Source organism: Tursiops truncatus, chromosome 3 (assembly GCF_011762595.2).
Source record: "Tursiops truncatus isolate mTurTru1 chromosome 3, mTurTru1.mat.Y, whole genome shotgun sequence".
Lineage (NCBI taxonomy): Eukaryota > Metazoa > Chordata > Mammalia > Artiodactyla > Delphinidae > Tursiops > Tursiops truncatus.
Window position 1 is genome coordinate 157,635,141 of NC_047036.1, and position 142,631 is coordinate 157,777,771.

At 48.3% G+C, this 142,631-nt stretch overlaps 3 protein-coding genes and 2 long non-coding RNA genes across 20 annotated transcripts in view; 2 read left to right on the forward strand and 3 right to left on the reverse strand.

Annotated features, from left to right (window-relative positions):
- Positions 1–1,930: 1,930 nt before the first annotated feature.
- Positions 1,931–83,827, reverse strand: BRD4 (bromodomain containing 4). Of its 11 annotated transcripts, none has more exons than XM_033853783.2 (21): positions 83,642–83,817; positions 44,994–45,278; positions 35,975–36,293; positions 32,110–32,247; positions 30,839–30,974; positions 28,924–29,213; positions 27,879–28,244; positions 26,866–26,994; positions 21,063–21,272; positions 20,132–20,331; positions 19,491–19,786; positions 18,270–18,380; positions 9,006–9,058; positions 8,508–8,871; positions 7,290–7,883; positions 5,082–5,194; positions 4,820–4,982; positions 4,556–4,686; positions 4,206–4,411; positions 3,883–4,123; positions 1,931–3,543 (listed from the first exon to the last, which is right to left on the reverse strand). In XM_033853783.2, exons 2-21 carry the CDS (start codon positions 45,101–45,103, stop codon positions 3,475–3,477), a joined length of 4,239 nt encoding a protein of 1,412 aa, XP_033709674.1. In that variant the 5' UTR covers positions 45,104–45,278; positions 83,642–83,817; the 3' UTR covers positions 1,931–3,474. The 11 variants fall into 11 exon arrangements, 10 of the variants coding, with proteins under 10 accessions (XP_033709674.1, XP_033709677.1, XP_033709673.1 ...); XM_033853786.2 differs by having other exon boundaries at positions 8,508–8,676; positions 19,491–19,825; XM_033853782.2 differs by having other exon boundaries at positions 19,491–19,825.
- A 38-nt stretch (positions 83,828–83,865) lies between these two features.
- On the forward strand, positions 83,866–90,489 carry LOC117311890 (uncharacterized). Of its 2 annotated transcripts, XR_012331030.1 has the most exons (3): positions 83,866–83,996; positions 86,612–86,685; positions 89,152–90,489. It is a non-coding gene; the product is annotated as an uncharacterized lncRNA (long non-coding RNA). The 2 variants fall into 2 exon arrangements; XR_012331029.1 differs by lacking the exon at positions 83,866–83,996 and having other exon boundaries at positions 84,003–86,685.
- A 5,614-nt stretch (positions 90,490–96,103) lies between these two features.
- Positions 96,104–113,472, reverse strand: AKAP8 (A-kinase anchoring protein 8). Of its 4 annotated transcripts, none has more exons than XM_019951186.3 (14): positions 113,364–113,472; positions 110,691–110,729; positions 109,260–109,292; positions 108,468–108,744; positions 107,535–108,018; positions 106,899–107,028; positions 106,610–106,656; positions 105,193–105,226; positions 103,178–103,265; positions 101,287–101,428; positions 100,825–100,918; positions 100,255–100,385; positions 98,985–99,080; positions 96,104–97,501 (listed from the first exon to the last, which is right to left on the reverse strand). In XM_019951186.3, exons 1-14 carry the CDS (start codon positions 113,380–113,382, stop codon positions 96,998–97,000), a joined length of 2,118 nt encoding a protein of 705 aa, XP_019806745.1. In that variant the 5' UTR covers positions 113,383–113,472; the 3' UTR covers positions 96,104–96,997. The 4 variants fall into 4 exon arrangements, with proteins under 4 accessions (XP_019806745.1, XP_073659082.1, XP_019806746.1 ...); XM_073802981.1 differs by having other exon boundaries at positions 108,650–108,744; positions 113,364–113,468; XM_019951187.3 differs by lacking the exon at positions 110,691–110,729 and having other exon boundaries at positions 113,364–113,465.
- Positions 113,473–113,501: 29 nt separating this feature from the next.
- Positions 113,502–121,051, forward strand: LOC141278378 (uncharacterized). The gene is made up of 2 exons (XR_012331028.1): positions 113,502–113,767; positions 114,881–121,051. It is a non-coding gene; the product is annotated as an uncharacterized lncRNA (long non-coding RNA).
- The window catches only part of AKAP8L (A-kinase anchoring protein 8 like), a 30,131-nt gene continuing 1,268 nt past the window's right edge, over positions 113,769–142,631 (reverse strand). Inside the window, exons 2-15 of one of the 2 annotated variants that reach the window (XM_019951190.3) lie at positions 137,024–137,098; positions 131,036–131,068; positions 130,681–130,738; positions 130,498–130,578; positions 128,122–128,575; positions 127,934–128,030; positions 127,784–127,854; positions 127,399–127,462; positions 126,390–126,498; positions 124,796–124,937; positions 124,602–124,707; positions 124,234–124,364; positions 114,275–114,370; positions 113,769–114,159 (exon numbers count right to left, since the gene is read on the reverse strand). In XM_019951190.3, the coding sequence (XP_019806749.1) occupies positions 113,842–114,159; positions 114,275–114,370; positions 124,234–124,364; positions 124,602–124,707; positions 124,796–124,937; positions 126,390–126,498; positions 127,399–127,462; positions 127,784–127,854; positions 127,934–128,030; positions 128,122–128,575; positions 130,498–130,578; positions 130,681–130,738; positions 131,036–131,068; positions 137,024–137,098 (1,835 nt within the window). In that variant the 3' untranslated portion in view covers positions 113,769–113,841. Of the gene's footprint in view, positions 114,160–114,274; positions 114,371–124,233; positions 124,365–124,601; positions 124,708–124,795; positions 124,938–126,389; positions 126,499–127,398; positions 127,463–127,783; positions 127,855–127,933; positions 128,031–128,121; positions 128,576–130,497; positions 130,739–131,035; positions 131,069–137,023; positions 137,099–142,631 lie in introns of both variants that reach the window. The other variant, XM_019951189.3, reaches the window with a different exon arrangement.

Sequence of the window (142,631 nt, forward strand, 5' to 3'; positions counted from 1 at the left end):
ATCTCTACATGTGCTTATGTGGCTATTTCTTGATTACCAATTTGGGGCATTGACTATCTCATTGTCACCACCACTGCAGGAGCTGTATCCATGGTTAGTTTTCCTATTGGTTTCCTCTAACTTTACCCCCTTTTTATCACCTCCCATCTTCCCTTACACCTACCACTGTTAACCTTACCTTTGTAGTTTCAAAGCTGCTAAACATTATACTCGTCCTGGGACCATAAGTAAGTCCATAGGTCCCTATTTAAAGGGAAATAGTGGTTTATGTGGTTCTGCTTCATTAACAATGCATCTCAGAGCGGAAGAGACGTCTATATTGCACAAACGTTTGTTTGCCTTGCATTTATCACCCACCTTTTCTTGCATGATTAGCCTGTATCATGGCTTTGATTTCATTTATGTTTTCCATCAAATCAGTTCTCCAACCACTTGATGATCCCGGTATCCCTCCTGAGTCCTCTAACCTGGCTGCATTTACCAGCCATGGCTGGTGGGTGTCTGTGGACCTCCCTTCTGCTGCTGCTACAGAACACTGACTCCTACATTCCTGCTACCGCCCCCCCCCACCCCGCCCAATCTCTACCCTTAAGCAAAAAGACAGCAGTAGTCACAGGATGATAATTTTATATTCAGTACAAATGTTTATTTTTGCAATGAGAACTGCACAAAAAAAAAAAACTTTAGTATATAAGTGAAAAGTCTACGAATTCCCTTCTACAAATGTCTAAGGTGTTTAATACAAGTCTCAGATTCACTGACATAATTATTGGCCAAGCGATCCGTGCATACAGTACAGTATGGGCTTGTACACACCTCTAACTCTTGTATTGAACTAAGATTTCTAGTACTGTGGGAGAGACTGGGAAATGGCCAAAGAAATTAAATAGTAGATCCAAGTTCTAATTACAACCCAGTTAAGAGAAACACCCATCAGGGAGGTGTGGAAAGGGCCATAGCAGAATTAAATCTTTAGAAGGAAGGTGCAGACAAAACCATTTCTCCAGCTGAACAGTCAGACTTGGCCTGGGGAAGTTTCTGAACAAAACACAGAACAAAAATGAGGAGGTGGGATGAGATGGAAAAAACCCCAAGGAACCAAAATATAAGTCACACTTGAACCAGCACAGTGGCTTATGAGGAAGTGCTGTGGGAGGGAAAGGGGGCAGGATTGCGTAGCAGGAGTGGGGCAGGTCTCTGGCTGAATGCCTGAACTACATACACCATTAGCTGAGGTTTGGCAGATTCCAAACACAAGATACAGGGTCTTTCTGGTTGAAAAACAGAAAGTGGGATGTGGGTTAATAGTGCTGGAAATGTTTCAATCACTTTGTGTCTTTGCATACGTATAAATCACATACTTTCATCCTACATCCTGGGGGCCGCTGTTGGGTACTGCCTTTGCCCTGTGGCTGGGGCATGTGTGTACAGATGGGTACACGGGCAGACTGCAGGGTGTCCACCTGGCAGGCTTTCTCAGGGAGGAATGGGTGCGTGTGTGTGCTTGGGGGGGTGGGGGGCGAGGATCCTATTTTGGGGGATGTACACTTATCTAAGAATAACTGGTTAACCCTGAGCTTAAACGAAAGGAGTAGTTCAGTAGAGGCAGGCAAGGTAGGAGAAGTGGCTCAAGTCCTCTGGCCGAGTGGGGGACCAAGATGGAGGAAGGGCAAAGGGGAAGAACACTGTCTGGAGTTTGACCAGGTTCTGCTGGAAGAAGCCAACCTAGGCCAGGGTCCACAGGAAGAATGGGTACTTGGGCTCCCTGACACAGCTTCAGCTTATAGGGGTCAGCTCCTGCCCAGGGACAGTAGGGACAGGACACGTGGTCCCCTGTCGGTAGATCTTGTACAGAGGTGGTGTGGGGGGCCCCTGGGCCTAGCCTAGGCCAACAGGTGGTTCACAAAGAAATGTCAGGGAGACGCCAGCATTAAAAAAGAGAGATGTGTTTATTCCATGATCAGTACAGACCAAATGCATATTCACCGTATGAAAGTCAAACCAGTCAGTGACTCCAGAGTTTGGCCAACACTGAGGCACCAGCGTCATGGTGTAGAGTGGGTTCTCATGGCACACGTAACCTCACCAAGGGCTCCAATTATAAAATTAAAAAAAAGCGGGGGAAGGGGCAGCCGGTCGGTAGGGCCAAGCGCCAGGCGGGGAGCTTCTGCCTCAGTCTGTGGCCTGTGGCCCCTTGTGCCCACCACGTCCCCTGGCCCTTCCTCTCCTGGTAAAAAAAAAACAAAAACAAAAAAAAAACCACAACAACAACTCAGAAACAGATTTGACGTTAAAAAACAAAGAAGCAGCCAACGAATGGCGGGGAGAAAAAAAAAGGAAAAGAAAACGTGGCTTTCTGGTTTTATAATTAAAAATAGACTAGTAAAGTTTGAAACTGAGTAAAATATAGGCAGTTTTTTTGTGTGTTTTGTATGTTTTGTTTTGTTTTTTTTTGTGGGGTTTTTTTTTTTTTTGAGTTTTTTTACACCAGTTTGGTGGAGTCACCAACAAACTTCAAACAAAGATATGCCAACTATGTTTCACTACACAGTACAGCCACGGTCACACACTACCCACAGCGCGGTGGCAGCCGCCGCTCAATGAGGAGACAATCACACCATTTCAGAGATAAGCAGTGCCATTGTGTCTGGAGGAGAAGAGAGAATTAAAAATAAAATAGAATCCAACAAAAAATATATATATAGAAAAAAAAAAAGAACAGAAACACAGGTGGGAAGGAACTGACTTTGGTTGGTGGCCTCACTCGCCGGGCGAGGCCGGCCCACACACGCGCGTGTGACAGTCACCTCGCTCCAGATTGCCATGGACACACACACACCTCCACGGCACTATTCCCTTTTGCACAAGCGAACACTTACAGAGAGCGGCTCTCGATTAAAGGCTTGTGGGGGGAGAGGAAGGGAGGGGTGGGGTCTGTTCAAGGCGAAGTCAGTGCCAGCAAGGGGGTGGGCCAGCGCTCTCGCCACCTCCAGCTCTTGCAGGCCTGCCCTGGTCTCCTGGGTGAGGGCAGGGGCAGCTGGGGTGTGGAGGACTCCCGGCGGGCAGGACGTCACAAACGTCACGTTCTTGGGGACAGTAAACCAGTCACGGTGGCGGCAGCAACGATGTCCTGTGTATACTGTGTAGACATTTGGCAGAGAGAAGGGCCTCTGCCCCACACATGGGGACTTGGGGCTTGGGTCTGGCCGGCACTTGCTCGTGGCGAGGCGTGCTCTGAGCCGACGTCCTGTGGGGCGGGGTGAGGGTGGGGGTGGCGGGACGTCCGGCTGGCTGTAAGGCAGATAGGCTCTGCAGTCCTCAGCTGCCCATCAGGCCTGCCCCAGGCATAGCATGCAGGAGAGCCAGGCCCGGAGTTACCCCCTTGCCACTGCTACTGCCTCCACTGCTGCCCCTAACACTATGGAGAGTCAACGTTTTGCCAGGAAATCAAAGTCAGAAGTCACCTAGGTGCTCTCAGAAAAGATTTTCTTCAAATATTGACAATAGATCACTCTGGAAATTCATGTCAATGGTAGCTGCCATCTGGAGGAGAGAGGAGAGCAGGAGGGAGTGAAACTCAGTGTCCTGCCCTTGCTGTGGTTCCCAAACCCTCACCCCTGACCTCCAGCATGGGCTATTCCCTCAGGGCCCACACCCCAGAACCTCCCCTGCACTGGGCCAGAGCACCTCTGAGGCCCAGAGGCCAGCATGGCGCACATAAGAAGGAGCTCTGCCCTGAGTACCCACCCAATGGCTCTCTGCTTGCACCCCACTTCTTGGGGAGAGAGCCTCCCTGCCCACTCCAGGTTCAGGGTCCCCTTTCTCAACTCCTCCAGGGGTAGATCTCTGCCCAGCAGTGCCCACCAGAGTCCCCCAGCTCACCGCTTCCCGGCGCCTTCGCTCTTGCTCCTGCTTTCGGGCCAACTCCCTCTGCTGGTCCAGCATGGACTGGGGCTGGGAGCTCCGGGCCTGGGGAGTGGCGGCAGCGGCTACAGCAGCTGCCTGTTGCTGCTGCTGCTGCTGCTGCTCCTGTCGCTGCTGCTGCTGCTGCTGCTCCTGGCGCCGGCGTGCCTCCTCGTGGGCTCGCCGGGCCTGCTCTAGCGCATCTTCATCCTCTCGGCTCCTGAGCAGAGCAGGGCTCCGTGTCACGTGGGGATGAGTGCAAGCCCTGGGAGCCCCACAACCTGCCCAGAGCCCGCGCCCACCTCATGCGCTCCTGCCGGAGCCGCTCCTTCTCCTTCTCTGCGTGCTCAGCCTGCGCCTTCAGGGCCTTCTCGCGTTCCTCCTTCTCCCGGGCCGCCCGGCGGAACTGCTCGAAGCTGTCACTTGATGACTTGGCTGTGGAGGACGGGGTGGTGGGATGCTTCTGCACCAGGCTAGCCCAGGAGCCCATATTCTTGATTTTTAGGTCCTGCGAGGCAGAGAGACCAGAGGGCCAGTGAGGGACCCTGCTGCAACTGGACTCCTCCAGAGAGGCCCAAAGTCTGAGGACACAGCTACCAAGGCATCTCCTTGGGGTGGGGGTCAGGGGCACTCACGGGTCCACTGTTCCTACCTTTTTGGGTGCAACTGGCGTCTTCGGCTCCTGTTTCTGTTTGTCCTTGTCAGCGGCCCCCGGTGGGGGTGCATTCTGCTCAGGGGGCCGAATCACAGGCCTCCCGACATCCACAGGCTTCATCTCAGGCCCTGGAACACAAATAGCCCATGGGCCTGGGCCCAACCCACCTCAGTGGGGCACGGTTGACCGGCCCACAGGAAGCTCACATCCAGTGCAGGCCTGGGGGCCTCAACCTCAGCTGGGATTGGAGAGGGCACTCACGCTGGGGCAGGTGGACGGGGGCCTTGATGCTCTCTGGGTGCTTGGGGGGTTCTGGCCGCAGCGAGGGGCTGAAGGGCTCACTGCGGATGATGGGTGAGTGGATCTTCTCCTCCTTCACCACCACCAGGGGCTGGGGCTGGACCACGGAGGCTGCACGTAGCTCCTGGGACGGCACAGGCATGGCAGCTGGTGAGGTGGATGGGCGCCCCTGGCCCCAGCCTACGCCCATCCCTGGGGGCTGTGGCCCAGCCCTGCCCTTTACCTGCTTCTTAGGCTGGACGTTTTGCTGGGGTGGTGACTGGTGGGTCAGACTCTGGAACTGTGGCATCTGGGGGGAATGTATCATAAGCGGGGAGGGGGCTTCACGGAGGTGACCTAGGAGAAGGGACAAGGAGCTTATCAGCATGTCTGGTATGGAGGCCGCCGGCCCTGGGCCCAGCCAGGCCCTCCCAACCCAAGGGAAGCCCCACAACGGCTCAGTCCCTTGCATGTCAGGCCCTGTGCTCAGAGTGCAGCAGGGCTTTGTGGAGCCATGAGCGCAATCCTGGTGTTTGATACCACTGTGTGTCAGAAAAAAACTTTCCATTAGGAAACTTTAGGAAGCGCAGATACATCTGATCCCAGGTGGGATCTGAGCTTGATTATCTTTTAAAAGCTCTCCAGGTGGTCCTATGGTATGGCCTGGGTCAAATACAAGGGATGTCAATAACCCCACAGAGCAGGCAACCTGGGCTCCCGGCTGTCCCCATGTGGCTAGGCCGGTCTGCCTGGACAGCTGCTTCGGGCCTAAGGCTAGATCCCCAGGAACCTCCCCAATACAACTCAACCTGCAAGGCCCACACAATGGGGAGAAGCCTGGACCTGGCCTACACCACAACAGAACTGGCAGAACAGGTGTTGGGCTCATGGTTCTTGGAGAAAGTGGGCCAGCCCACCCACCTTCATCCAGCCAAAGGCTGGGGGGACCCAGGCAGCCTTGGCCTGGGCCTGCCAGCAATCTGCAAACACACAACTGCAACAGCCTCCTGTCTGGGTGGTTCCCTTGGGAGCACCTGCTGAGGCCGACCTGGGCAATGGCAGGCTCTCAGGCCTATGACTTGCAGAAATCTCCTGCCTGCTAGAAGCTTCATCCAGCAGCACCTAGAGGGGAGCCCAGTAGCTCGGGGCGGTGCCTCCAAGTTGGCCTGGTGCCCAGGGATGCTTGCCAAACCTCCCTGGACTCCAACAACTTGGTCTTTGGCCCAAAGCCCCCAGCTATGCTCCAACACATGTCACTCCCTGTGACTCATTCCAGGCCACAGAGACTCGGGGAGAGATGGGCCCAGAGACTCTAAGCAAAGGTAGCCAGAGGGGACCTGCCCTGCCCCACCACAAGTGTTGACTCCTCCGAAGGCATCTCATCACCTGCCCACTACTGGTTTCCACAAGGAAACCCTGTCTTGCTTGAGGGTGGAAAACAGGCACATTTGCAGAGCTGCTGGGACCACCACTGGTCTTTCCCAGGGAGGACAGCCAGCTGTTCTCAGCTCAGGGTACACAGTGATCCACTTGGCACCTGGCAGCTTTTGCTGGGTTTAGGAGCAGTCACAGCCTAAAGTCAACAGCTTTATTCAATTTGTAGGCGGCACTCACGGGATACCACCCCCCACCCCCAAGCCAGGCTGCATGATCTACATGCCAAGTCCAGGAACGTCAATGTGTCACCACACCATGAGGCATCTACTAGAACACTGCCCCACCGTGGTCAGCCAAAACATTTTGGTCAGAGACACCTAGAAAACAAGTGCCCAGGAAAAGCAAGAGGACATGGCCTGCCCAATGCTGTTGACTGGAAAATGGCAGCCTAGATCAGGCTGGAGACTGGGAGCAGGAGATAGCAATGATTCCTGGGTGAGTCGTGAGCTACCTGTGAGCTTCAGCCTAATTCTCCCTCCCAGCTCCACCAGGGGGGCCTCCTAACACCAAAAGCCGAGCACCTGTTTCCATAGGTTCCCAAACAGACCACACTGCCCCGACCTGCTCATGGCTCTGCCTGGACCTCACACCCCACTGTTTGTTAAGCTAACTCCTGCTCATCCTCCGGTCACCTCCTCCAAGAAGCCTGCCCCAATCCCCAGAGGCGGAGCAGGTGCCTCCCCTGGGCTTCTGGCCTCCTCACCTAGCAGGTATCACAATGCACTGTTAATGCACTTGACTGTGAGTTCCAAGAAAATGGCCCACTGGGGCCTTAATTTGTCATCTCGGCTTGCACGCAAGATGGACACCTGATTAAAACTGCATCAAGTATCATCGCCCCCTTTCAGCTGCCTCTCTCCAACCAACCCAGAGCCTTCGAGGCTCAGCTTTGAGCCCATCTCAGCCTGCAGCACAAACTGACCCTTCTGGCTTCTTGAGGACCAAACTCTAGACCTAGCGCCAGCCTCCCCAGAACCCAGGGGCAGGACGGTAGTGCTGGTGGGGGGACACTTACCAGTTGAGTAGGGGTCTGACTTGTGGTGCCGGGGTGAAGGGTGATGCTGGATGACTTGTTGAGGCTTGGCGGGCTGCGGCGGGGGCGGCTGCTGGCCCGTGGGTGGGTGGGGGGGCTGCTGGCCTGGGGGCGGTGGGGGCTGCTGGATATGGGTGGGGAACTGCATGGGCTGCATATGCACGGGCCGTGGCGGGGGCTGGTGCTGCTGCTGGGGTGGCGGCTGTGGCTGGGGCGGTGGCGGAGGTGGCTGCTGCTGCTGTTGTAGCTGCTGCTGCACTGAGGGGTGGGGAGGTGGGGGCAGAGGGGGCGGGGGCTGGGACTGCACCTTCACGGAAGGGAGTAGTGGTGTGGGGGGCTGCACCTTCTGCAGCTGCTGCAAATAGAGCTGCATCTGCATGGAGGTGAGGGGTGGGGCAGGCGGATCTTCATCCTCCTGCAGCAGCACTTGGGGGGGCTGAGCCATGGGGGGCTGCGGGAGTAGGGGAGGCTGGGCCAGGGCGGGTGATACGGCCGGGGGACGGGCAGCCTTGGGGGGGAGGGCGGCAGCTCGGTTACTGGGCCGTGATGGCTGTTGAGGCAGTGCGTTGTGCAAAGCTGGAAGGACACAGTAGCAGGGTGGTGAGGCTCACACACCCCGTGGCCCCCGGGGTCTCCTCCATCCTGACCTCCTACTTGTCTCCCTCCAACTGGCAACCTCTCCACCATCCTTGGTTTCCCAAAAGCTCCAGAATAAGGACAGCATCCAGGGAGGTCTACAGGATCCGGCCCCTCACCATCTTGCCCCGTGCTCCACGCCCCCAACTCTCCTCCCTTCCCTTCCCTCCAACTGCTGCACTTGCCCTTCAGGTCTCAGAGCAAGTCTTTCCTGATTCCCACAGGTGTGTCCGCTCTCGGCTGAGGCTGTGCGCCCTCTCAAACCCCTATCCCTGACTGGGAGCTACAGACGATCACATATTTTTCCATCTCACACCACGCCTGGCCCAGCAGAAGATCTGAATCAGTGTCTTCTGTACCCAAAGCACTCTCTCTCTGTGCAAGGCCTGTTCTGGGGCCTCTCGTGTAATTTCCATAATGGCCCCGGGAAGCTGCTAACCTCCCCTTAGAGATAACTGAGGTTAAGAGGGGTTCTGCAGGTCGCCCAGAGTGCCCTGTCACTGTGGTAAGACCAGGGTGGGAAGGGAACCTCCCCACACTGTTGCGGGTGTGGTTGCAGCTCACCTGGAGGAGAGACCACCGAGTGCTGGTTGAGATGAGGCGGAGTGCTGTGCTCGGGAGGCTGGGGCAGGTGAGGGGGCAGCTCGGGCTGCGGCAGGTGCAGGATGGGCTGGGTGAAGTGGCCAATGGGGTCGAAGACACTGCCTGGGAGTTGGGGTTCCAGGACGGGCACCTGGGTGGCGATGAAGGGTGGAGGCGAGGACTTCATCGCAGGGGCTGCCTGCTGTGGCATGGAGGGCGGAGGGGGCGGGGGCGGGGGCTGCTGCTGTGGAGGTGGAGGCGGTGGGGGCTGCTGGGGAGGCGGTGGGGGCTGCTGGGGCACAGGGGCCGGGGCCTGCTGCATCTGCTGATGGTGGTGGTGATGGTGCTGCAGACAGACAGACAGACAGGCTGACGTCAGGCAGGCCAAACCCGTCTGGGTCAGACACAGGGTCCCTCCAGGGCCCCAAAAGACAGGTGGCCACTGCTCACCTGCTAAAGGACACCCCCGAAACCACATACCTTCTTCTGCTCCCTCCCGGGGTGCCCCTTCTTTTTTGACTTCGGAGCCATCTCTGTGGAGGAAAAGAGAAGGTGGTGAGCCTACGGGGGAGAAGACTGGGAGCTGGCCTTGAACGCAGAGCAAGGAGAAAACAGAGGATGAGTTCAGGAGAAGGACCGGTGACAGTGAGAGGGAGGGTGGCTGGGTTCTGTCTGGGATGGAAGTTGGTCACAGGGGAGGGAAAGACATGTGGGGTGCCACCTACCCAGTTGCCTGCTGCTTTTTCCTAGCAGGGACCATGCCTGAAAAGCTGCCTGCCAATCTCCGGACCACCAGCTCCGTTAAAAGATGACACCCAAATGCACTGGGAACTGAGCTACGAGAAACCTCCTTGCCCAACTTCTCCTCCAATTTGCTGGTCAGAAGCCTCTACAGTGACCTGAGCATCTGCACCCCAACCTGCTTTGCCTTGCAACAATCATGGTGTTTGAAATGACCTTGTCCATTTTACAGATTAGCAAAGTGAGGCTCAGAGAAGTTAAGGGACTTGCTCTGGTCACACAGCTAAAAAGTAACAACTCGGTGGCCTCCAACTGCATTGCCCTCTGAGGCTCGCTCCTTCCCACCCTCCCAGACGAAACAGAGATGCGTGAGTTGGGCTGAGAAAGACCACTGGTGCCAGCATGGGCCAAGGCCTGGCCACAGAGCCATGGGACAGGTGAAGAGAGTGCTGACAAGCATGAGCGCTTTGTGGAGGAAGAGAGAAGCCAGCCAGCCAGCCAGCCTCCCTGGACGACGCAGGAGCCAATGGGGGAGGTACTCAATGCCATTGCCAGCAGAGGAGGACGACACTGGCCAGACTCCCCTTCCTCTCAGGAGACCAGCCTCAGAGAAGTTCCTGTGTTGGGATACAGTCAATGTGCTGCAGGGAGAAAGCAGTATGTGTCCCGGTTTCTCAGGAGCCAATGGCTTGTTGCCACCACTGTGTGGATAAATCTGGGGTGTGCCTGTCTCTGTGAGGAGTGTGCAAGAGCCAGCATGACTCCCTCTGCCCCCACTCTAGAAGCTTATGCTAAGGAACTTTTGCCAGCTGGATGCCCCTTGCCAAACACTGCTGGGTGTAAACCTCAGAGGAGAGAAAGCCCAGCCAGTGCTCAAGGGCTAGGAAATGAAGTCACCAACCACCAGGTGGGAGGTAGGACCCATGGTGCCTTTCAGATTCCTGTCACTGAGAGGCACCTCATGGCTTTGCCTGGCATTCCCTGAGCTCCTTGCCAGGGTGTTGGCTCTTGCTGCTGGTGTTGGAGGACACATGCTTTTGCCCAAAGCGGGGCTAGCTCCACTGCTAGCTCCAAAGCTGCTTCATGGAGGGCTGTGCTAAACTTCTGTGAGGTGCACAGCCTTGGTGCGACGTGTCACCAAAAGGGATGAGAAGGGACTTTGTGCCCTGCAAAAGCTCACCATTCCATGCAAGTGATAAGACAGTGACACAAAACTCAGCAGCTACAGACATGTCTCATACAAATGGCAGCGACTAGGGACACCTGGGACACAGGAACTGTAGGCCCAGCCCCAAACCCAGACTTGAGAGATGCCAGGATACAGGGCGCAGAACTCTTTGGGTCACATACAAAAGCTGGTGAGGACACTCTTGAGGGCCACACATACAAAAGGGAGCCATCTGGGTGATTTGCAGGATCAGGCCACAGGGTGTCTGGCAGCCGCAGGATGGAAAAGGAGAGGCTGGAGGCCCAGGACCAAGCGGACCCTACACACACAGGGATAAAGCATGGTACACAGAGGCTGCTGACCCAAGGGAGTGGGAGAGAGAGGCCAGAGCATTCCTCCAGGCTGGGCTCCTCTCCCAGCATGGATTCCAGTAACAGAAACTGCAGCTGGGGAGGCTGGGGGCGGCTGCTTGCATGCTGGCATGCCTTTGGAGGGAGGGGACCAATGGGTCAAGTCTGACCAGGAGAGGCCACTGTGTCATGGGGAGAAGGCTGGGCAGGGTAGGGGTGGCCTGTCATCTCATGGCCTTGGGAGGAAACACTTTTTTTCATCACAAAAGAGGGACAGTGGCTCTGAACCCACACCATCTCCCTGCAGCCATGAGCAGAGAGGCCCATCTGGGAACCAGAGGGGAAAAAGTGCAATGGGGCCCTTAAGGATCCAGGGAGTGGCTTTCAGCTGCCTTAGAAAGGTCCCTGGGAGTACCATCCCAGGGCTCCACATAAGTGCAGGGAGGGGCAGGCCTAGAGTGGGAGAGAAGGTGGGAGGTGCACAGCAGACCACCAGGACAAGAGGACTAAAGGGGCCAGCAGTGGGGACCAAGGGGTGCTGGAGCCTCTTTGGGACAGCCACATCTGGCTCACGTGTCCTGGGCCTCATGCTGGAGTTACTGGTAGGAAGACAAGACAGGAAGTGCACAACTTCACAACACACCAGCCCCAAGACACCCCCACACAAAACTCTCTAGAAAGGGTTACATGAAGATGGCCTCAAGTACTGTGTGATCTTTATTCCATAAAAATCTTGAACTCAACACAAGTTTCATCTTTACATAGGATGGTAATTGTACAAAGAATTAAAACGTTTTTGTAAAATCTGATTAAAACACTGATTTCTCCCCACTCCCCCACAACTCAAGGGAAGGAGACAGGATAGAAGGTAAGGGCAGAGGTGCGTAGCCCCTCAACTGAACCGGCTGGGAGCCTCAGCACCAGCAGATGCCCAGGCCTCCCACCCCTCCTACAGCGACTCCTCAGGCCCAGCTGGCACCTCCCACTGTCCGCATGCTGGAGGCTGCCGACAAGGCGTGAGTGGGCTTCTGCTCTCTCTGCTCTGTTCCTGGGGCACTGGGCATAGGTGACAGCTTGAATCTAAAGATCAGGTTCTCTGCCAGACGGAAGCCCCACGGGCAAGAAGGACGGGATCCCTGGACAGCGAGGCTGCAAGGACCACGCAGGACAGCTGGCCCGTGGCTACAGCCCATGTGCACACGAGTGGGAAGGAGGGGTGGGGAGTCAAACAGGCCGACACTGTGGGAATCTAGCCTGACTTTTGTTCTAAGACAGAAGAATCTTCCCAGAATGACAATACCAGCAGCTTCCCAACTGTCCTGTGGGAATCTCCGGGCATGAAGCTCCCTGACCCCAGCCAGGCTGAGTTGTACTGGGAACACATCAGGAACAGGCCAAAGGGCAGCTCAAAATAGTCTGTTTGGCGAATGAGTTCGACTGGAAGCTGACCGGCTACAGGATCAGGGAGCAGCCTAGGAACTCCCAAGTATCACTGCAGGGGCCCTGGAGGCTCTGGGGAGGCTGAACCGGGAACCCAAGGCCAAGGCCAGTCTGGGGCAGTTAGAGCTGCTTGGGCCCAAGGCCCCAAGGAGCTGGGGAGGAGTGCCAGGGTTTCCACACAGGCGGTGGCCAACTGCACCTCCTCAAGCCTGCTTCCAGCTCCAGCAGAAGGCAGACTCCAAGATGCCAGGAGATGGTTAGGCCTTGAAGAAGTACACACAAACTATATATAAAACAAAAAAAGCTCTCTGAAATGCAGATGCTATTCCTTAGGGAACTTTTCACGTCAGGCAGTTTTCTGTTGAGATGCTGGATTCATGACCAAAAAAGGGCCGACATTTATTTTTAGAGCGAAAAAAAAAGCCTATTTAGTGCCTCTCAGAGGGCTTGGATTATGTGGCCACCCTGACCTGCCCCATCCCCAGCAGCTGTCATCACTCTAGGGGACTGAAGACTAGGAGACTACTTGCATGTGCATGGAACAGGGCCCGAAGGCTCTGATGCCCTCACGATTGACTGGTCCAGTGCTCTGGGTTTCAAGAACCCTTTCTTGCCACTAGCCCAGATCCCAACCCCCACCAAAGGAAAGGATGATGGGCTAGAGGAGCCAGGTCAACTGGCTACACGGCCACTCCTCCCCAGACGCCCCTCACTAATGGCCTGCCTGGCAGCTCCTGGAGCCTGCTTCTAAGTACCTGGGAAGGGAGGGATTGGGAGGCAGCTTAGGAAGTACTTTCCCTATGTGACTTTAGGAGAAGAGGCCAAAGAAGTTGGGAAAATGCCCAACAGAAACAGTGGGAACAATGAAAACAGAAAGGAGGACTCCAGGGGGCTGTGAATCAGCTGTGGCTGGTGACAGCCTCTGGCTAATGGAGCCTTATAGGTCACCAGAGAGAAGGCATGCTGAGGGACAGCCCCAGTGAGCCTTTGGGCCCAGCTGGCCTCGCCTCTAAAGCCCCATTCCTCACTTGGGGAAGCTCTAGATGTTACAGTGTTCTTCCTTAGGGTGAATGAGATCCTCCCTGGGCTAACGTCATTGCAAGGTCCAGGAGGGAACCAGTTAGGATCCAGAGTCCCCAAAAAAGAGGGAGGGATGAGGAGAGAAAACATATTTGTGTTGGGGTCTTGCACACGGAGCAGCACCACATGTATGCGTGTGCAGGGGGGACTGCCATCACCCTCTGGGAGATGCCACCCACCCAGAGGACCCCAGACGACCAGGGAGGCGGGGCAGGACAGCCAGGCAGTCTTTACACAGGAGGCCCGGGCGGGCAGCCAGGCAGGCAGCCTTCCCGGAGGCGGGACTAGGCGTGAGCTGCTGGACATGACTAATCCACCCCAGGGGACAGGCCCAGGGCTCTGAGGAATTCCATAACTTGATGGAGTCCTGTCCCTTTCACGGAAGAAAATGGACTTAAGCTATAGCTTGCTGGGAAGGAATCTGGAACTGAAGACCGTTTTATTAAGAGTCCGTGTCCAATGATTAGGCAGGACCTACATAGAGGGAGAGAGAAACCAGTGTGAGAGAAATGGTGTGGAATGTACCGTTCAAGTCATAAGAACAGAAGAACCGCAGACCAAGCCAGCCTCCTGTGCCCTGCTTGCTGTCAGGGCACGAGAGAATAGCCGCAGACTAGGAGTTCCACCCCCTGCCTGGCCAGCTGCAGGTGGGGACAGACCCACCTTTCCCTTAGAAGGGCCTCGGATCTGGCACGCATGGATGTCTCCAGAACCGCCTGAGTCTGTTTATGCTGTTTATGCTTCTAGACAGAACTGCTTCCAGTAACAAGTTCCGTATGTGCCGAGTGCATGCTGGTGTTTCCTTTACTGGTCTTTGCATCTGAGAGGCTACCCTGCCTGTCCTCCTTGCCATCACTTCTGAAGACCAGCCTGGTATGCCATGCGCATTAGGCGCCCACTGATTCTGATCTTATCCCCCAGGGTCTGCTTTTCTGCACCTGTCTATTTCAAGGAGGTGATGCTGACCCTTCCTCAGGGCTTGGGTGGAGGTAGGAAAAGACCCTAAGAAAGATACGGAGTGCAGGACCTCTAGCTAACAGCCTCACCTCTGCATTCCTATAAACCGCAAGAAACAAACCAAAAAAAATTATAAAAAGAGGAGCCAGTTACATACACTGTTAAGGAAAAAAAAAACAAAAAATAAAAACAGGTTGAGAAAGAAAGTTGTCCCTTCTTTGTCCCAGGCATCGAATGCAGCTCCCCTTGATGGGGGAGGGGGTGTGGGGCTCGTTCCCACCCATATAGCAGAGCAGATGCTTCTGTTAGAGTCACAGATGCAACCAACACTGCACTCCCATGGTCCCCAAGTGCGCATGTGGGAAAAACCCGCCCACCGGCCGGTCTCTCATTCAAGGCACATTCCACAAGGCTCACCTTCGCCCATGAAGCCCTAAAATCCGTCCCTGCGTGTGTGTGGGAGTGTGAGGGTCACCTGGCAGTGCAGGCAGACTGGCTATAGCCCCATCCTCCAGATCTCTTCCTACCCCCACCCCCACCAGGGGACTTACCCCTCCCCAAGAGCGTGCGTCACACCCTTGGAGTGGGCAGCAGCAGGCCCCAAGATGGGACTGGAACCGAGTCCTTCCAGGACCCCAGGGGGTCGGAAGCTGAGGCTGGTTGTCTGGGAAGAATGCCCCATGGCCTCTGTCTGCACTTTCCAGCTCAAATCTTTCCAAAACATCAAGCATTCCTTTTCCCCTTGGAGCTATTAAGAAACACCCACATGCTCTGATCCTGGGAAAAGGAAACCAGGAGACTAAAATAGCTGAAGTGTGCTCCCTCCGCAACTAAAAGACCAAAATCAAGTCCAAGAGAATTCCCTGAACTCCTGTCCCAGCCCAGGCCAGGGGTGCTCTTGAGAGTGACAGGAACTGTGTGGCCACCCCTGCCCATAAAGATCTGTGGGTGGCATTTGGGAAGAGCCAGACATCAGCAATGTGATGGGGTGAAAGCTTAAGATGGCTCAGGGGCAGTGGGAGGGCGGCACTTGTACCACCACCTTCTGTCCCTCAAGCTGATTCAGAGTTTAACCAGAATCAAAGCTCAGTGGAAGACCACGACTCAAGTAACAGCTGGGTTCAAAAGATGTCGTGGGACTGGCCAGCAGTGCTGCATGCTCCTGAACAGGAGGAGGAACACACAGTGGCCTGGGACAGAGCTGGAAAAGAAACACCCCCTCCGCCCCAGTCTGTGGACGCACTGCCTCCCTAAAGCGGCCTTGCCCCAAGGACCAGCCCCCATGTCCTGAGCAGCTAGCAGCATCCTTGTCTATGGACAGTGGCCAGAGAGGAGTCCACGTACCACTGCCCTAGCCCCAACTTAGTGCCTCTGGTTCAATTTCTTTTGGTGATTCATGTCTCAGGGCTGTGTCGGCAGAACTGACAAATATAGGCCCTTAGGAATTTCAGCACTAATCCAAATGGAAACACAAGAACAAGAAGGGCAAAACAATTAAGCCCCCAAACACCAAGAGAAATACCTTCAATGCCCCCCACCAGGCCCCATTCCCCGCAAGGCAGAACCACCTGTAACTGGTCAGAGAAATCTACCCAGCTCCATGGACCCAGCACGAGCAGCTGCTGGAGGAGCTGCCCGGAGAGCAAGTGCAGGTTCCTGTGCAGGATGGGGGTGGCAGATGGCCACATTCAGTGGTGCCAGGGCACAGGCTCCCACTTTGGAACCTGTAGCATCTGAGCTGCAGGGCACAAATCTATAGGGTGGGTCCCTCCCAAGAGTAAAAGCTCTCAGCTGGCCTCCAACAGAGCTCTCCAGCGCACACAGAAGGCAAAGGAAAAGTCAGGACCACGAAGACAAAAGAGAGGCTCGTAAAACCCAAGGTGGGGAGGGTGCCTGGGAAGAGGAAGGAGCTGGAGGCAGCCGAGGGAGCCGCCAGGGCTGGACTGCCGGAGCCTGGGAGCCTGAAGGCTGGCGGCTCTGAGACTGTAAATCTCGCCCTCCTTCCTGCCAGGACAGCTGTTCCCAGGACTCTCAGATTACTTGTTGCACAATCCTTCCAGCTTCTTTAAAAGGGGGAAAAATGTGGAGGAAAAAAAAAAAAATCTCGGCAGCAGCAGGGAGCTGCTAGAAATACCGTCATGGTCACTCCACAGCAGGCGGCAGCAGGCGGGCTGTAGGACGCTCAGAAGCTCAGGAGTCAGGGACAAAGGCCACAGTCACAGATTCGCAACGGGGACATCAGGTGTGATGGTCATGGCCCCCTAAGGTGCCACAGTGGGTGGGGCCAAACCATGCTGTTTTAGCTATCAGGTCCGCTGCCAATTTCAACCTCTGGGGTATTCTTTAGTTGTTCAGATCCTTAGGAGAAAAGGCTATGAAACCCCTAGTAGAAACAGCCTGCTAGAAAATGCAGGAGGTACAAAACCCCAGAGGGAAAGACAAACCTGAGGCTTGGCTGGCACTGAAAGTGAGAAGTCAGCAGCCACCAGGAATGCTAATTGAGCCCAAGAATATGGCCATTCACCCTGTTAAGGGCACTGGGCCCTGGCCTGGGGCCAGCTCTGCCTGAGCAAGCACCAGATGCGGCGCCCCCTGCTGGTAGACAGGTTTAAAAAAGCAATGGAAGGGGGAGCTGGTTAGGAAGAAAGAAAAAATGGTTAAGGATGGAGAAAGAGGCAGCCAGCAAACTACTCACAGCAATCTTTGCATACAATAGGAGCTCAATAAATACAGAATATACTTAATGACTTTCATGTCACTTTGGTCCACTGAAAATGAGGTAGTCCTGAGCCCTCCCCCAACACTTGGGAAACCTGGTGTCCTTACTATAAAAGGGAAGAGGAGCAGTGACAAGACCCAGAGGCCCCCTTGTCCCCAGCTTCCCTGGACAGAGGCAGGCTGAGCCCACAGGAGGACCTGTGGACCCACACACCTCAGGGCAGCTTCACTCTTTCCAACTGCTGCAAATGATCCTCAAACTTCCTTGGCACCACCAGGTCACATTATTTATGTGACCAAAGTGGAGCTTATCATTTATTTCCAGTTAAAATAAAATATCAGGGATAAAATAGGTACATGAAAGAATATGCCAGGAGTCTTCGTTGCCCAAACACACGTTTCCCACTGTGGATGTGCACATTGCAGCCTGCCTGGAGGGGCACACCCAGGGTCCCAGGGCAGGCTCGCGGGTGGTCCACAGACTGTCTGCTCAGCTGATAGAGTTAGACCTGCCCAGGGACAACTCTGCTCACCCAGAGAAGGCCAGCTCCACCTCACAGAACAGGCTAGTCACCAGGCTTCTTCCCTAGCCTCTCCTCTGGGCCAGTCTGAGCATCTGCTCCCCCTGAGAATAACCAGGAGGGCTTATATCTGGAGGAAAGGTCCCCTTCCCCACCACTGGCACAGCTCTCAGCATCTCCACCTGCCCCCACCTCCCGTGTCAAAGCTGCTGCTCAGGCGCACCAGTGGATACAAATGCACGCCCATGGAGCATGGAGAGAAGGAACTGTTAGAGGTACAGGACACGCATGTCCAAGTGCGTGCAGTTAGGAGTAGCCAATGCAGCAGTGAGCACACTATGGGGGGGATGGCAGTGCCCTAAGCCCCAGGAACAGCAGGGCCAAAAGCAGGCTGCTCCACACCTGCCAAATCACATCACCTGAAAGGGCTGTGTTGCATGCAACTGTGACACATGGAAGACTGTGAGGCTGGGCAGGCTCACGCTAAGATCAATTCCATCATCTGCTCCCACCCCTTCTTTCTCAGGTCTCTGCAGTGTCAATACCCCTGGCTACCTGTCTTCCCTGCCCCAGCCCAGGTCGAGGGTAGTGTGGGGGCAGGTGCAGGGTTACCCCCGCCCCCAGTTAGAGATTAACATGGTGACCAAGTAGATGGACAGATGGGAGGGCCCAGCAAGTTCTTATGACTGCCATCTCTGGTCTCTGGTAGCCTGGACACAGGATGGAGCACAGGCAGGATTCCGACAAGACTCTAAGTTAGACACCTAACCTGTTTCAGAGTCTTCGCTGTCAGAGGAGCTGGACTCGCTGGTGCTCTCCGACTCTGAGGATGAGAAGCCCTTCATCTTGGAGGAGCCAGCAATCACATCAACTTTCTCAGCTGCAATAAAGCAACAGGGACAGAGTCAGGCAGGGCCCTGAGTCCCATAAGCCCGAAGGCTGCTCCTAACGGCCGGCTGCAATCCTTCCGAACCCTGGCCAGACCCACATTTCCCAATGGTAAGCAGCTAGCCTACCATGCATGCCACCCAAACACTTGGCTTACACTGGACTTTCAAGGTCCCTCCAATCTCTCAAAGTACCCTTTTACAGGGTTCATCAAGGATTAAGAGACCAGGGCAGGAGGGAATTCTCTAACACAAGGGACTGCTGTGATTATGCTCCCTCAGCTACTTTTCTGACAGTGGGTAAAGAGGACCTAAAGGGGACATGACAGTCAAAGACAGAACAAGACAAGGAAAGAGCCCCAAGGGATCTCCCAGCACCTCAGTGTGCAGACTGAGGCAAGTGTCACTGTGTGGCACCCTGGGCGGAGGATGGGGTGTGTGTGTGTGCCAAGGACCCCAGGAGTCAGTCCGGGCTGGAATGAAGGCTGTGTGCAAAGTCCTGATGTGGATCCTAAGTCCTACTGGTTCTAACGCAAAAGCTGTGAGCCAAGACAAGGCACTGATAACACAAAAGAGCTGCTTGGAAGACCTGGGGGTGGGGGAGGGGGGGTGTCACACCAAGCTAGAGAAGACAGCAGGCAGGCACAGTGCCAACTTAATGCCTTTCCTCCTAGCCACACCCCCCATGCCCAGAGACCCCAAAGACGCAGGGGGGTGGCTTCTGGGGAAGACTCAGAGGCAGGAAGCTAAGGACGAAAGCTGCTGCTGCTCAGAGCAAGGCTTAGGACACCTAGGTGCAGGTGGACCGCAGATGGCCAGCAGCCAGAGAGATCAACAAAGGCACCAATAAGCCTAGGGCTGAGTCTGATGTCACAAACCTTCAGAGGTTTCTATGTCAAGAATGCAGATTTTATAATCGGAAGGAAAGCAAGCCTGCAGAGAATGAGGGCCGAGACTGGAAGGCAAAGTTACCTGAAGGTGCCAACAGGGGCCTCACTACTAGAGGTGCAAGGGTAGCAGCCTGGCCCATCTGCCCAGCCCTCTCCCTCACCCAGGACTGGGAACACCACCCCCCGCCACCGCCCCAGGGTGCCCAAGGGCACCTTGAGGTTTCCTTTTCTTCCGCAAACAGGAGGTGACATAGCGCTCCAGTTCACGCAGGGTGGATGGCTTCAGGGTCTCGAAGTCAATCTCGATCTCGTCGGGGTTGGAGTTCTTGAGTGAGGGCTCCCGCGACTGAATGATGTGCACCACGCGGCCCAGCTTCTCACCAGGAAGCTTGTTGATGTCCAGGCTAAGCTGCCGCTTCTCTTCATACGACATGGGCTTGCACTTGTCTTCTTCCTCCGACTCATATGTGGGAGGGGGCTTGCTCTTCATGGGTGCTGGCTCCTTCTTGCTACGATGGGGTGATGCAGACACCATTAAGAATGGGTCCCTGGGGGAAGGTGGGCACATATCTCTCCATTTAGGGCTTGGGGAGGCTTCCACACCCCCACCCAGTGGTCTTCACAGGAAACAGGGGGCACTGGCAGCACCTTCCCGGGAGCACATGGCTGCAGTTGAGACCACAAATGGTGAACTGGGGGGCTGCTCTGGTTTGTCTTGCCGCCTGCACCATGCTACCTGCTATCCTCTCTCCCTCAAAGGCCCATCCCAGAAAAAAGAGCAGAGAGGCAGCCTCCCTCCCCACTGTCCCCATCTGGACTAGGGGCACTGGTGGGGGTAGGGGTGACCCACAGACCTTGTGTTGTTGTTACTGGTATTATTTTTCTTGGTCTTTTTGGGAGGAAGTTCCTTGGCTTTGCTTTTCTTATTCTCCTCCACTTCCTCTTTCTTTTTGTGCTTTTCTTTTTTCTTCTCCTTTTTGTCTTTCTCCTTTTTCTTTGGTTTGTTCTGCTGGGGCTGTGAAAGGGCTGCAAGCTGCTCGTGCACGGCTTTGAGCTGTGGAGCAGACAAGCAAGACACACAATCCCGTCACCCTGGTCTCTGGCCCTCAGCTCCACGACCTGCCGTCTCACTAGATATCCAAAGTGCCCATGCCCACCCAGACCCTGAACTCCCAGGGTGGCCCAGTGTCCTCCTTGTCAGAGGAGCCACTCAAGCCCCATGACCATGCTGGTTCCAAGAAGAGGATCCCTAAAGAGGCTGGGCAAGGGTGCATAGACAGGGACTTCCCTGGTGGTCCAGTGGTTAAGACTCTGCGCTCCCAATGCAGGGGGCACAGGTTCATTCCCAGGTCAGGGAACTAGAGCCTGCACGTGGCAACTAAAAGAACCCGCACTCAGCAACTAGACCCAGCGTAGCCAAATAAATAAATATTAAAAAAAAAAAAAAAAAAGAGCGCATAGACACATGTGGGCACTAAAGGCCTAATGGTCAGCTTGTAGAGAGAGGAACATCCTGGAAGCCCCAGAAGAGACGCACCATATGCTGACTCGGCCTCCTTCTTCCAGATACCAGAAGGATACAAAAGCCTCACCTCTGCCCAGGGAACAGCCACGTCACCCCATCTCCATACCCACAGTGTACATTTAAGTATGAACAATATGCACCTGACCTGGCACAAGGGGACCAGTGGGAATTCTGCTCATGCTGGAACTCATGCTGGGGCGGGGGGAGGTAGGGGGTGGCGGGGGGTTGTGGTTTGAAAATGGGGCTGCCTGTGTCCTCACCTGCTCCTGGAGCTCAGCCAGTCGTTGGGCTCGCTCCTCCTCGGAGTCATCAGTGGAGCTGTCACTGTCTGAGGAGCTATCGCTGCTGCTGTCACTGGATGAGGGCGGGGCCACAACCTTGGTGGGCGGTGGCACCGCTGGGGAGGACACAGCCACCACAGGCTCCTCGGGCTCATCTGGCATCTTGGCAAAGCGCATCTCGAACACATCCTGGAGGTGAGGGGTAGGGGGAAGCTGTGCCCATGAGGGCTGCTGGGTGCCCTGGGGGTGCCTGGACTGTGGCCCAGCGTCACACTATCCCTGGCTGCTGGGGGTGACTCAACAGGAAACAAAGAGGGCTGAGTCAATGGTGACCCCCTTCCTTATCACTAAGGCGAGGGGCTGGCAAGGGCCCCCTGATAACCCTTTCAACACTCCTCTTTCAAATCTCACTTTGGGGAGAAAGGTGCTCCCGACATGGCCTGGCACCGACTCCCTGGGAGACACAGCTGAGGTAAGGACAGGTGACTCACATCACAGGAGATAGCCAGCCCAATGAGGACATCAGTCTGGGGATCCTTGACAGATGGCAGGCCCGGACAGGACCCACAGAAAGAGTGCTCTGAGACTCCCATCAGGTTGATGCTCATTCAGTCAGCACATCTCAAGGGAGCCTTCCGGACGGTGGGCCGGGCACCAGGACACAACAGTGAACAGAACAGGGGTCTTACGGTTCACATTCCCATAGGGAGCGGGTGGGGTCTGCAGTTTTAGAGTTCCAGAGGGAACAAAGGTCCCAAGGTGGGAGTGTGCCCAGCACAGAGCCCACAGCCAGTGAGGAGATCAAGTCCTCGCTGTAGTGGGCACAACACTGAGCAGGGCCATGCCACTGCCTAAGGCATCTCCAGGGTACACCAGAAATGTGAGAAAGTTATAGACGAGATATGGGATGCTGAGAATAGGCTATGGGAGACAGCCAGCCTTGTGAGGTGCAAGCAACGTGAGCAGAGACCCTGGGCTTACTGAGCATAGGATCCCACCCCAGGAGCTCCTGAGACCTGGTTTTCCAGTAGGATTTTGAGACCTGCTTTAAGCCTGGAATAAGTCAGTTAACACAGCAACTCACATAACAGAAGGGGGGCCTTCCTCAAGTGTGAATCCATGTTGGAGAGAGCAGCATGGCCCAGAAGGGCTGTGGGGTAGAGCTCCAAGGCTGGTATTTCAAACTTGAGTGTATCTGACAGAGCCCACCCTACAAGACTCTCCTGATGTCTCTGGAATGCAGCTTCAGGTTTCCCCGCCCCCAGGAAACTGGAAATGAGTGACCTGGGCAGCAGGGCAGGCATTCCACACAACTGTGGTACTGTCCCCTCCCCTCCAGACTACTCAGGTTCGGCCTCCTCCAAGGCAGGTTCTCCTCTCAGCAAGGTGCTGCCTGAACTCTGCTATCTGAGTGGTTTTCAGTTTAAGTACTAGAAAGGCAAAAACTTTCTAATTTAATCAGAAATAAATCATGGAGCAGATCTGAGAGCAACAGAGAAGACAAACAGGAGGGATGACCAGATACCATTATCACTCAAGCTGCCAGGGAGAGGGGGCCTTCAGACCAGGTGAGCAAGACCCTCTCTGCTCACAGTGCCCTGGATGTGGGCAGGCTCAGGTCCATGACTGACCCACATGAGCATCTGAAAGAGCCAGGCCTGCTCTTAGAGAAATGTGTCTAAGAAGGTGGTAGGGCATCAGGACCCCAAGAAGGGAGAAGGGTGGCAAGCAGGGCCAAGCACTTGGCGCTGCTGGGAGGTGACACTTTACCAAGTGGAAGCTATCTCGTGCCACTGGTCTGTGAACATAGCCCCCAACACCAGCTGCCAGACAGCTCTACCCTTACCACAAGGACATCCCTGTTCCTGACCCACAGGCTGTGACTGTTGTAGAAATGGGGGTGGCACCTGCCCTAAGCCCTCCTTCCCCTCCCTAGCTGCTTCTGGTCCCTGCCCTCCCAAAGCCCCAAGACCAAACAGCAAGGAGCATGAGACAAAAGCCAGGTGGGTTGCCTGCCTCCTGGCTGTGCCCAGCTGAATGACCCATCATCCTCCCACCTGCATCAGCCCAAGTGGGGGACATACTGGGAAACACACTCGGGCCTGTGTGCCAATGAGCTAAGGGCTGCTGCAGAAAACCTTCCCAAGTGGCTGAGACTTGCACCTGTTCTGTGGCAAACAAGAATGATGTACTCCCTGTCCTGAAGGGGTGAACACAAACAGTTGTACAGTGCCGTAAGTGCTAAGGTAGAAACAGCAAGGGGTGGCAAAGAGCCTTTGGGGAACTTGAGACCTAAGAATGAGAGGAGGACAATAGCTGTAGACACCCAGGAGGATGGTACAAAAGAAAGATCAAAGGGGCGTGGGGGCAGATAAGAGGATGGTAAAACCCGATGAGATGCACCCAGGGCAAGTATGTCATGAGGGAGGACGGTGACAGAAAGGAGCAGTGAACACCAACAACCAGCACCCACCAGGGGAGCAGGGGCTCAGGGCTCCTGCACCAGAGCTGGCAGTATATTCAGATGAACCCATCTACTCCGCCTGGTGTGACATTACCTCCACCCCACTCCAAGAATCTGAGCCATGTCGCAATTCTCAATATCAGAAAGAACACTGGTTTCAGAGAGTAAGTATCTCCTCTCGCTGGAATGTTGACCAGGGCCATCTACTCTGGGCTACATCAGATTCATGGAGGGAGCTCCCGCCTTCCCCTTTAGTGAAACAGAGATGCTCAGGTGCTGGGAGGTTGCAGTGTCCGAAGACTCCCAGGCAAATCAGCCTGCAGCTGAGCACAGGTGGAGACCCAAGGAGAAGGTGTTGCCCAGTCGGCCCCTCTTTGGCCATGCCTGGATACTGCTGTGAGGCTTAGCCATACCTGGGCAAAACGAGGGCACAGAGGTGGGGAGTACAATGTAGGCCATGGAGGCACACGAGGTGCCAGGTGGTGGGGATGCGGCCGTGAGTGAACACTCAGATACACAAACACACTCTCACACACGCTTCACAAGCTTCCTACCTCTGGGATCTAATGCAGGACCCCAACACACTTTTCTCAGTTTAATTTTTTTCCTTGCCGTAAAAACAATTGCGTACCACCATGAATTTGCACTTTCTCTCAAAATAAAACTCTGGTAATCCACATAGGTGCAAAACTTCCTAAATTACTCCTCACTTCACAATAGAACAGAGGGTAGAGGACAGTACCACCAGCAGCTCTGGGCCCAGCAGCTAGGCTAGCAGCCCTCAGCTCAAGCCACACTCAGGCTCCCAAGGAAACCCTGAGCCCAGGGGCTCCTGACTATCTTTGTGACCACAGCTGCCAGGTGGCGGGATGTGGGTTTTCTAAAGGCCCAGAATTTACAGGCTGAAAGAGGAATATAAAGTGGATCATTTCCCGTAAAACTTTCTGGGTAAATCCCAGTCTTTTCGCACAGCCTAATTAAGAGACAGTAGATCCCAACACCTCTTACTGAGGCAAACAAGGGCTGGGATTTTGTTACTCCTCCTCCCCAGTGGGTAATCTTGCCACCTAAACCATGCTGATCCTAGAAAGCTTCGAAAGAAAGAAGAAAACACAGCTCAAGATGCTACAAAATACAGGAACTGCCTTCTAGAGGAAAAGTCCACACAGGGGGCCTGCCACGTCAACTGGGCTGAATCAGGCACCCCCACCTGCCTCCTGGCATGTTACTTTCAACAGCGTGGAGACCCAACCTGCAAGGGACAAAGCAAGCTGGGGGCAGAGGCAGCCTCGTGCTGAGTGGCCCACTGCGCACTGCCCCCTCCCCCCACCTGAAGTGGACCCTCCTCGAGAGCAAGGACCTTGTCCCATCGTCATCCAGCCTGGTGTCTGGAGTCAATGTTTAGAAAAGAGGCTGCTTTGTGGCAAGTATCTCAGTGCCCTTGCTATGAGCAAATCCCGTGTCTGGGCATGCTCATGCCACTCCCAGAAGGAAAAAAAAGCAAAAGAAACAAAAAAAAGCCTTAAAACAGGCACAAAAATTAGGAAGACGAAGAGCTAAAATATATCAGAGAATATCTTCTTTCTTCTTTTTAAATAAAGTCGCTCAAAATAGTGATCTTTGGTGCTGACAGAGAACTTGTTTTGGTTTAGCTGTTTGCATGAGGGCAAATAAAGGGCATGGGTATTAATCTGGGCAAATGCTATCCAAGTCCTCAGGGAGGAGAAGGGGAGAGAGAATGGGGAAAGGGGGTGGGTGTGCCTCCCTCCCTCTCTCCTCTCTCCTCTCTCCCTCCCTCCCCCCCTCTCTCTGGGCACCACTGCCACCTAGTGGCTACATATGAGAATTGCAGAAAAGTTATAAACCCTGATCTGCTTCAAGGATGGGAAATGCAAAAGTAAATACTGAAAAAGGAAGCTTTGTGAAGAAAGCAGACAACATAGCACTGAATTAAAGAGAGTCCCCCTTCCAAAAACATAAAACAGAACTAAACAAAAAACCTCAGATAAAATAAAAAACTAATAAACAGCCAGTAGAAATACAAACCTTCAAGTCTGAGTGTGTGTTTAACGATAGCCAGATCCATGCTAGTAAGTTTTTTTTTTTTTTTTAAACACCTAGAGTTTCAGAGCACTAAAGGCTAACCCAGACAGGCTGCAGTGAAAGAACAAAGAGGACCATGCCTTGGCTCCAACATGATGACATAGGAGACACTATGCTGGTGAATGCATGACAACGTGTGGAGTTAACAGAGCTGGAAGGTAGGTGGGCAAGCAGGGCTCAGGTGACCTCTGATAGACACCAACCCACAGGTCACTAAAGGCCTTTTGCAAGCCTTGCTTCTGGAAGCATTTCACAGATGGCTGAGAAAGCCTGGTTTGAGAAAGGCCCACCCAGGTGCCAGGAGAGGACCTGATGCAGGATGTGCAGACTGGACCTGTACCTTGTGACAGCAGGTGGCTCAGCCCACAGTCTGCTTTGACCCTGAAAGCAAAAGTGCAACGTGGGACCTTGGGGAGAAGAGGCTGGGAATTTTTATTATGTGTAATTTCAAATAATAATAAAACAGATTATAACAGTACTAAATATCGACTTTTTTCTCCATAATTTTTAACTCCTCATTGTTCTACCCAAATATATGTCTCTGTTTAAATTTGGGTATATGCTTTTCCTTTTTTTTTTTAAATAGAAAAAAGTGGAGTTAGTTCACATATTTATGCTGTAATCTGCCCCTCCCTTCCACCCATGTGTGCACTCCACAGCGTACATCACCCAGAATCAACTTGAAGGGGTTACGAATCCCACCCATTAGTGCATCATGGCCACACAGAACATCTAGAAGCAGCCGCCCTGGAGCGGGAAGGCAAACAAAGGCTTTCAAGGCTCTGGTGAAGAAATGCCCACAGTTGGGCAGTTACTTCAGCTCAGAACTGTGACAAACTGTCTACCTGGCAAGAGTGTCCCTCGCCGACTTGAGACAGGTCTGTTTTGGAGAAGAGGTTGGGCCATGCACAGGAAACGCACTCTTCCAGCCAAGGGCAACCGAATGCAGGGGGGTGGGGGGTTTTCAGTGGAACACCCCAAAATCCAAAATGCCCAAGACCATAACCAACCACCCTGCTTTAATTATAAGGAAATAATCCTAATGTAAAATTTATGTGTTATCCTGACTTTAGTCCACTCTTCCAAAGCAACATGGCATTATACCAAAGCAAGTGACAAAATCTGCCAAGGCCCATAGTGGCCTGGCCCACCCAGGACCCCAGCCAGCCTGCTCCTCTGCAGGATCCCACACCCGGAGCTCCCCCAGAGCCTCACCTGGAGCTTGCGGGCCATGGCCACCACCTCATGGTCAGGAGGGTTGTATTTGTAGCAGTTGGAGAACATCAATCGGACATCGGCACCAAATTCCTGAGCATCACGGTACTCACGGGCCTCCAGTTTAGACTAGAAAGACAGGACGGGTCCTGGTTAGCCATGGCTGCCCCTACTCCAATGGGGAGGTGGCAGCAAGGAGGGCTGCCTGTAGGAAGGAGCAAGTCAACTTCTCAATGGCTCTGGGTTTAACCCAGACCATAGTGGGGAGAGGTTATCACCCCAGTTCTCAGCACCAGGTGGACAAGGAGATACTCCAACACCAAGTCTCAGGGCGAGGAACTGCCCTGCTAGCATCCAAACCCACCCACTGTGCCTGGCTAAAAGGCAAGTGGACAGAGAAGCCACAGAGGTACTGCTTAAGCCAGAACTGCAAAGGGAGGGCTGGGCCCAGTTCTGACTTGGCCTGTACTTGTCCTGGTGACATCGGACAGGGCTGGTCAAAAGGAACACAGCAATGTCCCCTGCTCTGCCCATCCCACGTTTGGGCAGGCTTACTCCACTCTCAGAAGGAAAAAAGTGCCAAAAGGCTTAAAATAAACAAAACCAAAAAGGCCTCAGAATACTACAGTGAAAATGCCAGCACTTGTGTGCCCTTTACTAAGAGACACCAAGGCCTTCTTCATGACACAGAGCCTGGCAAAGTCACCACTCCCCAAACTCTCCAGGAGCATCTACCGAGTGAAGGTATCTATGGGCACTGGGCCTCAAGGCCACAAAAGGGCTCATCTTCAGATGAGGGAAAGGGCAGCATTGCTGTCTGTGACCAAAATGACCACATGATCTCAGATGATGTCCCCATAATCTCCAGCAGGGGGCACTGGGCTTCCCTGGGCTGGTGAGAAGAGCCTAGACAGCTAGTAAGACTGGGCCCTCCTCTTGGACAGGCCTCAGAGGTGCTGGCCTTCCTTGTCCCGGGGAGCCCGTTCCCCAGCTCCAGGGGCACACCCACTAACCTTGATCGTGCTCATGTCCATGGGGTGCTTGATGATGTCACAGTAGTCATGCAGGCCCAGCGCCTCCACGTCCACGGGCTTGTAGAAAGGCCAGGCGTAAGCTGCGTGCTTCTTGGCAAACATCTCCTTGAGAATGCCACTACAGCACTTGAGCTGCTCTGAGACCTTGCTGCTTTTATCTGGCGCTGGGTGCTGCTGCGAGTCGGGAACATCCTTCTTCGGAGGCTTAACAGGCCGGCTGCTCTCCCGCCGGGGGCCCACCAGCTTGGTGGTCTTGGGCTCCGGGGGCAGTGAGGGTGGCTCGTGAATGGGGTCGATGGTGGTGGGGGTGGTGGTGTCCGCTTTCCTCTTAACCCCCTTCTTTGTCTGCCGAGAGCACAGGCGCGATAGGCACGGTCAGAGGCAGCGGCCGGCACAGCGGGCCCTCAGGGTCACTCCTGAAGCCAGGTCCTTTCTAGGGTCTCAACACTCACAGGGAACAGGGCCCAAAGGTAAATTCCACAGGTGAAGGACTGAAGACAGGGAAACCCTGTCCCACCACTCTGTTCTGCAGCTGGGACAGGACCCTGCCAGTGGCAGGAGAAAGCACACAACTAAGTGTGGGATCTGCTCACCAGAGGCCAAAGAGACTTTTGAAAGCAGTTTCCTACATGCCAGGGACCTCTCCCACAGCCAACCTCTGTCACTCTGGCCACCCATGGGAGGCACATTTCAGAGACTATTTAGACAGCATCTGCAAATATGCAGTCTAAATTAGAAATGGGAAGGGGGGCAGCAACCCCCTGGGAGGTGTTACACAATTATGGGATCTGTGGGTCAGCAAGACAACAGCTTTTAGGCTGTGCTGATTTAAACACAGCTTGATCCCCCCAGGTCCTAACTACCCACAAGTGCCCTGGGAGCCAGAAGCATCAGCAAGGATAGGTGACTGTCTTCTGTAAGCCTCACTATAATGGAGTGGAAGGGGAGGCAAGGGTCATCTAGCTGAGGTGACCGGAGTCAGCCAGTGGTCAGGCTAGGCCACACACACGCACAGGACGCTCACCTTCACAGGCTGTGGGGTGGCCGCGATGATGGGCGGGTGGCTCTGCACAGGCTGGGGGGCTGGTGCGGGCGGGGGCAGTGGCTGGGGGGGCACCGGTGGGGGCGTCTGCAGTGGCTGGGGAGGTACCACTGTCATGACAGGGGTCTGGACGATGAGGTCTGGGGTGACAGCGGGGAAGGGGTGAGGTGTGGCCTGCACGGGTGGAGGATTCTGCTGAGGGGTCTGGGTCTGCGGAGGAGTCGATGCTTGCGTTGTGTTTGGTACCGTAGAGACGCCAGGTTTTGCTGTCCCTACCAATCATAAAAGGGACAGGTGGTTAGATGCCATGTCTGCATGCCGGCTGACCTTGTGGGGACACTGCCACACGTGGCAAGCACACATCGGCGTGGGCATGGCACACAGTGTCTCTGTAACTATTTGTCTAAGAGACCAGCCTAAATACCTTGGACCTCAGCCAAATCTGTCCACCTGTCCCAGGGGGCTCTGAGAGCAGTGGCACACCACATTCCACACTTCCTGGGGTGTCCTGGCTCCAAGTCCTGACTTGGGGACTCAGGCACAGAGACCCCTTCACGAGCATGAAGGCTTGAGCCAAAGGCACAGGAAACACACGCTGAGAGTCAGCACCAGGACAGTGACAACAAAAAAATGCTCCTTGGTGCTTTCAGGCAGAGCTGTCCTCATTCCCAGAAACACTGCCTTCTGAGTAAGCATTTCTGGCAGGGGGACGGAATCAGCAGCCCTGGCCAAGGTTTCTGGAAATTGGCTACCCCCACCTCTCTGAATCACAGGGGGAGGCTGGACGGCTGCTGCCCTTCATGACCGGCTCAGACTGCCTCCCTGCAGTTGTGTGGGTGAGCCGAAACACACGAGGCCCTACATCCACCCCATGTAAAGACCAAACCCCTTGTCCCAGGAAGGGAGGATGGGGCTCCTTGGTCGTAAGGATACTGGACGCCTCTGGGCAGGTTCCATGGCTAAGGGGTGACCCTCAAGACCAGCTCTCCTTGGCTACCCCTCAGCACTACAGGGATCTAGCCAACCCCCTCTGCTCCCATGAAGCCACCACTTCCACATGGGATAGGAAGTCACGTGAAAGCCCACTCCTTAGAGAAGCAAACAACTCACAGCACAGGCTACCTTGCAAACATCACCTTTCTGCAGCAAGGAGCTGCGGATGGCAAGATGCAGAAGGCAGCTGTTTAAACTTTTCCTAGACAGAAACATTTCATGAGTAGGCTACTCCCTACCAGCTGGCCTTCGGAATCCCGTGTCAGGCTTGGGGGCAGGGGTAGGTGCTAAGATAGACGAAGAGGGCTTGACTTCAGAAGACTATCAAATAGCAGACATGGCTCCAACACAAGTGTATTAATAAATAATTCAAATAACAAACCTTAAGGCTCTAGGACTGGAATATTAATTAAAACTGCCCTTGATCAGGTTAATTTATCGAAAATGAAAAACAAAGACTGACTATAGCACTGGTGGGATGAAGAATTCAAATAATTTAAAAATGCTTTGAAAAAGTTGTACTTTCTTTTTAACTGAAGTCCATCAAAAAAGGCTAGGTTCAATTTTTCCTACTTTGCTGGAGGGTCACATGGTCATATGACCCTCTGGGCTGGTTCCCCTGATGAACCTGGCCTCACCATACCCAAACAGCAACAAGGCAGGGAGTGTATAATATAGTTGTCTTCCCACCACTCCCAGTCTCCCAGTGAAATTGGAGAAGGCTGGCAAAGACTAGGGAGAAATAAAGCCAATTTCCCTGCTTTACTGTTCCCCAGTATAGCCCCAAAGCAGCTCACTGGGGCTTGTGGAAATGCCCATTTCACACTGCTTTATGGGTCCCCACTTTGCCACAGGCTATTTCAGTGTGAAGCTAATAGTGCTGGGGACACGGAAGGTACCCTACCTGCTTCTTTCCTCCCACGTCCTCTTCCTTTTGCCTGGACTATCATGATCTCAGTTTCTTCAGTGGGCAGTTCGTTGATTTTTTGCAAGAAGAGCTTCTCCAGAGCTTCTGCCATTAAGACTATGTCATCTCCAGGCTAAAAGAGGAGACACATGTGGTGAGGGTTGGAAAGCCCTCCCCACCTTTCTAGACAGAACAAGAGCTCCCCACCCTATGCCCCAAAGTGTGGAGCATCATATTCAGGGTCCTTCCCCAATCTAAACCCTAAAGGGTCAAAACATAGCTATCCTAACTGGCATCATGGAAGCTTCATATGCCTGCAGGTCTGCTGCCTCTCTAGTCTTTTAACCTCTGGCTTGAGAAACCATCCCAATGCCTTAAGTATCTATCAAGCACTGCCAATCACACACAGGGGCCCTCCTTGCACTAGAGCCTAATTATGTCCTTCGACATAATGCAACTTCACTAGAATTATTTGAATTACACAGGATTTCTTGCCATAGATACATGAACAGGGCTCCAATAATGTTCCCTAGTATATCGCCAAAGCAGCTCACTGGGGCTTGGGGAAATGTCTACTTCACACTGCCTTATGGGTCCCCACTCTGCCACATGCTGTTCCCACTCAGCTCTAAATGGAGAACCTCATCTGTCCACATTTCCCTTAAACCTAGTGGTGAGAGCTGAGACTTTAAACAAATGATCTGGCTTCAAGGCACAATCGAGCTGAATGGTTTGGCTACTGGGTTAAGTGATATTTATGTCTACATGTAAGACCCTGTAAGGGAACACTTGATTCTATGGCCATTAGCTATCAATGGTCATGTCCACAGTTCCAGATGCGGCGGGTGGGCCCCACCGTACCCTCTCTCATATTTAGGTTTCTGTTTGAGCACACCTTTGTACAACTATATCTTGGTAGGTTCCTTCCTGACAATTTGTGTCATCCAAACAGACTTTTTAATGCGTCGTCACTGTCCTTTTCACACCTTCTCTACTAGACATGCTCAAGAACCAAAGTCCCAAGGGTATCAGAAGCACACGCTTCCAGCTAACAAGGACAGCTTAGAAACATGACCAAAATGTTTTTGGCCTCAAAAGAAACACACCCAGTCACAGGCAAAACCAGCGGTCCCATTTACCTCTGTCGCCAATGGTCTCCTCTCGTTGGACTCTGATCCCACCTGCACCCAGCACCCCTGCCCAATGGGTTCCAGACATGCCCACCTCCTCCTTTACCTTCTCCTTCTCTATCAGCCCCCACATCTCACCTTGTTGTAGATGTAACAATTTGTAAACATAGTGTTGAAGTCCTGGATACATTCCTGAGCATTCCAGTAATAGTTGTTTTCCAAGCGCTTCTTTATTGTTCCCATATCCATAGGTGTTTTAATGATCTTATAGTAATCCTGGAGAGCAGAGAGAGCAAAAGGCCAATGTCACCTCTGCAGCCATGCAGTACTCACAGGTGGGCCTGCAGATGTCACTCCAGGTCACTCTACAGACATGCAGACCTAAGCTCTTCCATGGTATCAGTGAGCCATCTCATGGGGACCCCAAGATAAAGTGGATCAGGGAAGGATTACTAAAAGCTGGGTGGCAATTTAGAGAAAAAATGTGCAAGTTTGCCAACTGTCCTGTCTGGGAACAGGCTACTCTGTCTTAACTGAGATCTATGTTTTCCTCTATTTTTTTTGATGTTAAAATATCCTTTCATTTTTAGTAAGTAATGCGGAAAGCATACAACCTTTAAAAAAAAGTGGTTCTTATCTGGTAAAATAACCCATGGTAATTTCTACTTTCTCCCTGCTTCAAATTTTCCACATCAATAAAATGCAAAATCCTACAGAACCAGCATTCAAGCCCACCCATAACAACTGGATCCCTTGCTTCCTGTCACACTAAAGAACCAAGGAGCAAAAGCCTCTACCTTCAGTTCATCGCACTTCCATTTCTTTTACCTGCAGTGTACCACTAAGGATCCACTAGTATCTGGATACAGTTCAACAACTAACCAGGTTAAGTGCCAGATGAGGAATCAAATGGACTGCCCTCACAATCCTTAGTAAAAACAAAACAAAAAACACCACACAATCCTCCCTGCCCCCTGCCCCCCGACCCCCCACCCGGCAGCAGACCCACCCCTCAAACCTTCAGATCTTACTCTACAAGTGCTAAACAGAAGAAGCCAGACGTCAGGTGTAGATGTCCTAAAGCCCTTCAAATCAAACTCTCTTCTACCATCATAACTTTTTCTAAATCTAAACCTACTCTAAAACCAAACGCTTATTTTTAAAATCAACCACAGGAAGAATTTGGGGACAGATCAGGCAGTGCTCAGGTTTCCAGGTGGAAGGACCACAGAGAGCCAGGCAAGAAGAGGGACCTGCATACAGCCAGTCGGCCCCACTGAGAACCACATTCTCTGAAGCTCCCACAATTAGACTCAGGTGAAGTTATCAGAACCAAGTCCAAGGGGAAGCCTGACAGCAGAGGGGCAGGCCCATGCTTTAGCAAGCACCAAGGTCCTGCCCAGGAACAGTGGTGGACAATACTGAAAAGGTGAGCAAGCGGTGTGAGGTTCTGAGTTGCTCTGACAATCATGAGAAAGGAACAGAAGCCACTGGCATACACATAGGGCTGGCGAAGATCACAGCCCTGCCCAGCCGCAAGGGGCGACTGAACCAGACTTTCTACGTTACATTTGCTCTGACCACCTTTCCCAAGAGAACCAAGTCCAAATATATCTGCCCCAGGGAAAATTTAGATTTTATTCCACGGCCAAAGGTCTACTTAGAATGGTGTCAGGTGCTTGAATTGGCCTCAGTGTGTCAAAAGTGGTTCAAGGCCCAACAGGATAGCGGTTGAGGACAAAGTAGGAAGGAGGAGGTGAGACGATGACAAAAGAGGATGGGGGCTGGGAAGACTGAAAGGGAGACAGGGGTTTAGGGGCGTGACAATCCAATTGTACATGTGTTCTGAATGAAAGAGGCACAAGCATTCTAATAAGAAGCCCAGCAAGGAACAGGGGCCAAAACACAGGTAAAGATCTGGAAGGCATCAGAAAACAGAAAAAGAATGAACCCTTTTTTGAAGTGGCCCTATTAATATTTCCTGGAGAAGGGGGTGTCCCTGGAAAACTGGGCATTAGTATGACATTGCTCCCAGCCAAACAGCCCTGCCCCACCCCTCAGGGTTAGCCCCTAGCTCTCCCTCTCTTCTTCCTACATCAGAGCTGCTGAGGGTGACATCTAGTCACACTGTGGCCCCTGGGGAGCCTGGCCTCCACTTCAGAGAATGACCTCAAACTCCCAAACCCCTTGGCCTAACAGACTACCCACCCGTGTCTGTCCTGCTGGCTGGGATGCTGTCTTCTCAGGATCTCAAGCCCCCCAGTTCCCCTTAGTTTTCACCCTCTCAGCTCTCCTTGCCTCTGCACCCTCTGCATCTTCCTGTAACAAACCAACCCCTCCTCCATCTGGCCCTGCCGCGCTTTCCCTTCAAAGCCAAGTTTCTTGAAATGATGGCTTCACATCCTCACCTTCTTATTCACACCGTCGCGAATCTGGTTTCTACTTCTGCGTCACATCTTCCTAAGGTCACCAATGCCCTCCTAAAGGCCAACAGTAGGGTCAGGTCGGAATCCTCATCTGTTTGACCTCCCTGTAGTCTCTGACGTAGAAACTTGGGGGTCTACTCTCTGCGGTTTATTCTCCTGGCCTCCCGCCTCCCTCCAGTGCTATAAGAGCTGTGGGCCCCCCTTGGATTCCAACCCCCAGCTCCTTCTCTCCCCATTCTTTGCATTTGCTCTGGGAAGGTCACCTCACCTGTGGACCCTGCAGGGCCCAGCCCATTAGCCCAGCTAGAAACTGGTACAGCAAGCTCTCCCAAGAGACTCCCCGCAGTGACGGGCTCGCTGCCTCTACTCCTGATTGTGGTCAATGATGAGAGTGAACTCTGAAGTGCAGATTTGGTGAGGACCCTTCTTTTGTTCCCATACCCTTTCCTCAGTTGGTTCGTGACCCAGACCTGCAGCTCCCCCTCCTGACTCTCTTCCCCTGAGTGCATATGATGGGTATTCAATGGACAGAGAGTACCGGCCAGCTGTTACAGACATAGCAACTTTCAAGCAAGGAGAAGGTCACACTGGTGTGTCCCTCCTTCTTGAAACCGGACGCCTGGCAGAGGCTGAGGATCCTATACCCATGCAGCTCTAACTCGTAAACCCACGTCTGGGTCAACTGTAACAATCATCTGATTCCAATTCCCTCGCCCAGGTCAGTGTGTGGGATTTGGCAAACAGCAGAGGGCAATTTAAAGACCATTAGTCATTGATGCTTTGAAGAAAGGAAAAAATTAACACATTTATCCTGTTTGCTCCCGAGGTTCAGTTAAAGGTACAAGCTGAGTTTCCAGAAACATTTGCTAGGAATGTGGGCAAATGGAAAGCTCTCAAAGGAAAAAGGAGAGGAACAGGGGTACAAAAGAACAAAGGCAAGTGCAGCATGGCCACAACAAGGCGGGCAGGTGTGAGGGGGTGTGCAGAGGCAGCCAGAGGCAAAGCTGCACCCATACTCCCTCTCTCCATCCAGGCCACCTCCATGTACTTGGCTCCCTGGGAGTTATTCTACTACCTTTCCCTGCCCTGTGCTCTGGGTGATGACGACAGCACCAGTACCAGAAGAGGTACTGCAGCAAGCCAGTCCCTCTCACAATCTGACCAACCACGTCTGCTGAACCTACTGGGCCAAGCGAGCTGACCACATCTGAGGAGGGAGGGCCCGGACCACCAAGTGACCCCACTTTAGCTCCCTATGGAATTGAAAGGCAAGCTGCAAGCAGCCCTCTACCCGTTTCAACATCTCTACAGAATATTTCCCAGAATGCTAGTATCAAAGAAACCAGTTATTATTTAGGCCAATGAGCACGTTTTCTCTCCTTCCCCACTTCCATTCATCAGGACTGCTGAAAGCACTCAGTCAAGGGCCTCGTGCGTGCTGGAGTTCAGAGCTGGACCTCGCGCTTTTCACAATGACTCCAAAGGCATCTCCACCCTCCCGTAAGTCCACCCTCACCAGGAGCAACACAGGAGGAGACCTGAGGACGGCAGCCCCGGACCCTGCCCAAGTTACTCACAGGGAGGTTTAGCTTGACGGCATCCACAGGCTGCTGGAAAGGCCACGCAAACTGGTGTTTCCATAGTGTCTTGAGCACCACTTTGAGCAGATATTGCAGTTGGTTGGTCTGCCTCTTGGGCTTGTTGGGGTTGGAAGTCTCCGGGGGAGGGGGGTTGGTGCTGGCTGTGTTGGCTTGCTGGGGTTGGGCCTGGGCCTGCGTTGTAGACATTTGGGTAGTTTCTAGTCCATCCCCCATTACTGGCAGATTTCTCAATCTCGTCCCAGGGCCGCTCTCCGCAGACATGCTACTGATCCCATCACATTCTTCACTGGGCACTCTACAAGGGAAGAGAAAAGCTACCATCAGAGACCAGGCAGCAGATGGGTGCCACTCACAATGACACATCCCCCAGGGCTGTGGCCTCCAAAGGCTGAGCTCCTCTGGTGAAGACTGATCAGGTTGGCTGGGGAGACACTCCATGCACTGACTAAAAGGGCCCCAGTGAGTGTGCTCCTCAAAGATTCATCATCCAGTAGGGAAGAGAGATCAGGTACCAACTCCGAGGGCCGGGACATGGAGTCTAGAGTCAACCAGGAGCTGGAAGGGTCTGTGGGAGCTATGGAGTTCACAGGGAAGTGGGTACAATATGCGACAAACCAAGTTTTCACATCTGAGAGCTTTTACGGGACACTGTGTATGAGAGAGGATGATTTGCAAGCCCCAAATCATGTCGTTTTCATTAAAATTCTTATTTGTATTTGTGGTTCATGAAGCATCTAGCCAAGTGAGTAATTCCACTTGGTGAGTGGGGGCCAGGCAGGACGGAGCAGGAAGGCCAGGCTGCCCACTCCTGACTAGCCCACGCAGTCCACTGCTGAGTGCTCACGCTTATGAAGAACGTTTTCTTGGTAACTTAAATAATATGTTTGCTGATTACAGAAATACCACAAGGTAACTGTGGTAACATAAAAATGAATCCATACTTGACCTACTGTTCTATTAACCAGCTTTTCAAAGCTTATTTATAAAGGTGTAGAGGGGCACCTCCTGTGATCCGCTAGGGGCTTGGGGGTGGCACATGAGCGTCCCCCCTCCATCAGTGCCTCATTAGCACTCTGTCCTGTGCACTGCCCTCAACAACACCTGCTTCAAGACACACCATGAGCATCACTGCAAGGGCGACTTTGTGCACCTGTCCAGTTATTCTAACAGGACAACCACAGGGCAGTGGGTTCATGTTTTTAATGTCAAACTGTCCCTCAGAAACACATTAACCCAGTGGTCCCCAACCTTTTTGGCACCAGGGACTGGTTTCGTGGAAGACAATTTTTCCACGGAAGGCGGGGTGGGGGTGGGGGCTGGGGACATGGTTCAGGTGGTAATGTGAGAGATGGGGAGAAACAGATGAAGCTTCACTTGCTGGCCCGCCGCTCACCTCTTGCTGTGCAACCCGGTTCCTAACAGCCCGCGGACTGATGCTGGGGGTTGGGGACCCCTGCACTAACTCACCCCTTACTCAGAATGTCGAGTTTCTTCACTCTATTAATGAGAAGAAACATCTGCTCAAAAGTACTGATCATCTGCACTTTTTGTGCACTATTTTTCCGACACCTTTCTGAGGGCAAGAAAAAGGAATGATCAGTCCCTGCAGGAAGAAAGACTGAAAGTAAGCTAGGAGCTGCCTGCATGTAATGAGCAACTCCAGTAATAAACCTAGGAGTTCAGTGAGGGTAAGAAAACCTCTGTGGCTGACGAAGTCAGGCAAGGGCTTAGGAAAAGAGGGAAGATTTTTAGGACCACAGGAGCTGGTAGGCAGAGGGCACAAGAAAAAACACAGCAAGCTGGCTGTCTCTGTCACAGCTTTCTTTCTGGAACACACTTAGCACATACTAGGCACTCTAGTTGCTGATGAATTACTTTATAATTCAGTCCAAGTGTAATTTGAAACAAGGTTCTCACAGTGGTTTCTGTAAATGCAGTTCCAGCAAATTACCGAATTTTAAAGCACAAGGGAGAACTTGCTATGTAAAAGCAACTCAGTGGTGAGTTCATCATGGGGGGCTGTGGAGAGCTGGACCTCTTGGCCCGAGGCCTGACAAAACTGACATGGCCAAGGAGATCGCTTTCCTTCCAGGGTGCTCTGGTTGATTACAGGTCTAGCTATCAAATGGCCAGAGAGCACACATGAAGAGAGTGCTGCCCCAAGGAAAACGCTGCCGCAGGGCGGGAACCTGTGCAGGAGCAGCCCATGGCCACTGCATGCAAAAGACTCTGGATCTCAGCAATTGTCCAGTGCTGGAGGAAGGGCGTGTTACAGCAGTGTGAGTTAGGTGTCTAGATGTGGTCTTGCATCTGATGCTAAACTTAACTATTTAATGATGTCCAACTGCTTTCAAGATGCCAGCAAGAATTTAGAGTTTACGCCCTCCCAGGTAACTCCCAAGACCCAAGAGGGAAGGGACAGCTCCTATGACAACTTCTAAGTTTTCTACACGGAGAACACCAGCCCAGGAAGAACACTTACAGGAAGGAGGGTTTGTAGGTGCAAAGCCGATCCCTGGTACCTCTCTTGCACACACGGTGCTAGAGATGGGGAAGGGACACCCAAAGCTAAAACCAAATGGGCATCTGGCATAAGAATGTGATGGGGACTGGAGGTGGAGACTGGCTGGCCAGCAGCCTGTGAAAGCATCCCTGAAGCCAAGAGAGCAGTGTGCTAGGAGTTCAGGACCACGAAGGGACATTTCCCGAAGCAACTTAATTTGATGATGGGTTGATGAAACTTTGCAATAGCACAACAACCTCGAAGGAGCACTGTGGACTACAATAGTTTCCAAAGGCAGACATGACTGGATAGGCCTGCTTCAGGCTCTGGGGATACAAGGCACTTTCCTTTTCCCATCAGGGGTACTTCTGGTATAAGTATGGCCAGAACTAAGCACCATGTGGTCCTGGGAAGAAGTGTCATGCAATGAATCAAGGTGGGACAGAGGGGATGGAGGTGCTACTGGTGGAAGGGAGGTACATGAAGTGCACCTGGCTGGGAGCTTGGAAAGGACAGGGTGGATCCTGGAGCCCTGACTTGAGTAAACATACCCCAAAGAAAGCAGGATGAGGCCACATACAGATCCAGGGAGAGGGAGCATCCAAAGGCTGGGATAAGGTGTAGAATCATCAGAAAGGGCTTGCTCAGAGAAGAGAACAGAGGGAAGAGAGAACAAGGGGCTAGGCTGAATCACTCGACACTGAGTGTAATGTGGGAGGAAGGGAGGAATCTGGCTGAGAGCATGTCACTGCTGACCTAAGGCAGGATGTGAGGGTAGCCTAAGGAGGCGACAGAAGGAGGCAGTACCTGGAAGCTGCGTTTGGCTGTGCATGGAGCTTTGCAGACAAAAAGCATGCCTTCATTCCTAAAGTGACTGGGCAAGGAAAAGAGAAAAGATTTCTCCAAGTTATGAGGTTTAGTTGATAAAGAGTGGGACCTCAATCTCAGAGAAGCAGTGTCTATAGCCACCTGCAGAGTGACATGCTAGGGCTCAGGTGGGGCCATAGGAGGGTTCACAGAACCGTGTCCCTGAAGCCATCAGGGAAGCACAGACTGCCTTTAGGTAGATGGCATTTAATTACTTACTCCCCTCTTTTCATTTCTTTTTATTCTCCTTCCAGCATTGACAAGGAAAGTCCCTGTTTGTGCCAGTGTGAAAGGTTGGGCTCAGAGGTGTCAGCAGACGATACTATTATTTGGATGGAATTTAACATCACTGTTTTGTTCTCGTGGTTTTGTTTTGTTTTTTTTTTTTTTGCAGTACGTGGGCCTCTCACTGTTGTGGCCTCTCCCGCTGCGGAGCACAGGCTCCAGACACGCAGGCCCAGTGGCCATGGCTCACGGGCCCAGACACTCCGCGGCATGTGGGATCCTCCCGGACCGGGGCATGAACCCGTGTCCCCTGCATCGGCAGGCGGACTCTCAACCACTGCGCCACCCAGGAAGCCCTGTTCTCGTGGTTTTAATTTTACTGATATCTATGTGTGGCTCCTGATTTAGCTTCCTTTCAAAATAAAGGTACTATAAACAAAACAGTAAACTCATTTAAAAAAAAAGAAAAAAATCCCCACAGTTAAGGATGCAAGTATCAAGACAGGGAAGGACAAGGATAAAGTGGGAGTGGTGAGGGCAGCCTGGCCTGTGGCCTCACTCTGTGACCCTCTCCAGAGGAGAGCCAGCCAAGACTTACTGCAGATTCCAGGTGGGGAAGCCAGTGGGCTAGAAGAATTTGTAGAAAACTGCTGGAAGGAGGGAGGATGGAGAGGCATCCACAAGATGGCAGAGACTCTCCCTCACAAACCCTCCATAGGTAAGTGGATGGGGACGATCATTTATTGGGCAACAACAGAAACTGGGGTTTGGGGCTAGTAAGACAGAAGGGGGAGACGGTGGCCACAAATCAGATACAGAAAGATACAGGATATGCTGAGTGCTTGGACACAAGTATTGACAGAGGGGCAGCACCACAGAGAAGGAAATATGTCACTGGGGTTTAAGGACACCTGGAGTCGTTTGGGAGAGGGGTTTTCATGCAGCAGGATCAACATGTCCAAAGGAGCAAAAGGGGATGAATGTAACTCTGGCTCCATCAGGAAGGGAGTCTTGGATGTGCTGGAGAAGCAAGCATGGGAGGGAGGGTGGCATTAAGTGAGGATCTCATTAAGTGAGGAACAAGAATGATGTGCAGTTTGGTTTCCACTACTAGAGGTCTCCTAGAAAGCAGCTCAGGAATTACACAGCCAAGCATGTGCCAGGTGAGCTATGGCACACAAAGGACAGGAGCAGCCCCACCCTGAAGGAGACGCTCTGGCCCTAGGACAGTGGAGCTCTGTCAGCCACAAGGACGCAGGTTGCTGGGGGGAGGGAGGGGAGCGAGACAAGCCCATCCCACCAGGAGGAAGCAGCCCCATAAATTTCCTATTAAGTAATGACATTCTGGAACCCTTCAAGCAGTGTCCCCGAGGCAAGCTGAAATCAAGGTAAATGACTTCTGGAGCTTCCGGGCTGGGCTGTGCCTGTTCTCTCTCCAAATGGACTCTCAGCAAAGCCAAAGGATGGAGGACTCTGGACACAATCACTTTCCTTCACCTTCAAGCCAGGCCCACATGGGCCCTTGAGCCAAGGAAGCTGAACTTTCTGCTCAGAAAATGAACAGACCTTTTTCTACAGAAAATCTGACCCTTTAACTTTGTCTTATCTCTGCTTTAAATCACTACCTCTACCACAGAGGCTAAAACACCCTTTTTAGCCTGCCAGCTCACATCTGACAGTGACATTTAAATCCTCACAACTCTGAGATTGCTTCTAGCCTCATCCTCACTTTAAAGATAAGGAAACCAGGGCACAGAGAAGTAACTTACCCAGGAAGTGGAAAGATAGGCCACTTCTATTATGGGCTGCTGTGGCCCATAATTTGACATGATTCCTGGGAAGTTTCAGTTGAGCTTTGAGAAATCCCCATTTGTGAGCTGAACATGCACCCCCAGGAGCGTCCAATGCAAACATCCAGGATGGGCTGGCCCATCTTAAGTAACATGAAAAACTAAGCACAAGACCCACATACTTGTAACAACTGAGGTCAATTTATAAGGAAAAAAATTGCTGGAGGTTGCCAGCTCAAATGAGAAGGCATGATAACGTGGTTTTGACAGATGAGATGGGATCCATAAATATATCAGTTTGTCTTACGATGCTCTGAGGACAACCAATGACAGGTGACACCCATGGCCCCGATGTGAGGGATCATGAAATACGAAAACTGAGCCATGGGGATAATCATGGGATGCTTTGGACTTCTGTTCTGTACCCACTTGGGGCCCAGGCAGGACTCGCACCTCAAGAAACCACACCCAGACAGTCTGTAGCTTGCAGCTCAGCCCTCCCAGGACTGTGGGCAAGTAAACTCCTTGGGAAACTTTAAGAAGCCATTCATGCATATTGCAGCAAAACACCAGAATCTCTAGTCTGTTGTGGGCCAAGAAAGAGAGGCACTGGTGAGCAGCGCTATGTGAAAGCCACACAGGACGACTCTTCTAAGGCACAGATCCAACTGGGTTGACACCTTGGGTAAATTCTTCCCACAGTGGTCGCCTCTACCCTGCACTGTCCCAGCCCCTGACATCAACACTCCGAACGACATGGTGGCCACAATGGGCACCTTCTCTGTCACCTTCATGCCTTTCATTTGCTGTACCTGGTGCTTCCCTGATCTCTGTCTAGTGACTCTGATGGTCAGCCCCCCACACACACACCTGGGAGCCCAAGGGCAGGGCCATCTTTACTTTTCTCTTGGCCTTTCAGTACACAGCAAGTACTCAGTGAACAACTCAGGGGCTACAGTGACCACACACGATTGTCACCCTGGGGCTTCTAGCTCAATTTCAAAGCTCTGGAAAAGGAAATCAGCTCACAGTCTCACACGGAAAATTGCTCAGCCAATGCATCTCATCAGAGCTACATGCCAGGCTTAGGGACTCTGCAGTCGACATGATGTTCTTTGAGTGATTAAGCAATACCTGGGTGAGTATTGTGAAAAAGAATGGCAGAGTTGCTGTGGCCATGGACAGAGAGGGTGTGCACTCCTGTGGTGGGTAAGGTAGAGAGGGACAAGGCTTGTGATGGACAGGGGAAGGCACAACTGATGCAATAACACAGGCACAGGTCTGTAAGCAGGAGAGATACCAGTGCATATGAAGAGCTTAAAGGAGGACAGGCAGGATGGGACAGTGCAAGGGCCATGTGACCATGTTGGGCTTTTGTTCTTCACAAGTCCCAGACTGTGGGGTAGGGAATAGTAAGTTCATCCTCAACTATACCTGCACACAGCAGCACGCTGTTTACAGGTGCAAAAGATGGGATGCGTGGGGACAGAGTTAATCAATGAGGGTGCACGCAGGGTGCTCTCTGTGTGCTCTCAGTCCTACAGGAAATGAATGGCTCTCAGCACCATGGCTCAATGGGGAAAGGAGGCTGAAAACTCAAACTTATAAATCTATCTGCAGATATGGAGGAATTAATTGGATTCTCACGACAAAGTATACCGTCTTCAAAAGTTTTACATCTGAAAGATCCAAATATGCTTTTCCCTCTCTGTTTTCACACTGATCTGTGGTCGAGGTGGGAGCCAGCAGGTACTGTGTTGAGATAGTTGAACGTCAAGGGACAGGAAGAGAATTTCACCTATTGTTTCCAACCCAAAGAAGGCTGCATGACCCAACTGTGTGTCTAATTTCTGGATCTACTCCAAACAGGTATCTTACAACATATTCCCAGTTTACAGGAATAAGAAGAAAAAGATGAAGAGACATTAGATGGTCAGTGTCCTGGTTCCCAAACTGAGTGTTGAAGGACCACAGGGTGTTACAGTAACTCAGAGAGGCACTGTGGGAACCAGCAGCACAAGGTAATTCATAATGTTAGACTGCACCATATTCCTTTCGACAGTATCATATCTTACAAAGCCTGAATTTAGGTTGCTGTGATAAAAAGCAAACAGTTGGCCCTTGGTGTCTGCAGATTCAACCAACAGCAGATCAAAAATATTTGGGGGGAAACATTCTAGAAAGTTCCAAAAAGCAAAACTTGAATTTGCTGTGCACTGGCAACTATTTACAAAGAGTTTACACAGTGTTTACAATTATTTATATAGTGCTTACATTGTATTAGGTATAAGTAACCTAGAGATGATTTAAAGTACAGGACAGAGGACATGCAAACACTATGCCATTTAAAAAAATATTTTTTTTTACTGGAGTATAGCTGATTTACAATGTTGTGTTAGTTTCTGCTGTATAGCAAAGTGAATCAGTTATACGTATACATACATTCACTCTTTTTAAGATTCTTTTCCCATATAGGCCATTACAGAGTACTGAGTAGAATTCCCTGTGCTATACAGTAGGTCCTTATTAGCTATCTATATTATACATAGTAGTGTGTATATGTCAATCCCAATCTCCCAATTTATCCCTCCCCTCCCCTTTCGCCACTGGTAACCGTAAGTTTGTTTTCTACACCTGTGACTCTTTCTGTTTTGTAAGTTCATTTGTATCATTTTTTTAGAGTCCACATATAAGCAACATGTGTCTTTCTCTGTCTGACTTACTTCCCTTAATATAAATCTCTAGGTCCATCCATGTTGCTGCAATATAAGGGACTTGAGAACCTGCGGATTTGGGTGCCTAGCAGTGTGTGTCTGTTATGTGTGTCCTAGAATGAATCCCCCACTGATACCAAGGGACAACTGTACCATGTAAAAACTAACGTGGGATAGGAAATGTGGATGGCAGGTGTCTAAGGTTCTGGTTCTAAGGTTTGAGGAGTTGTGCGGTACCCAACAGGCACACACATTCCATAAGGAACTGGCTGTAGTAATCCAAGAATATCATATTTTTCCCTTCAATTTATGTGCCCTCCCCTCCAAAACAGCTATACCATTGTTGGGACATTAGTATTTATTCAGTTGTTTGTATCTAACTACCTAATAAACAAAATTGTTAGGTATTTCCTTTGGCCTAAGATCATGATGAAAAAATTGAGATGCTAATGATGCTGTGAACCAAGAAAGTTTGGGAACCTCTGGGTGCGCTAATGAAAATAAAAATGTCAGTTCTTTTCCTATGTTTATAGACCCCTGATTAAGCACTCCTGCTTTCAAGGATATTGTTTGCTATCATTCCAACTCATCTAAGGACAGATAGTATTTAGCAGCCAACACAATTGCAATGTTTTTCAAATTTCAACAGAAACACTTTCTTTCCTGGAGATTAGGAGGCGAGACAGACATGGGGTAGGCTTGGGTCTAGGCTTCTGAAAGCAAGCAACAGAGGAAAAGAGAAAGGCTGATTCCTGGAGATTCAGTTCCAGTTCCGTCCATTGTGAGAGGCTGACAGTTACACTCTGTACTTGTAGTTCCACCTTAACTCCTGGTGTCCCAGAGGGCCCACGAAGCCCAGTGACCCCACCTTGACTCTGTCCTGTCCATTCACTCACCTCCATCCTAAAGTGATACAGCACGCCGGGAGCAAGATGCAAGGGAAGGCAGGAACAGTGCAGATTAACTGGAAAGCTTCATGAACTCTCCCATGAAATACAGTGACCATACTCAGCAGAGCTTTATGCGAGCTACCAACACACACATCTCTGCTAGGGCCTAGATAAGCTCGCCAGTAGGTAACTGCTGCTTCCTGGGCTGACGCGCTGTACTGAACACTTATTTAATCCTCACAGCAAGCCTACATGGGAGGTGGTGGCCTCATCACCTTCATCTTCATCCTCCTGGCAACAAAGAAACAGAGTGGGTGGTGGTCTGGTCAGCAGAAGGTCACCTAGGGCTGTCTGTCTCTTGAGTGCTCTGCTCCACAGCTGCCTCTGCTCACCAAGCCCAGGGGCAAAGGCCTAGCCAACTGCTGGGCCCAGAGGGTCTGTTGTTTGGCTGAGGGCACCCCACATCCATGTCCTGGCATGTATTAATCAACAGACTTTCCCTTTCTGCAGAAGCAGCTGAATGTCACATGACCCTCAAGCAAGTTCCAAAGAATTTCACCCCCGCACACAAATCAAAGTCAAGATAATTCTCGCAGCACCTGGCTATCTGTGAATTGGCCCACATCATGGGTGAAATCAGCGGTACACTTCCCTGCTGATGCCATGGAGGGGAGGTGGTCAAGGAGTAGAGACCTAATTATTTATGCTTCCCAAGCAGTAAATGGTCAGAGTGGCTATGGCTTGAATTTGTTTCATGTCAAGTAAAATGCTGGCCAATGCCAGCTGACCCCAGTCTCTCAAGAAATTACAAGTTCACAGTAGCATTCACCCTTCAGACAAAGGAAGACCCTTCCCCATCACTGCAAGGTTCTCTTATAAAGAATCACTTGGGAGGCAAGAGAAAGAGTCTAACCACAGACAGAGAAGGGGATGGGGGACCCTGACTTTGGTAAAAACCTGGCAATTTCTCAATACTAGTCAATCTGCAGTAAATCTTATCCTGTGCTAGGAACATCTTCCTTGAAATGTTAGTTACACTGACTATGGAACACTAATATCAGAAGGTATGTTTTCCTCCTGGTCCCAGAGCAGAAGCTACTTCCCCCATTCACAGTGAAGGCCCGTTCCACAGTGTGATCTGTGTCAGAAGGGAAGCACAAACAGGATTACTTTTCCATCTGACCGGCTCAGGCGGCTGCTAAGAACAGTGCTCGTGTCATCAGCCAGACTGACGTTTCTGGAGTCTGGCCAGTGGCTGTGTGCTGAGGCAGCTCTTAGAAGCCTTAATCCTCCTTCATGCAGCTTGTACATGCCCCGTCCCCCTGCCCCATGGACTTGCCAAGCAGGGCCCCATCACCTCAGACTCAAGCTGGCAGCTGCCTTGAACCAGGCGACCCAAAGCGGAGATGAGCTAGCCTTCCTGCTAAGGGTGTGTAGACACACTCTAGCTCTCTGTCCCCCACTGGAGGGAACCAGGCCCACAAGGACCTTGCAGCCAGGAAGACCAGGAGCCAGACCCCAGCAGGCCACAAACCCCGCCCCGTCAATGAGAATTCCAGTCCCTTTGCTTTAGAAACCAATCAGCAGGCACATTAAATTAGGGGCAGTGAAAGTTTTACACCATCTTTTCCCTATGAAAGTTGCCAGCAGCTGGAGGTACAGTAAAAGGTTCCACCGTGACACACGGCTTACATCATGGTGTTGATGGTTAAATCTGGGCAGACAATGTGTGAATTTAAAATGTTCCTGAGATGGGCATGCAGTTAAAAAGAAACCAAAACTTTGATATGGGGAAGATCAAAACTACTAAAACAGCAGGGGGAGGCTAATTTTTCCTACAAAGCGCCAGATAGTAAATATACTCAGCTGTGCAAGACATACAGTCTTTACAATTCCTCATTCTACCGTTGCCATATCATGAACGCAGCCTGCTAACAATCTTTAGACAAATAGCTATGGCCATGTGCCGATAAAATTCAGACTGGCCCACAGGCCTCAGTTTGCAACCCGTTCCATAGATTTCTAGACTTTGCGTCAAGGTGAGGGAAATGTAGGTGACAAAATGCTATGTTAGAAAAGTAAAATGCACAATACAGATGAAATTAGGTAAAGATATACAAGTGGGTGAGTACGTGAAACCATAAAATGAAGTGTATGGTGGTGGGTCTGTGGACCACTACACCTATTTACATTTAAAAACCAACGAACAGAGGCTTCCCTGATGGCGCAGTGGTAGAGAATCTGCCTGACAATGCAGGGGACACGGGTTTGACCCCTGCTCTGGGAAGATCCCACATGCCACAGAGCAACTAAGCCCGTGCGCCACAACTACTGAGCCTGTGCTCCAGAGCCCGTGAGCCACACCTACTGAGCCTGTGTGCCGCAACTACTGAAGCCCACGTGCCTAGAGCCCATGATCCACAACGAGAGAATCCACCGCAATGAGAAGCCTGTGCACTGCAACAAAGAGTAGCCCCTGCTCGCCGCAACTAGCAGGCTTGACCTGGCCAAGTCTCCAAGTTAGAGGCTGGAAGACTGACAGAAATACAGTGCCATTAATTCAAACTCTGCATTCCCACTGACCTAGGTCTCAGGTTGTGCCCTTCATAGGTAAGGTAAGACTGACATTTTCTTCTGGTTGCCTCTTGTAAAGTTATTACTCCTACTTCTCTGTCTGCCATTACTTTTAAACCTTTTATTTTTAAGTGATTTTGTTTTCCAAAAGAGCTGTTCTGGTGTATGCAACACTGAGATTAACCGACACTACAATATGAAATGCCAACAAAACAGGCTATTATTTCATGTAGAAAAATCCTGCTTTGAGAGGTGGACTCCAATATAGCCACAGAGTCATGCAGATTGCAAAGCCAAGGCAGGCAGTGACGCCAGGCACTTCCTCTGCCTAGATGAGAGTTCCCCAGTAGGAAGGAAGCATAGGTAACGATGGAGAACAGAAGAATCTGCAAGGAAGCAAGAATGGGAGATGGTGTTCACTTCGCTAAAGATAAAGTACTGAAGTGAAGAAAATGTCTAAGAGTGAGAAACTAGGATTAACCAAACAAGGCTCAAAGTACAGTCTTGGGTGGCCTGGGTGTAGATCAGAAAGCTTTTGAGAGTGACATCACATTGGTTCTCTGGAACCCTCCCATTTCCAACAAAAGGATAAAATCCAAGCTCATGGTCCTCATGAATGAAATTTAAAACTAGTACAGAAAAAACAACTATGGTGTTTTCTAGCACGCCAAACACCAGGGAAACATGTTAGTGCTGACCTCCAAGCAAGTGGTCAAAGTCAAGCTGTTTGGGAATTTGGGAGGCAAAGAGGAAGGTAAATGAAGTGCAGACGATGAACAACCTCCAAGACCCGATGGGTAGCAGCACATGGGCGAGAGGTAGTTTACTGTCTGTGGCTGAAATGTTCCAGAACATGCCAGCTCACAGGCACACAGTTAGTCCTGCTATGTTTAAGTGGAAACAACATAAAACTGATGAATAGACCCATGAGTGGGAAAGGTGACATTCCAACCAACTTTCCTACAATTTCATTCCCTGGGAAGCAACCTCCATGAGTATGCAAGGCTAACAGGGTGAGAGATATCCCCACAAGAGCACATCATGTCTCTAAGCTTCTCTTCAAAGCAGCAGAATGGTAGCTGAGAGGCAGACTCAAGACTACACTTACTGGGGAAAAAAGGGGCCCAGGAAGATGGCTAACACAAGAGCTTCCAGAGACACCATTATCCTGACATCCAAGTGACACTTCAGCCTTGACCACCAAGACTCCTCACTGAGAGGGAAGGCCTAATCAGCCCCTCAAAGGCCAAGAGGAGACATGGAGACACACCAAGGAGCCAGGAACAGACACATCTATCAAGGACAAGGGCACACACTGACTCAGAGTTTAGAGATGCAGGAGAGCCTAGTTACCTTGATGAAGAGCTAAGGCTTATGGGTGACCTCTTCTTTAATGATATTACCCTCTGACCTTCACTGTGAAGCTGAATTTTAAAAGAAAGATCTGAGAAAAAGAAGGATACATCTGTCATTATCAGGCACTCTCAAGAGGTGGCTCCAGCTAAGATGACTTTTCCTCTTACCTTGCCTCACCTTTCATCAGGTACAGAACCCAAATAACAATGAGAGCTGACAGTGTCTAAACTAGACATGCACTGCCAAGGTTACAGCAAAGGCTGGTGCTCTAACAGTCAAGCAGCCCCAGGGAAACAAGCCGAGTGGCCCTGGCTTCCACACACCATTGACTTCCAGACAGGTGCTTCTCCTCTCAGGTAAGGGCAAGCCACCTCCATGCACTGCAAGGAGGTCCCTGCCCTCAGCAAACATTCAATGTTTACTTTTGCCCTCAGGATCTAACCATGTCAGTTTCAGATGGATGTGTGGATTTAAATAACCAACCTCCTCTAGATCTCAGCAACTTTCAGAGTGCAAAGAAGACAATCAGGGACAAAACTCACACTATTTCAGATGAGAACAGCTAGGGAAGCAAAGAACTTGACAGGGATCTGTTTCTTTGTGAAAACTAATGTTTCTGCTTGCCATTAATTCCACCTAACTCCCACTGAAGTAAATGATCCACAGAGGTCAAGTGCCCCAACTCTGACACAGACAGAAAAGTGGATACAGGTGCTGAAGAGAAAAGGTCAAACACCACAAAGCATGTTTGATCTCTAAGGTGGGGGGTGGGGGTGGGGTGCCCCCCATCCTCCCATCCCAAGCCTCCAGCCACTCTGCTCTGGGCAGCTGGGCCTTGCCACAGGCAGTGGCCACTGGCAAAGTCAGCCCTGTGTGCTGTGCCCCAGGGGACCTCAGCTGCAGCAGAATTTCACAGACTCATATTCTGCTGCACAGCCCAAGTTTACTCCTTGGCAGACATGGTCAGGTCAGCTTGTCCTTAGCATCCACTTAAGAAAATAAGAGTTGCTCACTGGTGAGGCGCTCTCAGCCCATCAGAAACCAAAACCCCTGCCCCAGTACACAGACTATCACACTCCCAATGAACCTGCAGCATTTCCTGGAACTCCTTGTCACTTTTTTATTAAAATCAGGAATAACATTTAAGGGTGTGGAACTAACGTTCATCACACATGAAGCTTCAAACCAAGATCTAGTGCACAGAATGACTGAATAAAAAAATGAAAATGTGTGCACACGCACATCTCAGTGAAAACGCCACCTGCACTCACTGGGTTTAGTTAACTGGTTTGCAAGCCGTGCACGGGGAAAGCTGGAGACCCACAATGCTAAGCAGCTTGAGGTCCATGGCCCTTCCCTACCTCTCCACATAACTCTCTGGCATTCTATGAGTTCTTCTAGACTCAATGCCCGGCGTGTCTCACCCACCAGAGAGCAGAGCTGAACTGGGCTGGTGCCCCCACTACCCTCTCTGGGGTCTCAATGTCCTCCCACCAATGATTCCCATCTCTCTGTGCTGCTTGGGACCTGGGACAAAGAGCTACACAGAAGAGGAGCAGAGAAGTGTTCTCCTCCCATGTAACCAGTAACGTAGATGGGTTGCCACGTTCCTCCCACCCCCTAGAAGCCTTACGCAGATGATAGATTCATCTGGGCCCCTTCCCTCCACCAGTCTAACACTTAGTGGAGAAGCAAAGGCTTCAAGAGGTGTGCCCAGTGTCAAGGGCTCAGAGGCCCCTAGGCCTTATTAGGACAGGACAGAAATGAGAAAGAGAATCCAGCTGAGAATTCACCAAAAAACAACAGGGCCCAAAGTCTTTAGGAGCCTAGAAAAGGAAGTCAGAGGAGGACCTGGTGGAGGGTGGCAATGCAGGCTGCTGCACAGAGGAAGAGATCCTTCACACTTGTACTATATCTACATGTGCCTGATAGAAATAAATGTGATCAGTCAAGTGAGTTAACAGTATATTTCACTGAACCCAATATACCCAAAATATCATTTCAATGTGTAACCACTATAAGAAACAGACATTTTACTTTTTCATACTAAATGTCTAAAATCCATGCGTACTCCACACTTTCAGCACATCTCAATTCAGGAGCTAACTTTTCATTCAAAATATTTGCTCTGTATGTAGATTTTATAAAGTTTAAAGTTAAAAAAGTAGATTCACGGACTTCCCTGGCAGTCCAGTGGTTAGGGCTCTGCACTTCCACTGCAGGGGGCATGGGTTCGATCCCTGGTCAGGGAACTAAGATCCCACATGCCACACGGCGTGGCCAAAAAAAAAAAAGAAAAAGTAGATTCACATACCCAAGATGTTCCAAACATACTTCAATGTTCTCCAAAACTAAATGGGCATGCGTTTTAAAATCTTAATTAGAATTCAATAAAATTTAAAAATTCAATTCCTCAGTTCCAGTTGCAACTCATCATTTTTTTTTTGGTTTTTTTTTTGGCAGTACGCAGGCCACTCACTGTTGTGGCCTCTGCCGTTGCGGAGCACAGGCTCCGGACGAGCAGGCTCAGCGGCCATGGCTCACAGGCCCAGCCACTCTGCAGCATGTGGGATCCTCCCGGACTGGGGCACGAACCTGTGTCCCCTGCATCGGCAGGCGAACTCTCAACCACTGCGCCACCAGGGAAGCCCGCAACTCATCATTTTGATGATGTTCAAGAGCCCCAAGAGATTAGGGCTGATCTTACTGTAAAGATGTAGAAGGTTCCTCCTGCAGAAGCTAGGAGGGCTGGGGCATACATATTAGGAACTCAGCTCCAGTGCCAAAGGGACCCAGACCATTACACATTCAGGGTTGGTGTGACCCTAGTCAGTCCACACCCACCACCTTCATCACATACAGATCCACCTGTGCTTTACACCAACTTGCTATTTATAAACAAATATACTTATTTAAAAGAAAACATTAACATATCACATGCAATGTGTGAACCTGTCTGAATGGGAGACAGACATTTTGGGAGACAACATGGGAATTCTTAATATGGGACGCAATTATTGTTGATTTTCCACTACGTTTATTGTGGTTTTATAGGACAATGCCATTAAAAAATAAAAATAAAAACTTACACCTTTTATATTACTTATCCTTTTACTGTGGCAAAATACACATAATATGAAATTTACCATTTTAACCCTTTCTAAGCATATAAGTGACATTAAGTACAATCACACTGTTGGGCAACTATCACCCCTGTCCAGCTCCAGAACTACTTTCATCTTGCAAAACTGAAACTCCATACCCATTAAACACTGACTCCCCATTTCCTCCTCCCTCCAGCCCCTAGTAACCACCATTCTACTTTCTGTCTCTATGAATCTGACTACTCTAAGTACCTGATATAAGTGTAATCACACAGGATTTGTCCTTTTGTGTCTGGCTTCTTTTACTTAACAAAATGTCCTCAAGGTTCATCCATGTGTAGCATGTATCAGAAGTTCCTTCCTTTTTCACGGCTGAATAACATTCCATCGTATAGATACAACATATTTGTTCACTCATCCCTCCACGGACACTTGGGTTGCTTCCACTTTTTCACCATCATGATATACTGCTATGAACATGGGTATACAAATATCTGTTGGAGTCCCTGCTTTCAAGAAAATGCCTTTATTCTCAAAGAGATGTTTGCTGAAGTACACAAGGTAAGATACCACATTTGCGACATACTTTCAAAGGACTGAGGGGAAAAAAAACAAACCTGTGCATCGATAAATAAAACAAGTGTGGCAAAATGTTAATTGGTGAATCTACTTTTTGTAGCTATGAAAAATTTCAAAATTAAAAGAAAAAAGTCATTAACTTAAAAACCAGCACCAACTGCTATAAAGAGAAAGTCAGTGTAAAAATAAGGACAATGAAAACAATGTTGGCATGGCTTCTAGGCCAAGATTCTTAGCACTCAATGTATATACAAAGGGAGATTAGCAACTGATGAGACTTCTTCCTCAAAGTGACAGAAGGACTGTGGGAAACTGAAAAGGTAAATGTGCCCTTCTCCCATGGGGATTGCTAGTCCTAGTACTAGCTGAAGTCATGCCACTTAGGGGTTAGGCATCACACAATCTGGTAACATTGTTGGGCAGTTGGAGAGCAAATTTATCATGGAGGCTACCGCAGGAACAAATCAAGACCAAACTCGGGGGGAGGCATGTGGAAAATGGGGTCAGACCCAAAGATAATTTAAGAGGACAAGTCCCAGTTGTTGAGGCCAAAAGGGAGCCCAGGATTAACTGTTGAGCCACCACAAGACAAACCTGGATCCAGGTATAGGAGCGAAGAACACCTGAGCTGAGTAACAGGGCCGAGTGAGACCATTCGGGACATTGTGTGTCCAGAGAGGAGAGTGCCCAAATTGAAATCCCTGCCAGGGGAGTAGGCAGAGTCATGGGAATCAGCAGCCTCCTGGATGGTGAAACCACAGGGCAGGTTAGAAGTGGTAGGTGGGGGCCCGTGGTCTCAGGCACCACAGCTGCTCCTGGGATTTTCAATGAGGCTGTTGGCAACCTGCGGGGTTGGGGGGGGGAACCAACCACAGAAGTTTGTCCTCCAAGAGTTGAATAGTTGATGTGAAAGTGGAGGAAGCGGAAACCAGGAAATGTTTAATGTGAGGTACACAAAGGCTTTTAAAGCATCAAGACATTGAAGGAGAGTTTTGGATCAAGGCGAACACACCAAAGACAGAAACAAGATGAGAAAATAACTTCCAAAGAAGGTTCCAGAGCATGGGCTAAGATACTGCAGGGCCCCTGGGTTCCTCATAACTAGAGGAAGGGGACTGGAACACAGGTTCCAGTTATAAACTTAGCTGCTTCCCAGAGGCTGTTTTGTGAGGCACACGCAGAATTCAGCCAGGACTACTGACACTACCCTGAGCCCTCCACAAACTTGGATGGTGCCTCCCACTAGCATTAAGGAGAACTGAGCCATTTTGCACTTTCCTTGTTCTGGCCTCAGCAGCCAGTGCTACCCAGGATCGTGTGCTGCACTAGGCCAATGTGAGGAAGTCAGCACATAAGGGTGACTTCAGAATAGGGTGGGGGTGCCGACCCGGGCAGATGAAGGAAGGCAGAGCTCTGAGTCCACCCTCAATGAATGGCATGAATGAGCTCTTTCTATGGCAAAGGAGAATGTGCAACAGTACCATCTGCTATGGAGAAAGAAAAGTCAGAGAACAGGCACGGAGTCCTCAGCCCTCCACAGCCTGGGAAAAACAACCACCTGGGTCCCCACCATGCCAATGCAGCTGGAACAGGCAAGCCCTGAACATGAGAAGCCAAACAATGTGAGCTATACAGTCTCTGTAACAACTGGGGGGAAACCAAAGTACAGAACCACCTCAGAATTGCCTCATCTCCTCCACCTCTGGCTGCCCTATTCAACCTCGTCACGTCCCCAACTCAGCCCCCCACGTTTCCAGGCTCAGATATTAGTTCCCAGAGCCAGTGAGGGTTGAGATGCTTTACCAAGATGCCTCCAAATTACTCCAGCAGAAAATTAGGCTTCTTATCAACTTAAAATCAGAAAATAGGTGGGCATCATTTCCCCAACCCTAAACGGCTAACAGGATAGCTCAATCTGATGAAACCAGGAGAATGGAAGCTGGGAAAGGTGTGGCTTTCGGGGGCACTGCCCTCTCCCCATGGGGGCCACCACCCACAGCCAAGACCCTGCTCCGACGGGCAGGAAGGCATAAGGCACTACCTCCCAGAGTGCCACCGTCACCTCAGCAAGAGGCTCAGGTGAAGGAAAGCTTCCTGAGGAAGGAATTCACATTTCTGTTTTATTTTGTCTCTTAGAGAGGTTTGGTTTAAAGGCAGGATAGACAAGTTAAAATCACCTGACCTCCAAGCTCTGGTTGGGGTAGAGTGTCACACACCTGAACACAAGAATCCCCAATGATAGGGAGTTCCCTGGTGGTGCAGTGGCTGAGAATCCACCTGACAACGCAGGGTACATGGGTTCAATCCTTGGTCGGGGAAGATCCCACATGCCGCAGAGCAACTAAGCCCATGTGCCACAACTACTGAAGCCCTCGTGCCCTAGAGCCCGCACACCGCAACTACTGAAGCCCGCATGCTGCAACTACTGAAGCCTGCACACCTACAGGCTGTGCTCCGCAACAAGAGAAGCCACTGCAATGAGAAGCCCGCGCACCGCAATGAAGAGTAGCCCCCCTCTCGCCACAAGTAGAGAAAGCCTGCGCGCAGCAACGAAGACCCAAACGCAGCCAAAAAACAGAAACCAAAGACCCCAATGATAGAGACCTGTGAACAAGGTTTTGAAACCCAGAAAATGGAGTCCCTGAAGATTTTACTGAGGACCCACTTTGGATTAAAAATAAGCCCCCATCAAGCACCCCCTCCCCACAATGATACCAGACTAAGTTGAGTGCCATGCAGATTATCAGAAGTGTACTCAAACGGAGTCAATGTTGAAAATTTAATACTGGACCATTTAAATTCTCTTCAAACTGCAGCAGACTTATAATGGTGTTTTCAATGTGCCTTCACTAATCCTGTTACCATGTTAGAGCACAAAATAGAATCTGTTCCCTTGGAGTTCACTGGTTGCCATAGGAATGGCATCAAAATGCATTATACTTTCAGGTACAGAAATGCACCATGGGTGCTTAGGAAGAAAAACCGTTATCAAATCCACTTCAAACTCAAATCCCTTTAATAATAAATGGGTGGAAGTATACCTAGAACACAACTTAAACAGATGTGCTCCAGGCCCGGGGAAGAAAAGGAAATTTCACTCAACACAAACACAGAACACCAGCCCTGTGGAAGACCCTCTAGGGAAACAGAGCCAACCTGGCCAGGCTACCCTCCTGACCAGGACCCACCATACTCTGCCCCCAGCCTGGGCAGAAACTAGAGGCAACAGAGCTCGCAGCACACACACCTTCCAACTCCAAGTCCACAGTTTTCATATTTCTGATTTATTCAATTTTTATACTGACCCATACTTATGAAAACATAAGCTTTCACCCCCAGTAGATGTAAGTTCCCTAGTAAGTTAGGCTCACTATCTCTAGTGAGTAAATACAAGAGATATAGTCTATTATAGATCTGATTTCAACCCAAAGTATCGTTTGAGACCTTTTTTTTTTTTTTTTTTTTGACATGGACCAATTTTAAAGTCTTTACTGAATTTGTTACACCATTGCTTCTGTTTTATGTTTTGGTGGGGTTTTTTTCTTTTTCGGCCGTGAGGCATGTGGGATCCTAGCTCCCCGACCAGGGATTGAACCCGCACCCCGTGTTGGAAGTCTTAACCACTGGACCACCAGGGAAGTCCCTGATTTGAGACGTTTTAAAATGCGTTCTTTATAAAGAAAAAAGTCTATTGCATTACAGAGGTAAAGGTCCCAGCAAGACCTAGATGGAAAGAGCTATGCATGCTGGCACTTTAGACCCCGAAGAACCCCAAATCATGGGGTTCTGATAAGGGCTGAGCTTGCTCCTTTTGCTAACTTTGCTCTTGTGATCCAACTACTGCTCTTCTCACCATTATCTGGCCTGCCCCGCTTCTTACCTTTGCTGCCCCACTTCACAGACACGTGCTAACATGCATCTGTCTTGTGTGGGTCTATAAGGAGATGGTGTTGAGATTAAGAACAAGCTGAAAACCAACTGGTCCAGGCTGGCCAAGCGGCAGAGGCCTAGGGATGACTGGGTATACCCCTGTCGTTTGAGGTGTTCCTGGTTTAGGTGAAAACTTTGGATTTCTGATTCAGCTACTTAACAAACACCTTACTGTGTATGTTTTAATACTACAGGCTCTTGGGATTCAGCACAAAGACACTTGCCCTCATGTGCTCACATTCTGGCCCAGAGGTGGGGGAACAGGGACAGCCAGACAACAAAGAATGAAAATAACAACTAAAATTATGTGATGTACTATGTAAAAAAGAAAGGATGGGGGCACATAGAATTGGAGCTTTTCCAAGTCCCTACTCCTTGGGACTTTCACAAAAGCAAGACTGTGGTTCCTGATCTCATCCCATTTCATCCATATTATGCATTGAAAAGGAAAAACAGTCCACCTGGCTCACAAATTTTCTCCACTGAAACCTCTCATTCATGTGTAAATTACTCTAAAGATGGTTCCCTAGATATGTATCTATTTTGAACACAGGGGCTTGTGGCTTACTTAAAACCACAGCTTCGGGCTTCCCTGGTGGCACAGTGGTTGAGAGTCCGCCTGTCGATGCAGGGGACACGGTTTCGTGCCCCGGTCCGGGGAAGATCCCACATGCCGCGGAGCGGCTGGGCCCGTGAGCCATGGCCACTAAGCCTGCGCGTCCGGAGCCTGTGCTCCACAACGGGAGAGGCCACAACAGTGAGAGGCCCGCATACCGCAAAAACAAAACAAAACAAAACAAAAACAAAACAAAAAAACCCCATAGCTTCCATTCAGTGACAGAATGTTTACACTCTCACCTTTAACAATAATGAAAAAGGACAGAATTTATTTACCTCTGAGAATTTACATATAAGACAAAAGAATTCATTAAGCCAGTTCCATACTACAGTTTTACTTTTTGCCTACACATTTACAATACAAGCGTATTTTCCTGCAGAGAGTCGTGTCTGAGAGACAAGTCATCCTTGACTCCACCCCTCAGGCAGGATACAACAAGAGCAAATCCTAGGTTTACCTTCTGGTACACCAGTTATTTTGCTGGTAGTAAAAAAAATGATTCCCTAAATATTTATTTATTTGTTTTTATTTTTGGCTGTATTGGGTCTTTGTTGCTGTGCGCAGGCTTTCTCTAATTGTGGTGAGTGGGGGCTACTCTTCGTTGCGGTGTGCGGGCTTCTCATTGTGGTGGCTTCTCTTGTTGCGGAGCACGGGCTCTAGGTGAACAGGCTTCAGTAGTTGCAGCACGCGGGCTCTAGAGCGCAGGCTCAGTAGTTGTGCCTCACAGACTTAGCTGCTCCGCGGTATGTGGGATCTTCCCAGGCCAGGGATCGAACCCGTGTCCCCTACATTGGCAGGTGGATTCTTAACCACTGTGCCACAAGGGAAGCCCCTGATTCCCTAAATAAATGTCACAATTTTAAGCCCTGCTGAATGACAGCTTCTCAGTTGACCAAAGCCTGATTTTTCATTTCGCAAATATGCTCCACCTTTAATTAGAAAAACAGGCCAAAAAGAGTACCCTAGTTATAACAAGCCACTGTACTTACACATTTCCTACCCTGATCTTCTCTCTATGTCAGAATTCCCAGAAGTTTCACAGCTCCTATGTGCCAAAGGCAAAAGTGTGCCTTAATCTGGGAGGTGCCTTCACGACCCTCTACCCGTGACTGCAGACTCGGGTGACTTATCTACACCCCAAGGGTCTCCTCTTTACTGCTGGAAACTGTGGCCCCCAAAATCCTTGCCATTATTTGGACTAAGCAACAGGCTGTGGAGAAAGCGGCTTACCTAATAAAACACTGTAAGCACGTGGAAAGTATCTACAGATGTTTCTTTGAAAATCCCAAACACCCCAAACTGAAAGCATCCTAGGTTTTGTGTTTCACAATTTCGGGCCCTAGAGGATTCCAGCAAAGGAAGGAGAGCACATCTGTGCTCCTTTTGGATTTCAGTACCCTTGGAAGGGCTGACTCATGCAAGACCACCATGCTCAGTTCACACCCGGGCGTCCTCACAACAGCCATCTACCATCAATGCCAACAGCTCAAGGGGACCAATGGAAGCACCACTCAAAACAGTGACATCCAAATGGAAAAAGCCAATCAATAATAAACTCACCTTCAACTCAAAACAAGATTAACCTCAGATGCCAATGTAAAAACTGAAGCTGAAAAAACCGTGAAACCCAACAACCAGAGTGGCTGTTTGCCGGTGGGGGGGGGGGGGTGCGGGGGGGATGGGGGTTCTGGCCACTTGAAAGCCCAGAAGGGTGGCACCGGATCTACCACAAAACCCAAGACCACTGAGCAGGCAGGCTTATCTCCGTCCCCAGGACACCAGATTAGAAGCAGCCCACAGAAAGGGGAGAGGAGCAGTTGAAGGCGCAGGAGGAAGCAACAGCTGGCAATTCGATAGCAGGCAAGGAGACAATTATGCCATTTTATCAAAAGGAAAAACAGCTAACAAGTTAACCTGCCATGGAAGAGAACAACAGTCTTAGGCGACCTGTGCAGGCACAACCTGTTAGTCTGTGGTGAATATGATCAATATCCAGCTAGCTACCCAGAAGTAAGGCACACCCATTAAAAAAATTGTTTTAAATTGTGGTAAAATATACTTAAGGTTTACCACTTTAACCATTTTTAAGTGTACAGTTCCGTAGTATGAAGTACATTCACACTGTCGTTCAACCATCACTACCATCCACCTCCAGAACTTTTTCATCTTCCCAGACAGAAACTCTGCCCCTATTAAACACAAACTCCCACTCCCCTCCCTCCCCCAACTCCTGGTAACCACTATTCTATTTTCTGTCACTACAAATTCGACTATTTTAGGTATCTCATATAAGTGGAATCACATAATATTTGTCCTTTTGTCTCTGGCTTCTTTCACTTAGCAGTGTCTTTAAGGTTCATCCATGCTGTTAAGCACAAGTCAGAACTTCCTTCCTTTTGAAGCTGAATATTGTTCCATTATATAGATATGCCACACTTTGTTTAACCATTCACCAAGTGGACATTTGGATTGTTTCTACCTTTTTGCTATTGTGAGTAGTGGCAGTATGAAGTTGGTGAGGGCACACCCCTCTTTACCTCAGGGCAAAGCTTCTGGTAATTCATTTCAGGAAGTTTTCCATCTCAAATGACTAGGAGAAATAGCTTCAGCACTTAAGTCAGTCAGAGGCCCATATCCCAAATTTCAACAGGGCCCAAATACAGTCAAAATAGTTAATTAGGCTTTAACAGTAAACCAGACCACCATTCCCTCTGTCCTCAGACTAAGGTGCTCTGCCATGAAGTTAGTTAGCAAAGGAAAAATCCAGTAGCCAGATTTAAATAAAAGCCTTCAAGCCAAACATGCCCAGAAGAGTCTGTGACTTGCCCAGTGTTATGTCTCTCCTCACGAGACTGTGCAGCTTCCAGATTCTCAACGCTCAGCACTGACTCAAGAGTGAAATCTGGCTAAACAACGGTTTACAGAACTGTACAGTTGGCAGCATCTGAGAAACCCCGAAAGAAAAAAAAAAGGGATGCCTGGGCCCCTACTCACAGAGATTCCAGTGAAAAGCGTCCCGGGTAAGGGCCAAGTATTAGGATTTTCAAAGCTACCGAGGTTATTCTTAACATTCAAGCCAAGACTGTGATCCACTGCACAAATCAAGAACTGGGGTGCCAATGCCAGGACATACCAGGAGTCTGCGAGTTTTCACAAATGTAATTCATAACAATTTTCTCAAAATCTGTGTTGAGTAAAACATAAGTGAAAACACCAAAGCCTAAGGTTCTCCTTCCCCTTAATCTCTTCAGCTGTAACTGATAAAATAAAGGTCTGGATATGCGGTTCACAGTGGAAGAGAAAGACACGCTGGCCTCTACATACACATCTGGCAGAGAGTCCGTGATCTCCACCAACTAGGTGGAAAACAACCTCATGCAGAGATTTTCTGGGTCCACTTGTTTCCTCTCCAGTCCAGAAGCCAAGGGGACAGGAAGAGGAATATGATTCTGCCGCCAGCACGGAACACAACTGAAACTTGGCTATAATTCCAGGGCTAATTTCTGGGTGTGGAATTTCCCTCTTTCCCACTACTTTTCTCCAGAAAAGTTTTCTCAACATACCACAGCAACCAGCAACCTAGGGCAGGCTCATGTTCCAAAGGTTCATCAAGCCAGTTCTTGGGATGTCTCTGCCGGGTTCCCAGGGAAGAATGTTGTAAATGATGGCTGGATGCCAGGACTAATCCAAAATGAACAGAAATGCTGATCTCCTTGGAGCCTGGGGCTCTAGGGTCTGGCTGACATCCAAGATTCCCAGGATGCAGACAGTGTGGGGTGAGGCCTGGAGTTTGGGCCCTGTGTGGTGAAGTGGCAAAGCAGTCAAGGATAGTGAATAGTGGGGCAGGCTGTCCCAGACCCATTCAGAGAACAAAGAACTAACACATCTACTTTCAAAAAGAGAAAAGATAAAACCATTCTTCGACTATGATTGTTTCCCCCATTGCCTCAGCACTCAACACCATAATACTTCATCTTCCTTAGAATTTCCGAATCAGGTACCAATTGGAGGTGCCACGAACAGGGACAGTGGCCCAGGGAACAAGCCATACCGTTGAAGCTGAACCTTGGTAGAGCCTGCCCATTCCAGAGAACCAGCTTGCTAAAGGAAGCTGCACCGCATCCAAACTCCTACTGCAGCCTGGGGGTGCCATATTCTGGTGTCTACATAGAATGTGTCCCTGGCACCTCAGAGCACTGGGCACATGATAGGAGTCCAAGGATTCTAGCCAGGTTTCCCATCTTTCTCAAAAAGATGCTTGTTGTTGCTCACACATGTACCATTCTGACACACCTGATTTCTTCCTTTGAATATACTAGGCCTTCCCTGTCTGAAATACCCTGTTCTCCACAGTTCCCCATCCTGGCAAACCACTCTCCTTCAAGAAGCCTTCATTGAGTCCCCATCCCCTTCCCACACCAAGTGTGCCATAGGTGGCCTTCCCAAGAGTTCTTGTGGCCAGTTTTTGTCTTATCATAATCCCAGGATCTACTTAATACTGAGAAACTAGACACTTTCTCCTTAAGATCTGGACCAAGGCAAGGATGTCCTTTCTCACCACTCCTCTAACATCGTGCTGGAAGTCCTAACTAATACATTAAAAAAAGGAAAAGAATACAGATTGGGAAGAAATAAGACTGTCTTTATTGGCAGATTACATGACTGTCTATATAAAGAACCCCAGAGAATCAACCAAAAAAACCACCTGGAACTAAGAAGCAATTACAGCAAGGTTGTAGGATACAGAATTAATATATAAAAGTCAACTGCTTTCCTATATACCAGTAATGAACAGCTGGAAATTACAACCACAGCATACACTGAACTGTGATCATGTTTGTTCCCCTTCAAGTTCGTACTGCTATGGACAGCATCAAGTCAGTGCTTGGCAGGCTGAAAGGTCTCAATAAACGTTTGAATAAAGCCAGAAACAAACCATGGATACCAGCCATGCAAAGTCCAAAGCCTGGGACAGAGGCCTCCCAACCCCAGAGAGAGATGGCAGGATGCCTGCAGACGAGCCAGTGTGTCTTCAGACAGTAGTAATGCTGTCAGAGAGTATGACATGGCTGCTAAAGTGAACAGGGAACCAAGAGGATCCGTGTAGGGGGTGGATCACTGAGGTGGCACCACAATGTGCAGTGTATTGATCTCCTAAACCACACTGAGCTTCTGAAGCAGCACTCAACCCAAGGGCAGAGCTCTAAATTTGAGTTTGGGAAATCCAGAGGCCTAAAGGGAGACAAACCAACTTACTCTCAATCCTCTGAAAATCCCCTTAACAAAGGAGATGTGTTGACAGAGGCCCCTCTAATCTGGTTATCTAAGCACATAACCCCCTTTGCCTCCCCTTCCTGGGGGAGTGGTCTCTGATGGGGAGTGACCCCTCAGGTGAAAGACTGACTTCAGAGTCATTAAGACCTTGGTTCAGATCCTGCTCATGTGACCTTGGGCAGGCACTTTAGCCTGACGCCCTTCTTCTATTGGGATTTTGTCATATCTGCTTGTGTTTTTTTGAGAACTAAAAAGAAAGAAGAAAAAAGCAGTCAGCACAGCTTCAAGCAAACCATTAAAAACAAAAGTTCCTTCCCCTCCCACAAATAGGTAATCACAAGTTGTGAAACAGGAGCAGCCCTCAGTTACAGTCTCTCAATCTTCACAAAAGACACAACATGGCAACCAGGACTGGCATCATTGCTATTATGGCACCTTCAAATGTCAGGCCAGGGAGTCCTGCCACCCTCCTGCTGACCAAGCCACACAAACTGCAAGGTCTTCCCAAGCTGTTCCTTCACAGATCTGAATTTACTGAGCGCTTTTCTCTTTTCTGTCTCTAAGAAAACATCAAGTGGAATATGTTACTCCCTCATCTTCACAAACAAGCAATACACAAACAAGACACACAAGCATTTAGAGTCTCCAGACCTATCTTCACAAAGTTGGTAAATCGCCTTGGGTGGCTTCAGTTGCTTCTCAAGTCTTCTACTCATCAAAGCCTGACACACTCCCACACCTTCCTTTGTTTTGTTTACTGGACAAGTACAAGGAACATTCAGTTTGCATAATTAAGAGGTCTCTTTCAGAATTTGTTGACATTTCATCTGCTTTTGGATCCACCTTTGTAAGGGGCTCAGGTCTGGTGGGAGATGCCCCACTTGCTGACAAAGGGAATACAGATGTAGGCTCCAACTAGAAGAGTCCTCATTTCCTCTTGTCTGAGGCTGGCCCTCAGGGGTTACAGGGGATGTAAGAGGCAGAAAGCAGGGACGTCCCTGGTGGTCCAGTGGTTAGGACTTTGCCTTCCAATACAGGGGGTACTGGTTCGATCCCTGGTCAGGAAGCTAAGATCCCACATGCCTTGCAGCCAAAACACCAAAACAAAACAGAAGCAATATTGTAACAAATTCAATACTTCAAAAAAATGGTCCACATCAAAAAAAAAAAAAAAAAAAAAAGCAGAAAGCAACTGGTTCACTTGGAAATCGAAAATGGAAACAGCAGCATATAAGGGTCCAGCCCATAAAGCAAACACCCTGGGCTCCCAGCAGCAGAGAGGAAGAGGTGATGACTGCATGTCCTCATTCCCAATCTCAGGCATTTTTGCAATCTCATCTTCGAGGTGAAGGTGAAGCATAACAGGATGTTGTTACAACCAGCAATGTCCCCAACTGGGAGAACCACTACGAGCCACAACGCAACAGGCGGCCAGACACCAGGTCAAGCAGCCGCTAACAACTGTGATAAAGGTTCCTGTGTGCCTGTTCTATGCAGGCAATGGAGCACAGGGCAGGCCCAAAGACTCACAACCCAATTGGGACTTCATTATTAAGCAGTAGTTTATTGGTGGGCTCTGCAAAACACACAAACATGGGTAAAATTCCACAAACAGAAATATTTACTCTAAGCACTGCTGGAATACTTGGTTTCTTTTTGCCTGAATCTTGCCTAAGGTTGTGGTTAACTTGAATGGCTGTCAAGAGAAGAATCAAAAAATGCTTCCCTTGCATCTTTTTTTTTTTTTTTTTGACTGTGCTGGGCGGCATGTGGGATCTTAGTTTCCTGACCAGGGACTGAACCCACGCACCCTGCATTGGAAGCGCGAAGTCTTAACCACTGCACCACCAGGGAAGTCCCTTTCCTTGAATTCTTAATGTAAAAAGCTTGTGGTCACATTGATGATTCCTCTCTTCACTCCACCCTTGAAAAAGGGAGGAAACTGTACTTCTCTACAGCTTCCCTAACACTTGTGAACTAAACCAAAATTATAACAATCTACTTCCTACAACCAGAAAATCGGCTTAATAGAAAGAACACCAAATCATTTATCCCTAGTAAAATATGCAATCAATCCAACTCCACCCGAGGCCTAGAGAAAGAAAATAGGCCCAGGCTTCCCTGGTGGTGCAGTGGTTGAGAGTCCGCCTGCCGATGCAGAGGACACAGGTTCGTGCCCCGGTATGGGAAGATCCCACATGCCGCGGAGCGGCTGGGCCCGTGAGCCATGGCTGCTGAGCCTGCGCGTCCGGAGCCTGTGCTCCGCAACGGGAGAGGCCACAACAGTGAGAGGCCCGCGTACCGCTAAAAAAAAAGAAAAAGAAAATAGGCCCTTGGGCTTCCCTGGTGGCGCGGTGGTTGGGAGTCCGCCTGCCGATGCGGGGGACATGGGTTCGTGCCCTGGTCTGGGGGGATCCCACGTGCCGCGGAGCAGTTGGCCCCGTGGACCATGGTCGCTGGGCCTGCGCATCCGGAGCCTGTGCTCCGCAGCGGGAGAGGCCACAACAGTGAGAGGCCTGCATACCACAAAAAAAAAAAAAAAAGAAAAGAAAAGAAAATAGGCCCCACACTGAGAGATCCTTAAGCAGTTCAGGCTATTTCCTGGGATTCCAGCATTTGGGAACTAAACTAAACTGCAGACACATCATGCTGTCACTTTTATGGGTCATGCCTCAGGCACATCGCAAGAGCCCTCTTCTGTTGGCACAGAGCCGTTCCTTACTCTCAGGGCACTACAAACACTTGTAGACACAGACATTTGGGACGCAAACATGTTCAGCTACCACTGTTGCCCACCTGAATGCCCGAGGCTCTGGCCGGGCACTGCTTACACTTGTGACCCATGTGACTATCTCACAGCAGAAGGACCCAGAATTTTATAAGGTGATTATTATGCATGAATGGGCAGAGCACCTCTCCTCCCCACTGAAAAAAGAATCCTCCCCTTAGAGAACTCTGCAATTTTCACACAATTCTTTCACAATGATCTACTTGCTCCGTAGGCACAGTAACTAACTCAACAGTCCCCTGGCGGAAGTAGGGAACAGGATGAAGGGACATGGGGATGGGGCATCCAAGCTATGGCCAATCCCAGCTAAGAAGCGGTTTACTTTGATTCCCCAGCAATAGATGCCCTAGCCTCAGGCAGAACTCCCAATATGGACAGATATAGAGGCACACAGAACAGGGACATATTTCCACGGCTCCCAGCATGACTGTACTCTGTGGCATAACGTTCGTGCTTCCTCCTTCCTCCCCAGAGCAAGGCTGCAGCAACAGGCTGCCACCAAGCAACTACCACTCAGGAGCAAGGCCCAACATTCCAGTGCTATCTGTCCTTACAGCAGTGGCCACCTGCTTCTGCGTCTTACCCACCAAGGCTCACAAGCAAAAAACATGACATAATTGCTGCTCTGGAGAGAGCTCATAAAGTGGTGGCTCTCATCTCTGGCTGCACAGAGAATTGCTTGGGGATCTTATTTTAAACACTCATGTGTAGAGCTGGGCATAGGAGGAGGGGCTGACTACAAAGAGGCACAAAACAATTTGGGGGATTGGAAATATTCTGTATCTTGACTGCCAGTGATGCATTTTTCAGAATGAATTTCATGGCATATAAACTTAAGAAAATGAATAAACAAATAAACCATGTCTGGGCCCCACTTACTTCAGACCTGCTGCTGTGCAGGGAAGGTGGAGACAGACCTACAGGTTAAGAACAAAAGCAGCCTGGTCTGAACCTCAACCTCCAGAACTAACCTGAGAGACTTTTAGCAACAGACATCGTCATTAGACTTGTGATTCCTCATCTGTGAACGGGAGTAGTTAACAGGTCCCATCCTCAGGATTGTCCCAAGGATCAGCAGGCTTACATATAGTGCCTGCCTTATGTGAAGTGCCTAATGTTGTTCAATCACAGCTTTTTGGGGGGTGGGGGTGGGGGGGGGTGGGAGAGGTATTGAGAAAGACCCAAACTACTCTACTTTCTGGAATGATCCATCCACCTTGTGTAGACTGGAAACTCCTCCAAGATGAGAGCAGCTACTGGAGCACTGCTGAACAACTACATGTTTTAAATTGCTTTTCTGAAAGGAAAATTCAAGGTAAAGAATGGGTTCTGTGACTTGTGGTTTACATTTAAGACAGTAAAGCAGCGAAACTAACAATCTTAAAGGAGTAATAAAAAATCCTTGGGCTTCCCTGGTGACTCAGTGGTTAAGAATCCGCCTACCAATGCAAAGGACATGGGTTCGAGCCCTGGTCCGGGAAGATCCCACTTGCCAACGGGCAACTAAGCCAGTGTGCCACAACTACTGAGCCTGTGCTCTAGAGCCCGTGAGCCACAACTACTGAGCCCACGTGCCGCTACTGAAGCCCACGTGCCTAGAGCCCGTGCTCCGCAACAAGAAAAGCCACCGCAGTGAGAAGCCCGCGCCCCACAATGAAGAGTAGCCCCCACTCGCCGCAACTAGAGAAAGCCCGCGCACAGCAATGAAGACCCAACGCAGCCAAAAAAAAAAAACGAAAAACCTTGTAGGCTGCACAACCGAAACATTTCCTGCGCTCAAATCAGTTAGGGAAGTGGGGCTACTCCTAGCTCAAAGTAGGGGGAAAGTTGATACCCAGCTATTGAAGAGTGTTTAAGACAGTTCATTAATCTTTTGAGAAAATTAACTTACCCTGATAGAACACTACTGTGTAGAATAATTTTTCATACTAAATGTTTCCTAGACGACCTTGGCCCAATTTTACAGTTTTGGTTAAATCTCAAAACTAGTAAAGATATTTGCTGCTGCAGGGCTGGGAGGGGGACTCCTAGGCAACAAGTGCTAGAGAACCAAACAACTCCCTACTGGCCCTGACAACAGAACACCTTTGGGTTCAGAGGGAACAAGCAGCAATAAGCAAACAAGCCAATTCTGCCTGTGGACTGAGATCTCTTGATTAAAACATTTAGCTGTCACTACAATAAAATGTAACAAAGCCACAAGTAGGGGAAAGGTCACCCTTCAGCACAACACCTATTTCCACATGTGTAAACTCACAGGGTTACTTACAATCAATATTCCCCTCATACTATGTTCTGGTGTTGATGGGACATGTGTATAGATCCTATCTGTCACCTCTAATTGTGACATGACAGCCACTACCCATCACAAAAGGCCAAAGCTTACCACTCCCCAGCTGTCTTACATTGGGACATTTCTGGTTTTTCCAAATGTGGACATTACAGGGTTGAGAGGGATCAACAAATGTTTGATGGCTGAATTAATACACGCCCAGCTCAGTGGTCCCCTCCATGAAAGGTGTATGACGAAGCCCGTGATCAAAATGGAAGCAAGAACATTGGAGAGTGAAATTGGAAAAGGCTCTAGAGGAATATACACCGCAACACACTCGATGAGCAATGCCTGAAGTCTATGCCCTTCAGTCTCCTCACTCTGACATCTGATCTCCTAGAGCACATGCAAAAATGTCCACCCATCCTTCATGGTCATTACTCTCCTCCAGAGGGAAATGCAAAGTGTCTCTGATCATGGAAATCCCTACTGTACCACACCACACAATCCCAGCCCATTCTATCTCTCCATGAATCAATCGGAAAATGCACACTGTGACACAAATGCCAAACATCACCAGATCCCCAGCCTTCTGTTTGTTTGCTCACAGGAATGCACACCGTGTGTCTGCACATGTGGTCACTGGTGGTCACTAAACAAGCTCCTTTCAAGGCCCAAAGCTCCTGGTTAGAAGAGTGTCCGGACTCAACTTTTTAACTGGAGTTAGGAAGCAGTCATTCGTTTCTACAATGCATCAGATTTGCACTAATCATCTCTAAGACTGAGCACCTGCCTGCACCAGGCAAGTTTGCACACAGCTGAACATTCTCCAAGCCGCCAGTGCCCTGCCAGAAGATTTGCTGAGCAGTCAAACCCAGCCTGGCCGCGATGGCTGTAGCAGTTGGCAGGCAATGTACTAGCAACAACTTTCTGGGTTAAGTGCCAACTTCCCCCGAGTGTCCACATGCTTAGGGAATGCAGTTGGACTCAGAACAAGGAGGAAATTACTGAATGCCTACTGAGGCTTGGGGCTCAGTGTGCTGGGATGCTGTATTCCGACCTCACAAGAACCTTGTACACAGCAGAGATCAGGATCTCATTTTGTAGCTGAGGACACTGATGCAGAAGAAATCAGTCATTTTATATGAGGTCACAAAGCCAGCAAGGGATTCAGAGGCTGCATGACTCCTCACCCTGTACCCAAAAATCATTTCCTGATGGATGAAGGGCATACATTTGAAAGGCAAAACTCTACAACTTTTAAAAGATAAAACAGAATATTTGATTTCAGGTAGTGTTCTCACAAACTGTAAAACAGAGTCATAAATTCATCTATGTTAAAATTAAGATTTTCTGTTTGTCAAAAGATAATACAGAAGTATGTGTGGTGGTGGTGGTGGTGGTGTTGACACCAAACTAGGGGGAAATATTTGTAAAATGTACCAGCCACAAAGATCTGGTGCTCAGACTTTATAAAGAACGGCTGCAGGGACTTCCCTGGTGGCGCAGTGGTTAAGAATCCGCCTGCCAGTGCAGGGGACACGGGTTGGACCCCTGGTCCGGGAAGATCCCACATGCCATGAAGCAACTAAGTCCGTGCGCCACAACTACTGAGCCTGTGCTCTAGAGCCCGTGAGCCACAACTACAAGCCTGTGCACCACAACTACTGAAGCCCGTGTGCCTAGAGCCCGTGCTCCGCAACAAGAGAAGTCACCACAATGAGAAGCCCACTCTCCGCAAGTAGAGAAAGCCTGCACGCAGCAATGAAGACCCAACGGAGCCAAAATAAATTTAAAAACCTTGAGGTTATTAAAAAAAAAAAAAGGCTGCAAATCAATTTAAAAAGATAAACAAGCTAAAGGAAAATGACAAAAGTCAGAAACAGGTATTTCAAACAAGTACAATAAACACAAGAAGATGCTCAACCACGTTACTATGCAAATATAAGAAGTCTGTTAATGTCAATTTTGGTGAAAATATGGCTCAACATTTTCAGATGTGGGAAGGTAAACAGATGCAACTGTTTTTTTTACAGCAATTTGGCATTAAGGCATCCTCAATGGCCTAGTAATCCCACTTCTGGGCACTTACTTAAGACACCTGCACACCTCTTGGATGCGTGCAAGCATGCAGAAGAATGCTATAGCAAGAAGATTTTTCTCTTGACTGAATTCTTATCACAGCTACTCAGAACCAAACCCTTATTCAATGAGATCATTTGTCATTTTATAAAGTCAAGAAAAGTTTTAAAAGTAAAATGAGGGGCTTCCCTGGTGGCGCAGTGGTTGAGAGTCTGCCTGCCGATGCAGGGGACACGGGTTCGTGCCCCGGTCCGGGAAGATCCCACGTGCTGCGGAGCGGCTAGGCCCGTGAGCCATGGCCGCTGAGCCTGCGCGACCGGAGCCTGTGCTCAGCAACAGGAGAGGCCACAACAGTGGGAGGCCCGCATACCACAAAAAAAAAAAAAAGTAAAATGAAAACCTATTCCTTCAGGGCACACTTGTTAAATGAATTACCACCTTTCTACCACTGGGTTGCTGCTCACCACTGGAGATATTAAGGTCTCTAAAACACCTGTCACACCCCGCCCCCAGTCATTTTAATCATACATGGCACAGACATGGCGAACACCTTTACTCACCACTGAATCGTTACTGTGCACGCAGAATACAGCACAGCACCTGATTTCTTAAGAAGTCCCATGCACACACACTGATGGAATCATCCAATTCAGCATGTCTGCTTCAGGCAGGAAATTCCTTTTAAATAAGGGTCCCTATGTGGGAAAATAAGCACCCAAGAGCTGGAACTCAATTTCACCCTACAATAAAGTAGCACTTAGAGACTGAGAGGCTCACCAAAATCCTAAGAGATCATCCAGTTCACATCCCTGAGTTAACAAGCCTGGGTGGGGCACCTGGGCTAAAGATGACACTCCAGCTTACTACTCCCCCAAACTTCCTCTCATATACTTTCACTGGAGTATCAAGGGGAAAATGGAGGTGAAACCAAATCAAGGCATTTTGGCGCTCTGGTGGAAACCTTTTAAAGGTGAGGTTTAATTCCACATGTGTGAATTTCTTCATGAGACTCTTCAGGAGAGTGGCACAGAATCCTGGATGAAAAGATCTGCCCAGCCAAAGTAACGACCCTCCTCTGACCATTCTCTGCCCTGGTGAGTTTTTTTTTTTTTTTAATAACCTCCGATCTTTTGGACCAAGGACATGGCCTGCCTCCAAAGAACAGGTGTTTGCTTGCAGAACTATCCAGGTTTCTGTCCAGGCCTCGGCTGTCCTCACAGATGGATGAGCCTAAACATCAGTTCTTTTCCTATACTCACAACTGGATAGTCTCTTCCTTCTCTGACTGCCCGAACTGTACCTCTCAGAAAGCACTTCCTAGGTCTGCCTTGTTCTCATTATGTACCATCCCAACCATCTGCATGAGGTGGATTCCTTCCTCTCTTCTGCTGTAGAACAGAAATCATGAACACCTGGGCTCTAGAAACAGGCCTTGCCACTTACCAGCAACCCTACCCAAGTGACTGAGCTCTCTGGGTGTCAAATTCCTTATCTGCAAAACGCAGATGATACCAGTACCCATTTTCTGAGGATTTTAAGGAACACAGAGTCTTAGAAATCCAGCACCTGGCACACAGTAATCACTCAAATATTCACTAAAATGGACTGATCATAAATGGATGCACAAGCTCCCCAGTCTGTGGAGGGGAACACAGCGGAGAAAGAGAAGTGACCCACATTGCAGCTCCATACATTAAGGCTGACCCAAACCAAGCAGGGTGACTCCTGTTCAAATTTACCATTTCAGAATAGGCAAGCAAGAAGAAACAGAAAAAAAGGCCTATTCAGAAAAGGTAGTTCTACCCTTTGAAGGGAAGTCTATTCACAGGCAACTATTTGCTAAAAGCCCAGAACCTTTTCACAAAATCAATGATCGAAGATAACTATTGTCTCAAGATGAACAATTAGTGGGTGGGAGGGGTTTGAAAGAGCCATAGGACAGGGAGGGTACCCAGCGCTCACAAGTGCAAGGGAAGGGTACTCAAATGGGTTCCCAGAACAAAAAGGCCCATAGATGTCCTGAGAAATGACACAGAGGACAGGCAAGCTAAGCTATGGGCCTGTCAGCTCCAACTCTGGTAACTCCAAACTGCATTCCTGGGATTACAAATATATGTGAGTTATTATCTTGAAACAGACGAACATGAAGGTGGTGTTATCTCCAGACAACCAATCTGTGAGCTCAATTGTTTCCTGGCGTCAAAAGGAAAACAGAGACGCATATACACAAACTTCATTACTTAGCAGCTTTTTATAACTAAAAGCACTTCGGAGGTAAGAATTTTAAATGAAGATTATAAATGAAAACAACCTACACATGGATAGTACCACCTCTTACAAAACTCTTTCATATAGGCTATGTGTTTATTTAATTACAGAACACAAAGGGAAAACTGCTTAAGTAACAAAGCCATGGCTGTACAGTAAGACTGTAATTCAACTGAGCAGAGCAATGGGATTAATTAAAGCCAAGATCAACAGAAAATGAAAAGGGGAAATATCCATCAGCATATACAAGTCTATCTTCAAACTTCAGAAATTAGGGGAAAGCAAAGGGATTTTAATATTGTTAAAAAGAGGACAACAGGCCCAAAATGGTGTCTCCTATGCTAAGCCCCATGTCCACAAACCACAACTTAGTTTCGGCTCTCCCAAAATGGAATCTTAAACCAGTCAATCGGGAATCACCTGGTCAGCATTACTGAGGTAATCTGCCTGACAGACCCCTAACATCCCTAAAAAGAAAGTGACCTTGCCACAAGCAATCTGCTTTTTGATAGCATAATTTCCCTCATCCTGCTCTCTGTTACTAAGTCTTTCATTTGTGCAGCTCCTTGGGCGCTCCTTCCCATCTGCTAGATGGGATGCTGCCCCATTCATGAATCATTGAATAAAAACCAGTAAGATCTTTGAAGTTTACTCAGTTGAATTTTTCAAACAATATGCCCTATTCTTAGAAGTAATACAAGTTCTTTTCCATCCTTTGACAACTCTGCCCCAATTACAAAGTATGAATTATTCAAGTTTACGATACTGAATTTCCCATTCCTTCTACCAGACAAGGATTTGGGAAAGGAGAGCAGAGTGGCACCATGCACACCACCTGTGTAGCATGTTCATATCCCTAAGCATAAACATATCACACTAAAGAATGGTACTTTCTCATCCCACAAGCTCTATCTCCCTCAGTCTGCAGGTTCAAGTGCATGCATGGAATAAAGGGTGCTGCAGCTGACAGCAGGCGCTAAGCCACATAAGGGACCATAGCCATGAATCTTTCTAAGTCTACCCACATCCAACACCATGAAATCATCAGGCTGGCTAGCGACCCATTGGATTACCTTCTGCAGCAAAGGCTCCAGGCCAACACCAAATCCTGGAGATGGTTTTATGAACAGCACAAACAGCTTCAGTGAAGAGCCCCAGAACAAAAACCTTCCTTCATCTGCAGCCGCTGCAATAAGACCATTCTGGCACATTCTGACATTCATCTCCAAGAAAGAGAACAAGCTGAAAAAGAAGGGCGCAGAGGGCCCCTGGACAGATGTGTACCACAGCTGACACTGGTTACTCGACAGCTCTGTAAAAATCTCTGGGGGATTTTCACAAGGACAAACCAAAAGGGGTGCTCCACACAGTTTCCTACAGTCATAAATTTGCAAATGCCTGCAAAAGCAGGATGCATGCAAAAAAGAAAGTCTTCAAAACCATCAAGAGTCTTTTAATTAACATAATTACTCATTCTCAAAGTAAAATCCAAGAAATTCATTTTAGTACATGCTCCCTGAATGGGCTTTAGGGTTCTGAGAACTGCCCCTGCCCCCAAACTGTTCAACATTCGCACATATGCATTTTTCTGGAAGAAGGATCCACAGTGCTATCTGTCACATTCTCAAAGGGACCTCCAACCTCCCCTCAAGTTAAGAAATGATGCTCTAGGGACTTCCCTGGTGGTCCGTCCAGTGGTTAAGAATCCGCCTTCCAATGCAGGAGATGCGGGTTTGATCCCTGGTTGGGGAACTAAGATCCCACATGCTGCGGGGCAACTAAGCCCGCACACCGCAAGTACTGAGCCCGCGCACTCTGGAGCCTGCCGCCACAACTAGAGAGAAGCCTGCGCGCTGCAACAAAGAGCCCGCACACCACAACAAAGACCCAATGCTGCCAAATAAATAAATTAAAAACAAAAAAACTGATGCTCTAGTGAGAAGCAGGGCTGGTCTATCCTTGGCCACTGGACCCTCAATTATTTTGAGCCCCTTAAAGAACTGAATAAATCCAAGAGCAAGAACTGCAGGAAAATGATTACTCTAGCAATGTTTAACACTTGTTTTTGATTATGGAAATCTGAGTAAGCTTTCTGTAATACTAGAGGAATGCCAAGCAGCAGACTTTACAAGAACTTAAGTACAGAAACAGCTTAACAAATGGCAAAATTACAAATGACTTTTTGTGTGGATGAAGATGAATCCAGTCCACTGAAATGTTCTCCATAACAAGTTCATTCACGCAAGCGTTTGCCGATGTTTATCTACCTGGTCTCTTAACCCAGTCTTCCCCTGCGCTTCATTCCGAGATCTAAGCCCATCTCACCCCTGTGCTTCCTGAGGGCTGTTTTTCTGGCCAAACTGGGCTCTATCACCAGTGGCTGGAGTCCTCTTGCCCACTCAAGAGACTATTGAGACTTGGCTTGACTCCTTCCAGAGCCCCCACAGCAACTCCCACTGTACCTGGAACCTGGAATAAACCATGTCGTTCATTTAATCCTCTATCAAAGATTTGGAATACACACATCCTTGACCATCTTCACTTTATCCTTTTTCTTGAGTAACTCATTCTAAGCTGATTTCACCTAATTCTGGTTTATGACCAAGTATGGTAAATTAGCTTCCCTTTCAGCCATCCAAAACTTGCTTCAAGTTAGGGGATACACTCGACTTCTAGTGTAAACTATAGACAATTTGACAAAAATTATCCCATCTAGAATGACTCATAATGGTGAGCAAGATGCTGCTGGGGCTACCACTTGAGGTGAGCAAGTGGAGGGCAGAGATGGGATAAATGTGTCACGTTTGAGGCGAGGTGGTTCGGCATTCCCACTCTGCACGTGGTCCGGGATGGGCAATGACCCAAGCCGGAGTCTTCGGTCATTAGAGAGCACTACTGGGGAAGAATCACTCTTGACCTTGAGGTCAGGATATCAGAGATAAAGAACAGCTCTGATGTCCCTATTTGAGCCCCTGAATTCAGCTGTGCCCAAGGCCCACTCCAGACTTATCACATCAACCAACAAATTCCCTTTCATTTCAACCTGTTTTATGCCTGGTATTTTCACCGGAGAGACCTAACCAATACAGCCATTTCCTTTAAAACTGACATCTTCACTAAAAACTTGGGAAGACACTATCTGAGAGTAAATGACAAGTAACTTGCCTTACACATACACACACAAAATACTCTTCACATACTTCTTGTTCTGCTTGTTACGAACTACTGACAACCTTCACCACTACATGCTTCCTCAACTTCCCCATCCCACTCTACCCTCCAAACAGCTTCTAGCAAGCAGAGTACAAGAAAGAAAAGAAAGTGAAGATCAATGCAGGACTTCCCTGGTGGTGCAGTGGTTGAAAATCTGCCTGCCAATTCAGGGGACACGGGTTCGATCCCTGGTCCGGGAAGATGCCACAGAGCAACTAAGCCCGTGGGCCACAGCTACTGAGCCTGAGCTCTAGAGCCCGCAAGTCACAACTACTGAAGCCCGCGCACCCTAGAACCCATGCTCTGCAACGAGAGAAGCCACCACAATGAGAAGCCCACACACCGCCAACGAAGAGTAGCCCCCGCTCGCCGCAACTAGAGAAAGCCCACATGCAGCAACGAAGACCCAACTCGGCCAAAAAACAAGATCAATGCACTTCACTCGCTACTAGAAAGCATATCCAGGACAGTCACCCTTGCGCAAGTGATGAAGGAACAGATTGCAAAATGGCCACCAAAAAAATTTTACAAAAAGTTTTCAGGGTACCCACAGCTACCATTGAGAGGTATCTAAAATGAGGTTATTTCACACTAGGCTGACAAGATTCACAATAAGAAACAGATTTTGTCATGTACACAGTACATAAAATCACAGCAAAGGTTTTATGAAATACCCTTGAATGTGTAACACCCTTTGACATTTCCTTTTTCTCCCTCCTTAAACAATGACTGCAACCTACTAAATTCAGTTCATTACCCAGAGTATGAAAAACACAGATATAAAATAATAATTACTCTCTCTTAAAATCTAGATTGTGGTCAAAGTTCTCTGGAGCCCAAACCTATTCTCTCATTTTACACATGAGAAACTGAGACTTGAGAGGATATGAGACTTGAGAGGATATGAGGTCCAGGGAAGGTACACAGCAGATGCAATGTGTCCAGCCCAGTTCCTTCCTTCTCTCCCTCTTGTGTGCACACACACGCATGTGCACACACACAACATGCACTGGCAGGCTCCACACTCCATGCAGTCTGCCTGTTTCAACCCTCACAATAAGGATCTGCTCACCTGAAACGTATGCTTCCTCAAACACAGCGGAAAATGTTTCAAGTGTGAAATCCCCAAATTTATCTCACTTACACAAAACAATCTCAAAAGCCAATTCGCCGTCAAGCGTGTATGTTATTGCCTGGGATAGGACAACTGGGGACGTTAGTCACACACAAGGACACGGATATTACTAATTCCTGCTTCTAGAAATTACATAATACCAAGCCCAACACCTTTCCCTGGCACTGCTTCCACAGTGTACCAGTGTCTCTTGGCATAACAGCAACTAGGAACAAATAAGCAGTTTCAGCCTTAAGGGGACACCAAGACAAGAGAAGTGACCACAGGCAAAGTGAGGCCTGGACGGCTATTCTAGAAACCCTTTATGCAGAGCAAAAGAAGCACCCTCTCACCAATCGAATATAATACAGGTCAGATACTCCCCTACCTTCCCCCAATCTGAATACAACACAGAGGCCAGACACCCCCACCTGCTGTCTACTCAGTCAATGCTTATTCATACAAATCCCATTTTACACAGGAGGAAACTGAGGTTTAGGGAGATTATGTAACTTGCCTGAGGTCGAGGTCAAGGCCAGAAGGGAGTGGGCCTGGACTGATCCCTGACATGGACTCCACAGTTCTCAGTACACAGCTCCACCCAAGCCCAACCAACTCTGCTAGCCACAGCCCAGAATCCTGGAACTTCCTACATTGAGCAGAACAGGCCAACACTTGTCAAGGAAAAGATCACAGAATACCCTACACCTAGGGTGAGCTTAAAAAAGCCTTTATTTGTAAGTATGTCACAGATCAAAAAGAAGAAATGGCATATTCATTTAGGTACTCTTCATTTGCAGTTAAATGCTCAGATTTAACAGTTTAACACAAACTAAAGGCATTCCACACGGACCTGGATACTGATGGCCCCTAGTAATGGTGACTGGCATCGACTGGTTCTTCTGGTCAACAGGCCCAAAGTCCACCAGCAAGAACTCAGCCTCCCAGCCAGACACTCCACTTTCCTGGCCCATCATCCAACTGCCTGCCTCCCTTCCAGGGAGTCCCTGACTTGTGATACAAACCTTCCTGCAGACCAGAATCCTTTCAACAAATCCAGATGTCAACACAATTTAATTTAGGGCCAAAAGAGGCAGGGAAGGTATGGAGAGATGCTACGCTTGTGCTCCGCAAAAACTTCCTCCATCAGCAACTCCCAATGACTGCTGCCTTTGTTCAGACAACCAGGTTTTAATAAAATAGTTAAGTTACATCTTAGGCCTGAGGATATACTGGACCACCTTCCCCTGATGGATCATTTCTCCAAACTCTGCAGCCAACAACATCCCAGGGTGGGCACCCCCAAAGCTTGCTGAATTTCCATTAATCCCATTACCACCACTTTTTTTTTTTTTTTGCGGTACGCGGGCCTCTCACCGTTGTGGCCTCTCACACCGCAGAGCACAGGCTCCAGATGCGCAGGCTCAGCGGCCATGGCTCACGGGCCCAGCCGCTCCGCGGCATGCGGGACCTTCCCGGACCGGGTCACGAACCTGCGTCCCCTGCATCGGCAGGCAGACTCTCAACCACTGCGCCACCAGGGAAGCCCACCACCACTTTTAATCTCATTATCAGATAAACAAATCCTCACCTAGAAAAACCAGCCCCTACTTTATATCACCTCCCCCATTGATCTCTACTCACAGCTCACTTGAAGGAAGACCAACACACAGGGGGATCTGAAAGGCACCTGGCTGATCTTGATATCACCCGGTGACATGGTTTCCAGGCATGTCAGCTGGTCCACCTTCCTACCCTCAGCTGCTCTACTTTGTAATACCTGGCTACCTCTTCCCACTTCTATTCTCCACCCTGGATAATGACAGCAAATAAGTAGCTAACCTTGAGAGAGCACTGCCTCATTTTATCCTCAACTTAAAGATGGAGAAATGAAGTCTGGGGAAGGCTGAGTGACAGGCGAAGGTCACACAGCAGGCAGGAGGGCCAGGATTCAAACTGGGGTCTAACTGTGCCACACTGGTTGTATCAGTCTTTGGAGCAGGGCAGCAAAAATGAGACAGGACTGGACTGCCAAGAGGCTGTTCAAGCCCTCCCCAGAGCATTCAAATAACACTGGACTTCTATCACAGAGTCAGGAATTCTGCGACTTGATTTCAGGAAACAAAGTCCAACTCTGGGCAGGAGAGTAGAAAGGTCAAAGAGCAAGATCTCAGAGACACTTCTGCTTCTCAGAAGGCTTCAGAACACACTCAAAACCACATTTTGTTTTTAAACAGTTACTATTTGTGTGGGGGGGGGAACTGTTAAAAACCTCACCCTTATAAACAAGACACTGTCAAGCTTAGATTGGAGAAAGGGAAATTCATGGAACTTTTCTAGAAAACTAATTTGTATCAACTTTCCAAAAACGCACACCCTTTGGTCTGGTGATTCCATTTCTAGATATGAAAAAAAGAGAAAACTTGAAAATCATGTCCAAAAATAGCAGAATTAAATTATGGTACATTCACGTAATAGAATTTTAGGCAACCATTTAAAATAGAGTATTTTGGAAATGTTCACAGTGTAATATTTTTTGAAAAATTAACAGCACAATCCAATTTTGTTACTCATGTAGAAAAAAACTGGCACAAAAATGGGGTTAGGTAACAATTTTTAACACTTAACATCACCTTAACACTGTATTTTCCAAATTTTAAAAAATGACCGTGCACTACTTTTGTTTAAAAAGAAAATCCCATAAAACCTCTTTTGCAAATGATGTGGATCAACCAGTGCTATTCCCCCTCAGGATTTGGTCAAGAACAGGACAGATGGCTGCTCTGCCCTATCTTTGACACTGGACTCACTCTCCATCTATTTCTTTAGAATGGAATACATCCCATGATTTATGCTGGGACATGTGGATGCAGTTTAATCAAGTTTAATCAGTTGTAGCCTGCTTGGACTGGAAAAAAAAAACCTAAGTGTTTTTAAAATTAACTTTTATAACAATGGTATGAGTTTGGGTTGCATCTTCCAGACTGTTTTCTGTGCCTCACCAGCATTTCAAACTGTTCTCTAACAATGTACAATTTAAAAAACCAAATGGGGATCAAACCGTGCAGACTGTACTACATGTCAACATGCTGACATCCTTGCACTTCCATTTCCTCATTCTTTTAAATGGCTACACCACCTTCCATTAAGCTTTTTTTTTTTAACCCCTCCATCAAAGTACTAGAAAAATCACTGCAGTTAAAAAGTCATTGTGCATTCTCAAAAAGTTAAGTACCATGACCTAGCAATTCCACTCCTAGATATCCATCCAAGAGAAATTAATACAAATGTCCACACAAAAATGTGTACATGAATGTTCGTAGCAGCACCATTCACAATACCCAAAAAAGTGGAAATGCAAATATCCATCAACTGAATAAATAAAATGTGACATATCCATCCACACAATGGAATAGTACTTAGTTATAAGAGAAATGAAGTACTGATTCATGCTACAGCACAAACCTTAAAAACATTATACCAAGTAAAAGGAGCCAGCCACAAAAGGTTATGTATCATATGATCCCTGAAATATCCAGAATAGGCAAATTTATAGAGACAGAGTGTAAATCAGTGGTTGCCAGGGATTGGGGGGATGGAACGTGACTGCTAATGAATAGGGATTTCTTTTTGGAGGGATGAAAATGTTCTAAAACTGGTTGTGGTGGTGGCTGCACCACTCTGAACATACTAAAAACCACTGATTTGTACGCTTTAAATTGGTGAACTATCATTTGTGAATTATATCTCAATAAGCCTGTTATAAAAACACTAAAAACAAAAAGATAAGATTTTACAATGTTAGTATAATACTCTATAATTTATATTCAATAAATATTTGGAGAGAATGAATACATTAAGAAAGAATATATGTACCACAGAAAATCACTGTGCAAATATCTTTTTGTCTTCTCTTATACATAGTAGAAGCTCAGGAACTAATTGTTACAATGGATTGGCCAATCACATGAAATCAGAATATCAGAAAGGGCTCAATGTTTTTAAACAAAAAAACAAAACCTTTTTACTGACAAAATGAGATCCACATTAAGAAATGCTACGCATACTTGTTTATCACCCACTTCAACTTCCTCTTAAAATACTTTTCCCAGGTCAGGACTGACCCACAGCCCAAACCCACTCACCACATTTCAAACTGCTAAGTGGGAGACGCACAGTAGACAGTGCACAGAAGCAACTGCATGCCACGCTGCTTGGACTATTAGTAAGTTTACTGCAATTAGGGACCTTAACGTTACCTTAGTTAAAATTCACGTCTCCCGGGCTTCCTTGGTGGCACAGTGGTTAAGAATCCGCCTGCCAATGCAGGCGACAAGGGTTCGAGCCCTGGTCCGGGAAGATCCCACATGCCACGGAGCAACTAAGCCCGTGCACCACAACTACTGAGCCTGTGCTCTAGAGCCCACGAGCCACAACTACTGAGCATGCATGCCTAGAGCCCGTGCTCCGCAAGAGAAGCCACCGCAATGAGAAGCCCGCGCACCACAATGAAGAGTAGCCCCCGCTCACCGCAACTAGAGAATACCCACGCACAGCAACCAGTGCAGCCAAAAATAAATAAATAAATAAATAAAATAAAAACAAAAATTCACGTCTCTTGTAAGTCACTACTGACCAATTATGCCCACTGTTAATATTTTACTGATTTAAAAGGAATTACTTGCACTTGGTATTATGGGCATGTCAAATTCTTCCTAAATTATCTCTCCAGTTTATTCACTCAAGGAATATTTTAGCTGCTCTTCTAAGGTGCTGAGGATACACTAGAGAATAAAAATAGACAAAGCCAAGCAAACAAAACCCTGCCCTCACAGAACTTACAGTCTAGTAAAAATAAAAATAATAATTTAAGGAAATCTTATTTTTTACAAACTCATGTCTTATGAATTAAATAAAATGCCAGCACCAGCAAAGAATCCCCACAATTCTCACCTTGCAAATGTTCAGTCTTTTCAAAACACTAAAAATCACAAAGATTTATTAAACATTAATAGAAACACTGAAACTGTTCTCAATAACAAGCTTTTCTCTCCTTTTTATAGATCTGCCAGGAACATAAAGACAAACGTGTCAACTTTACGATTTTATTCAAAATCAGAATTTGAAACATTTCACATCCACACAATCGTTACAGATGACGACAGCGGGTTGTCAGAGCAGATTTAACAGCCCAGGGTCTTCAAATCATTGATACGAAATGGTTTTTACTATAAGTTAAAAAAAATATATCCCTCCAATCTCCTTCCAGAATTCATAAATCTCAAGTCATTCAATAACCTGAATTGTGTAACATGAAAATACTGCATCCCCTCCACCTCCAAAAGAAAAAGTGCAACTTAGTACAAAGATCACAACAACTGGCTCAAAAAGGTAACTTTTGGAAACAAAGTCTAAATTCCTCTAAACAATTCAATAATTTAGTGGAAATTTTACAAAGTGGCCAATGATTCTCTTGCAATTCTTAGGTAATTTTTTTTCTCATCTCTATCCCAGGAAGGGAAGGTAACCATATAGACACCTGAGAACAGCCAACCCATCCTTAAAACGCAGCCACTTTCATGTTCTAACTTTCACCTGTAGGCAAAATTCCTTATCTTCAGCAATTGGCTGGGGCTGAATTCTAGCAAGATTCACACATGTGGGCTCATCTCCTCAGGTTAAGACCAACTAAAACCATCTTAAGAGACTAACTCACTCCACAGCTTGAGCCCTTAGATACTTTGTTTCCTACTAAGGTTATGGGGTAGGGCAGATAACAGGGGAGCAATGCACTGTTTTAGATCAGGCTTTTCTCGATTTGGTCGAGGGAAATCATCGGAGAGGTTTATTTTCCCCAGGCTGAAAATTTGGGGGATTAGGGGTTAGTTATCTACAATGCCTTGCGGGAAAGATAAATCCTATCCAAATTAAACCGAAAATAATGTTTTATCATATTACTGGCTAAGTCATAAAATAGACTGTGCCATCCAAAAACTTCTCGAAACTGGTAACATATTCATAAATCCTACTGGGTATCGCTTTCTTTACAACCTCCAAGGACTAAATTCCAAGAACTAACAATTTAAGGAAACTGACAGCCCCATTCATAAAAATCTCCCAAACATTATTACAGCACCAAAGAGCCACTGGCTTAGAGGTACACTGAGACGGTTTCTGTAAACACGAACAGGTAGAGCCCTCTCGAAGGTAAGCAAAGACACTTCAATTCTCATTCACTTCTCCAAGAGGTCACTTCTTGCATCCAGCACACACACAGAAAGTAACCCAAGGGCCAAGACCATACACCGCACGAGGCTGCACAAAACACTGAGTAAACAAACAAAAACAACACTTCAGAAAACAATGCGTGATCTTGACTAAAAGAGAGGTCAGTCACTCCGCAAAAGAACATGACTCATCCACGGGCCTGACCAGAAGTATTTATACTGCCCACTACACCGAAGTGGGATTTCCCATCTTCATCCAAGGCTGGGCCTTAGGAGTATCTCAGTCGGGTGAAGTTGTGTTATTTCCGTTTTGGAGGGAGGGGGGTCATTTTATTTCGCTGAATCACAACTCCCCCACATCCCCACCCCATACCACCACCACGCACAAGACTGCAAATAGACGAGACCCTGGCAAGGACGCCAGCAAGCACCGACCGAGCAAAACAAAGCGCCCAGTGAGGGGCTGCCAAGCCGGGAGTGGGTGGGTAAAGGGGGCCAGGCTCGCCCCTCAGTGCACCGCTCCCGCCCCCAAGAGCCTGTCTCCGGGCAGGTGTGCAGCGGCAGCCTTCTCCCTCCACCGGGGGACCAGCCCCGTTCTCTGCAGAGCTCCGGGGACAGCCCGGAAGATGAGGAAATGAGGGCGGGGGCGCGCTGCCCCAGCCTGGACAAGAGGACCAAAGCACCAGGGAGCGCATTGGGCCCGCCCCACGTGAGCGTCCGGGCCGGGGCCAAACCGCCCCGGGGACTGCGGCCGGGGACAGTGGCGCCTGTGACGACTACGCCGGGCCCGGACTTACCGGGGCCAGGCGCGCCGCGGAGTGCGCGGCGGCCGCTTCCTCCTCCTCCTCCTCCTCACTTGACAAAATGGCGGCGACAGGAAGTGCCGGGCGCCTCGGCCCGCCCCCCGCCCGCCCCCGGCCACCCGCCCCGCCGCTGCGCCCGCGCCCCCCGCCCGCGCCCCTGCCCTGCAGCCCTGCCGGAGCCGGGGGGCGGCGGCGCCAAGGGCGGGGAGCCCGCGAACCGCCCTGCCGCCAACGGCGCAGGCGGCCCTGGCCCGGCGCGAACGGCGCGGGGACGCGGGAGGCCCGCAGGCCCGAGCCCGCGTCGCCCCGGCCTCTCCGCCCCCGCGCCGCGCCGATGGCGTAGGTGCTGGCGCACCGGCCCCATTACGCAATGCAGGTTACGCGGGCCGCGCCGCGGAGCTCCGCCGGCTGCCCCGCGCCGTCCGCCGCCCCGAAGGGCACCAGTCCTCACCTGAGACGCTAGGCCGCACGCCGCCCCCGCCGGCCGCCGGCCGCCAGCCGCCGCCGCCCCCTCCTCTTCGGGCTGCCTGCGCGGCGCCGGGGCCCGCCCGCCGTTCCGCCGCGCTCACAGGCCCCGCTTGCCCGCGGGCACTGCCGGCAGCCGCCGCTGCCGCAGCCACCGCTTCGGCTCTTCGGTTGCGGGAGAGCAGAACAAACAGCCCTACCGCCGCCGCCGCCGCCGCCGCCGCCAGCGCACTGACGTCACCGCGCACGCTGCGCGCGCGGTCACCCGCTGTCGCCGCCCGGCGTGCGCGCCCGAGACCGTGCCCGGCGAGAGCGAGCTCAAGAGAGCTGGCGGCCGGGAGGTGAGTGGAGAAAGCCGGTGCTCAAGGCCAGCGGGAAGATGAGAACCCCCCCCCCCGCTCAGACCAAGGGTGGGGACTGAGGAGAGATCTTGCAGACCCGAGGGAGGGGACCACGTCGTTGGACAGAAGGGACACTGCAGACCGAGGAAGGAGACACCTCAGAGGGAGGGGACCCCGCAGACCGAGAGGGGAGACGCGCAGACCGAGAGGGGTCCCCCCAGACCGAGGGAAGGGACCCCGCAGAACGAGGGTGGGGACCGCGCAGACCGAGTGGGGAGGCACTCAAACCGAGAGAGGGGACCCCGCAGACCAAGAGAGGAGACACCTCAGACTGAGTGAGGGGGTCGACCTACAGACTGAGGGACGGGACCGAGGGAGACTGAAAATTGGGCCTGAGGGAAAAGATCTGAAGGCAGAGGGAGACGTCCACAAATTTAGGAAGGGACTGATGATAGACCCTCAAAGAGAAGGGGGACAGTGAGGAGAGACTCCAAAGACTGATGGCAGAGGCGGAGAAGAGACACTGTCTGAGGGAGGCCGTGCTGAGAGGAGGCTGAAGGGTGTTGAAGGAGGCTGGAGTGGGGCGGTGCTGGAACATTAAGGGAGAGAGCTGCGATGGGGGCGCTGGTGTGAGGGAAAGGAGGTGAGAGGAGGCTGTTAGCAAGGCTGGGGAGGTATCTTTCTTGGTTGGCTGGCCAGCCACTGGGATCTAAAGACTGGAAGGTGCTGGACTTCGTGCCTAGGGCACTCTCCCTCCAGTTGTCCCCCAGCTGACCTCCTTCTCATCCTTAAGATTCAAACCACAAGCCAGCTCCATAAAACGAAGAGATTAGGCTTAGGTTGCTTACAGTTTAAAATGATAATCCTGTTAAATTTTTCAAATGGGAAACCATAACCTCCTTTCCCCTTTTGCCCTTATCGTCACTCTTTTAGCATTTTAAGTCCCATCTTTTAAAAATAGCAAGCTCAGTTATTCTAAAAAGTCCAGGTAATTAAAAAAATTCCTGATGGTCCCTTCTTTCAGAACATATTGATACACTAGGATAGCAGTCAAATAGTTTTGTCTCTATCATGGTTTGCTTGCTCTTCACTAAGGGCAATCATAAACTATTGATAGGTCCTGGGCAAACTAAAGACTTACTTTTACTCTTTATTTAATTTATTTATTTATGGCTGCGTTGGGTCCTCGTTGCTGCGCGCGGGCTTTCTCTAGTTGCTGCGAGCGGGGGCTGCTCTTCATTGTGGTGCACGGGCTTCTCACTGCGGTGGCTTCTCGTTGCAGAGCACGGGCTCTAGGCACGTGGACTTAAGTAGTCGTGGCACGCGGGCTCAGTGGTTGTGGCTCCTGGGCTCTAGAGCGCAGGCTCAGTAGTTGTGCTGCACGGGCTTAGTTGCTTCTCGGCATGTGGGATCTTCCCGGACCAGGGATTGAACCCGTGTCCCCTGAATTGGCAGGCGGATTCTTAACCGCTGCACCACCAGGGAAGTCCCAAGAAGGTATCATATAAAGCTGAGCTTACCCATAGTCGTTTTGTTGCATTATCTACTTAATTTATTGTTGTTGCTGAACATAAATGTTTTGGGAAGCATTTGGAGCTGCCAGTTTGCAAGTCACATAATAAAATCTTTTGTCACACTTCATTTTAGACAATGCCATAATACCTAGTTGATTTACTGGACCCAACTAAAGGGCTTTTGGCTATGGCTAGAAGTCAGATCCAACCTGAAGAGAATTTGCAAGCTGTAAAGGCAGTTCCAAAAGTTTTCTCCAAAAATCTTGTAGGACAACAATGTCTCATTCTTTTTATCTTCCATAATGCATAGCCTAACTCCTCACAGACAGCTCAAACTCAGAAAATGTTTATCCAGGGAATTCCCTGTCAGTCCAGTGGTTAGGACTCCAAGCTTTCACTGCCGAAGGCATGGGTTCAATCCCTGATGAAGGAACTACGATCCCACATGCCACGTGGCACGGCCAAAAAAAAAAAAAAACAAAGAATAAAACATGAAGTACATACTTCTGACTTGTTTTAAATATATATTATTATTTTTAATGAAGTACTACATGAAATAATTTAAATTGAACAATACAAAAGAATATAGCAGAAAAAGTGTCCCCCTTCATTCTTCCCCTCCCCCACCAGAGTAATCACTGTTATCACTTTGATGTGTTTAGACCTGTGCTGTCTGATATGATAGCCACATGTGGCTATTGAATGCTTGAAATGTAGCTGGCCCAAGTTGAGATGTGCTTTAAGTGTGTGAAATACACATTGTACTTCAAAGATATAGTATGAAAAACATGTAAACTATCTCGCTATTAACTTTTTATATTGATTACATGTTGAAATAATTTTTTATACATTGAGTTAAATAAAATATATTATTAAATTTAATTTTACCTGTTTCTTTTTACATTTTTAACATGGCTACTAGAAAATATGAAATCACAGATATGGCTTACAATGTATTTCTGTTGGACAGCACTGGTCTAGACTTTTTAGTCTATGCAGCAGTATATCTACATATAGAAATAGTTGTGTTATAAAACAAAAGACATCATTCTGTACTTGTTAATTTGTAATATGCCTTTTTCATTTACTACATCTTGGAAGTCACTCCACATGACTACTTGGAGATCTGCCTAATTGGGAGATAACTTGGAGAGAATATACAGTATTGTTATCTGGTATGGATATATCATAATTTATTTTACTACTCTCCTATTATGTACATTTAATTCATTTCCAGTTTTTCCATCATAATAACCAGTATTACAGTGAGATTCTTCTGCATTTCTCGTTTTCTTTTCATACTTGCCAGTATTTTTACAGGTTAAAAAAATTATATAGTGTTTTCTTGAAAGCAAGGGTAAATTTATATAGCGTGATCAGTTTTGGAAAAGCTGGAGGTGTTTGATTTGCTATGGCCTGAATCCATGCGCACTTTCCAGTGAGAACTTGCCCATGAAGTTACTATAAATTCTGGAATTTATAGTTAGGTTCTAGAGACGATGAGTAACCCAAGATCACACATTTACACAGTTTAGAACTCATATCTCCTGACTCCATGAAGACTGCCTTCTCTAACCCAGAAATCGACATTTTTTGTTTGTTTGTTTTTTTGGCCTTGCCACTCAGCTTAAGGGATCCTAGTTCCCCAACCAGGGATAGAACCCGCGCCCCCCGCCATGGAAAGGCAGAGTCCCAACAACTGGACCACCAGGGAACTCCCAACAAATTTTGTCTGTAAAGAGCCAGGTAGTCAATATTTAGGTTTTGTGGGCCATACAGTCTCTATAACATTGCCAATCTTTGTCACTCTGTCATTGTAGTACAAAAGCAGCCATAATTAATGTGTAAATGAATGGGTGTGGCTGTGTTCCAATGAAACTTTATGGATACTAAAATTAGAATTTCATGTAAATTTCAGAATTCACAAAATATTGTTCTTTTGGGTTTTTTTTTCAACCTTTGAAAACTATAAAATCCATTCTTATCTGGAAGGCTGTGCAAAAACAGACAGCAGGCCAGATTTGTCCCATAGGCAGTAGTTTGCTGATCCCTGCTCTAGAACCTCAAGTGTAGAGAAATGGAAATTTCTTTACCATTATGCAGAAGTTATTCTGCTTACAACTTTTTTAAATTAATAGTTTTGGGGGAGCAGTTTTAGATTTACCTTAACATTGAGTAGAAAGTACAGTTCCCTTACACCCCCTCACTTCCCCCATCTTGCAGAGTGTGGTACATTGGTTAGAAATGATGGGCCAATAGTGATACGTTATTATTAACTAAAGTCCATAGTTTGCATTAGGGTTCACTTTTCGTGTTGTACATCCTATGGGTTTTGACAAATGTATGACACATATTGACCATTATGTTTGCCAATATTTAACTCATAAGCTAGCTAAGAACAAAAATAAGCTTCAGAATAAAGCACTACAATTCTGTCAGTCACAAATAGGTACAAGATGGCTGTAAGGGTCATTTTGGTTTCCACTACTTCATTAACATTTATTTTGCTGTGTTTTTGCTTAGTTTCAAAGTGTTTTACAAGTATCATTCACTACCACACTTAAAATAATGAGAGTGCTGGAAGACCTAGTGTGAAGAGCCATACAATTGCAATTTTAAAAAGGCAGTGGTTTTTTTAAAAAAGTTTCAAAGTGGAAAGAAAATGCAAATGTTGCACATGGGATAAAAGTACTCAAGAGGAAGGAGTCAGGAAGTCAAAGAAGGAATGATAGTAGGAGCTCTTATATACTGCTCGGTTGGTTCAATCATTTTAGAATACAGGTTGGCCTTGTCTGGTGAAGTTGAAGCTCTGCACACTCTACGGCCCACTAGTTCCATTCCATGGAAACTCTCAGTGACACACTTAAGAAAGTTCAGCATAGCGCTCTTCCTAACAGCCCACACTGAAAACAACCCAAATGTCCACCTACCTGGTAGAATGAATAGATTGTAGTATAATGAAAATGAACAAATCACAGCCACACACAACAACACAGATGAAACTTACATACATAATGGGAAAACCAAAGAAGCAAGGCATACATGATGATTCCATTTCTATGTTGATTTCTAAAACATAAAAATAGACTGAGATTTTTAGGGAAATAAAACTACAGTTTCCTGTTGCCTGAGGAGGTCTGAGCCAAGGATCCATCATCATGAAGTCCTCTGTGGAGTTAGGAGGACCGCTGCTTCTGCTTGTTTCTTTTATTTGGTTGTGTTCTGGGCAAGAGCCAGTGGACGTGTGGGGACTATAAAGAAAGACAAGCAGGTAATTACCACTGGTTACTTGAGAGAGTGATCAGGAAGGGATGAGGAGAATGGTGTGGATGGCCAGTTTCAGAGGTATAGGGGTATTCTATTTCTTTTTAAAATTTATTTTCCAAATTGAAGACCTGGCATGGCCCTGCTGATTCGTGTGTGTGTGTGTGTGTGTGTGTGTGTGTGTGTGTGTGGTAAAAAACACAATGTGAGATCTACCCTCTTAAACTGTTAAGTGTACAGTACTATTAACTATAAGCACAGTGTTGTACAGCTGGTCTTTTTCATCTTACATGACTGGAAAGTATTCTGCTTCTTGACTGTGCATTCACTCTACTATATGTTTTATGCATATTTGTATTATATTTTAATTTTTTTAGGGATAAAAAAGAATGAATCATATAAACAAGGAAAACTGCCTAAGTGAAGAGAACTGAACAGAAAAGGCTAATGATGAAGTTGACATGGACAAACTTCTGACTGTATGGCCAGGAAATGAGCAGCATTGCAAGATACCTTCTACTTTGAGACTCACACAGAAAGCTGGCAATTTGAAAGCTTAGAGGCTAAGCATGGTGGAAAGTGTTCCTGATAAAATTTCGGTCATGTGCCACTAATGGTTCCAGGGATTCAAGCCCTTATGGAATCATCATGGCATCAAAATGAATGACAATGGGTCAAGTGAGGTTGCTCCAGCTGCTTAAAAAATTCTCTTCAGCATTTACCAAACAGAAAAGGTTTCTTGCCTTGACAGATCTTCACTATAGTTGAAACCAGCCTATTTTGGTGAAGGATGCCTGATAGAATTTATTTCAGCAAAGACTTCATGTGAGGGCTTCCCTGGTGGTGCAGTGGTTGAGAGTTCGCCTGCCGTTGCAGGGGACACGGGTTCATGCCCCGGTCCGGGAAGATCCCACGTGCCGCGGAGTGGCTGTGGCTGGGCCCGTGAGCCATGGCCGCTGGGCCTGCGCGGCCGCTGAGCCTGTGCTCCGCAACGGGAGAGGCCGCAACAGTGAGAGGCCCGCGTACCGCAAAAAAAAAAAAAAAAGACTTCATGTGGGAATAACCTGCTCTCATTGGTGTAAGTACAAGTCAGGACTGAAAGCTTACATCTCTTTTACTCCTTTCATCTTCAAGACAAATGGGCTGAAGAAGCAGGTTCTTGGAATCTAATATGTTTATAGGAACAGCATCTGTATCTAGATTTATACTAGTGTTGTCTGGTAGCCAGCTTTCAAAAATGGCCCCCATTGATTACCCTTCTGTAATCTCCTCCCTTTGAGTGTGGTCCTGACCTAGTCACTTGTTGATAACAAAGAGATTATGGCAAAAAAAAAAGATTATGGCAAAAGTGATGGGATGTCACTTTCATGATTAGGTTACAAAAGACTGACTCATCCAGCTGGACTCTCTTTTGCCTTCTCAGCTTGCACATTTTGATGAAGCAAGCTGCCATGTAGGAGAGGCCCAAGGAACTGAATGAACGTAGCTTCTGGTTAATGCCAGCAAAGGACTAAAGCCCTCTATCCAACAGCTGCAAGGAACTTAGTTCTGCCAGCAAACACAACATTGAAAGTAGATCCTTCCATAGTCAAGCCTTCAGATGAGACCACAGCCTTGGCCAACACTTTGATTGCAGCCTTGTAATTCCAGCTAAGCCACACCTGACTTCCAGAAGTTGTGAAATAATAAGCATGCTTTAATTTTAAGACACTAAATTTTGGAGTACATTGTTATGTGGCAATAGATAACTAATAACATACATCCTGGGACCAAATATCCCCTTTCCCTAGGGAAGATATATTTCAGCCTTAGTGGGGTTGATGAATAGTGTGGCAAGCAAATTCTTCCTTCTCCCAAAATATCCCCTTTGTTCCTCTGGTTTTGCATCGTTAAACTAGACAAAGTATATTTCAAATACTGGGGAATGTTCTGGTCTTAGTTCTTTTGAGGCGAACAGTATTGTCATTTAAATTATCTTCCAATCAGAAGGAATTAGGAACTTAGGTCTCTCTAAGGAGGCTATAGTTTTCCTTATGGGGACTATTGTAGTAAACAATTCACACATTCTGTTACCCTGAAGTTAGTCATTGGCCCTTGGGGGTTACCTCCAGAGAGGAATTCTTTCAAAAATAATTTCATGGCAGCAAATAAGGGAAATTTATGATACACTTGTGAGTTCTCTATCTTCACTCCTATTTAGAGAAATGCTCCCAAATCTTTGTAGGCATCTAAGAAGCTAAAAATCCCCAGGCATTTCCCATGGGACAAGTTGAAGATCTGTCCTGAGTGGGTATCTGTGGGCAGGTTACTGAGCAAAGACTTGATACATGCATCCACAGTGCCTACGCCCTGCAGGCACTCTATACTCAATATGTTGACCTGTTACTCATAAAGTTAGATTCCCAAAAGAAAGTGTTATATACTTTATGTTCTTTATTTAAAGAATCCAGTTTAAATGGATTGGCCAAAATTAGAGTATCTACAGGAACAGAGACAAATGGTCTTCCACATAAACTTAAAGGAATTCAGTTAGGAGAATGATTACTAAAGATATAAGTAACTTTTTTTTTTTTTTTTTTTTTTTTTTTTTTTTTTGCGGTACATGGGCCTCTCATTGTTGTGGCCTCTCCTGTTGCGGAGCACAGGCTCTGGACGCGCAAGCTCAGCGGCCATGGCTCACGGGCCTAGCTGCTCCACAGCATGTGGGATCTTCCCGAACCGGGGCACAAACCTGTGTCCCCTGCATCGGCAGGCGGATTCTCAACCACTGCGCCACCAGGGAAGCCCAACTTTTAAAAAAAAATGTTGGGAATTCCTGGCGGTCCAGTGGTTAGGGCTTGGCGCTTTCACTGCTGAGGGCCCGGGTTCGATCCCTGGTTGGGGAACTAAAATCCCACAAGCCATGTGGCACAGCCAAAAAAAGTTACAAGGACGCCAGCACTGTAGTGGGAGTTCTAGCCAGAGCGATCAGGCAATAAAAAGATATAAAGGCATTCATATAGGAAAGGAAGAAGTAAAACAATCTCTATTCACAGATGACATGATCTTATACATGGGAACTACAAAAGAATGGACCGAAAAAACCTTTCAGGGCTATTAAGCAAATTCAGCAAAGTTGCAGAATACAAGATCACACAAAAATCAGTTGTATTTCTATACACTAGCAATGAACAATCCAAAAATGAAATTAAGAAAACAATTCCAGGGAGTTCCCTGGTGGTTCCATGGTTAGGACTTGGTGCTTTCACTGCTGTGGCCCTGGGTAAAATATACAGAAAGAAAATTCCATTTACAATTGCATCAAAAGAATACTTACGAATACATTTGACAAAGTAAGTGCAGAAGTTATACCCTGAAAACTACAACACTGCTTAAACAAGTTAAAGAATAATTAAATAGTGGAGGGAGTTTCCTGTTTGTGGTGCAATGGCTAAGATTCCACGCTCCCAATGCAGGGGGCCCAGGTTCAATCCCTGGTCAAGGAACTAGATCCCACATGCATGCTGCAACTAAGAGTTTGCATGCCACAACTAAGGAGCCCACCTGCCACAACTAAGACCTGGTGCAATCGAATTAATTTAAAAAACAAGAAGTAGTGGAAAGACATCCATGCTCATGAATTGGAAACCTTAATATTTTTAAAACGGCAGTACTCTCCAAATTGATCTATAGATTCAACATAATTCCTACCAGAATATCAGCTGACTTCTTTGTAGAAAATAATATAACCCTAAAATTAATATGGAAATTCAAGGGACCCAGAATAACCAAAACAGTCTTGAAAAAGAGGAAGAAAATTGGAACATTCACACTTCCCGATTCCAAATCTTACTATAAATCTACTGTGTGGTATTGGCATAAGGATAGATATATAGAGCAAAAGAATAGAATTGGGAGTACAGAAATAAACCCATGTAGCTATGGGCAACTGACTTTTGACAAAGGTGCCAAGACCATTCAATGGGGAAAGACTCGTCTCTTTGACAAATGGTGCTGAGACAACTGGATAATCACATGGAATAGAATGATGTTCAACCCTTACTTCACACCATATACAAAATTTAACTCAAAATAGACCATAGACCTAAATATAAGGGCTAAAACCATAAAACTCTTAGAAGAAAACGTAGGGGTAAATCTTCACAGCTTTGGATTTGGCAATGATTTCTTACATACGGCATCCAAAGTACAAGCAACAGAGAAAAAAGATAAATTAGGACTGAAGCAAAAACAAAAAAATTTATTTTGCATCAAAGGGCACTATGAAGAGAGTGACAAGACAGCCCACAGAATGGAAAACAATATTTGCAAATCATCTCTCTGATAAGTGTTTAGTATCCAGAACATATAAAGAAATCCTACAACTTAACGAGAAGACAGGGACTTCCCGGGCGGCGCAGTGGTTAAGAATCCACCTGCCAATGCAGGGGACACGGGTTTGAGCCCTGGTCCGGGAAGATCCCACATGCTGCAGAGCAACTAAGCCCACATGCCACAACTACTGAGCCTGCACTCTAGAGCCAGTGAGCCACAACTACTGAGCCCACAAGCTACAACTACTGAAGCCCGCACGCCTAGAGCCCATGCTCTGCAACAAGAGAAGCCACCACAATGAGAAGCACGCGCATTGCAACTAAGAGTAACCCCCGCTTGCCACAACTAGAGAAAGCCCACGTGCAGCAATGAGGACCCAACCCAGCCAAAATTATTAATTAATTAATTTTAAAAAACAAAAAACCGCAATGAGGGAAGTCCCTGGCAGGCCAGTGGTTAGGACTCCACGCTTTCAGGGCCATGGGCCCAGGCTCAATCCCTGGATGGGGGAACTAAGAGCCCACAGGCCACGTGATGTTGCCAAAAGAAAAACAAAACAAAACAAAACGAAGGAAAAAAACCCCACAATGAGATAAGAGGTACTACTTCACACCTACTAAGATGGCTAGAATCAAACAAGAAGAAGAAGAAGAAAAGGAAAATAAACGTCGGTAAGGACGTGGAGAAATTGGAACCCTTGCAAATTGCTGATGGGAATGTAAAATGGTGCAGCTGTTGTGGAAGCATTTGGTGGTTCCTCAACATTTTAAACATAAGAATTACCATATGACCCAATAATCTTACTCCTAGGTAAATACCCAAAAGAATTGAAAATAGGTACTCAGATACTTGTTCACGAATGTTCCTAGAAGCACTATTCATAATAGTCAGAAGGTAGAAACAACTCAAATGTCTATTATTGGATAACTGGATAAATAAATGTAGTAGTATATATATACAATGGAATATTCAGCCATATAAAGGAATGAAGTATTGATATAGGCTACAACATGGAGGAACCTCAAAAACATTATGCTTAGTGAAGAAGCCAGACTGAAAATGTCATGTGTAGGTTTCCTTTATATGAAACAACCAGAATTGATAAATCCAGAGACAGAAGGCAGATCAGTGGTTGTCAGGAGACTGGGGAGGAGGAGTGGAAAGTGACTATTGATGGGTAAGGAGTTTCCTTTAAGGGTGAGGGAAATGTCTTGGAACCAGTTATAGGTGATGGTTGCACAACTTTGTGAGTGTACCAAATGCCATGGCATTGTCTGCTTTAAAATGGTTAATGGCCCATTTTGTTACTTGAATTTTACCTCTTAGGAAAAAAACCCCCAAAACCATTGAGCTTAGAAACCACTTTTTCAGTAGTGCCAAGTATTTATTATCTCACTTAACTCTGATAACCAACTCTGTGAGAATGGATAGATTGCCCCCTACCCCACCATATTCATATTGTCCCCCAAACTGAATTCCTATTTCATATATATATATATATAAAGCATATGCTCAACCACATAGTGTTTTTGAGAGGAGGTACATACCAACTAAACCTCATAGGCCTCACAGTGTCCTTATACAAGATAAAGGAAGTGGCCCAATGCTAAAAGGCTCTTCTACTCTGTTAGTGCTAAAATTCTACTTCAACTCTACTGTGCCTGTCTAATCACCACCAGCTGCACTTCTGGTGAGCAAGGATCACTTTCAGCAGAAGTGATTTCTTTATGGTCCAAAGTCCAAGTGAAGAGGATTTACTAATACTGATTACGTACTCTTGAATGAGCACTTTGCTCATTACATTGTACTGTTTCCCCTTTAGCAACTGTAGTATTTCATAAAAACCCAAAGAAATCACATAGGCCCACCATGTTACCAAAAGTTGAAACTAGGTTGCCATTCCTAAGATTTTTTTGCTTGCCAGTAGCAGAGATTGCCAAATTCCCTAAACCTGTTTTTAAATAATAAAGGTGCTCTATGGAAAGTTCACGGCCATTGGTGTCTCATGGACCTGTGTATTGACCTCGGTAGTCCCACATCTTTAATGTGGGGCCCTAAAAGTTACTTAACGTCCCTCTCAGGTTTCTCCCCTACATATGGGAAATAACCGATATTAGTTTGCAATGAGGAAGCTTGCAACTTATTCCTGTCACCTCAGGAATATTAGGGCACCCCTTTGTGCAGCCTGAGTAATGACTCCCCATCTTGGGGAATGAGGAAGGGCCTGGTTTAACCTAAGTTTAGGAATAAAATGATCCATGTCATTTCACACGGGGTGGGGGTGCGAGGGTGGTAGTGAAAGAACTTAATTGAAATTCAGATTCCATGGCAAGACTTGTATTAATTTTACAAGAAAAGCAAGGGAATTCCCTGGTGGTCCAGCGGTTAAGACTCTGCACTTCCACTCCTGAGGGTGCAGGTTCAATCCCTGGTTGGGGAACAGAGATCCCGCGTGGTGTGGCCAAAAAGAAAAAAAAAAAAAAGCAGTTTCATAGTTTTGTTATCCTTTTTCAGGCTACTGATGGTCAGTGCCACCTTCTGGCCTCAAGAGAACAAACTTCAAAGGGCACGCATAACCTGTGACTAAGCCACATCTGTGCAGTAAAAGGAACAATGTTTAGAAAAGATTCATAGGCACCGGTTTCTTCTTACTAAGCAGTTTATTTGTTTTTAGTTCTAACATTGACCTTTTCATAAATATTCATCTCACATCTCCAATAAGGCTCCTTGAGAGCAGTGCCCATATCTAATTTTTATCATGAATTAGCACCTGGTACACAACAGATGCTCATCAAGTATTCTGCTACCTCTTTCCTAACAAGTTCCCACTGGCCAATGCTTCCCCAAATGTGACAGTTCAAAGGTTTATAGGAAAACAGACCCAGCGGTATCATTTCAAAAGCGAGGTATCTTTCAATTCTTTTGATTATATGAAAGTATCACTGTTGCTTACTACCCTTTAACACATGCTGGCTTTTCTTTCTTACAGATTCAGAAACTTCCAAAGCAACAGTATTTATCTAAAATAAAATGTTTATTCATTTTCCACGGATAGTATCTATGTATGGCAATTTATACTGGTTTTCCATTCATGAGACATCAAATTTTCTTTTTAAATATATTTAAGTAGAAGTAACTCAACTTAAAGAAAAACAAAACCGAAAAAACCCTGAAGTAATGCAGAGGTGGAACACAAATGAGGTAAAACATTGTAAAGGTGATTTACCAAGGACTAAAGATTGGGAAACAATGCCCTGGGCATAGTGTTCCCATTCTTGAGGGGTAAGTAGGTATGCTTCTAATGGTGCAGGTGTGTCAGATTCATCAGGCCTTTGAGAGTTCAGTGATGTGACAGGATCAACATCGCATGTTAACAAGATTCTGCTACATCTTGTGAAGGAGAACCATATACCATACAGTGTACCACAAAAGCAGAGATCAAAAACTGAAGCCAAAGCAAATTCATGAAACTTAAAAAAAAAATCCTTTATAAAGCAAGATATATCCTAGTACTGAACTGCTCCCAGACCAAAAAATAATACAGGGCGGGGGGGGGGCGGGGGGCGGCAGGGGTGTTGGTGGTTGTGGTGGTGCATTCAGCCACTGGCTGTATTTAACAAGCAAAGTGTCACCAAAATCTACTTATCCAACTTTTATTATTCCAACTACAGTGTAAAGAGAGATGTCACAGCCACTTGTGGGAATGTACAGCTTCTGCAGCCTTCAAACCAAGGCAGAAAGCCACGCAACTCTTAAGACAAGCCTGTGAGGTACACTTTTCTGAAGGAAATGGCTGGGTCTCTTCACCAAAATAGTATTCCAGCATCATATACCCTAGTACTGCTTATAAACCAAAGAAGAAAGAACAATGCATTATATAACACATCCCCTGAAACAGGGAAAGGAGGATCATTCTGTGGGAATAGTATCTTTGGACTCTGCATCAGTTTGTTCCACTTCGGCTTCTGCAGCAGCTTGGACAGGAGCAGTGACTGTCAAGGTGCCTTCCGACTCTGCTGCCAGGGCTTCCACTTCACCTCCAGCCTTAGCAACTTCACCTCCAGCCTCAGCAGCTTCACCTCCAGCCTCAGCAGCTTCACCTCCAGCCTCTGCTTCAGTGTTGCCCTTCTCAGGTGCCATTCCACAGGGTGCCTCCGCTTCCAGCTGCTCTCCAGGGTGGGGACCACTAGTGGTCTCAGCTGTGTCCATAGGGCCTTCCTCTTGCGCCAGCATTTCACTACTTTTCGGGGTAGGTGCTCCTTCCCCATCTACTGCCCTCACTGCTGCCGTAATCACCTCAGCTAAGACCTCGGCAGCTACCTCCTCCGGCGTCTCTTCCTTATCCTCACCTCCTAAATTGTCATCTCCTTCTATTTCTGGATCAACGGCTTCACTGGTGAAAGGATCTTCACCCTGGCCAAGAAGAGGAAACACAGGTTAGTGCAGTCTAAAGAACTGTCCAAATGAGAGACTGAGGCTCAGGTTGCTGGGAGTTTATCTTTTTATAATGGGCAGAGTCAAGAGAAACCTTTTAAATCACACCAGGTGAGTCAATCCTACAGCTGCTCAGAGCCCACAGACTCAGAAAAGACATCTCAGAAAAGCTTCACCAGTACTATTTTGCACTTATTATTCAAGCATGTAATGGTGAGGAAACGTTTAAAAGACCTAGGCTTTCTTAACCCAATTAAAGAAAAAAAAAAAAGCCTCATTTTAAGAGGAAGTTAAGGCTCTTTCTTAAGTTTCGATTAAGCACTCAGCCCAGGCATGAAGGTTATCCCCGTTTTACAGAGAAGGATATGAGACTTAAAGATCGTTAACTTGCCAGGTCACACAGCCATTAAACATCAGTCAGGATTCAATCCAAGTGTACCTCTCTCAGAAGCTGAATTTCTCATGAGCATATGCTAAAACTATGTCTAGTTTAGAAAAAGTAAACTAAACATTATCACTAGCAGATTAGAAAATGTGGTTTAAAATACGCTGTTTAGAGAGTTCCCCCGATGGCCTAGTGGTTAGGATTCTGGGCTTTCACTGCCATGGCCCAGGGTTCAATCCCTGGTTGGGGAACTGAGATCCCGCAAGCCGCAAGGTGGGACCCAAAACAAAAACAAAGACACTTATTTAGAAGCTTGAGTCTACAGCTGACTCCAGGAACTTTAAGTCTGTTTAAGCCACAAAGTGAACACTGATCAGTTACGGTTCTTAAACCGGTTATTTAGATTCTATCCCTTTATGGTTGAAATGAACTGTCAAACACTGAAGCAGTTAATAACTGAGAGGAGGGCAAACACATCCTAGTCAGGTTATGCTGAATCTTAACTCCCAGCCCTGAACGCTGAAGTCATGGGGCTGAGCACTTAGCAAAATATGTTTCCCAGGGAGGAACCAGAGACTCTTCCAAGCAGCCTCCTCGCTAGGGTGCCCTCTTTGGGATTTTTTTCTTACTCTGCTCCTGCTACTCCGTAGTATGGCACCACTGGCTCTTCCCTCCCCCTCGTTCCCCATCTCATTGTTGGTTGTCTCTGCCCGCAAAACCTTTTTAGCTTCTACCTGGACCATTATCATTTACTTTGGTTTGCTGCTTTGTTTTGAAGCATCTCACCAGCGTTTTGCTTGGTATTTTATGGATAGTCAGGGTTTCTCATGGTGAGAGTCAGCACCATCACACAGATTAATCAAGTAGGACCAAACTCCAGAATTCCCAGGCAAGCAGTGAGTCTCAGGAAATGCGCAGTTGTGGAATCCCAAGCCCGATACATTCCAACATCTCTCAATTCTTCAAAAGACTCAGAAATGCCAAACACTGCACTCTGGATATAATTCCAAACCCACAGAGTTAGTTCATCCTCCATCTCAAAAGCTCTTCCCATCTACTGGACTCCTGAGCACAAACCTTGAGGTATTTTTCCAGCATCTTCACAATATGTCTGTTGTTCAAAACACTCTTAGCCACATGGAGACTTGTTTTCTTGAACTGTTCAGCAGCCAACTACAAAGGGAATCAAACATGGGCTTTTAAAAATGGCGTGCATAGAGAAGCATGAGAACAAATCAGCCTGGTTACGCTCAGCTGCTCTGAGATTAGTCCTATGCAGAGAGACAACTAACATCTTTCTTCACTATGGTAAGTCCCCAAATGCTAGGCTCCAATAATGAAAGAAAGAAGGCACTGGAGAGGCACCGGAACTGAGATTGTGAAATAGTGTTAGAAAAGTCTGATAATCTCAAAAGAGAAAAGCACAGGCACACGACTGATGTATACTATGTGCACAAGCAAGGATGAAATAAGAACATTTACAGATCAGAAGCTATGTGGACTCAGTAGGGGAAAAGGGCAAGCTTTTTCTTCAGTTTTTTGAGTTTTATTGACTTTACAAGTAAATTCTAGAGCAAAAGTCTGAATGCTGCAACCATTTGACTGTTCTAGAGCTTGACACATTCATATGATAATCCCATATTTGTACAGGGGTTTTTGGCTGATCTTTAATAATACCAGGAGACGGGTGGACAGGTAGCTCCAATTTGGTAGTCAGGGTAAACCAACGATAGACAGAGATGCTCAACCAGGGCTTGGCGAGCTACAGCCCGCAGACCAAACGTGGGTACACCCATTCCTTTACTTATGGCCTTTGGCTGCTTTTGCCCATCAGCAGCGGACTTGAGGCGTTAGGCAGGCTTTAGGCAGAGACCTGATGGCCTTCAAAGCTGAAAATATTTACAATTTGACCCTTTAAAAAAAAAAAAAAATTGCCAACGCCTTGAGCTAAACATTTAGCCTCAGGCCCCATCAGCTAGTAAGGATCAAACCAGTCCTTAGTCCTGGGTCCCCTAGGCCATTCTGCTCTGAGTGGCCCTCAGCCTCAGCTTATAAGAAATCCAGTTTTTCAGCAACTGGGGAATTTACCCGTGTGGTTTACAAAGAACATTCTCAACCCAGGAGAACTGCAGCTACTGGATTTAGTCAATCTCAAGCAACACATTTTTCTCACGTTTTAATAGAAACTGGGGTGCATTTTATAACCACCTAATGAAATGATGGACTTGACGGTATATGGCAAAAGCCCCTAAAGATGTTAGCTTCCCCATAAGAGACAGAAAGTTCGGAACCCCTCCCACTAGCAGCCAGGACTGCCTGCCCCACCCAGCATCAGGGGGGCACTCACCCGGCGGTTGTGATTGTGGTCGACAGAGTGCAGGTGCCGCTGGAGGAGCTGGGGCTGCGCAGGGATCAGCATGTCACAAGCCAGGCAGTGAGCAGCCTCTATTTTCTTGAAGAAGTGCTCCTGGCCAATCCCTGTTGACAAAACCCAAGTCTTGTGGGATCTGGGACAGCATGCAAGTGATGCTTTCTTCCCACTTACTCCCCATCAAGGCCCACGTTTTCTCCCTGTAGCCCCTCTCTAAGTTAGGACAGTTAGGACAGAATCTAAGACGGGCATCACCTGCCCTCCAGAAAGAGTATGGAGACAGACAAATGGCCTCTACACCTGGCAACTTTATACTTAACTTTTCTCATTCTTCTGGTCCTTTCTCTTCAAAGGAGAAAAAAACATCAGAGTGCTTAATGTCACTCCAATAAGCTGCCAGTAGAGGTGTCATCTACATTAGGCCACACTTGAAGGCTTCTTTCCCCTGCTAAGCGCCCTTCCCACTTGTCTTCACGTCACATGCTCAACCACCCCGAGCTGGGCTCTGTGATTTGGAATAGCACACACCCCAGGATCACAACTCACCTTTGAAAGGATCTGGTTTTGGTTTTGTGGTTTCCTTCTCCATCAGTTCCTGACGCCGCTTCTCAATTTTCTTATTCCTGTTTACAATGTATTCCTAGAGAGGTTGTGAGATGGCACCAAAGGAAATGAGGAGAGGGTGACACATGTGGATATTTTCCAACTGCACCAGAGGCAGCCCCCCAAGGGTGACTGCCAAGCCCATGGGGGGCAGTGACAGCCTTATCTCAGCTGCTCCAAGGAAGGGAAGACAGCTATCAGAGCAGCTCCATGGGCAGAATTAGTGGGAACTACAATGACGGGAGCTCTCAGTTGTCCCTCTGACTTCGGGACTTGTACACTGCTATTCTGGAAAACGAAATCTTGACCAAGTTTAGGCCTCTTATTTCCCTTCCCTTCTCTGTGAGGGATCTGACACTTGCAGGATCTGGGAAATGCCGTGATGGGAGGCCAAGCGTGATTTACCTGGAGGAACTCCACCGTCTTGTCAGGCAATTTGGTACTTATAAACCGCAGAGTCTCTTTGTGAAATTTGCTTTGCAGATGCTTCTGGATTTCTTCATCTTCAAAGCTACGAAACTTGCACACGGAACAGGCAAACTGAATCCTGGAGAAGGAAGACAAAAAGAAAAGCGGTGATGCACAGATAACCAACTCATCTCTGCTTAGAACTGAAATGGAAATGGGAAAGCAATTTCTGAATTAAGTCTTCTGACTTGTCACAGGGTGTCAGAGTAGCAGTTACCCCAAGTTTCCCCACCTTAAGAATGAGAGTACAACCTTGCAAGTATTTCAGGAAAATGATTCACGTAGCACTTTACTACCTTACCACTCTTTTTGGTCCAAAGGCTCACAAGAGAACAGCCAAAGGTGGAGACTTTTCAGAACTGTGAGCTCCCTAAGTCTCCAGCCCACTGCTCTGGGGGCCTAGTACCTAACTTCATAGCTTCTCAGATGTCTCCTTCTGCAGCCACTCAGAAGATACAAGGCAACCCCAATTTAATACAACAAAGGAACTCCCAAAGACCTCACACAATTCAAAACTCACATATCCTAAGATCAATTCTCCAATGGGACTCAACGTAAAGACATCACAATCAAGTTCTATGAAGGAAAACTGAGGCTTCTTGTGCGCTTTCAAAATCTCACCAAATGCATGCATGCTGTACGGCAAGGGGAGAGCACGCTACAGACCCCCAAACCCCCACAGTGGGGTGCTGCTTCCCTCAGTTCTGCTCCATTTGGGGTGTAATAGCACAGGCCCTGGGGCACTCAGGAGTCCTCCCCTGCCAACTTAGAGATCTGCTGGCCCCCAACACCTGCCTTCTGATCTCTGGACAAGTGCCACAAGACACTCTTGCCTTTGCAGATACCCCCGAAAGAGGAGTGAAGGGGGAAATCTCCCAGGCCCTATGTGCAGGACTCTCGGTAAGCTACCAAGGAAATACAGGGTTCCTACTTCCACTGCTGCAACTTTACCTCCCCCATGACAATTTCTCCAAGTTTCTTTGAGGATCTTCAGTCACTAGGTATGTTAAAGATTCCTTTAAAAAAGTCATCTCAGTTCCCATGTGGCATGAAAACAGATCTAATATACCTGTCATTTTATTCATCTGTTTAAAAACAAGGATTTCAATGAATTCTGTGTAACACTTGGAACTCCTACTTTTCAGTTCCTGGCTTTCCAGCCTCTACTGTTAGCTCTTTCGCTAAGCATTTCTTTGCACAGGGAAACCACTACCCCCATTTAAGCCTCAAGGGCAAGGGTTCCCTTCCAAGTCATCAAGAGAACCTGTGCATAGAGACATAACCACCTGTGGTCATGGGCCTCATCAACCACGCACTCACGTGGCCACCTGTGGTTTACGGGGAGAGGCGCATGGTGTGGTCACAGCACACAGCCCTTTGGGGTTTGCACTTTTGCATTTTTTTCTATTTAGAGACAAAACCTTGAAGGTAGCAACTATACATATATAATCGTCACATCAAACTCCACAGGTGGTTTGGATTTATGTGGACGAGGGACCCAAAGCACCTTCTTGGCAGCTATGCTGAATGAACTTCACCTGTCTGGGATGACAGACACAAGCCAGGGGGCAAGGGAACTCCTCACAGCCCTGCAGGAGGGCAATCAAGAGAGCCGCCAGCTGGGAATGTGAGGCCACACAGACCCACCAGCAAGAATAAGATTCAGTGTGTTTCCCAAGTTTTGTCTCCCATCGACCTGACTTGGATTTTCTGACATACACCTGGAGTCAGAAGATCAAACCAGGCCCCCCCCTGCATGTGGAGTGATGACAGATGAGCTCAGGGGAGTCTTGACAGTGCTCACCTCCCACCTCGCCTGCCTCCTCACCTGTCAGCTGCTCGGTCTCTCATCCTGTCTCTCCTCCTTTGCTTCTCCCTCCTCTTCTTCACTTCATCATCCTCATCGTCCTTCTCTCCTGCAACAGAAAAGTTCCTTCGAGACACTCTGAGGAGCCTGCAGATGAGCTGAGCACCAGGGCCTTGAATGGGGGCCACAGTTCGGCCACCACACCCCATGCCCTGCCACGGCCTCCACACATGGCGGGGGCAGGACACCCTGAGGTACCAAAGGGCTGTCAAAGGCTCCCAACAGGGGTGGCCTTTGATGAGAACCCTCAGTAGTTCCCAAGGGAGTCACCTCACTCCCCCCATGGTCTGATAAGGCTGGCATGGGCCAGGGACATGGCCCGCCCATCCCACTCACACCATGGCCCACTCTGTGTCCTTCCCTATCTTGCTTTTCTAATCCAGCACCCTACAATTGGGTCTTCTCCCAATGTTACTTAAGGAGAGAGAGAAGCAATTCTTCCCAGATAAAGAGGCAGCAGCTGGAAGGCCTCAGAAAATAAAGCAAGCCACTCTGCTGCCCTCCGTCCCACCTCTAGGTGGACCATGACAACTGTCCCATTGGCCTCCTCTGAACTAGGGCCTTAGCAGGTCTGACAATCCCTGGTGGCCCAAACTCTATCTTCCACTCACAAAAACCGTCAATCTAGGGCTTTCCCAAGAATATGTGGGAAGCAATCCCAGAAATAAAAATGGGAAGAGACCAACTGGTCCTCCGTCCATCCCGTGGGGCCAGTGTGGGAGCTCCTCTGAGAGCTGTGCAGCCCAGAGTCCCAGCATGAGGCGAGGCCAGGCCAGGTCACCGCGGCTCAGGGCCAGGGCCAGACACTGAAAAAAGGTTGGATAAGCATCTGAACTGTAACCCCTACCCCTGATGCCAGTCACGAGACTGTCCCACGAAGATGGCGACCGGCGTGCGCTGCTCAGAAGCCTCTCAAAAGGGCGTGTGGGATATTTGGCAAGAGGTCACTGCCTGAAACTATTACTGCTGTTTAATAGCAAAGTCATCCCGGGTAGGTAGCAGGACCTGCGCGCAATAAACACGTCACCTTTGCTTTAGCATTTACCCCGCTGCATGAGCTGCAAAATGCTCTCTGTGGTCCCATGCTATAAATGTTAACTGCCTCAATAAACAGGGCAGGAGGACCTCAGAGGGTTGGCTAAACCTGAACATATGAGAGAAGGAGCATCTAAGCCAGGGGCCTTCAGAATTTACGGGAGCAGAGTCACACAGGAGGCAGCCTGTGATTCTTAGGGGAAACCAGCTATGGACAGACCCATGGGAACAGGAAAAGAAACAAGTGGCTGCTTCTCCACATCCCCCTGAAGGGCTTAACACTGCTCTGTTCTTGCTGCTTATTTCGGTCTCTTAGGTTTCCCTCGCTCGAACTGGTGAGATCTGCTGAGCAGTGACTGCCTCTGGAGGATCTGGGCCTGAGTGTCCCGACTGTCCCCCCCCTTCCCGAGCTCCCCACCCAGGCAGGTGTCTGAACTCTGCCCCATGCCGTGCCAGTGTCCCCACCACAGAGGCTGAGAGCATGGCCCTGGCCTGGCAAGCAAGGGAACTGTGGACAGAATGAAGCCCAGGAGAGAACAGTACAGGGACCTGCACTGGCCAAGGGGGGAGCAGAGAAGACAAGCTGGAGGGCGCCTTTTCTTTTCTCTCTTGCATTTCTGAGACCCTCCCTTCCCTACCACTGTGAGCTATTGCAGACACCCAGAGATGAGTTTCCCCCTGCCTCTGCAGCCTGCACTGAGCGAGGCAAACAGACCTGTCTCCAGCAAGTGTTGCTCCAAACTCCAAGGCAAAGCCTCGGGGTGACTGGCATGGCTAAGGCCCACCTTGCAGGCAGGGCCCCTCTTCTTCCCTGAGCCACAAGCCCCTCCACCCAGGCCCTGGGCTCGCTCAGAAACCCAGCCCGCCTGGGCATTAGGCAGTGAGTGCAAGGTAGCTGGGCAGACACAGGAAAGCTCAAAGGGATGCTGGGTGATGCCTACCTCTCTGCCTCCCGGATTCGAAGAATTCGTCCTCCTAAAAAGGCACAAAGTCAGACCGTGAGGTGGAATTTCTAGAACTCTCCACGACCAGCCCAGCACCCTGCCACCACCTGGTGGTCGCTGTGCCACCAGGAACACCCCCAAAATGTGTCAGGACAAGTTCCACGGCCATGGGATGGAGCCTGAGTGTCCTCTCACTAGTCCTGGTTGCCTTCTGAGATTCTGTGATGATGACTAACTTGCTTTTTTATTAAAGACACAGTCCAGCTTTTAGTTCTTCCTAAAGCTAGAGAACTACCTCTGGCAAGTGAACGGTTCTGCACATGGGAAGACCAAGAGCCCATCCATCAACTGTGTTAAGCAACCTCGATTTGTAGGAAGCTAGTTCCTGCACTCTTTAATGAAAATGGGCTTTATGAAGTTTCCCAGCTACTTGTTTATGTTATAACAAGCCAGGTATAGATAAAAACAACTCATCTAACTGAAAACTGAAACTGAGGCCATTCCTTAGACATTAAGCTAAAGATTAAATTAGCAATCAGCAGATATGCAGAGATTTTCAGACTCAAGATCTAAGCAACCTAGACATGGAGCAAGCAAGACCCTCAGAAAAGTTGAAAATTCACTGTATCCTGCCCCTTCCTCCCCTTCCCCAAACTCGTCTGACCATCAGAAGCACCTGGATGAAGCCTTCATACACCCAGATTTCCAGGCCCTACCCCAGACCTGGATCAGAATTTGCAGGAGGTGGCGAAGGCTTGCTCCCCAGGTGCTTGTGCATGGTCCTGGCTAAGAGCCAGCCTTCAACACCCATCTCCCATGACTGGTTTTGAGAGTTGAATGACAAGGATGCAGCTCAGCACCAGCACAGAGCTGGCAGCAAATGAGTCTTCGGCGCTTGTTTGAAAGCCTCAGCCTACACAGCCACTGCAGTTACCACGTGTATAGCTAGGCACATCACTGCGAGGACACAGGTATGGCTGGGGAGAGGGCTGGGAAGGTCTTCAAGAAAAGAAGGATTGTTGCAAGTGGAAAACTCTTAGAAACCTAGCTGCAAATCTGATTATTAAATCTACTCATGAGGGCTTCCCTGGTGGCGCAGTGGTTGAGAGTCCGCCTGCCGATGCAGGGGACACGGGTTCGTGCCCCGGTCCGGGAAGATCCCACATGCCGCGGAGCGGCTGGGCCCGTGAGCCATGGCCGCTGAGCCTGCACGTCCGGAGCCTGTGCTCCGCAACGGGAGAGGCCACACAGTGAGAGGCCCGCGCCGCAAAAAAAAAAAAAAAAAAATCTACTCAAGAGGTAGAGTTGAATCTACCACAGCAACTGTTTCTGCCTCTTTGTAAGGAAGACACTAAAGTAAGGAAAAAATCCCACACTAGAGACACTGGAGGTTGATGAGTAAAGGCGAACTTACACCCCTGAATTCTTCATCTCCTGACCGGAAGTCACCAGCTCCATCATCTACCAAACACAAAGGAATAGGTAAAGTCAGCACCTCGGCAGCTGGCCCACTCCCTGTTTTCACCTCCCAAACTCACTGTCCAGAGTGACTGCGCTTGTCCTGACTACAGTGGGGATTTTGAGAGTGCAGGTGACACACACAGCCCTTGAGTTCCTGTGTGTCCCCTGTCCAGACAAGCAGGCAGAACACCAAGCATGCAACTGACTCATACACAGCTGGGCCTACTGGCCCCAGGGCATACCGTTTTCAGAAAAATCTCCTTCACTGTCAGCCCGGGCTTGTTTGGTGTCTGGCTCATCGTAAATCTGCAACTGCTTCCGTTTCCTGCCCAAGCTATCTGGGCCGCAGCGATCAAACTCTCTCCGCCTAGGCTACAGACAAAAGCATATTCCAATGCATTGCTTACTCGGACGGTTAACATACCCCAGAGAAATGAAGAACAAAGAGGTTGTAAGATCAGAGAACAAGGACAGAAAAGGTCTTTTCAGAAAGCAAAGAAATACAACATGGTTGGACGCCCCCACCCCAACCAAAACACAAAAATTTTATGCTGAGTGAAAGAACCCAGACACAAAAGGCCAAGTATTATATGACTGCATTCATATGGAACGCCCAGAAAAAACAAATCTACAGAGACAGAAAAGTACATTAGTGGCTGCCAGGGGCTGGGGGAGAGAACAGGGAATGACTGCTAATAACAGAGGTTTCTTTCTGGGATGACGGAAACGCTCTAAAATTATGTGGTGGTGAAGGATGCACAATTCTGTACGTTTTTACTAAAAGTTGAAGTGCATTTTAAAATATGAGTGAATCTTACAGACAAAGCTATTTAAAAGGAAAAGCAAATAAGGCAGATGAGAACTTGGCAAGGGCATACCCGATCTCTCATCCGGGTCTGTGACCGGCCACATCCGTAGGGCATAGAGCTGTCATAACCACCTGCCCCCTGCATGCCCATCACGCCAAAGTCAGGGGCCATGGACTGGGAGAAGAGGGAAGGTGGAGGCCTGCTGGCGGAGGGGCCTCCCAGGCCCCGCCCACCCACATAGTTCATTTCCGTCCATGGAGCAGAAAGAGGCTCAGAAGAGGCTGCAGGTGGCATGAAGGGGTCGCTGCGCATAAAGGTGCCGGGGTTGCTGCGGTCCTGGAAGCGGCCCTGGCCTCGGCCCCGCATGAAGTCATCGAGGGAGCCCCGCTCACGGGCTGGGTCCCGGCAGTCACTGTACTGACCACCAAAGCCACCATTGCGGTCGGGCCCCAGGTCAAAGTCATAGTCGTAGCTGTAGCTGGGGCGGTAAGGATTGTGCTCGGGCAGGCAAGGCCTGGAATCATAGGACTCGAACGACTGGAAGCGGAAGGAGCTGCAAAGAAAGCACAACCCATCACCACACTGTCCGGGCACCTCAACGCCTCCTGCAAAGCTGACTTCCCTATATTCAGAACAGCAAAGCCAAACCACCACGCATCTCTCCTAAATGCTCAGGAAATAAAACAGACCAAAATCCCTTTCAAACACTGTTGAAAAGGGGCCTGAAGCCCTGGCCACAGGAATGGGGAGAGTCTGCTAGGCGCCTGAAACAGAAATAAGGAGTCTGGCATAGTTTAGCTAACAGTCATGCCCTAAGCCCCACCACTCAAGAAACCAGCAAGTCCTATTACATGCCTCGGCCCCAACAATGGCTCAATTTATCTATCCTACACTCAGGAGGGAGCTGGAGAAGAGCCCTCCCTGGAAGAGCAGGTGCCCACTCCCGTCTACACAAAGCTGGGCATGCGGGATCCCCCGGGAAGGGCTCAGGTCTATAATCACCTCTCCCGGTCCTGCATGCCCTCCCCACTGCCGCTGCTCCCGCCCCTGCCTCCTTCCTTGGACATCATGTCCAAACGCTGGTTGATCTTGGCAATGAGGGAGTCGGAATTGTCGGTGCACGGCTCTGGGCCATAAGAAGCCATATGCATGGCAGGGCCCCCAGGTGCCAGGCCATCACTGGCCTTGGTGGCCTCCCATGAGGCTGGGCCGTAGCTGTAGGTTGCTCCTGTGGTGACGCTGGTGTTCTGGGCACCATAATAATTGTAGTTTTCATAACCTGACAGAGGGAAGAAAAACTAAATCAGATCTCAGCAGCCACAAGGCCAGCCCATGGTGGACAAGTCTGGGGAGGAGCACCCACTGCCCACGGAGAAGGAAAAGGGTCATGGGTCCAGGTGCTTCTGGCATTACCCCAACACTGCCAAGAGGCAGCAGGAGGAGGGCAGGGGCACGGCCTCAACTCTGAGCAATGGGTTTTCTATACCAGATCCTAAGACTTGCTTCTCATTCAAAGCGAGAGCCCAGGAGCCAGCAGTTGGGACTACTGACGGACCCACCAAAGAGCTGCTGCTCCCAGAATACAACCACAACTCTCCCCACCCCCCATATCCAGCAAGTTCCCCTGGAGGCCTGCCCCCCAGCCCTCCTCAACACCTCAGGTCCAGTCTGTTGAGCCTTCACAACAGCTGTGAGCACGTCTAGGAGTGAAGTTGGGGATCCTTGCACCCCAGCCTCTCTAGGTAGCTGATCGGAGGCCCACTCACCCACCCATGGACCCCCAGAAGGGCCTACCTTGCCAACTGGCCACACCAGTTCCATATGCACCTTAGAAGAAACAAAAACATACGAGTTTTGTTTGCAAAACAAAGGCATCTGAGACACATCCCCTCCCCCCACCACAGCCGGGCAGTTATCGCCTCATCCACTATGCACAGGCCAGGGTTGAGGGTGGCTATGTCAGTGCTCCAGGAGGCACCCTTGGCTGCCCATTACGGCCAGGAAAGGCTGCAATCCACTAGCTGTAAAACTCGTTTCCTACAGAGCACTCAGCGGAGCACAGTCAGGGCTTCTCTCCTAAGCAAGCCTGATCTCCTCCATTAGGGCAACAGAAAGGACACAGCAGCCTTTTTCCAGGAAGCTTGTCCAGCGTGGGCCACCAGCCAAGAGGCCGCCCAGGCCAGGTCCCTAGGTAGAGAGCCCTTCTAAAGTGCCAGTTCTCACCAGGAGCCAGAACTAAGGCACTGCCAACAGCATGGAGAGTGCACTGGTGGAAAATCATGTCCCTAACTCAACTGAGCAAGGGGTCGTCATGTGCCTGAATAACACAGACCTCCTCCTGGGAAACTCAGTGATGGGCAGAAAAGTCATCCTGCTCCTAGTGGTGCTAGAGCCAAGCTCCAGGCTCAGAAAACAAAGTAAACCCTCATCCCATCCCCTGGAACAGATGCTGGCAAAAAGAAGAAAACCTCGCCCACCAAAAAGCACATTCTGGTACTTCAGACACACTTAGCACCATGATATAGACTCACAAGCAGGGTCAGCAAACGGGCCAAATCTAGTCCATAGCCCAGTTTTTGTAGGGCCTGCAAGCTAAGAATGGGTTTTATGTTTTTAAATGGTCAGGAAAGAAAAAAAAACATAATCAAAAGAATACTTCATAACATACGAATTTTGACAAAAGACACATCATTTACACATTTGTCAAAACTCATAGAACTGTTTAACAGAGTTAACGTTAATATAAACTCTAGGCTATAGTTAATAACAATACATCAACATTGGTTTATAAATTGTAACATATAAGGGAACTGTACTGGGGTGAAGGTAGGGGGAGTGTATGGAATTCTATGCACTATCTGCTCAATCCTATAAACTAAAGCTACTAAAAAATAAAGTCTATTAATTATAAAAACCTTTATTTATTTACTTAGAATAAAACAACAAAAGTTGTTAAAAGAAAGACTATTCCGCAACACATGAAGATCATACGATATGCAAATTCCAGTGTCTTTAAGTAAATATTATCGGCGCACTGGCCTACCTACTTGTTTATAAACTGTCTATGGTGGCTTTTGCTCTACAGAGACCATGTAGCCTGCAAAGCGCCCCCAAATTTACTATCTGGCCCTTTACAAAAAAGGTTTCTTGGTCCCAGCTATGTCATGCTGGTGCTGGGGGGTGGGTAGCCCATGCCTCCCTGAAAAGCAGGTCCATCCCACTTACCCTGGGTGTTGGTAGGTCCAGCACTCCATGCCCCATAGCCTGTGAACAGATCTGTGAGTTAGGGTCATATGTGTCATACCAGAGAACAAGTGCTTCTGAGATGCTCTGAGGAACATAAAAGAATCTCCTTGAAGGAGTTCAGTGCCAGCCTTACAAGAAGGCAGCACAACCACAACAATGTTTCCTTAAATGTCATCCCACAGCTGGGTTTTGCATTATCACACTCCACCTGCCTGAGGTCAAAGCAGAAAAAAGAGGAGGTGGATGGGCTTCCGGGACAGTTCTGTCCATTGCCTGAGGAGGGACCTTGACCTAAGCCTCAACCCGCAGCTGAGGAAGACACAGAACCAGCCACCAGCTAGCTCATCATTAGGACACAGTCCCCCGCCCCCACCCCAAGCAGCCATAAGTATCCCACAACTGAGAACAAACTTCGAAAATCTGGAGACAACAGCTGTGCCTCTCTAGGCCTCGCTTCTGTGTGACTCTGAACCGTCCAATGCTCTGCTGGGCCTTGAAGTCCCAGGGCTTCAGCCTGGCCCTAAGGCATCAGACTGCACTCCTCTCTGTGGTGGCTCCCTCTGCCCCTCCAGACATTCCCATGATAGCATCTGTCTAGCCCTGCTTCATCTGTGTCCCTGGAGCCTGGCACAGAGCTGGGCACGGGCAACCATTCATACCTGTCAAACGACTTCACCTTTACAAAGCCTCCTCTCTCTCAAATACATCCTTTCTCTCCTACCAGGACAACCCAAACCACTGAGTGCCTACTGTATGCAACACACGACGGGCACTCAGCACACATTAGTTGTGACATTCAGAGAATGACATTCAGAGATGTTGTGGGAGCTAAGGCTCAGAGGTTAGGGGACTTGATCCAAAGTCACCCTGTTGAAGGTTACGACCTCCCCATGTCACACAGCTTTCCACATCTGTGCAGCAGAAAAGCAGTGATTCTAACAGCAACTGACCAACTGTGGGGCACTGGTCTAACTAAGGAGCATGTGGTATTCACATAACCTCACAATGACCCTTGAGATAGGTACTACTTACTCTGTCGTACACAGAGACTCCAGAGGATAAGTCACTTGCCCAAGAACATGGAGCTGAGGAGAACAAGGACCTGGACCCAGATCGAGGTGCCTCCTATGGCCAAACAGTAACTCTTAAGCCTCAACAAATCTTAGGAAATAACTCTAGATGGAAAAGCTACAGAAGGATTCAGGGAGGCCTCTGCATCTAAACCGAGTCTGAAAAGGTTTTAAGTAAGCAGGAAGATGGGTGTGTGTGTGTGTGTGTGTGTGTGTGTGTGTGTGTGTGTGTGTGTGTGTGTGTGTGTGTGTGTGTGTGTGTGTGTGTGTGTGTGTGTGTGTGTGTGTGTGTGTGTGTGTGAGACCTCTCCAAGCTAAGGGCATGCATAAAGCAGAATTACTACTAGCTGAAAACTCTGGTAGGGAGGCAGGTAAAGAAGAGTGAGATCCAGTCACACTGCAGAAAAGACAGGAGTACCAGGTAGAGCCACAAGCACACCATGCACCTCAGGACCTCTCTGCTTCTCTGCAATTCCTGCTGCTGGCCTCCTGCTAATGCTGCCACCTTTCAAAACATGCGCCTTCGCTGCGGCAGCCATGATCAGATCGCTTACTTCTCGAACCTCATACACCTGAATAGGGATCTGCGCCGGGTCAAGCCCAACCCTGCATATTCCAACTGTTCCCTGCGGGCAAACGCGGCTTCCAGCATAGAGCAAAGGCCTCCCAGGAGGCTCAGATTCCAAAGACTGAGAGCAGATCGCCCAAGAAGGTCCGTCCTGCCGCAGGCCCTAAAACCCAAGTGAGTAAGGGCACGTTCCCTCTCACACAGCCCCTCTGGCGTTTCCAGGCCACCACAAAGGACTGCCTTAAGGAAAGCCCCCAATCTGTCACGACCCCAAAGCTCATCGGGTTTCCAAGCTTTGACCAAGATACCCCGCATCTGACCCTTAAATGTGTCGTCCCCGATCTGCACGAGCTAGGTCCGCGGTAGGCGCCCAGTGAGGCTAACCACTGCAGAGGCCGCACTAGGCCCCGCTGCTCTGCACCGCGGGCCTGGCGGGGTCCAAACCTGCGCCGCCCATACGGCTTCCGGGACCGGCGCCCCAGATCACGTGTGCCGCGCGGAGACCCCAGCCAAGCCCCGCAGGTCCCCGGACAGGCCCGACGGCCCGGAAAGAGGCAGCGGTTCCACCTCGGCTCCCGGCCGAAGACCCCGCGCCCCACAAACTCGCGCCATAGCTCCGCCCCCCGGCGCCGCCATTTTGTGGCGTCTTCCAAAAGGGACAGCAAGCCTGCTAGCGGCGAGGATCCGCAGGGCCCGGCCAACCCCGCCAGGGTTAAGGAACTGAAACTGCCCCAACCGCCTGAGGCGCCCCCCGAAGCCCGCCGCAGCGTCGGCACGCCGAAATCTGCCAACTTCCTCAGGCCCTGTCGGCCAATCCGCACGCAGCGCCCCGGGAGCGACGGGGCCGAGATCCAATAAGCTGCGCGCGCGCGCCCCTGCCGCCTCGCCGCAGGGCCGGACTGCGGTAACCGCGCTCGGGTGTAGTCCCCGGCCCGCAGCCCTCTGCGTGATGGTGGCCCTGCCGCCCGGGCACCACCTGCCGGTCCCACCCCGCACTGAGTTACCCACACTAACCTCCGTAGCCCTGCTCCATGTCTTCAGCTCGGCCCGCCAGCAGCTCCTTTTTCTAAGCCACCACAGGACGCATGCGCCCAACGCACTTCCCGCCGTCCTCTACTGGTAGACCAGACGCATGTGTCACCCCTTCCACGGGCTACCATTGGCTGGAGTTCACAGCGGGACCGCCCTTACCACCCCAGCTGGCCTTCCGGTTGTTGTGGATCGGTGTTCACAGCACCCTGGGAGTTTTGGTGGACCGCGGTGCCTTGCTGCTCGCAGGCGTATCCCTTCTCCTCCCCCCCAGTGCGCAGGCGCAACCCACCCCTCCCGGGCCCCACCCGCAGGCACACACAGCCCAGCGGCTAGGTGCCGACACCCGCCCACGGGGACCGCGCCGCACATAGACAAAAGAGGAAGAGGTAAGATGGGAAGAACTTTATTAGACTCGGCTTGCAGCCTCGGCCACGCGGGCCCCGCCCGCCCCGGGCCCGGGTCATGGAGCGCCCCCCCCGCCCTCCTCGTCGTCGTCATCAGCCTCCACGTCCAGGCCCGGGATGCCTCGGATCTGGCGCTCCAGCGCACCGCCCAGTAGGGGCACGGCCGCCTCTTCGTCTTCCTCGGGGGGCGGCGGTGGGGGCGGGGACGCGGCCCCAGGGGCCGGCTCCGGGGGCACTGGGGGCTGCGCCGGCGCGCCCTCTGCACCCTCCGCGACCCCTGCCGCTTCGACCAGCGCCCCCTCATCCAGGGCACCGCCCTCGGCCTCCTCCTGTTCCTTCTCCTCCTCCGGGCTGTCGGTGAAAGGGTTCTCGCCCTGCGGAGAGGGGCGCCATACTGAAGAAAGGGAGGACCCGCGGGGCTGGGGCCGGGACCAGGACCAGGGGCTGGGGCCGGGGCCGGGGCCAGCATGCCAGGGGCGTGCAGCTCACCTTCAGATAGCGCTCCAGCTTCTTGCTGATTAGCTTGTTGTTGAGGATGCTGCGAGCCACCATGAGCGAGGACTTCTTAGACTGCTCCATCATGAGCTACGGGCAAGGCAGGCAGGGCTGCAGAGGCTGCCCCAGGTATCCAAAACTCCCCACCCCACCCCGCCGGATCGGGCAGAGACCACTCACACCCGCACACCTCTCCACCTCCACCTCGGGGCCCAGCACCGCCAATGACTACTACCAGATTGCGTAGTTCTGTAAGCACACCCTTGGGTACAAGCGTGGGTCCACTCTACAAGCATGGAGCCACGACCCGATTTGATCTTTGCTCAAATGCTCCATCTTTCCATACCATACTTACTGTATGTAACTGATTACAGACATATGTGTTTACAGCTGTACTGCAGAAATCTGATTTGCTTACTTAAAAATTATAAGCAGCAAACAAATAAAAAAACCTACTAAAAACCAAATGTGCAACACCTAACAAGGGGGCAAATGCCCTAAAATGCATGGAACTCTTTAGGATAAACAGGGAGGATATAAAAGCAGGAATACGAATGTCAAACAGTGTATTTTAATGATATACATCCTTTTAATCCATAGGATTCCCAGGAGGAAGAATTATACCCCCAAATGTAAAGGTTGAAAAGAGACACTTATACTCTGTTGGTGAGAGGCTCAACTGTTTATTTTCTGGAAATCAGTTTGATGGAATATATCAGAAGTAAAAATTTCTCAGTTAATTCCTTCCCAGAGTCTAGCCTAAGTTTAAAATTGGAAACATGCATGCACATTGATTGCAGTAGTGAAAAATTGGAAAGCACCTTAATGTTCTTCAGTGGAGAAGTGGTTAAGTAAATCAAACATTCAAAAGAACACCATGCGGTCCTTAAAGTAGGGCTCAGGGACAGTGTGCACAGCATTCCAGAGCCTTTCCCTCTGGGAGGATTTATACCAAAATGCTACATGATTTTCTCGGTGGTGAGAATGAAGGCAACTCTTACTTCCATCATTAATGCAAGTAATGGTAATGCAAGTATAAAGCCATGAACAGGAAAAACAGGTAAAGCTATTTTTGGAGGGGTGGGGAAGCTGATCTCCAGGACCTCTACTCTACCCTAGCCACTCTATTATCACATTTCAGAAAATCATCTCACTTTCTGTTTCTACTCCCTTTCCCCACCTTCATCTTCTTTTCCTTACATATTTTTCTCTACTACTTGGGGAAGATATTAATAGCCCTCATGCATGCTGAAAATGAAACAAGTTAAAGATACACAAAAGAAAACTGCCTACATATTGGTTTGTCCTTGTGGGGAATAAAAGGGATAACTGGTTCCAGTCGCAGGTGTAGTTGTGGGTACTTTAAGGTTTGGCACACTTACAAGGCTGTAGTAGAAATAGATATCCCATGGATATTAAACGTTAAACTATGTGTTATCTGCAGAACACCCAGTCTCAATGTGCACACCGCTGACTACAGCTACAGAAGCGTTCCTTTAGCTGTGACCCAATTTACTCTGGATAAGAGCAAAAACGGTTCACATTCCATTATTTATAAAGTTACCTGCTGTTTGCTTTCATTATTTTTGCTACACTCATTATATTTGCATTTAAATGTTTTAGGCAACTTAAGAACGAATGTACAAGATGCAGTAAAAATGAATTGCTTGGGCTTCCCTGGTGGCGCAGTGGTTAAGAATACACCTGCCAATGCAGGGGACACGGGTTTGAGCCCTGGTCCAGGAAGATCCCACATGCCGCGGAGCAACTAAGCCCATGCGCCCCAACTACTGAGCCTGTGCTCTAGAGCCCCTGAGCCACAAATACCAAAGCCCATGAGCCCAGAGCCTGTGCTCTACAACAAAAGAAGCCACTGCAATGAGAAGCCCACACATGGCAACGAAGAGCAGCCCCTGCTCGCCGCAACTAGAGAAAGCCCGCGTGCAGCAACGAAGACCCAACACGGCCAAAAATAAATAAATAAAAATTTTTTAAAAAATGAATTGCTTGATATCCACTACTTCATGTATATCAAGCACAGCAGTAAAACAAAAAAAACCCATATATTTAATTTTTTCTTAAGTTTTTTTTTTGCTTTTGTGATTTTTTTTGATGCTTGACTAACATGCTGTAAAAATAGTTAACATGGAACTTGAGATGATGGCTTTTTTAATGTCTTACGAGATTTTCATGAACAATTCAAGCATAATTGTTAAGAACACGTGTATTAAGTTCATGTTAAGTGGAAAAAAAGTTTTATGAACGGAAAAAAGATGCACAATTAGGATACTATTCTCACTCGCCAATACATTATCCTCCTCCCTTTAGGTGCACAGATGGACACACCAGAATGTCTCCCAACTGAAGCACACTTAATATGTTTTCAGATTTTTGCTACAACAACTACATACCACATACTAGCAGACCTTATAAGAAATACCAAAGGAGGTTCTTCAAGCAGAAAGGAAGTGATCCCAGACAATAATGCAAATCCACATGAAAGAACAGTAAAGGTAATTATGTAATTACAAAAAACACTACAAATGCAGTATGTTTTCCTGTCTTCTCAACTGGCTTAAAAAGGGGCTGTATAAAACCATACATATATTTAAATATTAAAAATATATATAGTTGTAAATACATATAAATAATTGTATTGTTTGGCCTGTAACACAGAAATGTAATATATTTGCCAATAATGGCACAAAGAAGGTTGGGGGAGTAAAATTGTATTGGGCTAATAAGGAAATGACTGTAGATGGTAACTTCAATCCACAGGAAGAATTCAAATGAAGAGAACCAGTAATGAGCAATAAGAAGGCCAATATAACAAAAACTAGAAATATGTAACTGCTCTCCTTTCTTCTGTCAGCTTCCTTAAAAGACAAATTATATAAAGTAATAATTACATTGTATTACATTATTGGGTTTGTACCACATACAGAGGTACTACTTTACATAACAAAAACCTCCTATGTAGAGAGGTACATACGGGTAACTTAATCTCACTGAAATTAAGTTATTGTATCTAAAGGAAAACTTAAAAAGTTAATATGTACAAGGTAAGGCCTAGAGAAACCACTAGGAAAATAATTCCCCAAAATGCAGTGCAAAAAAACCATTAAAATTAAATGTTATACTAAAGAAATACTTAATACAAAGAAAGCAGTAAAGCGTGAATAGAAGAATGATGTAAATCTAATAATATCAACAATAATGGTAAATGTGAATGAATTAAACAATCCAGTCAAAAGACAGAGACTGTCAAACTGGATAGAAAAACAAGATCAAATTATATGCTATTCATAGGAGATACACTTTAGATCCAATAGATTCAATAAATAGAAATGAAAAGGATGGGAAAAGATATACAATCATCAACCATAAGAAAAATGAACTGGCTATACTAATAGCAGACAAAATAGAGTGTTAAAACAAAAAATGTTACTAAGACAGAAAGGGACATTTTATAAGGATAAAGGGTCACTCCATCAGGAGGATATAACAATTCTAAGTATAGATGCACCTAACAACAGAGCACCAAAATACATAAGACAAAACCCGACAGAAATAAAGGGAGAAACAGACAATTCAACAATAGCTGATATCCCACTGTCAATAATGCATAGAACAACTTGGCAGAAGACCAACAAGGAAATAAAAGGCTTGAACAACACTATAAAACCAAACAAGCATAACAGGTATCTATAGAACACTCCACACAGCAAGAGCAGAAAATCCATTCTTTTCAAATGCACAAGGCACAGCATAGGCCATACACTAGGCCATAGAACAAACTTCAGTAAATTAAAAGGACTGAAATAATAGAATGTATATTCTCTGACCACACTGAATAAAATTAGAAATCAGTAACAGAAAGGAATTTGGGAAATTCAGAAATATGTGAAAATTAAATGACACACTGCTGAATAACTAGTGGGTCTAAGAAAAAGAAATCAGAGGGAAATTAGAAAATAACCTGAGATGAGTGAAAATGAGGACGTGACATGCCAAAAGTTATGCGATACAGTGAAAGCAGTACTCAGAGAAAAAATTATAGCTATAAATGCCTACATTAAAATAGAAAAAAACCGGGCTTCCCTGGTGGCGCAGTGGTTGAAAGTCCGCCTGCCAATGCAGGGGACACGGGTTCGTGCCCCGGTCCAGGAAGATTCCACATGCCACGGAGTGGCTGGGCCCGTGAGCCATGGCCGCTGAGCCTGTGCATCCGGAGCCTGTGCTCCGCAACGGGAGAGGCCACAGCAGTGAGAGGCCCGCGAACCGCAAAAAAAAAAAAAAAAAGAAAAAGAAAAAAACCTAAGCAAGCAGAATATTGGAGTAGAAATTAATGAAGCAGAGGACAGAATAACAGAAGAGGAAAAAAAAATCAATGAAGCCATAAGTTTATTCTTTTTAAAGATCAACAAAATTAACAAACCTTAACAAGACTGACCAAGAAAAAAACAAGACTCAAATTACCAGTCAAAAATGAAAGAAGGGGGGGCTTCCCTGGTGGCGCAGTGGTTGGGGGTCCGTCTGCCGATGCAGGGGACGTGGGTTCGTGCCCCGGTCCGGGAGGATCCCACATGCCGCGGAGTGGCTGGGCCCGTGAGCCGTGGCCGCTGGGCCTGCGCGTCCGGAGCCTGTGCTCCGCGGCGGGAGAGGCCACAGCGGTGAGAGGCCAGCGAACCGCAAAAAAAAAAAAAAAAAAAAAAAGAAAAAGAAAGAAGGGGACTACTGACATTACAGAAATAAAAAGGATTATAATGGAACACTAGAAATAAATGTATGCTAATAAATTGGATAATAGATGAAACAGACATATTTCTAGAAAGACACAAACTACTGAAACTGACTCAAGAAGAAATAGAGGGAGTTCCCTGGTGTTCCAGTGGTTAGGACCACTTGGCACCTTCACTGCTGGAGCCCAGGTTCAATCCCTGGCCCGGGAAGTAAGGTCCTGAAAGATGCATGGTGCAGCCAAAGAAAGAAGAAACAGAAAATCTAAATAGACCAATAACAAGTAAAGAAATAGAATTAGCAATGAAAAAAAAGCAGCTACCCACAAAGAAAAGCCCAGGTCCAGATGGCTTCAGAGGCAAATTCTACCAATTTAATACCAATTCTTCACATACTTCCAAACAAAAGGAGGGAAAACGTCCCAACTCATTTTTTGAGGCCAGTATTACTTTGATACCAAAACCAAAGACATCACAAAAAAACACAGATGAATTATCTCTTATGAATACAGATGCAAAAATTCTCAACAAAACATCAGCAAAGCCAATCCAACAACATATAAAAAAATTATACACCATGACCAAGTAGGATTTTTCCCAGGAACACCAAGCGTGGCTTAACAACCCAAGTTAATGTAATATACCATACGAATAGAATAAAAAACAAAAGCCACATGAGCATCTCAATAAATGCAGAAAAAGCATTTGACAAAATCCAATATCCTTCCAGAATAAAAACACTCAACAAGATACGAATAGAAGGGAATTCAGCAACCAGAAAAAGGGCACCTATGAAAAATCCACAGCTAACATCGTACTTAATGGTCAAAGACCGATGCTTCCTCCCCTACCAAGATCAGGAACAAGAAGATACTTCTCTTCAAAACTGTGTTGGATGTTCTAGCCAGGGCAATTAAAGAAGAAAAAAAAAAAATTAAACGGCATCCAGATTGGAAAGGAAGTAGTTAAACTATCTCTATTTGCAGATAACTGATCTTATATACAGAAAATGCTAAGGAATCCACTAAACTATCAGAATTAATAAACAACTTCAGTGAAGTTACGGGATAAAATATCAACATACAAATATCAATTGTATTTTGATACACATACAAAGAACAACCCAGAAATGGAATTAAAGAACACAATTCCATTTATAATAGTATCAAAAGAATAAAATACTTAGGAATAAATTAAGAGCCCCAAAAGTGCAAAACTTATACACTGGAAACTATAAAACACTGTTGAAAGAAATTAAAGAAGATCTAAATAAATGCAAAGGCACCCCATATTTACAGACTGGAAGACTTAATACTGCTGAGATGGCAACACGCTTCAAATTGATACAGAAATTGAATATAGTCCTATCAGAATAACAGCTGGCTTCTTTGTAGAAACTGACATGCTGGTCCTAAAATTCTTGGAAGCTCAAAGGCACAATCTTGAAAAAAAAGGAACAAAAGTTAGAGGAGTCACACTTTCCGATTCTTAATCTTACTATGAAGCTAAAGTGTGGTAATGGCATAAGAATATAGAGAACAAAAGAATAAAGAGTCCAGAAATAAATCCATGTAGCTATGGTCAACTGCTTTTTGACAAGGGTGCCATAGTGAAAATGAGAAAAAACAGTCACAGGGAAAAAGTAGTTTCTTCTACAAATGGTGCTGGGACAACTGGAAAATCACATGGAATAGAATGAAGTTGAACCTTACCTTATACCATATACAAAAATTAACTAAAATGCATCAAAGATCCAAAATTATAGGAGCCGAAACTGTAAAATTCTTATTGTAAGAAAACATAGGGGGGCTTCCCTGGTGGCGCAGTGGTTGGGGGTCCGCCTGCCGATGCAGGGGATGCGGGTTCGTGTCCCGGTCTGGGAAGATCCCACATGCCGCGGAGCGGCTGGGCCCGTGAGCCATGGCTACTGAGCCTGTGCGTCCGGAGCCTGTGCTCCGCAACAGGAGAGGCCACAGCAGTGAGAGGCCCCCCGCGTATCGCAAAAAAAGAAAAAAAAAAAAGAGAAAGAAAACATAGGGGAGCTTCCCTGGTGGCGCAGGTTAAGAATCCGCCTGCCAATGCAGGGGACACAGGTTTGAGCCCTGGTCTGGGAAGATCCCACATGTCGCAGAGCAACTAAGCCCGTGCGCCACAACTACTAAGCCTGGGCTCTAGAGCCCGTGAGCCACAACTACAAGCCTGTGCACCACAACTACTGAAGCCTGTGTGCCTAGAGCCCGTGCTCTGCAACAAGAGAAGCCACCGCAATGAGAAGCCTGTGCACCGCAACCAAGAGTAGACCCCGCTCGCTGCAACTGAAGAAAGCCTGCGAGCAGCAATGAAGACCCGACGCAGCCAAAAATAAATAAATAAATATTTTTAAAAAAGAAAAGATAGGGGTAAATCTTTGTGACCTTTTATTTGACAATGGATTCTTAGATATGATACCCCAAGCACAGGAACAAAAGAAAAAAAATAGATAAACTGGATTTCATCAAAATTAAACTTTTGGGGCTTCCCTGGTGGCGCAGTGGTTGAGAGTCCACCTGCCGATGCAGGGGACACGGGTTCATGCCCCGGTCCGGGAGGATCCCACATGCTGCAGAGCGGCTGGGCCCGTGAGCCATGGCCGCTGAGCCTGCACGTCCGGAGCCTGTGCTCCGCAACGGGAGAGGCCACAACAGTGAGAGGCCCGCATAATGAAAAAAAAAAAAATTAAACTTTGTGCTGCAAAGACACATTAAAAAGGTGAAAAAAAACAACCCACAGAATGGGAGAAAATATTCGCAAATCATATGCCTGATAAGGTACTTGTATCTAGAATACATAAAGAACCCTCAACTCAAAAAGACCACACAATTAAAAAATAAAGTATCTGAACAGACATTTCTTCACCTCTAAGAATGTAAGACAGATGGCCAACAAGCCACTGAAAAGATGCTCAACATCATTAGTCAGTTATCAGGGAAATGCGAATGAAAAATACAACAGATACCACTGCACACCCACTAGAATGGCTGGAATCAAAAAGTCAGATAATAACTAGTGTTGGTGAGATATAATAAATCAGAGCTCTCATATATTGCTGATGGGGATATAAAATGGTACAGCCACTTTGGAAAACAATCTGGCAGTTCCTCAGGAAGTTAAAATGTTACTATTTGACCCAGATATTCCACTCCTGTCTAAAAGAAATGATAATACATGTCCACACAAAAACTTGCATCATAACAGAATTATCCATAATAGCCAAGAGGTAGAAACAATCCAAATTCTAAAGAATGAATAAACCAAATGAGGTATGTGTCCATACAAGAGAATATTTTTAGGCCATACAAAGGAATGAAGTTCTGACACATTCTACAATATGGAAGAACATTGAACATACGCTAAATTGAAGAAGCCGATCACAGAAGACCACATACTATGTGATTGCATTTTTATGAAATGTTCATAATAAGCAAATACATGGAGACAGACAGTAGATCAGTGGTCGCCTAAGGCTGGCGGAGCATGGGGGTTGGAGTGATAGCTAAAGGGTATGGGTTTCTTTTTGAGGTGATGAAAAGGTTCTATAATTGACTGTGCTGATAGCTGCATAACTGTGAATATTATTAAAAACTACTGACTTGTACACCTTACATGGATGAACCGTATGGTATGTGAATTGTATATCAATAAAGCTGTCACCAAAATAATAATAATAATTAGAAGCTTTTTATTCACTTCTAAGTCTGGAATTTTAAAAAATATAGTGTTTATATTGAAACTATCTCTATAAACTACTCCTGGTGTCTTCAAAGTAACTTTTATCACCCTTCCAATCCCCTCTACAGTTGCTGGTTGTTACAGCTGTTCTTTTTTTTTCAACTTGCTTTAGAATCACTTTTGAGTTTATTTTTTGCTAGCTATCATTCATTTCATCCAGATTTTCCAAGTTTTAATACCATGCACTGTCCAGCCTCTACAATCTGCTCTCTGTTCTCTTTTGGTATACCCCTTTTATCAGCTCCCAAACCAAGAATCTCACCTTGGCAAGATCCCTACAGCTTCTCTGCTGCCAAAGCCAAGGGACATTTTCCTTATCTTTCCATATCTCTCAATTGCATATGCCAATCCCAAATCTCCTCAACCACCCAAGCCAGATCTCTAAACCCATCCCACTGTTGAGAATCACTGCACTGAGAAAGACCAGCGATGAATCTGATGGGCATGGAAAAAGGTTGAGAAATGCTATTTCTTATACCATTTTGCTGCTATTATCTGCTCATAAATCCCATCAGCCTCCTCCAGGTGATGGCACCCAAGACTCTCTTTCTAGCCCAGACCGGGTCCTGAGCCTCTCAGCTCTTTCCCTACTGCAAAGCCCCACCACCCTCACTTGATCTCTAACAGACACCTCTAACCTAGGATGTCACCCATTCAACAACAAAAAAACCCCACCTACTCTGGCTTCTGTGATAGGCACTGGGAATACACTGGAATGCAAGACAGAATTTTTTCAATTTCTTGCCAAACTCGCTCCTTTCCCTGTACCATATACCGCCCTCCCCATCATAGCAGCAACACTGTCCACCAGCTAAGGCAGAAATCTGCCACATCCCAGACTTCTGGTCACTCCCTCATGCCAACCTCCTGTTCACTTCCTTAACACCTCTTCTATCCTGCCTGTCTTCATCTCCAAGGTGGAGGCATACCTCTGGCTTGATACTGCAGCAGCCCTTCCTTGATCCCCAACCTCCCTCCCACAACAGGTGCCCAAAGTCTCTAGTCCAACACCGACTCTAATCCTACTGGTCCCCCACTTAAAAGCTTTGCTGCCTACAGGAGCAAGATCAGGCCCCTCAGCCCAGCCCTTGTGAACCTTGTGTCCAATACTTCCTCCAACAACACTTGCACCATACACTTCTCCCTGTTTGGTTTCTGAACCTATGTGGCCATTGACCCATATGCACATGGAGGTCCCCATATCCCACAGACCTTACTTCTTAAGGTCTAGCTCTGATGCCACCACCTGCCAGGCAGAGTCCCCATTTCCCACCCCTCTCTCTGTAGCTTCGCTGACTGAACTGGGCTGGAAATGTCTACATCTTCCTGCGCCCTGCAGTCCCTGCAGTTTCTCATAGGCAAGCAGGGGCTATAACCCCAGGAACTCCCCAGTGGCCTCACCCAGTCAACCCACAGGCTGGTGGGAGGGCACTGGTAGCCACTCACCCTGCGGTTCCGGTTGTGATCCATGGTCTTGAGGTGCTTCTGAATGATCCCAAACTGCATGGGAATGAAGAGGTCACAGGCTGCACAGTGGGCTGCCTCTACCTTCTTCACAAAATGTTCCATGGCAATTTCTGTAGAGGGGAGAAGGAGGGGAGTTGCCACTGGTCCCAGGCACCTAAGAAAGACCCAGGAGTTGGGGGAAAACAGCAGACCAGCTCCTCACCTCACCCTGCCACTTCCACGTGGGCCTGAGGCTGTTCTCAGTGACCCTCCCTGGGGGAACAGAGGGGTGTTGTGACCCCACTCTGAGAACCAGAGGAGGGAAGGCTGAGGCCCTGCCTGATAGGACTGGGATGGAACCTCCTCACCTTGGGTCAGATCTTGGTCTCTGTAGATCTGCTGGATAAGACCATCAAGGTCCTCCACGGTTTTTCGGAGCTCCTCTGTCTTCTTGGTCTTGTTGGCAACGTAGTCCTGCCGGAGATCCCAAGGAGATATTAAGGTTTGTGTGGGCTGCTCTATGTCCTGAGGGTAAAAGCAGCTGTACCACTCCAAGGCTCACCTGCAGAAAGTCAGCTGTCTGCTTCGGAAGCTTGGTGCCTACGTACTTAAAGTGTTCCTTGTGAAACTTGCTGTCGAGGTGGCTGGCCATCTCATCCTCGTAAAAGGTCCGGTATTTGCAGAGAGAACACACAAACTGGATCCTGCCACAGGAAGGAAATGAGGGACTGAGATCAAGAGGGTCCCAGGGAACAGTGCTGCTGCCTCACCCAACCCAGCTGCGAGCCCTGAAACAGGCCTTGCTCATGGGCCTGTGAAGTACGGTCCCAGCAGGGGGACAGGCTAGGACCAGTGGGGTTGGGTGTAGAGAGGGACAGAACGTCTGCAGGCTGCAGTTACTGCAACGTAGGGGACAGGGGAGGAGCTCTTCCTTCCCGTAGGCAGGAGGCTGAAGCCTGAGGCAGCAGCTGCTGCAACAGGCAAGGAGTCGCTGGAAGGTTGCCGGAGGGCATCTCTACCAAGGCTGGGCAGGAGCTTGTGTACTTGGCCCAGCTGGGGACCGGAAGGAGGATGCCCTGGCGTGAGCCAGGTGGCCCTGAGGTGCAGAGTGGAGTACGCAGTCCCGAGGCAGGGCCCGAAAAGGTGCTGCATCTTCCTTCTGGGGTCTGAGGGACTGAAAGGCCCAGCCCATCCTTTGCTCAGAATGCTTGGGGGTGGTGTCGGGAGGGATGGGAGGCAAGCAGGCCTGGGCACCTGCTGCCTCATCTTCCTCTTCTGAGAAGAGACCAGTCTGAGCTGGAAGGAGGGCGCCCGCCCGGCCTGCCAGAGGGCAGCCTGGAGTCACCTGAGCGAGGTGCTCTGTCTGGGCCTCGTGTCCACAGCAGAAGCCCGGGGTCTGGGGCCTGGGCTGGAGCAGGCCGCCGTGGCAAGGGGCGGAGGAGGCCAGCTGCCACCGAGGCCTTGGGGCAGGTCCCTACCTCTGCCGGACGTCCTTATCTGGGCCACGGGGTCAGCTTTGTCTGGAGAGCCCAGGGGCCAGGCGCCGGCGAGGCTGAGGAAGGTCCAGCAAGAGCAAGAGTCTGAGGCGGAGGAGGAGGAGGCAAGCGCCAGTGCGGGAGCCCTGAGGGCAGACAGACCCGACCAAGGGGCGTGAAGGGCTCAGCCGCAGACAGGCCCGGCCTGACAGGGCCGGCGGGCAGGGCAGAGGGCAGGCCCGAGGCTGCCACAGCCCACAGGTGCTGCCATCTCTCCTGAGCACGGTGATGGCCTCTTGGCAGCTAGCTGGGGTGGCACAGGCGCCTTGGACCTTGAGTCTCTGATGAGCTGGCCCCCTCCCGCAGGGGCATCAGGCCCCCAGTGCACCTCGGGGCTCGTGCGCTGAGTGACCTAGTGCTGGAGCTTCTGGGCAACGGTGGTGAGCAGTGTCAGATCTCAGGCCAAAGTCGCTAGCGGTCGCCAGGCGGCCACAGAGGGGCAAGGGACGAATCAGGCCTTGGGAGCTGGGCCTGGCGGAAAGCAGGGTCCATGCACGGCCGAGCAGGTGGCAGCTCCCAAGGGAGGCCAGAGGGCGGTGAGGCAGCAGAGCTATGGCCCTGCTCTCCTGGAGGCAGCCCCAGAGCGAGGCAGAGGCAAAGGGGTGGAGGGAAGCTGGTTACCTTTCCACCATGCGGTCTCGCTGCCGCTTTTTCTGCTTGTCCTGGTTCTTTTTGCCTGCCTGCAACTTGCGCTTAGTCTGGCCACTCTCATCCTGGGTGCTCAGGGCCCCTGTGGGAACAGAGGAGCACAGTTACCAGTTTGTGGCCTCTGGCTGGATCATCCACCATCTACTCCAGAGGGTCCATTCTGAAAGCAGCTGTCGAGCAAGGCCTCTGGCTGTGAGCAGGGCTGGGTACCCTGGAATGGGTGGGGAGTGATTTTGGCCTAGGCCCTGAAGAGGGGAGGACACGTGCTGACCCCACCACTCTCCAGGACATCTATACTCTGCAGAGTGGGCCACAGGGAGGCTGGAAGGTAAAGAGAGGCTGTCTCAGTGGGGACACTGGCACAAGTTCAGAGGGCCCAGGTGGCAGGATGCAGGAAGGCCTCAGCTGGGGCCTAAGAGCAGCCTCCAAGTGGTAAAGGCCCCAAAGCTTGCATGGCCCTGCCCACCTCACACTGGGCACCACGGCAACAGTAGGCTGAGGCTGGATTTATGGTTAGGTACCTGCTGGCGCTCATCACTTGAACAGGGGGACAGGGACTCCCAAGAGGGGCTGTGGAGGCGCTAAGGGAAAGGACACGCAAACCAGAGCCGTAAAAACTGCACCAAGGGTCCCGGCTTGGACACCAACCATTAAGGACTCAGAACTGCGTGTTACTAAGGGCCTGAGGGCAGGGGGTGTGCCTGGGGTTCCCTCACACTTTTGCTTGCTGCCCCCCACCTGAAGGCAAAACCAGTGTACTAGGCAGGGACCATCGCCACCCATAGCCTCGGTCTGGGAAGATTAGGGGCAGAGTGGGAAGGGGGTGAAGAAGGAGGTTACTCCCTACCAGCACATACCCAGCCACACAAGGGAGGATCCAAGCTGGACACGTTTCTGCCAAAACCCTGCCCTTGGCTGGACCCCTCCCACCACGAGCACCTGGAAGAGCCACCCCAGAACCCAGGCCACTCAGAAGACTCACCTTTCTCTGCATCCTCTTTGCCCTCTTCCTTCCCATCCTCTTTTCCCTCTTCGTCTTCTCCTTCCTAAGACACAATTTCAAAAATTCAATGTTAAAGCATGTATAGCGTTCGTAACAGCTGTAAATGACAAGGCCCTATTCAAGGCCAGGCACTGAGCCAGGAGCCTCACATCCTCCCAACAGCCCTTGCACAGAGGGCTCACTCTGCCATTTTTCTGATAAGGAAATCCAACCTCTGGTTAGGCAGCCTGCCAGCAGCTTGTGCTCTCTACCAGACCTCCACCTCCTTGTACTAGTCATGTGTGCATGCAGAGATGACTCAGGCGATCCACTGTTCACAGGCCTCACCTACAGACAGAGAGAGTGCAGGGCTGGGGCCACTTACTGCTCTGAAGCCCTTCTCCACAGGCTCAGCGCCTTCAGTGCCCTCTGCAGCTTCCCCCTCGGTGCCCTCGTCTGAAAGGTAAGAGGAAGCAAGCTCAGCCCAGGAGCCCCAAGGGGCAGAGGACAGGGTTATGCCAGTGCCTGGCCTCACCATTGTCTGAATCACTGTTATCGGAGCAGTCCGTCCGGGTGGCTTTGCTGTCGGGCTCGTCGGGACTGCCACATTGCTTTCTCTTCTTTTTCTTGGTCTGGGTCAGAAAAAGGGAGCAGGGTAAGGGTGGACGGCTCCAGGCCCCTCGCTCTGCTCAGTCACAAAACAGGAAGGCCTCCTCCACTCACCCGAAAGTCAGCTGTGGTCCAGGTCTTCCAGGTCCGCCTCATCTGTTTCATGCCATTGCCAAACCCAAAGCCAAAGCGGGAGCCACCCGGAAAGGTGCCCCCGCCACGCATGCCCTGGAACATGCCGTACTCAGGGATGATGTTCTGGGAGAAGAGGGAGGGCAGCCGGGAGGCACCAGGCATGCACTGGCCCCGGGCCCCCATGGGGTCTTCCCACACACGCCCATAGCCTGAGGCCATCGGCCGGCCACTCCGGGAGTCCCGGGCCCAGCCCTGAGCCCGTGGGCCAAAGGTGTCGCCACCACGCATGCGGAACTGGTCGCGGTAGGCATCATACTGGCCCTCGTAGGCCATTTCCATCTCAGGGTCAAGCTCGCCGTAGTCATAGCCCGACCGGTACAGATCACGCTCACTCAGGACGGCCCTCGAGTCACAGGCCTCGTAGGAATCGTATCTGCAGGGGCAGGTGGCAAGCATCAGGGAGGGCCTCAGGTCCTATCACCCTTCTGCTCCTGCCTGCCACCAAACCTCTCTGTCATGGGGACAGAAAACCCACTCCAGCACCTACCCCATTGATCCCCATCAGAGGATCAATATTTGGAAATGCCAATTTAAAAGGCCTCTCAGGAGCAGACTTCTAGAAGCCAGAAGGGCCTCTCAGATGATGTCCCCAAGCTTGCATGTGGGCCACACCAGCTTGAGGACCCTAAGAAGGACTATTAGGGTAAAGTAGGTCTCAGTTAGGAGAAGAGACAGCCCACAGCCCATAAGAAACGTGCATGTGTCTGTGGCAGTCACAACACCCAAGGTTGCTCCTTGAGGGGCAGAGCCAAGCACCCCAGCATCCTGCAGTACATGGGCAGTTCAGCACATCAGTGTTTGTCCACTGGGGCTGATGACACCCACGAGAGACTGCCAAACCCTTCAAAGCCCATCACCACTCGAAAGGAAAAGGAAGACAAAACAAGGAATGTTGCCAGGAAAGACAATGTGACCTTGCCCAGGGACAAGAAAAAGAGTTCTTATGAGCTCATATCAACTCTGGAGCCCAGGACAGGGAATCACATCCTACATAGCAACTGGGAAGGCAGGCCAAACATTCTACCTGCGCAAGACAGGGCACCAGAGAGAGGCGTTCTAACCATGGCTGCAACCCACAGGCCCAGACCCCACATGTCTCTTTGCCAAAGCTGGGTAGTCAAGAAGCACCAGCAGCATGAAAGAATAGGCCAGTGCTACCCAATTAATTGCCACTCCATCCCTCAACCCTGCTCTCCAGCTCCAGGTTGCCACAAGAAGGTACACAGGCAGCTGGCACCAGCAGCAATGTCAGCCCAACTGCACGGCCCCCCGCCCACCCCCTGCCTGCAATTTGGCAGCCTCAGCTCCAAGCACTATGACTGTCAGGCAGGGGATGTGCTGGGCATCCCCCAACACTTTTTGCTTGCTACAGAGCCCATGCAAGCAAAAGTCCCCTTGGTACCCTCTGCCCCCTAGTGGTCCTGGTGCCTCACTTGGCCCCATCAGTGCCTGGCCAGGCCCCTCCTTACTCTCTGCTCTCTCCCATTTGTCAGCTGGAGCCATTAGGCCACTCCACCCCAACCTGTGCCAGAAATACATGTGCCCTCCTCACTGAAACCTCTCACTAGGGCACAAGAACTTCTAGGCCAGCACCACTTCAGACAATGACAAATGCCCACAGCATGATGCTGTGGGGTAGGACAGATCTGAGTGGGAGGCCCAGCTCCACTATTTACTCCTGGGTGCCTGTGGGCAAGAGGTGTGACCTGCATGCGCTTCACTTTCCCCATTTGCAAAGTAAGGATGTCAACAGTTCCTCACGGGCACTTCTGAGGCTCAACAGGTACATGTTTATAAGGCACTGAAGGGTGGTCAGGACATGCCCACATCTTCCTTGTCCCTTATGTGGGATGCGCAGCTCACAGTGGTCAGCCCCAAGGGTTCATCCCACCCTTCACACCCAACCCAATCTGTCCTGCCCTGACAGAGCGCAGGATGTAAAGTATCTGAAGAATGTCAAATGGCTGTCTCCAGAGGGAAGAGCCATTTAACAATGCTCCTGAGAAGAGCCACTCGGAGGGTACAGTGAAGCCAGCCCAGTCTGGGCTTGTTCCTCTTTCTAAAAGCTGGAAGAGAGGCTCACCATCAGGCAGTTGGGGAGGGTGGAGGGAGGAGGGGACACAGGCCAAAGAAGGGAAGTGCACTGGACCCCAAGCAGTCTCTGGGAAGCCCCGACAGCAGAGCAAAGAAGGAGAAAGCAGACGTAAGAGGCAGTTCAGAAGAGGGAGACGCCAAGGGGCAATAGGCAGGAGGTGACCCTGCAGAGCCTCAGCACCTAGGCAGGTGTCCACTCACCTTTCTCCACCTGAGCCGTACACGCCTCCTTGTATCATGTCTGTCTCCAAATGCGGCACCATATCTAAGCGTTGGTTAATTCTGGACAAAACGGAATCAGCACTGGCACTACCCATGGCACTAGGGTTTGCATTTGTGTCAGAGCTAGGCATTTCCCAAGAGTTTGAAGTGGCCATACCATACCCATAGTTGGTGGTGTTATCCTGGCCATAGCCATAGCCATAACCATAGTTCTCGTAGCCTGCAATGAGGGAGACAGAAAGACAGACAAGATGGAGGGGGCGAGGAGAGACAGACAAACACGGAGACAAGGACACCTTCGGTCACAGAGACAAGACTGGATCTTAGCCACCTAAGGCTGGCTGGGCCCTAGTTCATACTAATAAGGCCTCCTGGGAAGGAGTAGCCAGCTCCAGGGTACCTGGGACCCCCAAAGGCGACCCCCACCCCAAAACCTTGGCTAAGCTGGGCAGTGGCAGAAAGACTCAACCAGTTCAATCCCAAGGGAGAGGAGAATGATCATGGGTATAATACTTGCCTCTGTTTGTCCCAGAGCTCCAAGTTCCATATCCTACAAAAAGTAAAAGAACAATTACACCTATAATTGCTTACAATACAGTAAGAGTTTAATTCAGGCACAAAGACAACGATTCCTAGAACCTGAGCGGTTACAGGAGACTGAACCTCCCCTAATTGAGAAGCCTTGAGCTTGAGAGCACTACATAAATGACCCAGGCCACCTGCTGCCCTGGTGCCTGACCTTTCGTGGTTCTGACCATCTGCTATTTAAGGAACCTCCCATTCCTAACACTCTCAGCTAAGGAATTTGGCTCCTATACGCCTTCCTTAAAAAGCCAGAATTGGGGGCTTCCCTGGTGGCGCAGTGGTTGAGAGTCCGCCTGCCGATGCAGGGGACACGGGTTCGTGCCCCGGTCCAGGAAGATCCCACATGCCGCGGAGCGGCTGGGCCCATGAGCCATGGCCGCTGAGCCTGCGCGTCCGCAGGCTCCGCGACGGGAGAGGCCACAACAGTGAGAGGCCCGCGTACCACAAAAAAAAAAAAAAAAAAAAAAGCCAGTATTGGAAGATTACTCTTGCCCCTGGCTAAGCACCAATCAGAGGAGGAGGAGAGCAGTTTCCAGTGCCTTACACCGACACTGTGCTGTACAAGAAGCTCAGCACAGAGCTCATAGCCACTCTGAAATCGTGTCAATCAAATCACCCGACAAAGCCATATGGAGCAGAGAAACTGACTGCTCTAGTCCCTTAAATGTCTGTCTTAACAGGGAGAACCACCAAACACTTGAATTGTGAGTGTGCTGTGCTGGAACACATAAGCAGAGGGGGACAAAACACCACTCCCAGCTTGAGAAAAGCTGTTGAGAAAACAATCTGGATTATAAACTAAATATGCTTTGGATTTTATTACAGCATGTAAGAAAAATTCATTCCTTCAGAAACATAAAGCCACTGAAAACTGACAAAGTGCAAAGCCAAGAGGGACCTCTGAGTCAAGCAGACATGTTTCTTTCCCAAGGGAGTCCATTAGAACAGGTGACTGCTTTTCCAGCGCCTTGGGTGAGACCTCAGAGTTACCTGCTACTCCACACTGTCTACCCTGCAGACAGACAGGTCAGGCTCATCCCAGGGCAGGGGACCAAGCTCAGTGAGACGGCAGTGTGATGAACAACAGAATCCAGCCACAGGAAAGCAATACTGCATACACTGAGAAGATGAATCAGAATGAAGGGGGGTGGGGGCAGGCTGAGATCCTACACTCAGGCTCCTCCTCAATCCACTGCACAAACGAATGGGGAGACACTGGAAACCAGCAAGGAACTTTAGACGAACACTACTTTAATGAACCGTGGGCATGCTAGAGCTCACAAAGCAAAAATCCTCTTCAGCTGGGGAAACCAAAGCAAGGGCTTCTCATTCGTTTGTTTATTCAAGAATTATCATGCTCAGAGGACACAGAACAGAGGCTGGCAGTCCTGGGCACTCCTCAGGCCCAGAGCACTGTGTGTTAAAGGAGACACTAAGTAATTAGAGCAGCAAGGGACAGCAGCTGGACATCATGTAAGGAGTGAGTGGTGAAAGAGGCGTTCTTACAGGCAGAAGAAAGGCTGGCAGAGCCATACAAGGAATAATGCACTTAGTCCCAGCAGCTAACAAGAGCCTGGCCACATGGCTGTTTGCACCCAGGACAGTGGACACTAGCTATTCAAAAAGAGACAGGACTGGGAGGCAAATGCAGACCCATCAGGGTTATGCTTGTGAGGCCAGAATAGGATGTCCCTGCCCCACCCCAGGCTTCTGCTACTGAGGACTTGCCAGAACGAGCAAAGAAGCACAAGGAGAGGAAGCAGGAGTGAGCATTAACGCTAAACACAAGGACAGGTTGGTGGCTCCTATGACAGGGGCAGGCAAGCACTCCCTATGTGCTACTTGCTATGCCCAGAGCAACCTAGACTCCCTGATGGGCTCCCCAACCAGGTCCCTTTTTTGGGGGGGGCGGAAATCTTTGTCTACACTATGTTCTTTGGCGACTCCCTGAGACCTGACCCTTGCAGAAGAACATCGGAACTAACTTCCATCCACAGAGATGAGACCAGAGTTGACAAAAGAGAATTTTAAGAATATAATTTATTTTAAAAAGGAAACAACAAAAAAAGAGAGAGTAAAGAAAAGGAGACAGTCGTAGTAAACAAAAAAGAGCAAAAGTAGAAAACAATGTAGGGACCTCCCTGGTGGCGCAGTGGTTAAGAATCCGCCTGCCAGATGGACCTACAGTCTGTCATACAGAGTGAAGTAAGTCAGAAAGAGAAAAACAAATACCATATGCTAACACATATATATGGAATCTAAGGAAAAAAAAAAAAGGTCATGAAGAACCTAGGGGCAAGACGGGAATAAAGACACAGACCTACTAGAGAATGGACTTGAGGATATGGGGAGGGGGAAGGGTAAGCTGTGACAAAGTGAGACAGTGGCATGGACATATATACACTACCAAACGTAAAATAGCTAGCTAGTGGGAAGCAGCCGCATAGCACAAGGAGATCAGCTCAGTGCTTTGTGACCACCTAGAGGGGTGGGATAGGGAGGGTGGGAGGGAGGGAGACGCAAGAGGGAAGAGATATGGGAACATATGTATATATATAATTGATTCACTTTGTTATAAAGCAGAAACTAACACACCATTGTAAAGCAATTATACTCCAATAAAGATATTAAAAACAAGAAAAAAAAGAATCCGCCTGCCAATGCAGGGGACACAGTTCGATCGTTGGTCTGGGAAGATCCCACATGCTGCGGAGCAACTAAGCCCGTGCACCACAACTACTGAGCCCACAAACCTAGAGCCCACGCTCCACACAAGAGAAGCCACTGCAATGAGAAGCCTGTGCACCGCAACTAGAGAAAGCCTGTGCGCAGCAATGAAGACCCAACACAACCAAAAATAAATAAATTAAAAATAAAAAAAGAACACAATGTAAACATTCAACTTTAAGGTAATAGTTAATCAGAACAGATTATAGCCAACCTACTCAGTGAGATCACATAGGCATCAAAAAAGAATCTAAGCCTTATGCTGCACAAGGAAATGCTTCTAACAGTAAGCAAAACAAAACCGTAGACACAATTCTAGCCACCTGCAAGTTATTCAACTACCTAAAGTAACTATGCTGACAAAAGTTAAATATAAAATGGTGGGATCTTGGTTGACTGTTTTTCAAAATGTTACTTAAATGCTATTATATTATTCTTGCAATCTGATCCAGAAGGAAAAGTAAAAATATACCTATTGCTTCACAATATGATTGTCTATGTAAAACTACTCCAAAAAATCTACAAAAAAGAGTTACTAGTGAATAAGTAAGCTAAGCAAGGTTTATTACAAGGTCAATATACAAAAATCAAATCTTTACATACCAGCAATGAACAACTGGAAACTGAATTTTTGAAAACTATCATATACCACAGCACTAAAGACATGAAATACTTAGCTGCAAATCTAACAAAATGTGTGCAAGATCTGTGTGTAAAAATCTACACCACTGGGGCTTCCCTAGTGGCGTAGTGGTTGAGAATCTGCCTGCCAGTGAAGGGGACACGGGTTCGAGAACTGGTCTGGGAAGATCCCATATGCCACGGGGCAACTGGGCCCGTGAGCCACAACTACTGAGCCTGCGCGTCTGGAGCCTGTGCTCCGCAACAAGAGAGGCCGTGACAGTGAGAGGCCCGCGCACCGCGATGAAGAGTGGCCCCCGCTCGCTGCAACTAGAGAAAGCCCTCACACAGAAACAAAGACCCAACACAGCCAAAAATAAATAAATAAAAATAAATAAATTTATATAAAAAAAAGAATGTACAGCTTCTCTTTAATTCCTAAATGAAGTGACCATATCACTTAAAAAACAAACAAACAAAAAAACTACACCACCAATGAAAGAAATCAAAGACCTGAACAAATGAAGTGGCATACTGTGTTCATGTACTGGAAGGCTTAATACTGTTAAGATTTCAATTCTCCCAAACTAATCTATAGATTTAAGACCATTCAACTCAAAATCTCAGCAGGAATTTTAATAGAAATTGACAAACTGATTCTAAAATTTATATGCAAAAACAAAGGAACTATAATATCCAAGTCAATTTTGGAAAAAGAACAAACCCAGAGGATTCACATTTACAAATTTCAAGACTTACTATAGTGATCAAGACAGCAAGGTACTATAGGAAATTCAGACTCAAAGATCAATGGAACTGAATTAGAGGCCAGATACAGACCCACACGTATATGTTCAATTAATTTTCAACAAAGGTAAAAAAGAATCTTGACCTATACTGCACACTTGGTAGAAATATTAACTCAAGTGGATCACAAAATAAAAGTAAAACCTAGGACTATGAAACACCTAAAAGAAAACTTAGGAGAAAATCTTTGTGGCCTTGGGCTAAGCATAAATTTCATAGATACACCACCAGAAATCACGATTTATTAAAGGAAGAATTGGGACTTCCCTGGCGGTCCAGTGGTTAACACCCTGCGCTGCCAATGCAGGGGGCACAGGTTTAATCCCTGGTCCGGGAACTAAGATCCCACATGCCGCGTGGTGCGGCCAAAAGACTTAAACAAACAAACAAAAACAAAGGAAAGACTGATGAATTGGACTTCATCAAAATGAAGAATTTGTATTCTTCCAAAGACACTATCAAGAGAATAAATAGATAAACTCCAGTCTGGGAGAAAATATTTGCAAATGGCACATCTGATAAAATGCTCTGTACCCAGAATATATAAACCTGAGGGAAAATAATTCAAAAATGATGTGTGATGTGGGACTATGTCTGATTCAAAGGGTTGAGGCAGGGAGGGCAGGACAGAGAAGACATGCAAACCAAGTTTCTCCTCATTTATGAACTCCTTGATACCTCCTTACTCATTTTCAGAACATTTTTTTAAAGTATTTTTAAAAATTAATTAATTAATTTATTTTTGGCTGCATTAGGGGTCTTCGTTACTGCAAGCAGGCTTTCTCTAGTTGTGGCGCACGGGCTTAGCTGCTCCGTGACACGTGGGATCTTCCCGGACCAGGGCACGAAACCTGTGTCCCCTGCATTGGCAGGCGGATTCTTAACCACTGCGCCACCAGGGAAGCCCAATTTTCAGAACATTTTAAGTCTCCCCCGCCCCCGCCCCAAGACTATCTGCTAATTCTTCAGGGAGCTTACTTATGTCCACTTAATCAGTGACTCCTGAGGGAATGTGACTGTGTAGGCTTACTCTTTCCCTAGACATTGGCAGTAAAACCAATAACCCATCTCAGTAACCAAGGCAAAATCCTTTAAAGAGGGCTCCTTCTTGACAGACAACTAGGATCACAGATCACAGAAGGACAGCTTTACTGGCAGTTCTGGGCTGCTGAAGGACACCAACAGACCATCTATGGATTCTGTCACGTGGCTACTTCTGAATTAGAGATTTAGTGTGTCTGTCCAGAGTTGAGAAATCAATGAGAAACCTTCTCTCAAACCTGTGTGTGAGGAGCCTGCTGGCCTGACTGTGACTCTAAAGGCCTGCTAGATTCAGACAGGCAGCCTCTCCCACACTGCAGTCTCATGCACTACCCTGGGGCTAAGTTAATGGCTTGGTTTCTGCTCAGACCAATCCTTTGGACTTTGATTGGCCATTCTCCTTCCCAGACCCTCAAGGGGATTTTCTGAAGCCAGATCTTTGTCACAGACCATAGGTACTTCTAAGAAAATGTCAAAGAGTCAAAGGAACAAATCTTTTACAGCCCCAAGAACTCCAGCTTGCTCAATAACAGACATCTTTCCCATAATTCCCCAAAGGGAAGCACTGGCTATTCTAAGAGCCCACCATACCATTTCACACAAGTTTGCCTTTGGAAAAGACAGTGTGACAGCAAAGTTAAAGGCAACTAATAAACACCAAATTGCTCTGCCACTAGAAGAAGGCAGAGCATGCACCCTCCAATTCCCAGGGGCCCACACTTACCATAATCACAGGTGGGTTGAGCAGTTGTGTCTGAGTATGTAGAATGCAATGTGGTTTCAGATCCCTGGACAAAGCCTAAACAGAGGTACAGTGTGGTTAATTTTCCCAAACAAGTTGCATGAAAATGATCTAAGACTACCTTTCAGTGGAGACTGGCTGGCAGACCCTCCCGTCACTGGAAAGCCACCAAAACCTCTAGCTTCTGAACGCTTTAATTACACCTCCAGAACATATTAACCAATGGAAAGGCAGGCTATGTTTAACTTGCTATGCCAGAAGAATTGCATAAACACTTTTAAACCTTCAAACTAGTATCCTGTTTTGATAAATGGATACCCAAATTATTCAGCTGAATGAGGAAAATATTTATATCAAATCACTGAAAGGTGAGCTCCAATTCAAAAAACAATGGGGGATCAGTTTTGAACAATGTTAAGGTAAATAATACCTCTTCCATTCCCCCAAATCTGAAGCCGAAACGGCTTTGTATTTTTCAGTTTTCCAATAAAAAAATGTGTGTATTACAATTACCTCTCAAAGGTAATTGTAATTTCAATTGCATTGGGGTTAGCATGTTGACATGGAATAAGTATTATAGATTATACATATAATTTCTTATCTTCTCAACTCTCATACTATTTCTCAATTTAAAATGAATTAGTACCAGGTAAGGAAAATCTGAACCTCTACCAGAAACTACTGCTCTCAAATGCTGATTATAACAGATTATGATGAATCCTGACACTATCTTTAAAACTACACGTTTAAAACATTTTTTAAATGATTTACACTTAGCACTGAAATTATGACAGACACCATAAGGGGCAATATTTGCCTGTTCCCATCAGCACCAACTCATGACCTAAAAATTAAAGCCAGAACCTCCAGTAGCTTATTTACAACAAAAGCACACACAAAGTACCTTTCCCTTGGTAGGCGTTCACATATTTGTTGACACTCTTCCATGTTCATTTCTTTTCTTTTTTCTTTTTTGGTATAATACTGAATGTTTATTCAAGACTAGTATATAAAACATTTACAAATAGTCCTGTGGAGGACTCACAAATATTTTAAGTTTAGGATGTGGATTTAACATTCACAGTGCATAAGGCAAAAGGTGTATCAACTATGTATCTTCAACTTAATGTGAAAGAGAATTTTACTTTAGCAAATACTTTCTTTACATTGAGGAAAATGTCCTTAAACATATCTTCTTTAATTTTAGTATACTCAGAGTAGGGGAAAAACAAGGTCTTTCTATACAGGTCTTTTTACAGGTCTCAAGAATTAAATAAAATTGACTCCACAGATCATGGTTAAGAAACACATGGTAAAGAATGGTTTCAAAATACTTATATTTTTGTTTTCAATTAAATAAATTCCCCCAAATTGATTTTCTTTAACAACAAATAGTCTTTATTCCACTTGATAACATTTTTCATGTTAAGCAACATTATATGCTTGTCCTCTTTAAACATTTAAAACAATTAGGACAGGGCTTCCCTGGTGGCGCAGTGGTTGAGAGTCCGCCTGCTGATGCAGGGGACACGGGTTCGTGCCCCGGTCCGGGAAGATCCCACATGCCGCAGAGCGGCTGGGCCCGTGAGCCATGGCCATGGCCGCTAAGCCTGCGCGTCCTAAGCCTGCGCGTCCGGAGCCTGTGCTCCGCAACGGGAGAGGCCACAACCGTGAGAGGCCCGCAAACCTCAAAAACAAAAAAAACACAAACAGAAAAAACAATTAGGACATAGAGGCATTATCTAAAGTTTCAAACTGATAGAGAAGTCAGTTTACACACCTTCATCTTATGATTAGTGAATAAAACAAGGTACATTCTTCTGTGAATGTAATGAGAAAAAGTACTCTTACAGCAATAAAGTAGCCCTCCCTCATTACCATTACTTTAATTCCACCACACAGAAGGCAAAGAAAACAATTCCAATACTTCAATATCTGCTAAGGATGATATATGGTCCTTGGAGTTTATGTATGTGTGGACACCCCCCCACACATACATCTATGTAAATATATATATAGCTGTATGTATTTAATCAATACAACTGGAAAGATCACATACAACCATGAAAAAATACAATAAAAGCAATAAATGAAAAACACTAAGTGAATAAAAGTTAACATAAGCCATAGGAGATTTCAGAAAAGGGACAGTCCCATGGATAAGAGATTAAGACTTCAAGGTGAAAGTGAGATTTGTTCTGAACCCTAAAGGACAACTGTAACTGTGAAAACCTGGGAGATGAAGGTAGGATATTCCAGCATCAGAACTGTGAATTAAGATTTTTAAAGACGCATGCTCACTAAAGCATTTCAGTAAAACAAAAATGGGAGACCACAGTGGAAGGGGGAAAAGAGCAATCTATGGAGGAGACCTCATATGCCTTTAAATTTGAACTCGATTCTGGAATTACCAATGAACGATTAATGGAATTTTAAACAAAGAAGTGATATGATCAAAGCAGCCCCTTCAGGTCAAAAGGCGGGTATGCAGGCAATACTGGACAAGGAAGAGGCTGAAGGCAGTAAGTCATAATCAAAATGGTTTGGGAGAAAGTGAGTGGGGAGGGGAAGGGAGGTCCAAGAGGGAGGGGATGTGTGTATGCGCATGGCTGATTCACTTCACAGTGCAGCAGAAACCAACACATCATGTTCATTTCTTAAGACGGAAGCAACAAAGATGACAGCCAACAACTTAACAAGTGTTTCCCCTGCAGGGTGCTAAGAGCTTTATCTGCATTATTTCATTTCATCCTCACCACAGCCAACAAAAGGAACAGGGCCAAGACCCTTACCCTGCAATTCCAAAAAGGACTCAAAACCAAACCCTGCAATTCCAAAAAGGTCTGAAAACCAAGTGTTCTCCTCAAATGTGGTGTCAACACTCATTTTGGGGCAAAACTGACCTGTGAGGATATTTTTTATCTTTCTTCATTTAATTACAAGGTGCTGCCCCAGACCCCAGTGCAGGTGCTGTGGAATGTCCTCTCAAGCTAGAATTCCAAAACACACCCAGCTCCAAGGGTTTCAAATAAGGATCAGTGGACCCACACTTTATCTTTACTTCCCAGAGGAGAGAAGTGAGACTGGGCATTGGGGAATGAGAGAGCCAGTGAGAGAAGTATACAAATCCAACATTTTTTACCTTCCCTAATTAAAGAGGGCACACTGGAATAGATTCCCTCCAGGGACCCAAGACCTTCCTGAGATACTTAAATCTTAACCCTTGATAATCAATAACTGTACACAAGAAACACTGAAAGCATTCTAAAGATGGTTGACCTGTGGGGAAGGCTCACAGGGTAAAAAGTACCTTACACGGGGCTTTTCCACCGTTTGCTCAACTAGCTTCTGGAAACTCGTCTGTTCAGCAATACTGCCACTGGCAAAATGGCTCCAGACTTTAGGTAATGTGGTTGGTATGTACTGCAGCTGCAACTGGAACCTACCACAAGCTAACAGAAATACATACTAGAACCCAGTACACGAAAGCCATGGAGCAAAAGATCTATGTATATTCAGGGGAGAGGGGGCCTGATTCTCCCCGGGGAGAAAGGAAAGACAATCCATCAAACCTTCAGAGCTCAACGGCAAACTGCTCTAGTCCTGTCCTCCCCACATTAATATTCTTTTCCACAATACTGTCTCCAGGGCAGGACCTTCCTTAGCCAGTTATGCTCCAATTATGAACAAATTCTTGTCTGGCTGCGATATCGTTCTCTTCTTAGTTCAATTTACCAGCTTGATAAACTCCGAGTAAAAAAAATACAATAAGCTCTGAGTGAAAAAATAAAATAAGCAAGTTTTTGGTCATATAAAGTGAAAGGTCAGACCATGGATTTATAACTCTGTATCATAGCCCCTCCCTCTTGGCCAGCCTCTCTGACATCTTTTTTGCTCAAAAATACACAAAGCTTCTCAGTTTTATTCTTTTCCTTCTTTTTTTAGAAGGGGATTCTTTGAAGAAATGATATTAAGTGACAAAAATTAGAGGACAATTGGAACTGGGTTAGGTTGCCCCCAACCTTTACCATCCGGTGATAACCAGCCTCCAAGTTGGCCTCCAATGATTCTTGCCTCCAGACATTATGTTGTCTCTTCCCAAACTAATAGAGATAGCCAGTGTAACCAAAAAGGTATTGCAAAAATGACTGAGTGTGACTTCTGAGACTTCCACCTTGCTCTCTCTTAGATCATTCACTCTGGGGGAAATTAGCCAGCACAGAGTGAGTACCCTCTAGTAAGCCTGTGGAGAGGTCCAGATGGTATAGGAACCAACAGCCAGCACCAACCTGTCAGCCACATGAGTTTGAGTCACCTTCAGCCTGAGTCAAGCCTTCAGATGATTACAGTCCCAGCTAACATCCAAAATGTAACCTCATGAGAAATCCCAAGCCAGAACCATCCAGCTAAACCACCTGTGCATTCCTAACACACAGAAAATATGTGAGATAATAAATGTTCCTATAAAAAGATTAGTAGCATTTCAGACCTTTGTTTGAAGACCTGATTCTGAATTTTTGTCCTGTTTTTCCACTGCTCCAATCTCCCCCCCTCAGTGCTGGAGATGGAACATTCTTTCTCAAGTACACATAAAGAAACTAGGTTCAAAAAATGGACAAGTTATCAAAAAGATAAATTATTTTAATCACCTTCTATGCTTACTAATAATGGTAACATTTGTTTCAAGGCCTCCAGAAGTTCTCCTTACAGGCAAACAGTTGTCTGAAATGTGACATAAAATGCCTCTGACTTTATTTTTTGGCTGCACCGAACAGCATGTAGGGTCTTAGTTCCCTAACCAGGGATTGAACCCGTGTCCCCTGCAGTGCAAGCGTGGAGTCTTAATCACTGGACCACAGGGAAGTCCCTATATGCCTCTGACTTCGGTGGTCTGCTTCTTAAAAGGGAAAGACTCACATTATAAAGCTACTGTGGTCTTCAGTTGATCAAAATCAAGGAAAAACTAATCATTACCTCATTACCTTGGCTACCTCAGTGCCCACTCAAACCCAGAATTACAGCCTATAAGATGTGGAGTTGAAATTCAGAATTGGCCATTTGTGACCTCTCTAAACTCAGCTTCCTCGTCTATAAAAAAACAAATGGTCCATTATTAAGCTACCCCACAGGCCCCCACCATTTATCCCTGGTTTCTTCAGCAATCCTGCCCCTGATAACCACAGAACTGTCTTCCAGTTCTCAGTAAGATTTGGTGAAAAGGATCACATCTCAATTCCAGATATGTCAGCAACAACCCTACTGACTTTCCTCCTGAACCAGGAAGGATACACAAAGGCTAGGGCAGGGTTGCTCAACCTCGGCACTACTGATGTTTGGGGCCAGATAATTCTTTCCAGTGGGGCCATCCTGTGCACTGTAGGATGTTTAGCAGCATTCCTGGTCTCTATCCACTAGATGCACTAGTAGCACTCCCACCCCAAGAAGTGAAAACCAAAAATGTCTCCAAACATTGCCAGTGTCCCCTGGAGGGCAAAATTGCCCCCGGTTGAGAACCACTGGGCTAAGGGATGGTTGCTTTAAAAACTGGAGTTCTTGCCAAGCTCCTGACCTGGAGGGCTAACACTACCTT

Bases quoted from the DNA above. Each gene is read 5' to 3' on its own strand.
- BRD4 (XM_073802979.1), bottom strand. From the start codon at position 45,103: ATGGTCACTGTATTTCATGGGAGAGTTCATGAAGCTTTCCAGTTAATC. The intron at 30,975-32,109 runs GTGAGATGTGGG...CTCCTCTTTTAG, and splicing joins ATTGTTACATCTACAACAAG to CCTGGAGATGACATAGTCTT. The intron at 26,995-27,878 runs GTTAGTGGGTGT...CTGTCTTTCTAG, and splicing joins TGGACATGAGCACGATCAAG to TCTAAACTGGAGGCCCGTGA.
- AKAP8 (XM_019951186.3), bottom strand. The intron at 108,019-108,467 runs GTGATTATAGAC...CTTTCTTTGCAG, and splicing joins GGCATGCAGGACCGGGAGAG to CTCCTTCCGCTTCCAGTCGT. The intron at 105,227-106,609 runs GTAAGTTCGCCT...GTGCCTTTTTAG, and splicing joins GAGATGAAGAATTCAGGGGT to GAGGACGAATTCTTCGAATC.